A 144,179-nucleotide genomic window follows, 5' to 3' on the forward strand; every position below is an offset into this window, starting at 1 on the left:
GCGCGCATGTGCGTACGAGACCTTACGATCCAAAATGCTGTCGATCGTATGGCTTACGAGCGGGAAGTGCCTTCCGAGAGTTGATTGACATGAAAGGCCGTTTGTGGGTGTTGACGGGGGGGGTGGTCTAAAAACGCAGGCGTTCCTCGCCGTTTTCAGGGCATTTCAGGGGCGTACATAAATTTACTGCTACGACCGACATAGAAGGCCAGAAGTAGTAAAACGTCACTCTGTGAGCAGGTTAGAGGCCTGGCTGATCGTACAGCTTGAGGTTGGGTATGTGCTCTCTCAAGCCCCAGAGTACAATCGATACTATCGAATGTGACTGATGTTATGTTTGATGTTTCTATTTTGTGCCACACAATGCAAGCAGCTAATAATCGATTGTTGAAGCTAATAACGCTGCTAATTGGCTTGTAATTGATCCAGTTGCGTTAGCATTAGCGAATAATAAGAATAAATAAATTTCATGGGGATGGCTTATTCTATGCGTTTTTTTGTTCATTTTTGGTGTAATTTGCACACAACACAAGCGGCCGCAACCATCAGAAGAAAATTAACATACAGCGGCTGACAACGACTGACGATTGACTCGATCGCTAACTGCTATCACTTGCTAGCTAGAGGAGGTGCTTTGTTCATGTATGGGCGTCACTTTGGTTGCGATCGCCCGGACGTGCGATTGTTTTTTTTTCTGATTCTCGATCGTTAAGTGTACGACCGAGCGGCCGCTTATGACCGCCTCTGAATAAGGGCCTTAATCATTTGGATTTCAGATTATAGTTCTAAAGTGTCCTGTAAACTTACAAGACATTAGAATTCCAAATTATTAATAATATATATAAATGCAATAACATTTTGCAATCAATAGAGGTTTTTAGAGTTGTGCACCTGAGATTTGTCTGTTTCTGTGCCTGCAATTAGTCTCATCAGGTAGCACCTCCCATCATATATATAGTCAGGTTGTGCAGTCCAGAAATCTTTCCCATAAGACATTAGAATTATCCTGACTGCTACAATAATATTCATTCAAAGTGCAATTTTGACTTCATTAAAGGGCTTGTTTCCAATAAATGAACATCCTTTTTTAGATGATTCTAATTATGGTGAATTATTGTTTTTAAACTGAGAGAACATAGTTGATCCTAATGAAATAATCCTATAAAACTGTGTATTGTATGTGTACTGGTTAATTGTTTGTCATAATATAAAACTATGTGTATATATTAAATTATTTTTAAACTAAGGGCCTGATTCAGAGATGGACAGTATTGCACAGCTGCAAGAAATCGGGCGTGCAATACCATCTAATAAAATGTAAATGCAGCAGGAGGTGTCTGTAGGAAATAGATACCTCCTGCTTTGAATTTGTGATCCGAGTATAGCGACCGTAGACGTTGCCTCGGATCACCATCGTAACCATCGTGACTATTGATCTCGATGGTTGCTCCTTTGGCCAGGCTGTGCAAACTGAGACTTACTCAGCCTGGCCGGTTTCCGGCAGCTTGCGAGGCCAGGAAATCAGCCCCCGTTTCCAGGAACGCTGCCAGAGAAAGCCCCCGGCTCTGCCTACCAAACACCGCAGCCTGGCAATCAGGCTGGGACTCACTGCGAGCAGGCTCGCAGTCAGAGGGCTGCACATGCGCAGTACACCTGCTGCGGCTTGCGCAGTCCTCCAAGCATCGTAGATGTACGCTAACCATCGGGTTAGTGTTCATCTCAGAATCAGTGCCTAAGTTCCCACTGGCACCTGTAAATAAAATGTAAAAAAACCCCATAGTACATGGACACTGAAGGTGGCATTCCTGAAAAAAACCTCCACCAGTTGCATACTTACCAAACCCTTGGGTGGCCTCTTCTTTGGTCCATGTAGGCATCCATAGGTATTTAGAAAATAACAAAAGGATCACTGATCCCCACGGACATTCACTGCACTCAGTACAGTGCCTAACCGAAATGACCGGTCATTCTCATTGACATGAATAGGGAAGCACTGATTGGCTGAGAGAGGCGCTCTCACGCTTCCAGCCAGTCCACGCTTCCCCCATACATTTCAATGGGAGTGAACAGGCATTGCGAGATGATGACACGGTATCTTGTGAGATATCATCCATAGTTCTGCGGTGGCCACTGTATTCACAGTGTGGGGGCTATGTGTGGGGGCTCCTCGTATGTGGGGACCCCGGGGCAGCCACCCCACCGGTAATCTGGCTCTGGATGTAATGACACAATACGAGACATAACATTTTTTTTTTCTAGGTGGATCGGGCTATAGAAAATAACATATATCAAACAAGTGATGGGGAGAGTACAATACAGAATATATAGATGAGGAGCCAATATAGATGAAAGGAGCACAATACTGGACATACAGTTGGGAGGGGGTGGTGCAAACTTGACATATAGATGGGTGGGCATGTGATTGATGGGCCTTATATAAGGGGCATGTGGAAAACGGAATCGATAAGTAATACCGCCCGGCGAATGAAATCCCGACGCCGGAGGGCCAGCAGATGAAGATCCCGACTAGGGTAAGTAAGTACTCTAACCCTCCCCTCTTCCCCCCTAACCCTCCCTTAGTGGTGCCTAACCCTAACCTCCCCCCCTAGTGCCTAACCCTAACCTTCCCCCAAGGGTGCCTAAACCTAACCCCCCTCCCCGCACCCTAAACCTAATCCTCCAGGGGGGGTGCCTAACACTAACCTCTCACCGGTAGTGCCTAACCCTAACCCCCCCCTTCCCTAGCCTAACTCTCCTGGGAGGGTGCCTAACCCTGAGTCCCCTAAACCTAAAAGGCTAAGAGTACCCGACGCCCGGCTTACCTACGTTCGGTATTCCGGATGCCGGGATTACGGCATGGGCTAATGATAGGCGTGGGTATTTAGACGCCTATCTTTAGTCCTATGCCGAGCTTTCACAGTCGGGATTTCAGCGTTCGGCATTTCGACCGCCGGCATCCTGACTACATCCCGTGGAAAACATCTGGGCCTGTGGTTCTATTTTTCTTGTACGCTCCCACCTCATGTCAAAGCTAACTACAGCACTGGATGTTACGTGGTGGTTGTGCAGTGCAGATACGTTAAGTTGTGCGCTAGACCATCTCTATTCCAAAATATGTTATCTATATTATTAAATGACTTCTCCAGCACATTGCAAAACATTAAAGGATAAATATCTAATTTCCTTCTCCACTTCTGCACAATACTTGGGTTATGACAATCAAAACAAAAATACATACATCACCTTGCTCGTGCCTGTCATTCCAAACATATCCTTCTTTTATCAGGCTCTCTGTATGTATCACAGCTCTGCATCTTTTTGTGTATCACACCTCTGCATTTATAATAGCTCTGCATTTCTATATTTATCCCTGCTCTCACTCAGCCTTCCCAGCTATGCAGCACATCCCCCCGTCATTTTGGGGCTCCTCTGCTGCCTCATCTCTCTGTTCAGACCCCGATAATTAACACTCTAACTCGCTGCGGAATCCGGAGCAATTCAGCATTGCTCCGGCGTGATGACAGCTGATCCGGAAATCAGCTGTCCCGTGAGCGGCTTCACTGCTCCAAAACGCTAGTGCGCATTCTTGACCTACAGGTCACGCATGCACACAAGAACCCTGACGTCCGGCGGAAGGCGCCAGACAGGGGCGGAGGGATTCAAAAGGATCCCTCTTCGCAACCTGGGACTTCTACCCATAGGGAAGGAGTGGGTTGTGAGCCCGAAGCATTGAGCATTCACCATCTGAAGATGGCAAATGCTCCCGCACTAATGCTACAGCTCTGTGTGATTTGTCTTGTCAGAGAAAGAGGGGCGAGCGTTGGCGATTCCTATCAGCGAGAACAGAGGGACACATCTTAGCCAGGTCCCCAGGGAGAAGGGGAGATCAACACACAAAATTGTTGAAGAGAGGAGTCACCCCTAATCATGTTGCATACCTCCCAACTGTCCCAATTTCAGCGGGACAGTCCGGTTTTTGAGCACTCTCCCGCTGTCCCATCCATGGTCTACAGTGTCCCGCGGGCGAGGGGAGGCTCGGGGGAAACCCTGACAACGCTGGTGTGCATATGGATGATACACACATGAAAATGGATCGTGGTTTGTGGGTACGGCATTTCTCAGGAGGCCATGCCCCTTGTCGCTAAGCTATGCCCCCTAATTTTGGGTCACGTCTTTTTCGGCATCCCTAATTCTTCCAATGGCCACCACACATAAGTTGGGAGGTATGATGTTGTAAAGACAAAGGGCCTGATTCAGAGTTGGGGATAGAGAGAGAGATAGCACTTAACTGTGTACCTGGGCAAACCATGTTGCAATGCAAGGGGTGTAAATATTTAAATTTTTTTGCATGTAGTGTAAATACTGGCTGCTTTTGCATGTAGCTCACAAATTCTGCACGGCTTTATTATTACATTGCACTTTAGATGTCAGTTTGGAAGCCTCCCTCCCAAATCTAAATCTCTCTGCACATTTTAAATCTGCCCCACCTGCAGTGCAGCATGGTCTCACCAAGATGATCAGTTGAGAGAGAGATCTCTCTCTATTCCCAACTCTGAATCAGGCCCAAAATACAACACAAAGATGAGTAACTACATACAAAAGCCCCCGGCAGCCAGTAAAGGAAGCAGTCACTGCAAAGGCAGCGCGGCTAAACTAAATAGGAAAAAGACCCATAATAGCGGCAAAGAGGTGGCAAAACCCTAAGGGGCCTATTCATAATCACTGAACATTTTCACCTGTAGTTTACAAAATAAGCGTTTAGGCTATTCATCAAGAAGATAAAGCAGGAGACATCACTGATATCGCCTGCTCACCTTCCTCTAGCGGAATTGCACGCTGTCCCCATACACTAGTATGTGGACAGAATTCATCAAGCTCTATCTTCACTGGCAGTACATCACACACACAGTACTATATTACGCCACCTTAGGGATGGCCATCGACCATCAATGATTACCAACCATTAATGGTTGACCAGCAATGGCCGATAGTTAGCAAGATCATGCTGGGTACACATCGTTTACCAGCAACGATGTGTTAACCGCACAGGCGGAGGGGGCAGCAGGAGGCTTGCCTGCCTTTCCGGGGGCCCGGGAGTGCCATCCGATTTTCGGGAGGCTCCCAGTCGAATCGGGTGGGTAGGCAAGTATGCTTTACAAGCTGTGTTTGAAAAATTACAGTTAGGAGCTGATTGGTTGGTACTTTATATATGTGCACTTTAGCTCTCTCCAAGGCTAAGGGCCTGATTCAGACCCGCTCGCGAGCACATTGTTCTCACAAGTGGGTCAATGGTGGGCCAATGCACACGCGCAGCGTGCGCAACGCGCATGTGCAAGCCCCGTAGCGAGTGAGGAATCACTCACTCCGGGGCTCGCAACAAAATGGGGCAGCAAAATGATCGACAGCTCGCCCCGTTTTGTAGGCGGGGAGGGTGGATGGCTGTACAAACGGAACGCCTGCCGTTTGTGGGCGGCCCTACTGACATCACTCGTGATGTCAGTAGTGGACTTCCGGCTCTATTAGAGCAGGAAGTCCACTTGGCATTGCGAGTGCTGAGACCCTACCACAAGGGTCTCCTCACAATGCCAATGGTCGCGATAATCGCGACCATCGCCAGGCCGCCCGCACAAGTTGTGTGAGCGGACTGGAGGCCGGAATTTAAAAGAGACGACCTGATTCAGAGCGAGCGCACGCAAATAGCGTGCGCCTCTGAATCAGGCCCTAAGTGCATAGACCCCTTAGACTGTGACTGCACTATAACTGTGATCGTATGCCCTCCCACTTCCTGCAACTGCATGCCCATTCCAGCTCTGGTCTCTGTATCCTAGTTGCACTCAGTTTGAGACTGAAAAAAGCAAAAATTTGCCATGTGCAGTGCGAAAAATCGTAACTTGATGGTCCTCGTTCCTATTCGGCTTGTCCTCCACGCGCGCTCCGGACCATGTAAGTCCTCCGACTTCCGGGTCCCGTGTCAGTCTCGTAACAGCCGGCAAAGATAGTTACACTGCGAAAGTGATGTGGGTATACTGTGCTGCTTGCGCCGAATAGGAATGAGGACCATCGGGCTGCTAAACCCCTGGACAGGACGGAGAAGGATGGACGGAGGGGTTAAAGAGAACCAGCAACCTAGAGACGCCTGCACGGTGAGGAGACGACGCGGCCAGATGTGAGCACGGGACGCGTGAATTCAGAGGAGGTAAGGTAAGACTCCATGAGAGGAGGGGGCACCCGGCTGAGTTATTCCTCTAGGAGTTCTTAGGCAAGGTTGTCTCCTCCCCAGACTATAGCTGCAACATTGGCAGGACCACGGACAGATCAGCCGTACGTCCATCTAGTTTCGGCAGCACGCTCCGGAGTCTGATTTGTCCTTTCCCTATTGTTCCGCAATCCCAGATCTCTATCATACCCGCACAGGTACCATATTGTCACCACCAGTGTCAAGACTTATGCATGCCAACGGCGACACATTTAACCACCGATTAGAATATTTATCTTGACTAAGATCATTTATTCAAATATAGGAATTTCTTCCATCATCAAGTTAGAAGTGTGGGACGCCACCCCTCTAGAGACTTTTACATCTTTTTCATATATCGATTATTAAGGATAATACAAATATTTTTAAAGGCACACATTATGGACCTCATTCAGAGGCGGTCGGAGGATGCAAGCGGTCGCTCAGAAACTGGGCGGCCGCTTGCATCCTGACCGCCCGCCTCTGTTTCGGTCGTTAGGCTGTGGGTTTACACCCACAGCTCTAACGACCGCTCGGGTGATGGTCGCGATGATCAGAGACCATCGGGGCTTACGACGTGACCCTAGGGTAGGGTCTCACTTGTCGTAAGCCTCGGAGAGCTTCTTGCTCTGTCAGAGCCGGAAGCTCTCCACTGACATCACTTGTGATGTCAGTGGGGCCTCCCCCAAACGGCAGGCGTTCCCATGGGAACGCCTCCGTTTGGGCTGCCACCCCTCCGGCCCGCCTTCCAACGGGTCAATCAACATCGACAGCTCGCCCCCTTTGGAAAGAGACCCGCTACGACCAGCGCTGTCGGTCGTAGGGGGTCTCACGCATGCGCACGAGGGAGCCGGCTCCCTCGTGCGCATGCGCACTGGCCAAACATCGAGGTGGCCGTGCGGTCGTAGACCAGTGCACTGGTCGAACACCCCTACCGGCCCTGACCCACATTATGCTATACTGTATTGGCCCCCATTATGTCACATTGTAGTGCCCACACATTATACCACCTGTAGTGCCCACACATTATGCTACACTGTAGTTCCCATACATTATGCCACCTCTAGTGCCCACACATTATGCTACACTGTAGTCCCCACACATTATGCCACCTGTAGTCCCCACATTATGCCACCTGTAGTGCCCACACATTATGCTACACTGTAGTCCCCACACATTATGCCACCTCTAGTGCCCACACATTATGCTACACTGTAGTTCCCACACATTATGCCACCTGTAGTCCCCACATTATGCCACCTATAGTGCCCACACAGTGGGACTGATTCAGAGCCGCTCGTAAGCGGCCGCTCGTTCGCTCTGAGCGATGTTCGCACAACTGCGCATGCATATGGGTCGTAATGTGCATGCGCAAACCAGTCATTGCGGTCGGAAATCGTGCACTCGCAAAACAGCGAGGGGCTGCTAATTTGATTGACAGAATGTACCGTTTGTGGGTGGTAACAGGGGAAGGTGTTTGAAAACGGGGGAGTGGAGATCCGAACGCAGGCGTGCCTAACGGTCAAAAGGGCGTTTGATGGGAGTGCATAATTAGTAAAGGAGCGTCATCGACCACGTCACTTGGTTGTCTTTTAGCCTGAACTGCTCGCAGTGATAGCGGTAGGAAAAACCTACCACAAGCACTTCGAGCAGTTCAGATGCCTTTTGATGTACCCGATTAATCTAATAAATACCGGAGATGATGTGTGATGCGAACAGCAAAGGGGCGTCTTTACAAAATAGCGACTGCATTTTTCGCTCGCTCAGACATAGAGGCGTCAACAAACCGCAAAGAGCGAGCGCTCAATTTAAATAGCTGGCCCCTTTTTTGGAACGACCGTCCGCAAATAGCGTCCGGCTCTGAATCAGGCCCACTGTACTAACCACCAGCAGCACAGCAGGTCACAGCTTCACAATGAGTCACACCCATGAGGCTGCGCAGCTGCTAAACTCCATGTTAGCCCATCTGATAGGCTCCTACAAGCAGAGCTCAGCACATGCTCCTCTGACCCCACCGCATAGACTACAGGGGTATATTACCCAATAGTGCACTGCAGTGCTGAGCCTGACTGCACTGTGCCCTGGTCCTCTCTGCGTGTAGCTGCCAGCAGGGTCAGTCACAGCCTTGATGACTGCCCGGGAAGCAGCTGCACTGCAGCCTGCCATACAATTATAAACGGTGCCAGGCAGTGTGGACCCCTATATTGCGACGGGCCCCGGTGCAGTGCACCAGCTGCACCGCCGGTAGTTCTGCCCCAGAGTCTCGCGATTCCCAGTCATCATCTCCCCATCCTGCCCACTAGTTATGAAAGTAGCTCTTTCACAAGTTCATAACTCCCAACTGTCCCGCATTTAGCGGGACAGTCACGTTTTTCTGGGACTGTCCCGCTGTCCCGCCCGCAGGTCACAGTGTCCCGCGGTGGGGGGGAAGTTAGGGGAAGCATACACGCTGTGCAGAGCAGCGTGTATGCAGAGGTAGAATAGACGCTGTGCGCATGCACACAGCATCTATTGAGAGTACGGGGAGAAGTCCGGGGGCTGCCCAGCATCTCCGAGATGCTGGGCACGCCCCATTAGTGATGTAAACGGGGGCGTGTCATCTGACCACGCCCCCTTTATGATTAGGTCACACCCCCTTTGGCGCGCGCAGGTCCCGACTCCCTCCCAGCAAATGTTGGGGGGTATGCAAGCTGAAATACAACTTGAATTTAAAAAAAAAAAAAAGACAGGATCAGTCAGTTATACCTATACAAAGATAAGGTGGCTCTTTAAACCAGTCCTCGTTGTAAAAACACTGAATAAACATCTTACCACCAGACACATGGAAATATAAAAACAAGAGTATATATCCTGTGCTCCAAACAAGGAAGGTGCTGCTCAATAAATAAGTGATAACCACCACTCACAATAAATATAGAATACAAATATCAAGCGCTCCTTCACTGGGGTATTAAATATTAACTATAAAACAGTATAATCTCCGATATTGTGATAATGATCACAAATATATCTCCGCCATACTTGCCTACCCTCCCAATTCGGCCGAAATTCGGGTGCCACTCCCGGCCCCCAGGAAAGGCAGACAAGCCTTCCGACAGCCACTGACCCCTCCGCCCCCATTCCCCCGCGGTTACTGTAGCGGGGGCAAGCCAAAATGACGCAATCGTGAGACCACGCTCCTGCTCCGCCCACAAATGCCGGACACGCCCACTTGATTTGCCGATCTGGCTGTCCCCTCCCGGAAGAGGCAGCTAGGAAGTCGGCAACCCTGATCTCCAGTATTCGTTATTTTTCTTCCATGCAAGACTTTACACGATGATATGGATGAGTAAATTCTTTTGCCTGGAAGAAGTATACACATGGAAGGTTCCTGCTAGGAAAATATGAATATTATGCAAAGACAGAATTAGACAATTGGTGTTCATACACCAAAATCATAGGAAGTTCCCACAATTCTTATAGAAAGAAGAAGTATTGCAGTGGACAGTGATGATAATAAGCAAGACAATTGCTCATTTCTCCTTGACCAGATTAATATCAATAGTCAAAAATCCACTCTGCCTTGTTGATGTGTTCATAATATGTCACCCAGATTTACATGGGTTCAATATGTTATATTGACAATGAAGAAATTCATAAAGCCTACAGGTAATCCATGTCAACAGAGTACATGTCAACATATTCATAATGTCAACATGCACAATGTCGACTTGGAACATGACGATATTGACAAAAATGTCACAATGTTGACACCCAATTTTAACCCTATCGCTAACCCTAACACTAATGTTATCCCTAACCCATCTAGTCAGCAGTGGTGAAGGATTATTGTGACAAAAGCAGTGATGGATGTCTTGGTAAGAAATGTGCTTATCCCCTCCACATTTGTTTAGGATTATTATTATCATTTATTTATATGGCGCCACAAATGTTCCGCAGCGCCTTACACAGTACATAATCAAGTTGCAGACAAGCGATTTACAGAACAATACAATACAGGACTAGGACATGGATAATATACAGTATATTGCTACATTAGCGACCATAACACCCAGATAAGCAACAGAGCATAAGCAACCAAGTGTTAGGTACCCTAGTGGTGAGTAAGAAGTAGATGAAACTAAAGTAGGGAGAAGCACAAGAGGGTAGAGGGCCCTGCTCGTAAGAGCTTACATTCTAAAAGAGACACACTTACAGATCACTGAATGGTCTCTAGATGGGGGCAGACTATGGTTTCCAAGTCAATTTACTGTAGGTGAGGACAATGAGAAGTACTAGTTCCATGCCACATATATACTTTTATTAGATACAGTAACAGGACACCAATGTCCTATATAAGTAAGATTGATAGAAACATGTAATGTACAGTACTAAGCAGGGGTGTATCTAGCGCTCCTGGCAAGGTAATGGACTGGCGCCCCCTCCCCCCATAATTTCAGGAAATGCCCCCAGTAGTAGTCCCCACATTAGTAGTCCCCTCTATGCAGCGCCCCCAGTAGTAGTCCCCCTTATGCATTGCCCCCAGTAGTAGTCAACCCTATACAGTGCCCACAGTAGCAGCCATCCCCCCCATAACATGCCCCCAGTAGCGGCCACCCCCTATTCAGTGCCTCTAGTAGCCACACTTCCCCCCCATGCTGTGCCAGAAAACAAACACACACACAGAAAAAATAAAGCAACTTACCTGATCCCCGCTCCTGCCAACGACCGCCGCTGTCCACTTCTCTGGGCCCGCTCTCGCTCTGCACTATGGGATGGGAGAGACTTCATGACGTCTCTCCCATCACTTCATGCTTGCCGACTATCTGGCTGCCCCTTCCGGGAGGGAGCAGCCAGATCGGCTTGAGTGGGAGGCGTGGCCAGCAGACGAGGGCGGGGCCGGCCAGACTACAAGAGTTGGGCGGGCGGAGCCACGCGATCGCGTCATTTTGGCCCTGCCCCCACTACACACTGACGATATTACAGGCAGTGTGAAGCAGGGGGAGGGGCAAAAATTACGCGATTCTGCGTGAATCGCGTCACAGGCCCCCCCGCTGCCGGGGAGCTTCTTGTAATTGCGGTGGGGGGTAGGAAGGGTCGGCAGCTGCCGGGAGATGCTGCTTTTTTTGTCTGTTTGTTACTGTGTAGGGCAGACCGCTCTCACTGCGGTCTGCCCTACACATGTGGGGCCGGGGGACTAGCAGGGCTAGTACAAGCCCCTAGGGTAGTCCACCCATTGGCTACTTGTGCCATCCTGGCCAATGGGTTGATATGCCCCTGGTACCAAGCACAGGCGGATTTAGACCTCATGGGGCCCTAAGAAAGACACTGATTTGGGGACCCTTCCTCAAACAATCCATAACACTATATTTTCATTCCTGATTTATTCTCTTCCGTTTTTCCTCCTTATGTTCAACTTTTTAAGACTTTAAACTTTACTGACAATGGTGAATCTTACCTATGGGCTGCGAGGCTGCAGCCCACCCCAGTAAAATTCACTTCAGTGAGCTAGTGCAGTCCGTGACTGCACTGGCTTCACTGTGACTGGAAGTGGCTTCCTATTGGAAGCGCCACCTGCCAGTCACGCTGAAGACAGGCAGCCAGGGGGAGGTGTCTCCTCCCCCTGGGACTGTGTCACAAGCCGCTGTGTTGCTAGGAAAAAATGGGGTGTGGCCACGTGACTCAAACTCACGTTTTTGTCACTCCTGGAGTCCCGGAGATGCGGACTGCCCCCGGGGACCAGTCTGTTTCCAGTGCCGACTCCCTCGCTGTGTCAGGAGCCGAGTGCCACACGTAATGCTACAGTGCAGCACCCGGGTCCTCTCACTGAGGAGGAGTCGGCACTTTGGTGTCAACCCTCGGCGGGGTGACACCAAAGTGCCGAAAAGTTGTTTACCCTACCATCCTTTGTTTGATCTGCACCTTTTTAGGGTGAATTCACACTTGCTTGCACACTAGGAGGCGCTCTGTCTTCTTTATTGGTTTATATATATATCATAGGGGATGGTGGAAGGCAATCGAGGAGACTCTGTGTAAGTGATCAAACGGCTACAAGCTAGTTGTTATATCTATACCGTGACGGTGGGATCTTCTAAGCAAGTTTACAAGGTCACACCTAACAGCTGCTCAGAGGATACAACACAGGTGGGGCTGTAGCAGCCAATCCAGGAAGCCAGTAGGACATACCTGAACAGGCAGGACTCTGTGACTTTTGTATGAATTTGTGAACTTGATAGTTAGGTCTGAAGAAGTGAGGTAGTGCCCTGAAAGGATGCTAGGTTGTTTCTTATTTTCTGTTACTATCGCACCTGTGCAGTGGCGTAGCAATGGTCCCCGCAGACCCCTCGGGGGCTTGGGCGCGCTTGCAGGGCCGGATTAACAGGGTAGACAGGGGCGGTTGTCCCCCACACATAAGGGGCCCCTACACCCACCAGGGGTTAAAGTGGGCCAGAACCAGTTCTGCCTCCTCAGGCCCACCTAACCTGGCGCCGCAGGGAAGCTCCATTTGCCAGGCGCCTGATGAGATTTTGTTTCCAGATGGTGCCCGCTCCTTCCCTGCAGCGCCAGCAGCAGCCGGAGGCTGGAGCTCACACCTGAGCTCTGGCTTCTGGCTCCCGCAGTGTGCAGACCACTATTAGAGAGACATCATGACGTATCTCCCATAGTTCCGAGGAGCGGCCAGCCGGACGGACAGGGGGTTTAAGGTAAGTATTGTGGGTTTTTTTCACTACAGGGGGCACTACTACAGGGGGCATTGCTACAGGGGGCACTACTAGGGACACTACTACAGGGGGCATTATTGCTAGGGCACTACTACAGGGAGCATTACTACTGGGAGCACTACTACAGGGGGCATTACTACTGGGGGCATCACTACTGGGGCATTACTATTGGGGGCACTACCACACGGGTCACTGCATAAGGGGCACTACTACTGGGATCACTGCATAAGGGACACCACTACTGGGGGCCTGGGCAGTAACTAGGGTAGCGGGACTTGTGCCATAACACAGGGCAGGGCACCGCAGGGCAGGGGGCACTTTTTGGGCTGGTCATTTTCCTGTTTATTATCACTCTCACTTGTAGCTTCCTCTTCTTTTATCCCCAGCATCTCCTGGCTGCCCCAGGAGGAGCCATATCTCTTCCCTGGCCCTTCCCCATGAAGACATGGCCCTTTTTCAGGTGCACTATCTTATATCCCTATTTAAAAAATGGGGGGCGCCAATGCATGGGTTCCGGACTGTAGATAGACAGTAATTAGTTAGACAATCAATTAAATAGAAAAATTAGCGCAATCCAACAATGGTATAAATATATATAATATATATGAGATCAATAAGGTGGCAGATGAAAATGAATAATGAAACAATTTAATGTCTAAAATAAATATAGCATGTAAAATCACATACATTTCGAGCTATTCATATGTATAAAAAATGGCAATATAATGGATAAAGAGTCCCAACAAGTGTTGAATAAATAAAGTTCAATAAAACCATATATTGTATGGTATGCACCTACTTTGGATAGTTATAGTAGCACACTGAAATGCTGTTATGTTATAACCTAACCTGCAGGTAGGTAGATGCCGCAAGTGGTGTCCAATTAGTTGCTGTAGCCTTGGTACAGGTGGTATCCCCTTATTAGCTTGGAAAATATGTGCAACTTGGTGCGATCCTGTATGGGGTCCAAATATATCCTGTGGTCTTACAGCTGGATGTTAGGACAAGCGGACTGCTTGATGATGTAAATGATGCTTCAAAGCGTGCTGTGTTGGATCAATCCAAATTCTAGGTGCAATAGATGAAATGCTAACGCGTTTCCCTCTGTCAAACAGCTTCGTCAGAGGCAAAAAAGAGGGGCTCTGTGACCTTGTGATAAATACCTTTCTTCATAATTGCCAATAGATTACACATGTTGACATTTCATGTGATTGGGCATTTAATTAAGCCCAAATTCAATACATCTGCCACGTACATATAGGACGTCATTCAGAGTCGGTCGAAGCGGCCGCACGGGAAAAGGGGCCGGATATGCAAATGATCCCCTCGCAAGTTGCGTCCCTAAGTTCGGATCGGTAGCTGGCCGACCAAGGGGAGGAAGCGGCCGGAATTAAAAAAAATACGCCCCCTTCTCGTACGCATTGCACGTCATCTCCGGGCATATAAGGATTAATTGAGACCTTCGGGAACCATCGGAACTGGTCGTAGAGCTTAAAGTTGACCATACCCTCTCTTAGCTCTGTAGCGCTGTCCCTGCTGTGGGGATAGGCTAGCGCCAGGCTGTAGCTGTCGATAACGATTAGTGATCTGTTAGGCTGCTAAAGCCTTTGGCTGCTAAAGTTAGTGTTAATTTCAAAGTGTTAGATTATAAGTGTACTTAGAATTTAATAACTATGACGGAGTTATGCTGGAGTTAAACTGGAGGAAAACTGAAAGAGAACATCCTGAAATCCAGAACACTTTCTGAAGGACTACAAACATACTTGTGGGAATAAGCCAGTTCACCATCATTAACAGCTGCTGTATGTATATCCAGGAAACTCTTTACTACACTCCCTGCTTAAACATTTCAAGTGCTGCCCTTACTGATTGCTCTTGTTGTTTAAAACATCTTTGACTAGATTGGCTCTGTACATTGTAATTTTTGCATTCATGCTACTGAAAATCCTGTTTGTACTGTATTGCCTCTCTCCACTGCTTCACTACTATCTACTTTAACATTCCTTATTTTAGTAACTAATCCCTGTACCCATTACTCACCTACTTCTCTTTATATTTCACTTTTGGAGCTGCGCTCATACATTAGCAGCACTGTTCTTTTACCTGTATTTTGAACATCTAACCACATTTATCCACACTGACCCTACATCACACAGCCTCCACTCCAGTTTTCACCTCACTTATTACCATAGCAAGAACACCTTTACTTCAATCACCCCCCTTATTCAGTGTCTACATAATCCTCTGCTTTACCTACTTCTTCCACCACTATCCTCCCCCTCTAGTCTCCTTCACTTGCTGTTCCACCTTTTTTCTCTCACCAGTCTCCTTACAACCCTCTACTTCTCTCAACCACCCTTCCTGTTCCTCCACTCTTAACTACCTCCCTCCCTCCATGGACTTCCTATCCCACCACTAAGCCCTATTCCCTACTGTCTCTGCTAGTCCCCTCTAGGGCTGCCATGAGAAATCCTGGACCAGAGTATAGCAACATCCCGGGGTTGCCCCCCTGGAGGGGGCACGGCCACTGCATGTTGGGCATGGCTGCACCTCTCTGTGGGTGGGCCTAGCATGTAAGAAGTACCCACTCACAGGAGCATGGCATAGCATCCAGCAGCCGGGACTATAGTACTCACTATTAGGATGGCAGGACAGTCCCATAATAGCCACATTTTAGCTGGATGTATTTAGATGCTAAAATTTAACAGACAAAAATTAAAGGGCAAACTACTTTATTTTATACATTTCTTATGCAAATAACACATGAATAAAATCTATTTTTGTCATATAGATGAATGAAGAACTTCATTTTGACATAACACAAGGTCATCTTATACACATCCCGCTACAAAAATCCTAACCCACTGCTCCATGCTCTTTCCTCACTATCTACCCCTTCTGTGTTGCCCCTGTCTGTCTGCCCCCCCCTTTTAGAATGTAAGCTCTCACGAGCAGGGCCCTCTTACCTCATGTATTTTTCATCCTTTACTTACATCGTTATCTACTCTATACTCCAAATGTTTATATACCATGTACTTGTCCTGCAATGTCTTGTACTGTATGTCAGTGTTTTCTTGTTTTGTTCAAATGTTTATGTACTTTGTTTATGTAATATGTACTTTGTAAGGCGCTGCGGAACCCTTGTGGCACCATAAAAATAAAAGATAATAAAAGAAAAGATAATAATACAGCTGGCCGAACGTTCATGCGGTATGACCGTTCGTACATGGCCCTGCTTGTAGATAGCAGCGCCGATAATGACAAGGGAGCATAGCGCCCCTGTCATTTACCGCCCAGACCCCCGATCATACATCGGGGAGAAGCGGTATCTGCGCACATAACGTGCGCTGATACCGCTTCTAGGCTTCGTACATCTACCCCATTATACTGTATAACACAGTTCATATGTCCTGTTATTGTCACATTATTTAGTTAATCTGCTGTGGAGAATATTCTTCATAAGACTCAATAGACTCAAGACTTACCGCTTCACCCAAGCATTTCACTAATGTTCCTTGTTTAAGCTTATTTTATACTGTAAAGGCAAATGTAAAGCACTTTGAGTCCTTTAGGAGAAAAGCGCTACATAAATAAAATTATTATTATTATTATAAAATACAACAGGATAAACATTATAATAATAATAAAGAGCAGTTGTGACACCATTTGTGATGATCCTGGGTAAGGCAAGTACAGAAAGTTCTTATATAAGTGTCCCTTATTAGCTGTGTTGTATATAGACACTGTGCCCACAAAGAGGTCATACAGAGAATGGTTTCCTCCATCTGCCCATCAAGCAATCCCACATGATGAGGCTGGGCAGCAGTAATGTGTGTGTAATGTGTATACAATATATGTGCTGTGCCTCCCTGTGCCTGGCTGCCATAGTCCCTCCCCCTCTTTCTGACACACAGACACTGTCACATCCCCCCTCTCCTCCTGCTGCCTCTCACACACACTCTCTCTCTCTCTGTGTTGTCACTGCTGCTGCCACCCCCACTCCGTCCCCAGCAGCAGCAGCTCCTCCGAGCCCCGGGACCTCCTCATTCCATGCGACTGCACTCCCGGCAAGGTAAGCAGGCACCGAGAGCAGCCCCCCCTCCACGCCCCCCAGCGGGCTCCTCATGCCCAGCTCTGTGTAACGGGGGAGGGGTGGGGGCTTAAGGTGCACGGGGAATCCCGTGCAGCAGCTGCAGACTTGATGGCAGCGATCAGCTCGGGGTACGAGGCATCTGCCCCACTACTGCTGCTCACTCACCAGCCACCATCATCATTAGTAATACCTGTGTGGCTGCCCGTGCCCTCTACCCTGCTCCCCCAGTCCTAGCCGCACGGTGAGAGGTACGGAGCCGGTTCCCCTCTGCTGCAGACCCCCGGCGCTTGCAGTGTCCGGCCGCGCCGTTCTGTGCAAGGGGATGGGCGCCCTGGCTGCTGGGGGTGGGAAGCCTGGTGGTGTCATCAGGGCCTACATGTTTGTTGTGAAACCTAGTCCAGTCAGTGTGCATGGGAGGAGAGAGTCTGCGGAGAGTTACAGGGGTCCCTCTCCGTGTTTTCCCGGCACTAGTTGTCCTCACAATGGTGGCAACTGGTCCGGCAGAGTGTGGGCATAGATCGCAGGGCACTGCCACACCACTTTCCCTCCAGGGCATTAGTCATGCCATTACTAGCTGGTGTGAGTAGTAGACATGGTGCCTGAAGTTGCTGTCACTTCTCTTTATGACTCTTGTTTTCTCTCTACTTTCACTTTTTTTTATTTATTTTTGAAGCCCGGCTGAGCTAGAAATGCTAAATGATCACAGTATTGGAGGAATAACACTACTAGATGCATTTATGTTGGTGTTGGGCAAATGCTGGCTCGTGTTTAAATATGGAATGTACTAACTATTGCAGAGATTAGGGCTGCACAACACATTCTGTTGTGTATATAACTTACTCATTGCCAGTCATCACATGTTAGGGGGCTGGATCTGTCATTTTTATAACAGTGGATTGATATTGTTTTTTTGTTTTCTATAACATGAGTATTTTGCTTCCTGTGACCATTTGTTTTAAAGCTGTGTATGGAATATGGTCCTGCCTTTTATTCTGGTAGCTCCAAGAGATGGAAGTAAATGATAGCAGAAAGCATAGTGATATAATGGTATAATGGCATTATATAATGGTATAATGGCAATAAAAAACTCTATCACTCAGACAGTATCTCTGCCATCTTTGGCCTCTGCAAGCTTTTCTATATGGTCTTTAAAGGTTATGGTCAGTTTGAAAGCATAAAGGGTGTGTGTGTGTGTGTGTTTGTGTGTTAAAACACATTTTTACTGAGTTCATATATTAAAAAACGCCAAACCACTAATATTAATTACACTCACTATAATTTTGTACACAACTGCTTGGATCTATATTCTAAACGGCAGCACGTCTGGCCTCCCCTGTATGGAGCTGGTGTTTCTACATAATTGTTTTCATAAAGTACCACTCATGCATGTGCAGACAGAATGCACAGACCTCAATGTACAGGCTAGACCTCACATACAGTCTCAGGTGAATGTGACCATCATTTAGTAAAAAGTGTTTGCATGAAGTACCTGTCCTCATCTGATTTTGTCTTCTGTTTCCAGGCAGAGCTAAGAACTGAGGGTGCTACCCCTGATAGTGATAGCTGTCCTGAGGAAGCTACTTATTCCGCATTGAATGGGCTCCGCTTATCGGCCTATTACTAACATATAGTAAAGCTCATGTCCACGGTCATCCGCTGTGCCTGATATAGCTGTATTATTCAAAATGGCAGCACATTGCCATGAAACACTACAAATATAATGGCTGATTATGTATGAAGCGTAAATCGGGAAGGCGCTGTAGTCTATTATTAATCACACAATAAAAAATGTCATTTTATTACTTGTTTTCAAATTCAGTTATATAAATGGTTGTATCTCAGTTCAGCAGAAGCCACACAGGTACTTTGCCAATGATATCCTTAGTGGTCTGCCACATGGTTACATACAGAAAGCCCTGAATACCTAGCTTGCGTAAAATATTTTTGGAATTATCCTTGTAAAGTACATTTGTCAAATAGTGAGTATTTCCTCAATTCTCATTTGGTGACATTAGCAGGCCATGTAGGAACTAGTCTTGTGTATTAATTTTTTTTGGTTTGAATTTTGATGGTTTGCGATAATTATTTGTGTCTTGTCCTCCCAATTTATAAAGCAAAAATATGTTTTTGTTGTATTTTCTAGATATCTTTTTATGGACTGCTTGGAAAATTGGCTTAATTTCAGTTTGAAGACTTACCCAGAAGACACTGTAACAACCCAGGTAAGCCTGAAAGCAATAGTATATGTTGTAGGGAGTGCAGGCTCGGATAGGTTCGAGTTTGCACGTGGAGTTCGGATTTTTCCCTCCAAAAAAAACGGAACTCAGAAAGAGGCAAAACGTCATCTTACATGGACGAACATCATCATTCCTGGACTTTTCTGGACAAAAGTCCAGGAATGATGATGTTCGTCCATGTAAGATGACGTTTTGCCTCTTTCTGAGTTCCGTTTTTTTGGAGGGAAAAATCCGAACTCCACGTGCAAACTCGAACCTGTCCGAGCCTGCACATCCCTAATATGTTGTGTCTATTCATCCATTGTCAGTCATTTGTGTTTTTGAAATGTATGTGTACCTGGATTGTCTGTTATAGTGGACCAAAGACATCTATAGGCCCCCATACATCAGCAATCGATTGTGGCAATTCTGCAATTTGCAATCGATTGTGTATAAAAATCTGCAATGTATGGGCTTCGCAGATCGTATATTGCAACCAAAAAGTGATTGGAATTGGTAAATCAGATTGTCTAATACACAGATTCTCAAACTCGGTCCTCAGGACCCCCACACAGTGCATGTTTTGCAGGTCTCCTCACAGAATTGCAAGTGAAATAATTAGCTCCACCTGTGGATCTTTTAAAATATCAGTAAATAATGAATGCACCTGCTGGGTGACCTGGAAAACGTGACCTGTGTGCGGTCCTGAGGACCGAGTTTGAGAACCACTGGTCTAATATGTTGGATTTCACAGATGGATTGGGGCCGTAGATTGCTAGTGTATGGACTTGATCAGCAGATTTGCAGACCATTACTAGTAAAATGATGGGCCTTTCAAGATTGGCAGATATGTGTTTGCTGCAATCGATCTGCAAATCACTGAAAAAGTTCTGTAGTCTATGGGCGCAGATTGCTAGATTGGGAAATTGTAAAATCGGGCAATAAATCTTCAAATTGTTCAATTGTGGTTTTCAGATTGCTGATGTATGGGGGCCTTATGTCATGGAAAGTTGGCGATCTATTTGCCATGTGATAAATGGCGTGCAGCTCAAGGGTAATTTGAAGCTTGGTTTGTAGGTCAGGGAAAAGATTATTATGGCAGTTTGATGAACACTGTATAAGTGCTGAAATACATGGTTGTTACTTCCATGACCAGGTGTCCATTTCTTGGTAATACATGTGTTCCAGGGAGAGATGGACCACACTGTTATTACAGTCATTGCATAATACAAAGTGTGTCTTTTAATGAAAATGTCACCTTTTATGGAAATGCTGCCAATTACATATGTCCTCCACATTTCTGCAAATAAAGTAGATTCCTCCTTAAACACCCTGTCAATTAAAGCATTGAGTAAATCCTAACTTCCCCAACATAGTGATGCATAGTTAATGGTGGGAACTGGTTTATGAGATTTAAAAACTCCCATGTCCCTTTAACAAGATTACAAGTTCCAGACAAGGGAAATTGTACATTGATAATCGGAATAACAGTCTAAATGATATAAAGAAAATATATACATATAGAAAATTAGAAACAGTTTAGGGTGCATTATATACTGTGTGTGGAATATTGAATAAAATAAACGTTGCAGGGCTTCATTCGGTGGGAACGTTTCTATAGGTAGGGACCAGATTATCCTGACATGACAGGAAGCTAGTAGAGCGTTTGAGAAGAGCAGGGTAAACCGCAGAAACACAATCGATAATTCTTTCAGCAGCATGTTGGATAGCTTTGGAAATAGGAAGCAGAAGACAAGATTGAAAAGATAGAAGATGATTACAGTAGTTAAGGTGGGACAGAATCGGGGCATGCATTACTGTTTATTTGGTGGTAAGACAAGGGGATATATTAGCAATTTTCGGAGGATAAAATAATGTGATTGTTTGAATGTCGAAAGTGAAAGTAATGAATCAAGTGACAACAAGTTTGGCAGAGAGGCTTAGTGGAGGTGGTGGTGGTAGCTGTTACTGGCAATCTGACTTCAGGGCCGTGGGGAGAGAGTGAGAACTCTGTTTTATTCGTAGTAACATTCAGGCATTGGAGAGCTCAGACATTCTTCATAGATACAGGTGTAATCTCAATTAGTAGTGGTGATGGCTAAATCCATGATGTGGGAGCCTAGAGGGGGGATGAAGGGAGCAGGGACTCTAGCACTGAACCCTGGGTACAGTTACATTCACAACAGCTGATGATTAACTTTAAAGGGCTAACATTAAGGGGTTGATTCTGAGTCGGATTCGGGCGCGTCCGTGTCTGCGACTTTATGCAAATGCCACTATAAAGACCCTCCCTGGTGTACATCTGTGCATCTGATCGTGCAAGGAACGAGACGCCCACTGTCAGTGTCTATAGATGCTGAAAAACCACTTGGTGCCTCTGTAGCTGCAACCATCAAAACTTGCAGCACCCCTATGGCAGGTGCAGCTTATCCATCTAAATATGGCCTCCTGTGTGAGCGGTTCTCTGTCTATGAACGCAACCACTATCAGCCCACAACACTCCCATAGGATGCTACGTCCCGTTACCTCCCAGTCACTGCCCAGAAATGCCCCTTGCCTATCTGCTACCATGCGTCTAAATTTGTACTGAGACTCTACTAACTCTATCAAGACGTATGCGCGGAGCGACAAATGCACAGGCGAAAAACATTGCTCTACTGTGTCCTACATCGCCGCTGCACCCAACTCCTAATCAGGCCTTAAGGGATCCTTTAGAGCAAGGGTGGGGACCTTTTTTCTGCTGAGGGCCATTTTGATATATATAAGATTATTTGTGGGCCCGGTGCAGGCTTCGCCGCCTCCGTGTGTTGTCACATGGGGACAAGGCCACAATCGCCGGTGATTACAGCAATGCCTGGAGCATCCTGAGGCTGTTCCTTGGAGCTGTAAGGGTAGCGGTGTGACCGTGTGAAGCTCCCTAATTACACTCCAGGCGGCACTGCTGCATAGATTCTGTCCACAGGGTGCCTTTGTAGGCACACTGCTATCCATATGAGGCTAGCAGAAAAAGGCTCAGAGGGCCAGATCAAATGTTTCCGACGGCCTTATACGGCCCCTGGGTCTGAGGTTCCCCCATCCCTGCTTTAGAGATACATAGTAAGACTGAGAAAGAGCAGTGCAATAGAGTCCATGTGAATGGAGAAAAGAGAGTGGCCCATTGTGTCAGTTGTTGCTGAAAGGCTAAGAGATTAGTGTGGCGTTCTTCTCTTTTACATTTAGCTGTATATAGGCGATTGGCTGATTTTGTAAGATCAGGGTCTGTCAGGTGATGTTTACAGTTTGAGGAGTATCACGTAAGTATGTTTTTGTTTTGTAGAAGTTTCGTTTAGCAGTTATATGCTCCAGCATTTTGTCATTAAAAGTTAGTAAAGATGACAGAGGAAAAAGAGAGCTTAATCATCTTAGATAGGATGGCTGATATGGGGCCATATTCAATTAGAGGCGAAAAGTCCGTTATCGGCGATAATTTATGCGGCAGGTGTTTTCTAGAATGCGGGTGGTTGTGGCGGGTGGTTGTGGCAGGTGGATTTTTGTAGAATTTTAAAAAAATCACTTTAGGGACTTACACCCATTTACATGTACCCCAAATTTGATAGGACTAGTTTTTTTTTTTCCAAAAAAATAAAGCGAAGTGTTATTCCTCACCACCTTTACAAAGGCGCATAAAAGCACCTGCCGACACCGTTTAAAAAGCCCAAATACCTTTAGCTGCCCAATTCGGGGGTACCCATAGTGATCACCCATGTCACACCATCTGTTGGGGGGTGACAGGCTGATTTCCCCAAAAAGTGACAGGACTTTTCGATATTTACCTTTCCGCCGAGCCCCGTTTTCTCTGATTCCTAATTGAATACGGAGATAAGCGGGCACGCGCTCGATACTTTATCCCCTGGAAAAAAGTCCGACCTCTGACTTTTCGCCTCTAATTGAATATGGCCCATAGTTGGTTTTAAGTGATCTACGTTAATTTGGTACAGACAGCATGTTGTAAAGTCTGACAGCCTGATTGAGATTTGGGAATAGAGTAAAAAAGAGGAAGTAACTGCATCTTGGTAAAACCATGCTGCACTGCAGGTGGGGTAGATGTAAAATGTGCAGAGAGATTTAGATTTGGGAGGGGTCTGTCCAAACTGCAATCTAAATTGCAGTGTAAAAATAAAGCTGTCCAGCAGCAGCGACTCTTGTCCTCTTACCTGGGGGAGGCTGCCGCTGCTTCTGGTATGCACATGAGCGGCGGTAGCGCCACGCATAACACTTGACCAGCTTCTCGGGGCTGCATTGGTAGCAGCCCCGAGAAACCCTGTAGGGCTGCCTGAAAGGCAGATCGGCAGCTTCCACTTGAAGCCGCTCTCTGCTTATGGCAGCCCGGACTGGCAGTCCCAGGGGGAGGAGACTCCTCCTCCTGGGGCTGCCTGTCCTGCGTGTGACTGGCAGTTGGCGCTTCCAATAGGAAGCCACCTCCAGTCACAGTGTAGCCAGTGCAGTCATGGACTGCACTGGCTCACTGAAGTGGAGGATTTTCCTGGGGGGCTGCAGCCTCGCAGCCCCTGGGTAAAATCCGCCACTGCTGTCCAGCATTTGTGGGCTACATGCAAAAGCAGCCACTATTTACCCTGCATGCAGATAAAATGTATGTATTTGCACCCCTTGCATCGCAAGATGGTTTATCAAGGTACACAGTTACTTGCTCTGTTTCACTCTATTCCCAAACCTGAATCAGCCCTGAGAGTAGTTCTGTGATGGTAAATGAGTAGAAAGTTGAAGATGACAATGTAGAAGAGGAGTAAGGCAGTGACAGATGTAAACTCCTTGTGAATAGATTCTGTCACTGGCTGTGATAAGAGCAGCTGTTTGCTGGGAGGGGATCAAAGTGAGAACCTAAAATGTAGAAGTGCTGACGTGGATTCGGGTCTCTCAGTGAATGTTCTGAAATATATTTCCTTAGGTTCTGAGTGCTCCAAATAAAAGCATGATGGGAAATATTTGTAATGGAGAAAATCAGGAAGAGATCTGGATTTCCTCCACAGCCGTTCTGCAGAGCGAATACAAACCCAGAGAAAATATATTGGCTTATTAAGCCAAGACTAAGGTCGATAGCGTTACAGTTTTAATGGACCAACTTTGCTATGACTGCAGTATAGTATTATTAGCGTTGTAGTTTTGATTTAAGGACGTTTACATGAAAGTATTCTTGTACCGATAAACACTTTCATGTTGTTAGTTTTATTTTATTCCAATTCTTGAGTAAATAAAATCCTGTCTTCATATGATCGACATATGCATATTTGTTTAACTATCTGTGCTCTCTTTGAAAATGTTATGTGATACCAAAGAACCCATGCCAATTAAGCTTGCTATGGATTATTCATTTCTCATTTAAATGCACTTTTAACAGAGCTATTGCTGTTTTTTGTTTTCATGTACTTGCACACATTCACTCAAACCTGTTGTAATGCTTTTTGGAAATAATTATGTTGAACAATATAATCTTTGGTCATGCTAAGTACATCGATATTCATGGGTGTGGTATATGTCAACAGTCATAATGTCGATATGGTCATAATGTCGACCCTGACCATGTAGACAGTAACAAAATGTCGACATATTGTCCTGGGTGGCCCAGCAGTGACTTACCTTGCAGCGATTCCAGGTCAGACCTGTGAGTATTTCTCCCCTAACTCCCCCTCTAATGCAGGGGTTGGCAATAATATACCCTCCAGCTGCTGTGGCACTACACATCCTAGCATACTCTACCACAGGGCATGCTAAAACTGTGGCAGGGCATGTTGGGATGTGTAGCTCCACTGCAGCTTGAGGGATGCTTATTGCACTGCTGCTCTAGTGCCGAAGCCCCCCTACAGCCTAACTCAAACCTGTCCGCCCGCAGCCTATAGACATTGTCATTGTCGACCTTTTGACTACGTTCCTATTTGTGTAAGTGTGCCTAGATCTTAACCAGAACGCAGAGGTTAGCGGAGCAAGGTGACGTTTGCACGGGTTGGGGAAAGGAGTTGGATGGAATGAGGGCCTTCATTGCAAACTAGGCACACCAGTGTCTTATTTAGCGGAGCAGTGGGAAAATTGCATTCAGTTTGTGGATTGTTGTTATAATAAGTGATGGAGCGGCAATTGTCATTTTCACTGGAAGTTGGTGGTTTTCAGGTCTCAACCTACACTTTTAAAAATACTTATTTTGCATCTTCATGGTGGACTTTGACAGAGAAACATTTTCTCTAGAAATGTTCTGTATATGATTAAAAGCTTTATACACAAGTTACATGTAATAAAGGCAGTTTTGTCACTAATGATTAATGGAAGCAGTATACTGTATGAGACTAAATTGAGTTTATTTAATGAACGGGGTAGTGCTAATGGGGAAGGAGGTTGGACCTAGATTTAACGTTTACTCTTACACAGTGCACTCCTTCAGACCTTTCTGCCTCTATATACCTTGGCGCACCTTTAGTTAGCACTGCAGAGTGGGCATGCAGATTGCTCTGCACATATCATTTATGTGCTGCACTAGTAAAAAATCAAGGCATGCTCCACAGAGTGTTTGTGCATTGTTTTACATTATGGTGAGAACAGACAAATCGTTCTTTGCTGCGCTCACCATTTGTATGCAGTAATGATCTCTTGTGCTTGTCCTGTGGTATAGGTATTTAAATGACTGCTCTAACGCCCTTAAACGTGACTGTTGAATAAGCCAGAAGCACTGGTCCTCTTCTTTGTGTTGGACAGGGGATATTTTTCTGGAAGCAAAACATGTAAACTGTAGAAGAAGAAAACAGTCATCTAGATCATTGATGCCTATAGCAAACCTCGCTGTTCACACTTGAAGGTGTGATAAGCGAGTGCTAAAATCAGCTCACTGGAACAGCGGTGTGCTGCTTCCTTAGCAGAATGGCTATAACATGCAAACAATGAGCATGACATTAGTCCTAGGCGTTGTTAATTGAAGTTCTTTAAGAATTAATCTGTACATTATACTAAAAATGTTTTTCTCTTTTTTTTATTTTTTTTTCTGTTTAATACACCCAATATTTTACATGATTGTCTTTTCATTGCTACCTGTCAAGTTGGAGTGTTTGGCTTTTTGTAAATTGGACAAGGTTATATAAGTTATCATTGCCGAACGCTATGTTTTCAGATGGCTTTAGCAAATTATTTTTCTACTATAGACCCTTTTGGCCTCTTACTCACTGGCATGAAATACATGCTTTTACCAGTGCACGTTACATGGGTACGGGAATAGGAGCTATTTGTTCTGATGACCCCACACTCCCTAGCATTTGCACTTGCAATGGGAGGGGCTGATTTATGGTGCCCATACACGGTGCGATGCACTGTGTAGGGCGACTGCCAATCCGTCGGCAGACGGATCGTGCGGTCCCCGCTGACCACACGATTTGCTGGCACCCCCTCCTCCATCTGAATGGGATCGTACATCGCATCCCAGATCAGATGAACCTGTGGGAAGATCTGGGGATGCGACATATGATCCTGCGGGAGCGTGCAGTACGATATCATGCCCATACACGGCACAATATAGCACCTATATCGTGCCGTGTATGGCCACCATTAGAGTTGCAGCTCCTCTGTTTTGCAGATTGCTCTATTTGTCTCAATGATCTTACTCCCTAGCTGTTGATGCTCAATTTTGGGCAACTACAGGTGATTCAGTTGTATGCATCTCCACTTGTGGCTGAGAGAGGGTACCTGGGTGGCAGAGGGGCATTCACAGCTAGGAATAGTGTTTCATTTGCTTGTAAGTGGGATATTGTGGGTCAGAATACAGAGCGAGCAGTCTAATGTCATACTGATCTCTTGCATAAGGATAGGGCTGGTGGAAGTCTGTGCTGATAGTGATGAGGATGATTATTTTCAGACGCACATGTATAGGGTCCATGAGGCCACATAGGTGCAGCTGAAAATGAATACAGGAGAAGATTTGCATTTATTTGCATCACGGCAGACTTGTGTGTGACTTTGAATCAGTCCGAGAGTCTTTACGTTACTGCTGTGATTAAATACTGCCTGCTCCATTCACATGTGCTCACCTGTAACCACTACAGTTGTGTTTGTCAGTGGCCTGTAACGCTATGTTAGTGGGTAATTGGACTAAATTGTGTTAACTCATTGCAGTACTGTGTTCCAGAACAGACCTAATGGTTTTTATTCTGTGCCCATAAAGTGTTATTTGTAACCTTGCTAGCAATCTTATGCCTGGACTGGTTATATTAATATTAGAAGCAAACAAAAAAACTTTAATTTGGGGACATCGGTAAATAATATTGATTTTCTGTAGGTTCTGACAGCATATCCTCTCCAGTGTGAAATGTAGGTGTGTTGTCTGTGTCTTAGGGCTGAGATATAAGGAGGTACAAATGAATGGGTGCCAGAACTGTAAGGACACTTTAATAATTTGGTGGATACCTTAAGCAGTGTTCTTCCCAGGCTCTTTATTTGCAGGCGCACCACCTGGCAAGAGACAGCCTAACGCCCGTCACTCCCCCCGCCCCAATGCACCGCATCCCCTGTCGCCTGGTTACTTTCAATGTGTACTTGTTGTCACGGATGCAGGATGCGACGCTGAGCTGCGCCGATGTCACATGTTCTTCCCATCAGAGGCTCCCAGTCCGTCTGGCATATGTGTCCGCTGGCAATAAGGACACGTTAGTGAGGGTCCTGGGTGACAGAGCGCGGCGCATTGGGGCGGGGTGGTGTCCAGGCAGTAGGTTGTTCGGGGACTTGGCACATTGGGGCGGGGGAGAGTGCCGGGTAGTGCAGCTTGGGCCCGTCGCAGTGCAGGGCGGTGTCAGGCTGAATGGCAGAGATCCATCCCCCTATATAAAAGCAAGGGTTCATTGTTCGGACGGGAACAATCGCCTGAACACATTAAAGAGAGTTGTCCTGTGTATAGGAGCTGAAAAAAAAAATCTGTGGGGACAGTATATTTGGGAGCCTGCAAGTGGGGCCAGTATCTGGGAGCTGTATAAAAAACTCATTCTGTGGTGCCAGCAAGTGGGGCCAGTATCTGGGAGCTGTATAAAAAACTTATCCTGTGGGGACAGTATCTTTGGAGCCTGCAAGTGGGTTAGAAACTAATTAAAACCTGTTTAAGGAATCGCATTAAGCGGAGAAAACTAACACCCCTTTTACACTGACTTAAAATTCCTGGATTGATGCACATGACCCGAGGACCTGACCCCGGCTAACTTGCAGGGTTGATCACGGGTCGTTCCCGTGTCACCCTGCAGTGTAAACGGCGCGAGTCGGGTCACGATGACCCAAGGTCGCGCCGCATGCTAGCTGATTGACTGGCTTCAGCGGCGCTTAGAGATGACATCTCCAAGCGTACACTGCAACCAGCGCCGGCCCGACCAGAACGGAGCAGCACACCCCACCCACCCTGCCTCCAGACCGCTGCGTAAGTAGTCAGTAAGGAAAGAGGGTCACGGAGGGGGAGGGAGGGGAAGAATCACTGCTCACCTGCACCGGAAAGCCGGGTCAGTGCTGACCCGACTCTGGTGTGAACGGTGTCCGGGTCGGTGCTCGCGTTGTATAAGGGAGTCTGTCCCGGGTCCGATCCGGGTTGGAAACGTGTTCCAAATCCCGGGTCAGACCCTGGACTTTGGTGTCACTACAGAGACCAGATCCTACAGACTTTGATAATGAAAAAGCTGCAGATGACTGGGCCTCTAAGAAGAAGAGGAGAATTAATATATAAAATATCTCAAGTTTAAATCATTAGAAGGTCAGGATTTAAAACATTTTATTATTGTGAAGTAGTGTTCACTCTAGCTCCGGCAGCAGGCAGGGCGCCGGAGCTAGAGAAGGCACTTCCACGCGCGTGTTCCCGAAAAGGGAGCGTGGCAATTAAAAGGCGGCCTGTCTATAAGACGCATCCCCTTTTCGTCACTCTTGGGGGCGTGCCCAGCACTTACGGACACGCCGGGCAGCCCCCAAGCGCTGCTGAAAGGAAGACCTGGTCACCGCCGGTGAATGATTTAAAGTCACCACACATTTCCCCACCCGCGGCTGTTTTAGTGGGGCGCTGCGCGGTAAGGGCAGGGCGCTTGGGCGCTCCAGAAGGAGGGCAGGGCGCTGTGCCCCACTAAAACAGCCTGGTGGTAACGCTAGTGAAGGCCCCCACTCTGCTACTACTTGATGCCACACGGCTGGAAAAACTTTCTGGGGAGAGCACTGCCTTAAGTGTGAGCAGGGAGCCGTTGTGTAGGATGAACTGCAAAGGCCTGAGAAATAGTCAAGATGTGTATGAGGATATGCATGAAGGTTTACTGTGGGCTACAGTTGGATTTGTCAGAATGGAGGGAAAATGATATGTTGTAGCCACAGCATTTACATTAAACAAAACAATTGGATGAGTAAAAGGTAACTGTGGCAACATGGATGGTCCACTTGTTTATATACTTATCAATGTCACTAAAGTGAGCTATTGACCCAAATCCTGTGTTTCAGATACATTTTACAGATGTACAGTAAATTAGAAAGGTTTTTAAAATAATTTCTAGTTTGTGCTGTGTTTTACCAATAATCTGAGAAAATGACTGAGATAAAACATTCTGTGAGGCTACAGTGTTCTCCCCAGAAAATGTTTGCAGCCGGATGGCATCAAGAAGTAGCCGGGTGGGGGCCTTTGCAATAATAAAATGTTTTAAACCCTGACCTTATAATGATTTCAACTTGATATAACATTTTCTATATTATGTTCTCTTATTAGAGGCCCAGTCACCTAATTATGCAAAAGCTGCAAGTCTGTAGGATCTGTTCCTCTTTATACAGCTCCCAGATACTGTCCCCACTTGCAGGCTCCCAAAGTGCCGGGTGGTGCACCCGCAAAAAACAGCCTTGGGAGAACACTGGGCTATATTTGACAATGACCAGCATAAATAAAATAATGTGTGTATGATATGTAGTGTCACAGCATTGTGTTCCCTGTCTGTAAACAGATTTACTAGCATAAATTAGATAATATTCTTTTGTTAGCTTTCCTTTATGTGTATCTTATATAAATGAATATAACAACATAAAGGGTTACTTGCACCTAAATAGATGTAATTAGGAGTAATAAAAATAAAACGTGACCGACACATCAGACAATGTGAAAATTGATCTGATCATTGCCAAATACTTCAATTTGTATTTTAGTTTTATGTTTAAAAACAAAAAACAAAACGGGATCATGAAAAGCTATTACTAATGCTAGCCGAAAATGTTTGATGTCTGATAATGATATGAAGTCCATTACTCTGATTATTATTGGTTTGTCTGCAGTTATGGTGCATACACACGATCAGATTTTTTCTTCAGATATGGACGATAACGATTTAAAAATCGTTCAGTTGTTCATATCTGATGGAAAATCGTTCATATCTGACATGCCTGAACGATGGACGATCAACGATGCGCGTTCCCGTTTGTCAGATAACGATATCTGACATCTGATGGGTTTGCAGTCAGACTTGGACGATTCCATTCATTTTAATGCAGTTAAAAATCGTTCAAATCGTTCAAATCGTTCAAAACTTTGGTCAAATCGTCCAAATCGTTCAAATCGTTTAATCGTTCAGTCGTTCATCTGACAAATCTGACAAGTCTGACAAATCTGACCGTGTGTACGCTCCATTAGTTGGAAGATGTCCAGTCTGTATGTGTGGTCACCATGTAAATTAGGTTATTGGCTGCTTGTCATGAGTTTCTTGATTTTATATATTTGGAACACCCATATGTGGCAAAATTCAGGATCAGCCTGTGTCTGGAAATCATAACATTTATTCTTTATAATATAATCAACCGCTGATAAAAATGATGTCATTGTGTTTCCACTGAATGACAGTTTGTGTGAACTCTGACTCTTCCCACCAGGGCCAGTGATGTCACTTCCCAACAGTTCCGGCATAACGCACATCAACAGTCTCCAAATACTTAGGGCCGTATTCAATTTGGAGCGAAAAGCCGTTCTTGGCGAAACTTTTTAGCAGATGACGTAATTTTCCCCGATTTCACTTATCCCCATATTCAATTGTAGCGCCCTTTTGCCGGTGCGAAAACGCAATGCAATGTAATAGACCAAAAAGAATACCCGAAAAAAGTGCTGAATTGCAGTTTTGGGATGCAGAGGTGCGGAAACCCCTCTGCACCCTTTGTACACCCCCCTTGACGCTAACTGCGTAACAAAACTCATAAAAACAAAACAAAACACAAAGAACACCCCAAAAAAGCACTTTGAAAATGTGGGCGAAAAAGTTCAAAGTGGGGGTACAAATTTTAAAACTAGCGAAATAGCCTTTGGAGGGGGGTCTGCAAGTATGGGGGAGATGTTTTGTTGATGTTTGCTGAAGGTGCATTTTTTTGCGCATTTGACTTTAGCGATATTTAAATATGCTTGCATCCATTTTCCTGTACCACAAATTTGATAGGACTACTTATTTTTCCCCAAAAAACTGTGCAAAATACTATTCTTCACCACTTGCTGAAAGACGCTAAATAGCACCTATTAAGACCATTTTAAAGACCCCTATATACCTTTTAGCAGGCCTATTCGGGGGTACCCATAGTGAACCCCCATGTCAGAGCAGCTTTAGGGGGGTGTCAGGCTGATTTCCCAAAAAAAGACAGGACTTTTCGCCAGGTCACGTTTTCGCCGATTTGGAATTGAATACGGGGATACGTGGGGACGAGCGCGATACCTTTTAGACGGGAAGACCTCTGATGACGGCGAAAAGTACATCAATGGGCTTTTCGCTCCAAACAGCTGCGCGACCACCACTTTGGTCGGACTTCTCCTCGCATCCCCAGAGGGTGCGAGAAGAAATCCTTAGCGTGCCCAAACAGCGCGGTGAATTGAATAGCTGCAACAGAAACTGCCTAACACCACTTATGGATCGGCGTCCCCCACTCCTTCCTTTATTTGCTATTGGATTCATTCCTGGTCCCTCTCTCATCCCGGTGTCCGCTCACAGAAGACACTGGAGAGCAGAGGGGACCATGTACTTGCACTCCGTACTTACTATTCACTATCCTGGATTTTTATGGGATTATGTGACACATTATAATATTATCTGCATGAAGAATGTTATACTATTTATGTATGTTATCCGGGATTGTTATCCTGAGATAAAATATTCCTATGTTATTTAGGATATTATTCATGCCTACAGAGAGGTCTTTGATTATCTTGAGAGTACTCTGCCAGCACTTCATGTGTATCTATTCATTATTGTAACATCTAGGCAACCCGGCAATAGGATTAAATTTTTTGTAAGACTGGGTTCATTTGCATATGTGTTTGGTCACTCATGGTGTATGACCTTAGGATGATACTCAGCAGATATGGTATTGTCACACTAAATGTATACATCTATCACTTTTGACCGAGTGGGTACCACTACGTAATTAAAAACAGTTGTAATTTATGAGTTATTTATTATTTATGCTTTAAATGAACTGTGCCTGACCCTGCTATTATATACCCATTAGGAGTTATAAGGATATATGAATTAAAATAAGCATAGTCACCACACACTTTATGCTTATTCTCAATATAGACACGGCTATGTTTTTATAAGCTCCTGATGTAGTTAGCTAAGGGAGCTCGATTAGATATTTTTATAGGTGAGCACAAAAAATCCCTATTTTTTTATTGGAATAATATTAAAAGCTAATTTTTAATCATACTAATAATTCATTTATGTACAAAAAAAAAAGAGTGCCCCACGAAGGAATCGCTATACTGATGATTGGTTATTCCAATTATTGTTATTTTTGAGTTCTAGATACTCAATTCCAGGGAGCACCTCCAGCACATTAGATAAAAAACTTATGATATAGTGTTTAAACAAGATATGATATATATGGTATCCATTGCTGGTTCTACCTACAGGTGTGAAATATAATAGTGGTTAATATTCCTGTGCGGGATATGTTTTTTTTTTTTTTTTTTGATGCATGTGTGAAGTTCCACAGATAAATATCAAGACAGCAGACCTCCGCTCAGTCCTGAGAAAATGCCAGTGATCTAAAAGGGACGAAACGTGTTGTCATCCAGGTAGACGAGGTTCCTTCATTGTCTTCACTGTTTGCGCACTGTTACCTTCCAACCAGCCCTCCGACTGACGGGCCGCTCACCCGCTGCAGTATACCGCCTTCCTGCATACGGCAACCCGTTCACTTTCAATCGTGGCTTCATACAGCTGGAGACGGGCAGAGTCAGGATGGATAATCGCTGCTGACAGGACACACAAAGCCCTACGACAGATGGAACGCTTACCCGATGCAGTACACCGCCTTCCTGCATATGGCAACCCGTTGACTTTCAATCGCGGCTTCACACAGCCGGAGACGGGCAGAGCCAGGACGGATAATCAGCATTGACAGGACACATAAAGGTTCCTTTTATTTCTCTAAATGACTTTGCACACTTGAATACCACCTGTCAGTGCAGACACTACTCTCACACTGGGACGCCAGTAGTGAAAGTATTTTATTTACATCAGCGGAGGTCTGCTGTCTTGATATTAATCTGTGGAACTTGACACATGCACAATATTGTTGCAAAACAGTGACTATCAATTAACTATCAAAGTTGGAACCTCAGTCAGTCAAAGAGACTGTACATATGTATTATATAATACTTTTGCTATTTATTAGCTATTTCCATTAGACAAGAGCTATTTGTGATACTTTTTTTTCTTTGCTATTAACATTTTTCTGTTTTATAATTTTTATGTGATACATGTATTAAATATTGTATTTTACTAAAGCCTCCTGTTTTCTAACAGACCGTAAACCTTACTTTATATTTTATGTGATTATTTTTGATATACAGAGCTTATTGGAGTAATTCTCTATTCACTTGGACTTCTTCATAGTGTGTTATTTAACAAGCCCTGTAGTACCATTGTCAAATTACTGACCTATTCATAGCTCCCAACTAAATGCCCCCATACATCTGCGACAGATCGTCGCGATGTAGCGATGGGATCAGAAATGCTGACCGACGACCATCGATGTTCCTCGATCAGTTGTAGGATCGGTGAAATTCTACATCTGCCAATCACTATCATATTTTGATCGTGATCGGCATATCTGTGAAATCCAACATGGTGGACTTCAGCGATTCTGCGATGCCGGGTTGCAGGATCGCTACATCACGACGATCCGTCGTAGATGTATGGGGGCCTAAATATTGTGTGTTCATATCCAGGATGCTGGTTTATGTATGTTTTAGGGATTTTGTAAATTACGGTATTCAGGAAGTTTGGTCCAGTGGATTTTAGATTAGATACAGACTACAACAAGCAAAACATGACCCAAAACTATTAGCCATCATTTTATTCCAAAAGTGTCCATTAGTCACTAGGTGCAATTTGCAAAACATTAAATTGTAAATGGCAAAGAACCGGGTTTAAGTCACCTGTGCTGTATTTCATATTCCCTCCAGCAGATGGAGGAGAGAGGCAATGATTAGCTCTATAACAAAGGATGAATAACTGCAACCTGTGCACACACGAGTCCTCATATAACTCCTCTATATGTTCCAATGCATTTTAACAAAAATAAAGCATAAATGTGGATAGTGAATGGAGTATTTAATACATATAGGTACATAACAAAGTGGAAGCTGCTCAAATCAATTTGGCAATGCTCTCCAGGTGCATGAAAGGGTTGGGTCATCCTAAACAAAAAAAACACCCCCCTTTCCTTTTTTTCTTGTTACATATAGGTACAGCAAGAAAATGTTTTAAGATGTAGTCTGACTTTTTAACCTAAACTGCAAGTAATTTGCAGGTGCTTTTAGCACTAATCACACTGCCTTAATAACTATCTGCATTTAAAAAAAAAAACCTACTGTGAAAAGTGTGAGGGCTTGTGTTGTGCTTTGTTCTTTAATTTAAGCCAAATTGGGTATCTGGAACCAAATGCGGTCCTCAAGGCACCTCAACAGTTCAGGCTTTATGGTGCGTACACGGTATGATTAAAATGGACGATATGAACGATAACTGTCGTTCATATCGTTATCGTCCATCGCCTGTGCGCATGCAGGTTACTATAGGGACCCACGATCGTTGATCTAGGGTCATTGGCCATCGTTGGTGGGTTCGTGGTGTGCTGGATGATCGATATCGATCATCCAGCACACCCGGGAGATCATTTAACGATATAGTTATCTTTGACGATCGTCCCGTGTGTATGCACCATTAGAGAGCTCCATGGTTGAGCACAGGTGGTTAAATCAATTTGACGGAGGTACTAATTAAATCACCTATGGTCAATCATGGATATTTTTAAAACCTGGACTAATGGGGTGTCTTCAGGGACTGCGTTTGGGAACCTCTGATCTAATATTTCCTGACTGGCAGTTCTGCAATGTAAAGAGTTGACACTGTTTACTCCATTGTTTAGGGCTTAAGTGACTGTATTGTTATAGAAAGAGACTGCATCAGCAGAATTCAATTTGGTGTGATGCTGAATAGCCTCGGGAGGGAGCTCCCAGAGCTATTCAATTCAGTATGCTGTTAAGTCTGAGAATGCCGTTTCTCGCGACTTAACCTGGGTGTTTAGTTGCGAGAACCGGCATTCTCAGACTAAAGTGCTGGCCGCGCTAAGCCGGCAAACGGCACCACGGCCGGCACTTTTGTCGGATTTCTCCTCGCATCCCCCATTGGAGAGTGGGTAAGCCAAGGCAGCTGGTTCTATCAGCATTACTGCCTCACAGCACTAGAGTCATGAGTTTGATTCCAACTAGGTCCTTTCTGTGCTGAGTTTGTATGTACTCCATGTGCTTGCGTTGGTCTCCTCACATATTCCAAATCCATACAGGTTTGTTAGTTGACTTCCGACAGACGTGTGAACGTGTTTGTGCATGTGTTTGGTAGGAAATATTCACATTGGCAGGTGGATGAGTAAATATTTGTAATATGTAGACACTGTATAAATAATGGTTAATAAATAATAATGCAGGCTGCCTCAATCTCTCCAATAATGAAAAATGCTATTGAGTTCTAATAGGAGAAAGACTTCCCTTACTTTTTTAAACTGCAGAGTAATTCTAAGTGGTCTTCATTCTAGCACCCTGCACCTGTCATAACCTGTGCAGTTCCTGCCTGGAGTGTCACTCTCTGCTCTGGTGCTTCCAGCACACTCAACTGATGCAACAAACTGCTGATATACCGACCAGTGTGTGCTAGAAGCACCAGAGCAGAGTGAGCGTGTTGCCTGTGTGAGTGTCCTGAGTGATCGAAGCAGAGTATACACTGGTAGCAAGCAGCTGTGTGTAAGTAGTCTTCGCTCATCTGGATCTCCTTTACAAGTGGCGTATGTTTGTATGTGTTCCAGAGCAGTTTATATGTATTGTATTAAATAATATTATTATTACATCATCTTTGATTTTTTTTTTTTACTGCATTTAGTTGAATGGGATCCAGTCACGATACCGACGCCCGTCGGAATGCATCCTGACGTGCTATTTTACACCCGCCGGTTTTCACTGGTCGGCCAAAATCAGGGCGTTTTTATTTCATGTGGATATTTTCCTTTCACACAACGGTTTTGTGCCGTGTTATGGTTTTGACGTTTTTTTTTCCCCCCAATATTTAACATTGAAACCGTGGACAGCAGCCGTCCTAATCAGTGGATATTCCCAGCTGTAACATGGCGACTGTTCCGTGTCGTCTGAAAGGACCCATCTGTTTTCATGCTTAATTAAAATGAATACATGTGGAAACTGGCGGGTGTGAAATAGCCCGAATGGATCAAGACACTGACATCGGCATCACGTAAAGGTAAGTATGCGAGTTACAGGCTGGGGATGAGGATAGGTTAGGTATAGGGACCTACTGGGGTGGGGTAGAGTTAGTTACTGACCGGGGGAGGGTTGAGCTACTTACCGGCACCTATCGCGATTCTCAACATCAGGATGCTGCTGTCAGTCTTCTTACCGCCGTCATCCTGTCCGCCGATAAATCATGCGGATTCCTAGCTGAATAGACTCTGTTGCTGGACATGTTTTGGAATAGAATTTAGCCCACAACCACTTACTTATAACAGAAATATAGCCCTTTTATTGATTTGCTTGCAAAGATTTACATAATCTTGAAATGCCATTTAGTTCTAGGTCCTTCAAAGCTTGTGTAAGTATAACTGAGTATTATATGCTCTGGGACTTGCAGTTATGTTATCAGTATGCTGGCTAAGGTAGATGGTTTTGCCAAAGGGGACATTCACCCCAAATGACCTGGCAAATAAGTTCTCTTGTGATGTTGGCAAACTGCATTTGTCATTGGATAACCTATGAAAACATTTGTGTATGGATAACAACATAGGAAAAAGGTTTTCATGGAAAATATGACTGTAAAATGTATTTATACTTCTACACAAGCATTAATAAGTAATTTGGCGGTCTGCCATACATTTATACTTCTCTAATCCTGCCCAGTGTGTGTATTATGGCTTAGCAGTGATATAAGCTCCGTTGTTCCTATTTACATTGTGCACGATTACATAATGTGTTTACTGAAGTGTCGCATTGCTATGTAACTGTCAAAGATGGATTACAGTCTGTACAATGAACAAAAATGTGTGCAAGTATTATAAATATATTGTAATGGGTAGTCCTAGAACAGCAGTTTAGGTTTCGGAGCTGCAGTTTACTGTTCTGGAGTGTAAGTGGCTCCAGCACCAGCGCAGGAAAGGTTTCCGCTCTGCTGAAGTCATTGCATTTCCTGTTGGCTTCCTGGCAGCTGCTGCTGTTCCAGATACACACTATAAGAGGACTGCCTGCATAGCAGTTGTACTGTACATTTCTATAAGCAGAATGGACAGTGCTTTAACTTAAACCTTATTAGCAAAATACATTTGGTGAATTATACATGTTTTGTGTAAATTATTTTTTACTCCAGCCACATGAGTATTATTACTAGTGTTCTTAATAACCATATGCTTTTTAGCAAGAATATAAAAATTTTATTTGATACAGCTTATTATAATTTACTAGTGTTCACAAATATATATTTTATACGGACTATAATACTATTACTACATAATATCAAAGCTCCACATTGAGGGTACATCACTTATTCTCCCAAATTAAGCCCCCATCATGTCTGTGAGTAAGATGGAGAGGATGTCACACTTCCTCACTGATAGCTGCATTGTAGGCCTAGCGCACACCAGATGAAATGCATTGTATATGAGCAGACACTGTCACACAGATCCTTTTTAACGCTCATTATAAAAGGGCTATTGTTAGAGTATCACACTTATGGCTTTTTTGATAAGGTGTTTTTCTGCCACATAGATCGTAATGCCTATAAGTTACTTTAATCACATTTAAACCCCCCCCCCAAAAAATGCTGTCTTTTACTACACTATCCATGGGTCCCCCTGCTCATTAATTGTTTACCCATGCCCCATTCAATGTCTAGGTATAAGACAGCACGTAATGATCACGTATGTATGCGTGACATTCATCCCTGAGAAGCAGCAATTCTCTCAATCTTTCCTTTTTTTTTTGTTAGTGGAGTGTGGAGCTCTGTAAGGTTACATTATGTTTGCAAGTTTTTTCTATCCTATACTATGGGGCCGTTGAATCGCCCCCTATGAGTATGTGTTTTTAAAAAAATTGTTTTTTTTTTTAAAGAAAAATAAAAAAATATAGATATAGCAAGCCCACCGACTGTTTCAGTCATGTAGATTTTCCTCAGGCATGATGAAAATCAACATAATTTTCATCATACTGTATTGTTTTTTGCACATTTTCTAATAATTGTGGGTTTTCGCTTTGAAAGTACAACACATGTGCTGATCAATCAAGGAGTGATGGGACAGGTAAAGATTTATTTATGGATTTTGCACCATGTATCAAGCTTTTGGTTGAGAGTACGGTCATTTCTTTATATCATCCAGTCAGATATAAAACATCACTAGTATGTTGCATATAAAAATATTGAATAGACAGGTATGACATAGACACAAGGGTACACTTATCCAAATGTAGGTGTGTGTATAACCAGTCATCCTGCAGAGCAGTGTCCTGACAGCCGTTTCAGTGCAGTCCAGGCACCTTTGTCAAGGGGCAGTTATGCCATGAGAGGATTGTTATTGCTATGGAACAAAGCAGGATTGGGCATATTGTAGTGATGGCCTCAACGATAAGTAGCGCTTACATTTTTTTACTTTTTTTTTTTTTTTTTTGGGATATTTCAATAAATCTGTTTATAAAAAATGTAAAGTGTTGTGGTGCCGGTCTCTGGTGTTTTAAACTGGATTATACCAGGAACTTAAATTTATCACCATGCACAAGCAATGTTGTTCTAAAGGGGCGATTCAGTTGTCCGTGCCTGTAGCTGTCTCAGTGCTGGGCACCCGACAGAGCAATTCAATTGTTGCTCTGTGCGAACACTAACAGATGCCAGCATTTCTGCTCGCCGCCTGAACATGTAATTTTGTGTATTAAATGTATTTCATTTTTAAACCTGAAATATCTTGCAGTGGGTATATAATATATTGGGACATAGGGCCTGATTCAGAGATGGAAATAATCTAATGTTTGTAAAGCTCACCCGAGCATAAAGACGCCCACTGCTGCCTTGTTATCTGCTTGTGACGACATACTTGCGTAAATATCGGTAACATCGACGCAGGTCGAGCGGCCATCTTGCCCTTGCAGAAAGTCTGACCAGCCGCAGATTTGGCAGCACCTCTCTCGCGCAGAGGACTTGTTGCATAGAAGACTGCAAGGGCTAATTTATGTACGCTCATGTAACTGCTTTTAAACGGTCAGACACATCTGCCTTGTTCTGACCACCCCGTTGCCACCCCCAAACGCTGACAACTTGTCAATCACTGCGATATATTCCTATGTGCGCCCGTAATCGCAATGCGATCGCAGCGCATGCGCAGTGCGGCTTGTACAATGGCAAACAATCTCTGAATCGGGCCCATAGTCTCTATGCAAACCCCAGGTGTTAATATCACCTTATGCTAAATGTACGTGTTATAATTGTCTTTCCTTTTTTCCATCTTTTGCCTGTATCATCTTGTGGACCTATGAGAGGTCCGAAGACCAGAAAGCCTGAAGTTGAGCGATTGTTTGTTTTTATGATTTTTGCACTTTACTTCAAATATTAAGCACTAGTAGGCGCTGGTATTCTTTACTATTCATATTGTATCTTTTTGTGTGACTCGCCCTTGCACTTTACTGATATCCAGAGGCCACCTAAAGTTCATAGAGAGTACATGTTTGATATCTAATTATTTTTCATTTTAGGTAGCGATTTACATAAGGCACCAAGTTTGTTCTTTATCTATCTATCTATCTATCTATCTATCTATCTATCTATCTATCTATCTATCTATCTAATTGATCGATTTATTATACTGAAAAATAAGAAAACTGCGGCACTGCAAGACTGATGGAAAAATAAGCTAAATTGGCATAATCGATGGTTTATTATGCCAATATAGACTATTTCTGCATCAGTCTTGGAGTGCCGCAGCTTTTCTTTATTCAGTCTGAATTACTTACAGAGGGCACTTAAGCAGTTTGTTACATGAACAAGAGTGCCGGTCCAGCTCCGATATATATATAAATATATATATATATATATATATATATATATATAATTTAAGAAAAAGATACTGATAACAGCGCTATACCAATGCTAAATGTACAAAGAATTAACCCTTGTAGGTTTTCTTTCCACTATACACTCCCGTGTTCACGGTGGCAGCTTTCTGTTTCTCCAATGAGACCGTTGTTGTAGAGTCCCAAAAAGATTATGTAAGACAACAGGTGAGAAACAACCGCCTCATAGTGTATTATTTAAATAAATAAATTCAGGTGAAGGGTAATAAATATGCGTACCATATATAATATCAGATCATGCACATAGTGATTTTGCTTTGTCCAGAGGTCCTGGAAGAAAAATATATCCCTTGCCTCCACTTCCCTCTGAGTATGTGGTAATCTGTTTCTTCCAATGGTCACATGCACATAATGGAAATATATGCACTCATAGTGTAGTATATTTATACATTTATTAACATACAACACATATACAGAAAATTACTTTTCAGAAAGTGCTTATCTGTATTCAGCAGAGATGTTCAGAGTATGGACCAGGGGTTAGGTGTGATAGCCATACTGTCACACGTTCCAGGTCACCCAGCAGGTGCACAGGGAGAGATCACCATCTGTCACATGTTCCAGAGCACAATGGTGATGCATTGTACATGGCGGGCGGACGTTTTGCCACACAACTCCGAAATGAAGCAACCAATTACAACACTTAATATTTTTCTGCAAATCTACGGACCAACACCTTTAATTTTGGTATATAATGTATCCTGCTCAGACAACGACAACATAGAAATGTCACTCAAAATAAGTTGTCCTTCTGCTATTAATTTATAGATAGGAAGCAGTTTTATATTAGTTTTGTCCTAAGTTTGTTGTGTTTCCTTCCTTACCATAGTAATCGGTAGTATCAGTCATAATGTAAGTGTCCTATGTTATGTAACATAGGTTAAAGCTGTTTAATCCAACTGACCATTGTAGTTTTTAATTAATTTAATTGGTGTATATTTGACAAGAACTTTTAATAATCTAACAGTTGTGAGTGTGTAAAAATGTTCTTGTATCGCACCTCACAACATTTACTGTTGGGGAATTTGGACAAGGACTATATAGACAGAAGAAAAAGGATGTGACCACGCATCATGGGTTATTGTCATGCATCAGAGAGTGTAATCAGTACTTCCAACGTACTGAACTGCCCCCTGTCCTGTTCCCCTCTCCTAAAAACAGCATTTGCATGGTGTGCACCCTGTGGCTGGTCCTGTTCTCCATTGTCCTGCTATACCGGGCAGCAGTGTCCGGGACTACCCAGCTGCCATCCGGACAGGGCAAAGCTGTCCTGATGGGGAACATGGGACCACTGCTAGTAAATATTGCAGAGCTCCCCAATATATCAGTATTAGCCAATATCTTTTCTGTTATTGTTTTTTGGCTTCCCGGACTTATGTCAATCTAATGTGATAATCTGCTCACCGTTATCTTGGGGTTGTAACCTAACAGCATGGGATATGTGTGACATTGGGGCCAGTGCGACCAGGCCAGTCAGATTTCTTACATATGGCGTAAACTACTAGAAGCCAATGGGGGCTCTAGAGGCAGGAGAGAGATCTTTCGATCTCTCCCCCGCGGCTCCTGGCCGTCCCCGCAAGCTGACGCTGTGTGCATGCGCGGTGTCTTTCACTACTGTGAAAGTCTTCTCCAAAATGCCGGTGATGTAATTAGCGGGGACAGCGGTTACAACAACCGCTGTCCTTGCGAGTTCCCCATAGTACATAGCCGGGATAGTTTTGTTAAAAATTAAAATATCCCAAGCAAGTTAGGTACATAATAATAATCGCGGCAGTACCGCGATTATTAGTACATAGACCCCATTGTGTCTTCAAAATCCTCAGCAGACATTTGGATATGATTTTATTATGGTTTAATTACAGGAGTTTATTGACCACGTGTTCATGCTATCATACAGTCATTTCAAAAGCATAAATCCTCCAAATAATGCAAATATTGTATATTTCAATCCTGTGTCTAGCCATGTTGCTGTAATGAAATTGAATTTCTAAACTTCCTGAACCTCCCTGTCCTGCTGCCATTTATTGTTGTAATCTGACAGGAGACAGCAGAAACATTCAGCCTAACAGGAAGATTATTGGTTGCCCAGCAACAATCTAGATGGGGAGTGTAAGCAAAAGTACACAGTAAGCTAGGACATGGATGGCTGCACAGTGCTCATTACTCACACACACAGCCCCTACACATCTGCCTGCCTAAGTGGAGCAAGGCCAGGTTCCAACAATGGTCCATATTGTAAATTCTAAAAATACTGGCAGTGTTCAAGGATGTAGATTTATTCTTTCTAGTATTAACTCTATTAGAGTTCAGTCCAAAGACCACATGGTGATCGTAGTAGTATAGAACTATACTTCATAATTGTTTAAAGGTTTACCTTGGTGTGTTTGACTATATGCGGAAGGGTTAAAATGTTTCTGTATGCATCAGGCAGGGTTTATGCTTTTATAAAACTCAGCAAAGTCACAGAAATTGAACATTTGATCAAGTGCACCACAACACAAGTTAAAAGCATCTAAAAATGTAAGTATGCGTGGAATCACTTGGAACAATTAGTTTTAGTGTCGGAGCCATTTGAGTGCATTTAACTTGTTTTGCAATATTTGTAAATTTGACCTCCAGTGGTTATGGTATGCAGCTAAACTAGGGGAGGGGGGCAATAAGTGCCCCCCCCAGCTGTTGTAGAACTACACATCGCAGCATGCCCTGCCACAGTTTTGCTATTTGGCCATGCTAAAACTGCAAGTTGCAAGGCTTGCTGGGATTTGTAGTCCAACAACAGCTGGAGGGCCCACCCTTGACCTAAACTGTGGAAGTGACTGTGAAAGTAGAGGTAAACTCATTGTTGTCTGTCTGTTGATTCTCAGAAATATTCGCAGTCAAAATGTAGCTGTGATTTACCTCTGGCTAATTGATTTCCTGGGACTATTCAGTCAGCGTCGAAAGCAGCAGGCTGCAGCTAACAGGATTTTTTTCAAGCACAACAATTTGCAGATTTCCGACGGATCGAAACAACAAATCGTCAAATGTGTATGCACAATTGCGCGCTCCCGCGGGTCGTCCGTCGCATCTTCAGATCTGCCATACATGCAGGCCAATCTGAAGACCTGACTGACAACCCCATGCATTAGGACGCGGCGGGAGGAACGACATATCGTGCTGTCGTTCACCAGATCGCGTGGTGTGTACAGACTGCACGATATGTCGTTCCGTCGCGTCTACCGTTGGCCGGATATACAGGTCTAATGTGTACTCCGCTTAAGAGGTTAAAATATTGCTTGAGGTACAGCACAATTTTAAAAAGGGTGCGCATTATAGCTTCTGCACAATTGTAGAAGCCCTTTGCTTTATTTGTGAAAGCTATAGTTGCGGCTGCCAGCCCAGAGTTTGTTTGTTATGTGACTAATGAATTGGACCTGTTTGGCTAAGAACCCTTATGGTATTAATTCAATGCCTTCTGTGTGGGGTTGTTTATTTATAATCTCTTCTTGAGACATCCTTAGAAACAGGAACACAGACAACCTGGGGCTCTTTTTGTATGACACTTATTGCTACTTCCAGCTTATATTCATGTATTGTGTGCCCTCTCAGCAGCGTACCAGTGATTAGCTAGATAAATGACATTTCAGTATGTGTAGCTGTAGCGTATCCAGTCATAGTATAATACTGTGTGTGTGAGGCTTCTATCACAATCATTCATAGGTGCCTACATTTCTGCATTCTGTTGCATATTCAAAAGTAAAACTAAAAATGCATGTATATTTTTGTTTTAATCACATTGCTAGGTTAAGGGGGAATTCAATTAGTTGCGGTAATTTACCACGTGCTAATTGTTACCCCGGGGCTATTCATTTAGCCCTGAAGGCAGCCCGCAGGCTGTACTTAATGGGGATTTTTTATCGGAAAAAATAAATTCCCATTAAGTAGAATGTTAACGGGTGAAAAGACCACGTTAATGCATAGGTCCGTGAACTTTTCACAAATCTTATGGGTTTATGCTCATTAAAGGGGTGTTAACACATGTTAATTTAACAGGCATTGAAAAGTGTCTCTGGTGAAAATGAGGTCTGAATTGAACAGCCCTGGGCGATAAAGCCCAAGACTATCACCCTTTTTCATCTAATTGAATCCCCCCCCACCTCCCCACATGTCAATACTCCCAAACACTTCACTTTCATTTGCTTGCACAAATCTCCATTGTAAGGACACATACAGATGCTGTCCTGCATATTATTTCCAGCAATAACCTCTATTTCGCAAATGCTTCCTGCAAATGGGGCTCGATTCAATTGAATGCGAATTAAATAGCGCCGGGAGGGAGTTCTCAGAGTTATTCAGTTCAGCGTGCTGTTAGGTCGGAGAATGCCCGTTCTCCCGCCCCTCACGCCTTAAACAGGGTGTTAGTCGCAAGAACGGGAATTCTCCGACTAAACTTCCCGTCGCGATGCTGTTTCCGCAGCACTAAGGCCAGAAAACAGCATCGCGACTGTACTTTTGTTGGATTTCTGCTCACACCCCTGGATGGATACGAAAAGAAATCCTTAACAGCGCGCTGAATTTAATAGCTTCGGGAGCTCCCTCCCGGCGCTATTTAATTCGTGTTCAATTGAATCGAGCTCAATGAGTCTTGTCAGATCAGTTGCAGTATGATACTGGCCATTAAAACTTGTAATTCATGCTAATTACCTTAATAATCCCTCCTGCTCACTTGTTTCCTGACCGGGATCTTCTACTGGAGTGCCACCAACCCTTACCTGCAGGAACCAATAAGTATCTGTAATGCTTAGGGCTCACATTGTAAACATACTGGCATCTTAAGTCATGGGTCATTCTCCAGAGAATGAAATATGATAATGCAGGGTAGCTATTCCTCTACTGGAGTGGAGAGGTAAACATTTACTTTCTGTTTTCTGGGGGATTTTACCCCCAGCCCAATATGGGTTTAGCCCTTTTAGTGAGGCTGTATGTTTTCAATAGTTTTCATTATTTTCATGTCAAGAAGACTTTTCCTATAAACTTTTCAGAATGGAAGTACTATTCTCTGTAGAAGACTTGGCTTTCTATGCATGTCTTCCCAGACTTACTATTCTGCTGAACAGCAAGCCCTAAACATCACAGCAACAACTCGCTCAGAGCTACTTAAGGAGGTGGATCAGAGACAACTGCTTACATTCTTTCCAGCTTACAAGAGTACTTACCAAATTTACAGGTGTAATTGTGCATAGTATATAGTACATTTGTCATATTACAGAGCAACAGTTAAAGACAATGAATTGCTAATGTACATTTGTATAGCTCAGTGACCTTTGGTGCTTGATATATTATATTATAAATTTTCTACTGATCTTTTTTTCTCATCATTTCCACTAATGAGGCCATACATCAGCAATCATAAATAAAAAACATTGGGTGGAATGCAATTCAACGCAAATTGAATAGTGCCAGGAGGGTGCTCCCGACGCTATTCAATTGTTATGTCCGGAGAATGCCGGTTCTGTGTGTTTAGGAGTGCGAACCGGCATTCTCTGACTGAAGTGCCCAGCGTGCAGCTGTTAGCGCCGCACTAAGCAGTAAAAACAGCTGCGTGCCTGGCACTTTTGTCGGATTTCTTCTCGCATCCCGCGGGGGGTGCAAGAAGAAATCCTTAGCATGCCCAAACACCGCGTTGAGTTGAATTGCTTCGGGAGCTCCCTCCCGCGGCTATTGAATTCTCCCCTTTCCGTGGTCTTTTTTCCCTTGACTTAACAAGTCTTCAATCCACCAATATACAATCATACATCACAGATATTTTTCAGTGATTTGCAGATCATTTTCAGCAAATAATACATATGCCGATCGTGAAAGGCTCATTATTTTACTAGTAACGGTCGGCAAATCGACTGATCACTACACTAGCAATCTACAGCCCCGATTGGTTGTTTAAATCCAACATGTTGGACACCCTGATTTACTGATTCCAATCACTTTTTGATCAGAATCGGCAATCGGTGAACCCCAAACATTGCAGATTTTTTTTGTTACACAATCATCTGCAAAACAGGGAATTGGCCCAATTGATTGCTGATGTATGGGCCCCATAAGATGATAGATATCCAAAATAGGAACCAGAATGAGTCTCCAAAAACTTGCAGTAATTGTATTTTTTTATTGTGAAGACTCTTAGGGAGAATTCAGTTGTTTTGAGTGTCCGTAGCTCCCATCTAAAGTGTCGAGAGCTATTCAGTTGTCTACGTGACCAGCCCCGCACCAATGGCCTCCTTCTCGCGGCCAAAATGCACTGTATTAGCCACAGAAAACTGTTTCTCTTGTGCAAAGTGCCAGTTAAGGCACCCAAAAGCTCTTCTTTGGGCAGATCTCTCCTCGCACCTTAGGAGGCTGCCAGCAGAAATCTGCGATAAGTAATAGGCATCCAAAACCATTAAATAGTTGGCGTTCACTTTATACAAGAGATACGGGCTCCCAAATCAATTGAATTCCCCCCTTACAGCTCGGAAATAATTTTGATCTTTGCATGAAATGCATGTTTAAAATCTTCCCACAGATCTTAAATATCTTTCCTCCCCATATAAACATGACACTAGTCTCCTGGCCAGTATTTGCATTATTTCAGTTGCATGCACAGTTTAAAAATGTCCTGACTGGACAGCCGCACCACCTGATGATGACATCACAGTGGCTAGGAGTGCGCTCTTTTATTATTCTATTATTGAAGCATTGTGCTACAGTTGTGTTACAATTCTAATGCTGTGTACACACTGGCTGACATATCGGCAGTTCAATTGAACTGCCGATATATTGTGGGTGCGTCGGCCAGTGTGAGGCCGCCGGTGATTGACAGCCTACAGAAAGCATCTATAGGGAGTTTGATATACCTTGTGGGAAATGTAAAGGGACATCTACTTAACTGCTAGCACATATAGGAGCTTACACAAGACTGAAAGTGCACATAGCAAAGTTTCTATTGAGAGTGATTGTTTAGTTGTTGTGCCATATCTACTGTCGAGCAATCTTTTCTCCTAAAATATTGCAGTGTATTGTGACGGCCTTGTATTTAGGGGCACAAGTTAAAAAAAAAAAAAAAAAAAGGCAGTCAGAACATTTTTTTAATGATGACACTAATTTAATGCTGGGCCTGGAAAACACCACAGATTAGGTACAGATAAAATCCTTTTTTTCCGCAGTCTGAGCAAAAGTCTAAAGCTGGGTACACACTGACAGATATATTGGCCGATCAATTGATTGGCCAATATATCTGGTGCCTGTCAGCCAGTGTGTACCAGCGATATGTCTGTGAACAACGTCGTTCAGACATATCGCGTCTGTTGTGCTGCACAAATATATCTATCCATCGGCAATTGTGTGCGGTTCATCAGCCGACCACAGTGGACTGTGCAGTGTGTCCCCAGCATTAAGTATCCTAAAAAAATAACCCTGTCGACCATTTGTGTGTCAATCTTTTTAACCATGTCTATTTTCTGCACTGTTGACCTTTTGTACCTGTCGACCTATTTCATGTCGCCCATCAGTTGTTGACCTATTGACTGTCGATGTCTACTTTGTCGCTCTTTTATACCACTCCACCTTGAAGTCTGTATTTTGAACTAGTGCTGTGGAAGGATCTGTGTACATTGCAGCTTTTTTATGTCTGAAGACCTGGCTAAGTTTACCAGAATGAAGTATCGTCACATAATTGTTGTGGGCTTTTTACTTTAAAAAATATTTAATGTTAAGAAATTTCTTTCAATGTTTTTTATTTGCATATATAGTCTGATCATGTAGCCATTCTCTAAATACTGTATTATGGCATCATGATTATTGTGTAAGATATTAGGAAATTCATGCCCCCCATTATGTGACCAGCATGTTGGGTTAGCAGACTTAGCTTATCTAATTCCCTGGTCTATTATTTGTGGGACAGAGTGGATATGAAGTTAATGTTGAACAGAGTTCTGCTGCTGCACTTTGCTCCTATTTACATAAACGTTTAACAAACTGCACTGTAGTTTATTTCTATTTATTTATTACCAGTTATTTATATCGCTCACACATATTCTGCAGCGCTTTACAGAGAATATTTGGCCATTCACATCAGTCCCTGCCCCCAGCAGAGCTTAGAATCTATATTCCCTACCACATGCACACACATACACACTAGGGTTAATTTGTGTTGGGAGCCAATTAACCTACCGGTATATTTTTGGAGTGTGGGAGGAAACCGGAGTACCTGGAGGAACCCACGCAAGCACAGGGAGAATATACAAACTCCACACAGTTAGGGCCGTGGTGGGCATCAAACCCATGACCTCAGTGCTGTGAGGCAGTAATGCTTACCATTACACCATCTGTGCTGCCCAGTTTATTTTAAATGGAGCAGGTCCAAATAAAAGCTGAAATAGTCGACTTTCAATGCACCAATAATTTACATAACCAAGTAATATAGATTGATACAATTTATTGTTTAGAAAATTTTTGTTTATTGGTAATTAGAACTTTAATTAAATACATGTTTCTTATATCATAACAGTAACCCATTCAGATGGTTTTGGTATATTATGTCGCCGGTCAAAAGGTGGACATGAGACGATCGTGGTGTTAACATTGAACATGTCGACATTCAGCTTGTGGAAACTGATGTAATTTCATGTGTCCACATTTTAACCATGTCGATATCATGACTGTCGACCTCCTGGTGTTGCCAACATGAATGTGGACATAGTGACTGGATCACCTTACAGACATATGTTAGCTCAGTCTTATGGAGATCAATCAGCCCCTGTGTCTGTAGTGTTTATTTCAGATGATGCAGAAATACTTACCATTGTGCCAGCTAATATATGGGCCATTCCATGTCAGGTGGATAGTTGCACCCACCACAACTTTGAGGGTCCTAGTTTTGTTACTATTGCATATTGTGAACTAAAATTTTCCCAAAGTTAGTCTGACGTATATACCAACCTTCATGTAATATGTTATCAAAAGTGGAGATGGTCAGGTGGGGACCCCCGGTCCACTTGACATGGAATGACCCATATTCTGAATGTCATGCATGCAATGTGTATGCTTTAAAACAAATTGTCTATGTATCGGGCATGTCTAATCCATAGCCAATTATTTTATCATGATATTATCAACCATTGTGACAATCCGTGAAATATTTAGATGTAGCAATTAATTTGCCAAGAAAGCAAAACATCGAATATCTTTTTGCTTCCAATGAAACTTTATTTCACAAACAGAATTTATAAAACGTGTTCGGTGTTCACCTTTCTATACTAATTGCTTCCACAAACAATAATTTTAAAGCACTTTGCAGAGAATATTTCTACATTCACATCAGTCCCTGCCCCAGTAGAGCTTACAATGCTATATTCCCTGCCAAACAAACGTACAGTAGAGTTTGTTAGAAGCCAATTAACTTAGCAGTATATCTTTGGTGTGTGATATGAAACCCATGCAAACATGGGTAGAATATACAAACTCCATACAGATATAGTATTCACTCTAGCTCCGGCGGCAGGCAGGGCGCCGGAGCTTGAGAGGGCACTTCTGTGCGCGTGGCCGAAAAGTGAACGTGGCCATTGAAAAGGGGGCATGTTTATAAGATGCGTCCCCTTTTCGTCCGTCTTGGGGGCGTGCCAGCACCTACGGACACACCGGGCAGCCCCCAAGCGCTTCCGACAGGGAGAAGAGATGTCTGGCGCCTGCGCACGGCGTCTACTCTCCGGCAGTGACCGGGTCACCGCACATTTCCCGACCCGCGGGACACTGCGACCCGCGGGTGAAGACGGCACCTGCAAGCTGTGAGGGCAGGGCGCTTTTTGCCCTCCACAAGGAGGGCAGGGCACCACGTCCCGCTAAAACAGCTTAGCGGGAACGCTACAGATAGTGACCGGAATTAATGCAACTAACAATTAATGCACTGTGCAACAGTACTGGCCAACTATGATGAAAATTCATAATATGCTGTCAATATAGTATATTCCACTTACCAAACGTTTGAAAGAGATAAACTGAAGAAGTTGCTAATAGCAACCAATCAGCTTTTAACTGTCATTTCATAGACTGTGCTAAATAAATGATGGCTTGAAATTGCTTGCTTTCTAGGGGCAACTTCTCAATTTTCTCTCTAGAAGGTTTGATACATCTCTTCAGTCTTTTTCAATTACCTGCCCACTTTATTTTTTTTTTTTTAATCTGTTTAAGGTTTAACTGAATTTGTGAAGGGAAATGATCCTGATGTATGGCAGAATACCTTGTAATTGAAAGTTATCTTTTCCAGGATTATTTTGAAGACCAAAGCAGAGTGTTTCTTGGACAGTTGCCCAGTCTTTGTTTGTGGTTAGACTCAGGGGATGCAACATGACCTCCGCTGTGGTGGATGGTGGAGGATTGGCAGGAAACTTTGTCAGCAATGGAGTGGAAAATCCAGACCAGGTGAGGAGTCCGTGGTAATTATGTGAGTAAAGAACAGAGCAAAAGTTTGCTGTATCTGCTGACGGCCATTTAAATTAGTTATTGTATATATTTCATTTTTTAAGAAGATTTACATTTTTTTGGTCTTAATGATTTAAGAATAGATAAATAATTGGGTATTGACCTTTATTCTTCAGTCATTCAAAGAGCAGATTAACTTATAAAGAGAGAATGGCCAAAATCTACTAAGTGGCGGTTTCTATTCTGTTCTGAACCCCGGCGTTTTGATGGCGGTTTCTATTCTGTTCTAAACCCTGGGGGTTTGGTGGCGGTTTTGCAGCAGTTTCTAAATGACGGCCCTGTTCTATTCTATTCTAAAATGTGTATTGACACTGGTTTGGCAGAGGTTTTGCCATCTTCAGATTTACTATGGCGAAAACCACTGCAAAACTGCCATCAAAACACATTTTAGAATAGAATAGAACAGGACTGTCATTTTGAAACCGCTGCAAAACCGCCACCAAACCCCCAGGGTTTAGAATAGAATAGAAACCGCCATCAAACCGCCACTTATAAATTTTGCCCAATGTGTCCTAATGTTCAGTGCAGCAAGTGGAATTTTCTCTAAAGGAAACTGATGTTTGCTTTTGCCAACATTTAAAGACAACTTAACATCCCGTCTTTTAGTACTCAACCATGTAGGTGCAATACATTGTACTGTGTTGATCTCACATGATTTACTACGGTGGAGTAAAACTCCTCCCACATCATTAGTACAGTGACCTGATGGTATCTCATATTGGTCAAAAAAAGCTGATTTGTCAGGCATTTGAGTTCCTGTGACGTCTCTTCCGTTTCCCCTTTCTATGCATCAAACCAATGTATTTTCTAGATAGCAAGGGGTATATTTACTAACACTGCATTGCCGGGTCGCACTCTGGATTTTGTATACAGGTCCATCCAGGGTGCGACTCGGCTGAAACCCCAGACCTTCCCGGCTACTTCTTGATGCACTGGGCTGGCAACTTTTCTCGGGTAAGCAATGTAATGTTGGCCCACCCCAGAGTGTCAGCTAAACCTTCTGCAGGTCCTTTCCAGTGATATGAGGGTACCGCCATTTTGAGAATTTCTATAATTGTGTTTCAGACAGTGGAAATTCCAAGTTTGGAGCATTTAGATATTGTGTTTAGTGTTTTCCCTTCTTTTGTAGCACCCAGCTTTTTCAGCTTCTTAGCAAACTATTTGACATGTTACAAGGGTCACAGGGCCTAATTCAGACCCGCTCGCGAGCGTAGGACGCTCGCAAGCGGGTCGATGGTGCCCTAATGCGCATGCGCATGATGGAGGGAGCTCCGTTGTGCGCATGCGCGAGACCCGCATAGCGACAGCCAAGCTGTCGCTCCGAGTCTCGCACCAAAGGGGGCGTGCTGTCGATGGTGACTGACAGCACGCCCCCTTTGGTGGGCGTGCCGGGGGCATGGCTGCCAGATGGAGGCGTTCCCATGGGAACGCCTACCGTCTAGGTCCAGCCCCACTGACATCACTAGTGATGTCAGTGGGAGTGATTTTGGCTCTGATAGAGCCAAAATCACTCCAGGGCTTGCGGCCACGAGACCCTACCGCAGGGTCTCGTCGCAAGCCCGATGGTCGCGATGGTCTTGACCATCGCGACCATCATCATGGACGCTCGCATAAGCTGTGGGTGGTAACCCACAGCTATGCGAGCGTCCAAGAGGCCGCTCCATTTTTAGGTAGGAGGGCCCTGATTCAGAGCGAGCGCTCTGGTCAGAGCGTCCGGCTCTGAATTAGGCCCACAGTATTTAGTCAAGTTTAGAATTGTCATCTTTTATGGAGTTTTAGTGAGTCCATCACATTTTGACACCTTAAAATTGAAAGAAAATCTAAATTAATAAAGTTAATTGGGGACACGTATGAAGCTTTCTAAATAGGACAGGGGGAGACGTTTCCCATATTGTCAGCTTCTAGCTGTGGTTTTATAGATAGTACCGCTGCTGATTAATTTGATAAGCGACACTTTCATATCTGTGTGCGACTGAGTCTCTGAATCTACATGCAAAGTGCTAGTATGCAACGGCCGCAGATTTGCCAATCCATGGATGGTCTCGTGCATGTGAGGATGTTCTCTCTTCTGACAAGACCATGCATATAATACAGTGAAGTTCAGATTTGCCATAAATATATTACTATATGTTACACAGTTTGGCATTACTGTACTTTATTGATGAACTTGCACCAAGTCTCTGCACTAAGTGCTTCCTAATTCTGTTATTTACTGATTTCTAAGCACTGTCTACACTTGGTGTTTTCAAGATGGCTACTTTCTTTTTGTGATAATTGTTTATAAGTTTTTGTGTGTGTGCATTTAAACTTAACATTTTTGGTATATTAGCAGCTGCATCTTTGTCTAGTATCAATGTGTATATTCTAATTATTATATAAGCACACATACAGAGATCTATACACACCTTTGTGTATCTATACATGCCCATGTTCCCTGTATATTTGATAAGTTTGTGGTATAACCATCTTTTCTCAAAAGAGCTAAGCTGACTTGGAGAAAAAAATTGTTTTGATTCTTGCAGGAAGATGTTCAGATAACTGAGTACCCTGCTGTCATCGTGGAACCAGTTCCCAGTGCCCGTCTGGAGCAGGGGTATGCTGCCCAGATTCTGGTGTACGATGATGAGACCTTCATGATGCAGGATGTAGCAGAGGAGCAAGAAATTGAGACTGAAGTCGTGGAGATAGGTGGGTCTCGCCTATTTTACAACACAGGCATACTACCTATACAACTTGCATTAAGATAGAAAATGGTACAGACAAGTATATCTCAATACTTGCAACAAAATTATTTATAAAAATAAAATTGAGCCCAAAGACATCTAGGTCTAAAACATACCAAATTTGTAGATATTTTAAAATTGCATATGTGCAGCATGGTTAGGTCCCATTGAGCCTGAAACTTTTTTTTTTTTTTTGTTTAAATATACAACATTATTTTAGTTATGTAAATGAATTCTGCTCTTGTTTTTTACCCCATTGTATGTTAGATGTACACCGATCAACCATAACATTAAAACCACCTGCCTCATATTGTGTAGGTCCCCCTCGTGCCACCAAAACCGCTGTGACCCATTGAGGCATAGACTCCACAAGATCTCTGAAGGTGGCACGAAGACATTAGCAGCAGATCCTTTACGTTCTGTATATTGCAAGATGGTGCCTCCATGGCTCGGACTGTGTGCAGCACATCCCAAAGATGCTCGATCTGATAGAGATCTGCTTAATTTGGAGGCCAAGTCAACACCTTGAACTCTGTCATGTTCCTTAAACCAGGGCTTGACAATTTTTTCTAAAATCTAGGAGCCAGGATGAAAGTGTAGGGGCCAGACCACCGTCGCCCCCAAAAAATGACAGGAGTAATTGAGAAGCACAGCTCTGTGTGTGTTATGCAACTGTTTTACACACTATACTAGTCCACAAAATGGTTGCAGTTGAATGGATACAGTAAAATGCCTTAAAACCATACCTGAACAATGTTTGCAGTGTGGCAGGGGGCGCATTATCCTGCTGAAATAGGCCACTGCCAAACCGGTAATACCGTTGCCATGAAGGGGTGTACAATGTTTAGGTAGATAGTATCTGTCAAAGTAATAGCCACATAAAAGCCATAACCAAATGTTTCCCAGCAGAACATTGGCCAGGGCATCACACTGCCTCCAATAGCTTGCCATATTCCCATAGTGCATCCTGATGCCATCTCTTCCCCAGGTAAATGATGCACACGTACCCAGCCATCCATATATATAAGGAAACAGGATTCATCCGACCAGGACAGTTTCTTCCATTGCTCTCCGTTCCAGGTCTGACGCTTACGTGCCCACTTTAGGCACTTTCAGCAGTGGACACAGGTCAGCATGGGCACTCTGACCGGTCTGTGGCTTTGCAACCCCATATGCAGCAAGCTTCAATGCACTGTGTGTTCTGTCACCTTTCTATCATAGCCAGCATTAACTGTTTCAGCAGTCTGTGCTACAGTAGCTGTTCTGTGGGATGGACCAGACAAGCTAGCCTCAGGTCCCCATGAGCCTTGGGCATCCATGACCATGTCACCTGTTGTCCTTTATTGGACCTCTTTTGGCAGGCGCTAACCACTGCATACTGTTAACACCCCACAAGAGCTGCCATTATAGAGATGCTCTGACCCAGTCGCCTAGCCATTACAATTTGGCCCTTGTCAAAGTCACTCAAATCCTTATGCCTGCCCATTTTTCCTGGTTCAAAGATACATCCTTCAAGAACTGAATGTTCAATTGCTGCCTAATATATCCCACCCATTGGCATTTGCCATTGTAACGAGATAATCCATGTTGTTCACTCCAGCTGTCAGTAGTTTTAATGTTATGGCTGATGGTTGTATAATGCCTATGTGATAATTTCTTGCACATGGATTGTCAGTGCTCCTTCTACACGTTTGCATTACATGGGCATCACAGGCAATCTCATTTATTTATTTCAGATTTATATGGTTTTGCTTACTTTGAATAGGAAAAACGTGTCTAATTCTTTATTAAGCAAAACAGAAGAACACTTTGCCCCAGTAAATTCATCTATATATCACATTATCCCACAAGATGATTAATATAAACTTTTTAATTTCAGGTAATAATTTTTGCAACTTACTATTTAGAAAATATAGCGTCGCAGATTTGTTTTTAAAAGGTTTTATTATTTGCTCTGCTTACTGTTTTGGAGATGCTCAAGGCCAACCACACTACTATAGTTGTATATTTCTGTTGCATGCGTTTGTCAATTTGCTCTATGAAAATGAGGTTTACTGACATTTATTTATTGCCATTTTGCCAAGGAAAGTGGGGTCTGAGATAGATGATTCATGCAAAGCTCATTTTTCTGGTTTTACCACTGTTCAAAGAACATATGAGAAGATTTCGATAGGGTAAAGTGATGTAGAAAAAGGGGCTAAAATGTGTTTTTGGTAGTTTTTGACATTGTTAAAGCAAATGATGAGAAATCCTAGCAAATTGATCAGGGCAGACAGGCAGAGACATTAAAGTGGAAGATGAGGATTAATACACTTATGCACCTTACTCTACATGGTGTTTAACAATGACTTCTTGATGAACCTAGAAGTACTGTTAGAAGTTAGGTTTAGCAGCAAATGAGATGTTGGTGGCTCTAGCTAGCTATCACACATTGTCATTGCATCTTATTGATAAAGATTTGACAACCAATTTAGCCATTTTCCTCAGGTAATGAGCTGCATTTAACATTATACCCAGATTAAATGTTTTTCTCCCATCATGAACTGCACAGAGAATCAGGATGCTGCTTGTATTCTTTGTTTTCAGTGGTGCATACAAGAGTTAAAATATATGAGCATACCTAGGCACATATGTTGCAGAAAACAAATCGGTAATAGAGGCTAATCAATGTCAGCTAACCACAGTGAAAAAAAGTGGGAAGGTACAATACACATGCAGAAAACATAAAACATTGGAGTCCCGGGAACACAACGACCACTGCATCATACATATAACGAGGATAGCAGTCGCACATTGAGGCGGGCAGGAGACAGCCTTGATAGAGCGCTCAGCCTTCAGAACCTAACACGATATACAGAAGTACGGAATGGTGCAAAAATGTAATCTCTTATGTCAGTGCTAGCCAGGAGAAGAGGGCAGGGAGGGTGTATCAGTCCGGGCAAGCTCCATGACATATATCATGACTGCTGTCACTTATGCCATACACTACCAAATGTTGTGAAAAAAAGGGGAGGGTTTTTTTTTTACTCCGCACAGAATATGCACATAAATATTAATACAAGATATAGTTAACCAAATTGTAAAGAATAGTACAAGATGTATTAACTCATACTGGCGGTGCTTCCCAGAGCCAAATTATGCTTTAGATGGATAAACAGGAAAAGGAAGGCTCCTTTTGTGGGGCACTCTTATGTTTAAACAAATAATAAAATATAACTTTTATTTATTGACCTATAAAATATGGTTCCTCAAAGGTAACTAGAAGGGTAGGTCCTAGTATACGTAGGACTACTATCGATTTACAAACGTGTGACAATAACATACATACAACACAGATATGAATAAATATGAAGAGACTTATATATGACAGAAATCTTTACCAGTATAGATTGAGAACAGGAGGTTCTCATGAAAGATAAATCTCCTTATGTGTGTAAAGGAGTTATTTTGCTCTTGCCTGTGACTTTGTACATGCATTTAACTTAGCACCTCCATGGTCTTGGTACTATGTCCGCTATGTTACACTCCAAGATGTTTATGGTGAATCACACATATATATAAACAAACATCAAAAGTGGAGTATTACGTTCGTCACATGCTATATATCTATACATATATCAGTAATAGGATGTTACACTAGTCTCAAATCAAACATAGATTCAAATATCAAACATCTTTCATGAGAACCTCCTGTTCTCAATCTATACTGGTAAAGATTTCTGTCATATATAAGTCTCTTCATATTTATTCATATCTGTGTTGTATGTATGTTATTGTCACACGTTTGTAAATCGATAGTAGTCCTACGTATACTAGGACCTACCCTTCTAGTTACCTTTGAGGAACCATATTTTATAGGTCAATAAATAAAAGTTATATTTTATTATTTGTTTAAACATAAGAGTGCCCCTCAAAAATAGCCTTCTTTTTTCCTGTTTCTTTCTATCACTGCCAAATGTTGTCTCAGCATTTCTCGTTGAATACATATACTTCTCGTGGGCCATAGTTTAATTTACGAATTCCACTACCCAAACTCCAGGCCCAAGGGTACCATCCGTGAGTGGGCCAGGCATACATTAGCAAGCATACTGTACATAGATTTAATAACATATTGTCTAGTATTATTGTGACCTAGGTCTTCAGCCGCAACTCCCACAGAACACACTACCGGCATCACAACTGACTGTGGAATACCAGTAGAGGAAGTCGTATTACTTTAACCTAAAAAAGTGGGAAGACTTTCCCATAATAAATGCCAAAATGTGCCCTGGGAGCCCTGACATTTTGGACAAATATCGGTAGTGCGGCCTCCAAATTTTAGTAAAGTTTTAAGCAACAGAAATAATATGATTTCATGGAACCTTATAGATGCTAACTTGCTTGCTCCCAAGAACCCCTGACCATGTCTCATCAGTAAAAGGGCCAATATCATGCTCCCAATGAAGTCTGAGGCCTGGAATCTCTGTCGAGTAGTGACTAGACAATATAACGTAAAAATTACATCAAGTGGTTTGATGGGAAACAAGTGAGTAGGTAATTTTTTTTTTTTAAATGGAGATTCCTGTATTAGGAGGGGGGACCATCAGGGAACTGGGCAACAAGTGAATGTATTAGTAGCAAATATTTATAAAACTGAGTGGACGGCACCTGAAAATCAGAACAGAGCTGGTCAAATGACTTCAATAAAGTGTCGTTGTATAACTGCCCTATGGAGGTTATCCCTATAAAGAGCTAGTCAAGAGAGAGGAGAGTTCTGAGAATGCATGGTTGTTCCACAATAGAGTAGTTTTAACCCTAAGTCCCACCTTGGGGAGCCCCTACTGCCCGCCCCCCACCCCGCGGCTGTCTGCGCCCGGCTTACCTTTGATCGGGATGTCGGGCTCCCGGCGCAGGTAAAATGACAGGCGTCGGGATTTCGACGCCTGTTATTAGACCCTTGCCGGGATTAGACTGTCGGGATGCCGACGGTCGGCATTTAGACCGTCGGCATCCCGACTGCATACTGTTGGGTCTAAGCCCTGGAAACGCAACAGTTTAGAGACCGTAGATTAGATTAAATTTTAACTGCCTGCTTGACTAGTGGGCCCTGTCCTAAACTCCCTACCACTTAGTAAAGCCTGAAGAAGAGTGTGGCCTGGGGCTGCTTGGGCAACCAGCAGTGTGTGCAGAGCATCCACAAAATTATCCTGCAGCCAAGGTCGCAAATGAGCCAGTTGTGCTGCATAGTAATAGAATCTGAAATGGGGCAGAGCAAAGCCTCCTGAGGTCCTAGACCTGGTGAGGACATTGAGTTAAATTCGAGTCTGAAGGTCCATGCAGACCAGAGAAAAAGGAGGCTGTTGATATTCCAGAAATACGACAATGGGAGATAAATAGAAGACACTGGAAATACATGTAATATAGATTAACTCTCCCTGCAACAGTAGCATGATTTTTGCTTATGGTAATCGAGCTGTAGCTGATGTATTAGTGATCCATATAACCAGATACTTAAAGAGGTCAACCCTCTGTAGTGGTAAATGTAATGGTGGAGATGCAGTGCACGGACCCCAGAGAGGGAGGAATATACTTAATGGTGAGACCTGAATAGTCTAAGGCAGTGATTCCCAACCTCGGTCCTCAAGGCACACTAACAGTCCTGGTTTTAGTGATATCCATGATTGTGCACAGATGGTTTAATCAAAATAACTGAGGCACTAATTAAGTCACTTGTGCTCAAGTATGGCTATCCCTAAAACCTGGACTGTTAGTGTGCCGTGAGGACCGTGGTTGGGAACCCCTGGTCTAAGGCATATAAATTTACAATAACTGAGGACGACTCCCTGTGGGAAACCTGCAAAGGCGTGATTAGACAGTGCTGATCCGACACCTTTACAGAGGTGAACTGGCCTGGCTTAAATTCTGTCTAGTCTGGATGGACCACAGTAGTTGTAACCTGATTACATCTGATGGACAAGATACAAGCCAAAATCTGAGCATCAATGGGAATCAGGCAATTCAGGGGGTAAGAATCGGGAACTTTGGGTCCTTTCCGGTTTTAGGCAACATAATAATAATAATAATAATAATAATAATAATAGCCTCTGACATGGAAGATGGAAGGAGAATTTACGAATTGAGGCCATTATATATCTCTAAGAGTTTGTATCCTGCGACTACAGAGAGCGTTAAACACTTGCATGTTATCAGTCCTGCAGTGTCTTCATGCTCAAGCCCTCTGCCTGCGTTGTCGTATGTGGGTGTTTTTTGCCAAGCTGAGGATACGTACATTAGAAAGAGAGGCTTGTGCGTGTGGTGGTGTGTGTGTGTTTTTTTTTTTTTTTTTTTTTTTTTTAAATCTGTATCCACTGTCAGCCACAAAGTTGACTTTTCTGGGGGAGGTTTTTTTTTTTTGCTCCAACCACCTAGGGAATGCTGATTTACCTAGGGTTGGTTGGCCCTACGACAGGAAGACCGCACCCTACATTGCGAATGTCCCTGCTATAGTACCACCAGCCCTATCTGGCAAAGCTTAGTGCTAGTAGATGCAATTTCCACCCCTCCCCCCTGATATTGCTACTAGCATCACTAGTACTTATTGCATTGTTAGGAATGAAGCCCCCTGTGGCTAGTTCTGCTGCCATTGCCCACTCTGCTCACTTGTACAAAATGTCCAATATGGCACAGGACTGGGTATGGTTGGTCCCTTGCACCTTCTGCCAGTGTATTGTCTTGTTAAAGACATTTGGAGCTAGCAAACATCTTGCTTGAAGAAACGCCGGGAGATGGCCGTCTACCTTCGTCCCATCCTACGCTTGGCAAAAATCCCCACGTACGCCACTTGTGCAAATAAGTAAGAATCACCCAGACGTTTCTATTTATACAGTGCGGTTTTCCCACGAGGAATCCCCATTGCAGTGCATTACAAAACTACGCCAGTAGCATATGATACTCACAACTGTAAAACAAGATGGATAAGCATTGAATGAATACAAACATTAGTACCCAAACCACAGCGTAATGTGGGCTCAGTGTGGCCTCACATACTAGAGATCACAAGGAGAACAGGAGAAAACAGGAAACACTTGGATGTAAAATAATATACACTATAATCTCAGATCTACCACTATGCGCTCAGCGACATGTGGGAAGGATTCACACACACTCCTCCTCCACCCCCGGGCAGCAAGCATGACACTGTCACACCTACACTCAGCTGCGGACTGTGACATGAAGAGCCAGAGCCTGCAGCGATATCACTGCTGAGCCAACCCCCCTCCCCTTTCCCCAACCTTGGGCACCAGGCCCAGCTCTCCTGTACTCAGGGCCTTGAGTGCAGATTCTCGATGGTCAGGAATCTGTGCAGGCTCCGGATCCGTACTGTGCATGTGCAGTACGGGTCCTGCGTGTAAGTAATGCATGCAGGTGGCATGACTCACCCCCGCTGCCTTACCATAATTGCAAGGACAGAATTGCAAAGCTGCTTGCGTGCAGCTTTGCAATTCCGTCCTGTGCTGAATCAGGCACTCAGCTTTCTCAATCTGTCTCCGCCTTGAACTCTGGCTAGGGGCCAGCATTATGTCCACAACTTCCTTCCATCACTGCCCCTGATACAGTCAACTTTGTCCTGCTGCCTCACGCTCCTCCCCGGCCCAGTCCACTGCGCTACGCAAGTGGAATCAAACGCCTCTGACATCAGAGCAGGGACTGGAATGTGGAGGTTCCTCCTTGCGCTGCTGGCTATAGGGCGCTGACTCCTCTACTTCCAATCAGGAGGCGCAGCCAAAATACTGGCAGCAGCAGAGCGAGTATGGGTGCCGCTGGCCTGCTGAGGTTAGCGGAATGCTGGGGCGCTTCCATAAGGGCTGGGTGCATTTTTGCAGTTTATTATCTGACGGTGTGGCTGATTTAACAATAACTGGAGAACCAGTACTGATTATCACAGTGATTTTCAACTCAAGTCCTCTAGTATCTCAACAGGTCATGTTTTCTGTATTTGTTTATGGAAACCGGTCTGATAATTATAGACCCATCAAAACAGATTTTTCTTCTTCAGGGTCCATAGGGTATCCACAGGATACCTTGGGGTATAGGTGATGACGTCAGGCATCGGGCACCATAGAGTTACGTTTTCAGCCTCCCAGGATGCACTAGGGTCCCCCTCCTATACCCCGCCCCCGAGCCAAGGCATCAAAGTTTCGTTGGTGCCCGGCTCGGAGTCGGATGCACCTGTTTAGAGGGGGGCTAAGGATAGCCCCTGAAGTTTTTCTACAAGACAGCTGTGGCTGCACATCTGGAGGTACAGCATGGACAGTCATTCTTGACATCCATGCTGTCTTCCCTACACCCCCGCCGGTACCAGAATGCCGGTACTGATCCGGGGATGCTGGTAGGCATCTGGAGTCACAGCTAGCGGTGACCCCAGATGTTTGGGACCATGGCCGGATTTAAGGGGGACAGTAGGTAAGCAGCGGGGTCCCGCGGTGGGTCCCCGCTGGAACATGGTCCGGAGTGTCCAGGCAGGGGGCACCCTGGGGACTGGCTGCAGCGTGGAGCCAGGTTTTGGACCTGCGCTTCCACTACCCCCCTGGGACAGCGGACCGCAGCTGAGCGGTAGATTCTCATGTGACACGCCTGGTCCAGAGTGCCACGTTGCCCATGTCCTTCTTAAAGGATACCACGGACCGTAAGGTGGAAATCTGCCTGAAGTCAGTTTATTCCCTCGCGGGCGGGCGGGGGCGGGCGGGCGGTCAGCCAGGCCGGCTATGGCCATTTGTTGGGTAGCCAGAGCTATGGAGCGCTGCGCTGATTGTTTGGAGGCGTCTTTCGATTCCGATTGTTAGGCTGAACAGACCGAGTTGATAGGCAATCTCCGGGATTCGGCCACTTACATTAACAAAGCGGCTTTAGATATCAGTACCCTGACTTCCCGGCTTTCTTCGGCAGCTGTGGCGGCTCGTCGCACCTTATGGTTGCGATCTTGGAAGGCGGACGCTGATTCCAAAAAGGGTTTGGAAGCTTTGCCTTTTAATGGTGAAGTCCTATTTGGTCCGGATCTGGACAAAATTGTAGCCACGCTGGCGGCAGCCAAATCGGCATGTCTCCCGTCTAATGCAGTTCCTTCCAGTTCAGGTACGTCGTCCTTTTCGGCCTTAGAGGGCCCAGGGTAGGCCTAAAGCACAGCCCTTTCCCCGTCAGGCTGGCCCCAAGAAATCGGTCAAGCCCCGGAAGCACGCCTGGAGTACCAGACGTCCGGCCCCTAAGTCCGATGACAAACCTGCGGCCTGACGGTCCGGGCCTCCCTTTGGGGGATCCCAGAGTGGGAGGCCGCCTGCTGTAGTTCGCCCAGTGTTGGTCGGTTACCACGACAGACACTTGGGTTCACGAGGTGGTTTCTCACGGGTATGCCCTCTCCTTCCGGCACAGGCCCCCGTCCCGATTCTTCACCACGGGTCTTCCATCAGACCGGAACAAAGCCATGGAACTGCGGAAGGTTTTGCACACTATGCTCCAGGCTGGAGTTATAGTGCCTGTTCCATTCTCCCAGAGGGGCCAGGGTTTCTATTCCAATCTGTTTTTGGTGCAGAAACCCAATGGGTCGTACCGTCTGATCCTCAACCTCAAAGCACTCAACAAGTCCTTGTGGGTGCCGAGGTTTCGGATGGAAACCTTACGGTCAATCATCCTGGAGCTGGAACCTGGGGATTATATGGTGTCATTGGACATACAGGACGCTTACCTGCATGTCCCTATTCTTTTACGCCATCAACAGTTCCTCAGGTTTGCAATCCGCAACGATCACTTCCAGTTCCGGGCGTTACCTTTTGGGTTGGCGACAGCACCACGTGTGTTCACCAAGGTTATGACGGTCATGGCGGCTTCCCTGCGGCTGCAGGGAGTCCGCATGTTGCCGTACCTGGACGACCTTCTGTTGGTAGCAGGATCTCCAGAGCTCCTTCTACGCCACTTGGACCTGACGATTGTGGTACTCCAACGGCACGGCTTGTTAATAAACTGGCAGAAGTCCACCCTGATCCAGTCTCAGAGGATTCTGCACCTCGGAGCCTTATTGGATTCGGAACAGCAAAGGATCTTTGTGACGGGGGAAAAGATCTCTGCCTTACAGTCGAGGGTGCGCAGTTGTCTGCAGAGTCGCCGGGTGTCTCTGCATTCGGCGATGAGGTTACTGGGCTCCATGGTGTCCGTATTCGACATGGTGGAATATGCCCAGTTTCACTCCAGACCTCTGCAGCAATTGATCCTGTCCAAATGGAATGGACTGCCTCAGAATCTTAAGTCCCAGACGATGATGCTCACTCCGGAGGTTCGCCTGTCCCTTGCCTGGTGGTTGCAGACAACCCATCTCAACAAGGGTCGTCCGTTTTGGGTGGCGAACTGGGTCCTATTGACGACGGACGCCAGTCTTCGGGGCTGGGTTGCGGTCTCTGGTCCACACTTGTTCCAGGGCAGATGGACTCAGGCGGAAAAGGAGCTTCCGATAAACATTTGGAACTCCGCACCGTTTTCAATGCTCTCCAGCAGGCCCATCGGGTTCTCCACGGTCGTCCCGTGCAGGTCCAGTCGGACAACGCCACCACCGTGGCCTACATAAATCGGCAAGGAGGAACCCGAAGTCGGGCGGCACTCGTAGAGGTGTCCCGCATCCTGATCTGGGCGGAGCGCAATTTCCCGGCCATATCAGCGGTATTCATCCCGGGAGTCCTCAACTAGGAGGCCGACTTTCTCAGTCGCCAAGATGTTCATCCGGGGGAATGGTCTCTGCACCAGGACGTCTTTCAACTTCTGGTGGACAGGTGGGGTCTTCCAGAGATCGACCTCATTGCGTCACGGCACAACAACAAGTTGCCGGTGTACGGGTCTCGCACAAGAGACGAAAAGGCGTCTGGTGGATGCTCTGTCCGTCCAGTGGACGTTCCGGTTTGCCTATCTCTTTCCTCCGTTTTCCCTTCTTCCACGGGTAATCCGGAAATTCAAACAGGAAGGAGGGACGCTCCTGTTGATAGCTCCCGCGTGGCCCAGACGGCACTGGTTCTCAGACCTTCAGCGTCTGTCCATGGACATCACTCTGCGGTTGCCGCTACGACCGGACCTACTGTCATAGGGTCCTTGTCTTCACCCGGACCTGACTCGGCTGTCTTTGACGGCGTGGCTGTTGAGACGGCCATGTTAAGGTCCAGGGGGTTTTCCAGCTCTGTAGTACGCACAATGCTGAGAGCTCGGAAACCGTCTTCTGCAAGAATGTACCATCGTGTGTGGCATACGTTCTTCCAATGGTGTCGACCGAGAGGTTATGCACCTCGGGAGTTCCGTCTGTCTAGAGTGCTAGCCTTCCTACAGGCGGGACTAGACCATGGGCTTCGCCTTGCTTCTTTGAAGGTGCAGGTGTCTGCCCTGTCTGTCTGGTTCCATCGTAGGATTGCTACAATCCCTGATGTGCGCACCTTTATGCAAGGTGTTCTTAGAATTCAGCCGCCATTTGTTCCACCGGTGGCGCCTTGGGATTTAGCTGTGGTCCTGAGGACTCTCCAGGGACCGCCGTTTGAACCACTGGGCTCAGTGGATCTTAAATGGCTGACAGCTAAAACAATTTTCCTTCTTGCGATCGCTTCAGCCAGACGTGTTTCTGATTTAGGGGCTCTCTCTTGTAGACCCCCTTCTTGATTTTTCATGGGGACAGGGCGGTGCTGCGCACTCGTCCTGATTTTCTTCCCAAAGTTGTTTCCCGTTTTCATATCAACGAGGAAATAGTTGTGCCGGCTTTTAACTCACCTGACCTATCGGTGGGTGAGGCCACTTTGGACGTTGTGCGGGCCTTAAGGATTTCTGTTGACCACTCTTCTTCGTTTAGGAAGTCGGACGCCTTGTTTGTCCTCTATGGCTTCCGTAAAAAGGGTTGGCCTGCTTCAAAGCAAACTTTGGCAGCTTGGATGCGTGTGGCCATTTCAGAAGCTTATCTTCATGAAGGCCTGCCGGTTCCATCCTCTGTGAGGGCTCATTCCACTAGGTCTGTGGGTCCTTCGTGGGCAGCTCGACGTGGTGCCTCTGCAGTCCAGATCTGCAAGGCTGCCACGTGGTCCTCGGTCCATTCGTTTGTGAGGTATTACGCGTTTGACACCTTTGCCTCTCAGGATGCTTCCTTCGGGCGGCGGATTCTCCTTTCAGCACAGGAGCGTCCCCACCCTTGAAGGATACTGCTTTGGGACATCCCCAAGGTATCCTGTGGATACCCTATGGACCCTGAAGTAGAAAATATGAGATATGGTAAGAACTTACCCTTGTTATCTCTATTTCTAGGAAGTCCATAGGGTTCCACAGGACTCCCGCCCTGTCGCACCTGTGCTACAGATGGGCTTTACTCTGGTCACCGGTTTTTCCGTCTCCCTCTGGTGAGAATGTGTTTCTTGTGTGTGTCCAGATCTTTTTTCTCTCTTCCTTCTCCTCCTCCGGCCTATGGCTTGGTACGTAAGTGAGATGCCTTGGCTCGGGGGCGGGGTATAGGAGGGGGACCCTAGTGCATCCTGGGAGGCTGAAAACTTAACTCTATGGTGCCCGATGCCTGACATCATCACCTATACCCCAAGGTATCCTGTGGAACCCTATGGACTTTGTAGAAATAGAGATAACAAGGGTAAGTTCTTACCATATCTCATAATATTCTTTTTGTGCATTGTTAAAGAAATCCAGAAAACATGACCTATTTGGGGGTATTTGAGGGCTATAGTTAAAAATCACTGTTATAACAGGAAAACCGGCAGTGTGTGCTACCCTTTGTAATGATAACCAGCCCCCCTAACAGGTCAGAGCATAGCTGGTGTTTGTACTTAGAGGAGAAAGGGGCTAAAAAAAACACAGAAAGATCCTCCACCTCTTCAAGGGTACTAACTGTACCTGGAGCAGGACCCCTTGGGGTGATAACTTTTAACACCTTTGTGGTACGTAACCCTGTGCGGTAGCATGCTGTAGAAGCTGTGCCCCTAGTGCCAGAATGTAGTTGTCACTGCATGAGACAGATTTGCAATATTTTTTGCAGCTCATTTAAAACTTGACAATTGTTTACATTTTATTAATCCCCCCTTCCACATTTTACTGTCATAAATTTCCCCACATGGTTGTTGATGGGGATGACCTGGGGAAAAATGGAAGAAGTGAAATGATCTATTAAACAATTATAATTTTTTTGTGTATTTGCTGTGGATTGCTCCGTATTAATCTATGTAATACTATATAGAAACATAGGGCCATATTCAATATGGGGGCGAAAGTCGGTTATCGGCGATAATTTATCGCCGATTACGTCATTTTCGCCTATTTGTAATATACCCATGTTCAATTACATTGACTTTTCGCCTGTGCGAAAAGTCAATGTTAAAAAACGGGGATAATTTTTCGCCAGCCTGGCGAAAAAAAGTGTAGAATTGGGGTTTTAGGGGTGCAGGCTTTAAAAAAAAAAGTAGCCTGCACCCTTGGGAATGCCGCCTTAAAAAAAAGTAAAAAAAAAAAAAAGGGACACCCCAAAAAATTTATTTACATTTTGGGGTTTAAAAAAAAAAAAATATGGAACACACTTCTAAATTAGCGGAATTGAGTCCAGAGGGGTTCCCTTATATGCGGCAGGTGCTTTCTTCATTGCAGATATAGCGGCAGGTGCATTTTTGCAGAATTTTAAAAAAATCATTTCAGGGGCTTAAAAATATGCTTGCACCCATTTTACATGCAGTAGGCTTAATTACCCCAAATTTGATGGCCATAGTTATTTTTCCCCAACAAAACTTCTAAATGCTCTTCTGCATCACCTTCTTCAAAGCCGCATATATGCACCTGCCATGGCTATTTAAAAACCCGACTTTCTTCTGCAGGCAAAAACGGGGGGTACCCATAGTGATCCCCCATGTCAGGACATCTTTAGGGGGGGCCCTAGGATGATTTCCCGAAAATTCCCATTTTTTTTTTCCCCAATACAAGTTTTGCCAGTTCCCGATTTCGCCTACTTTGAAATTGAATACGGGGAATAGCGGGCACGTGTGCGATACTTTTCCGCCTGGAAAACAGGCGAAGGAGGCGAAAAGTCTGGACTTTTCGCCTCAAATTGAATACGGTCCATAGAAACACAGAGTGTGACGGCAGATAAGAACCACTTGGCCCATTTAGTCTGCCCTTTTTTTTCCTTTTGGTGACCTCAACCCTACGTGATCCTCGGTTCTTTGTAAGGATATTCTTATGCCTATCCCAAGCATGTTTAAATTGTTCTACCACAGGGGTTCCCAACCACGGTCCCCATGGCACACTGACAGTCCAGGATTTAAGGATAGCCATACTTGAGCACAGGTGACTTAATTAGGACCTCAATTATTTTGATTTAATAATCTGTGCATTAGAATGGATAACACTAAAACCAGGACTGTTGGTGTGCCTTGAGGACCGAGGTTGGGAAACACTGCTCTACCACCTCTGATGAGAGGCTATTCCACTTATCTACTACCCTTTCTGTGAAGTAATTTTTCTTGAAATTTCCTTTGAATCTACCTCCCTCCAGTTTCAGTGCATGTCCTCGTGTTTTAGTACTTCTCGTCTTTAGAGGAATGTCTCCCGTGCTGGACTTTTCGCTCCAGGGATAAAGTATCGGGGCGCCTGCTTTATCCCCGCATTCAATTAGAAAGCAGTGAAATCGGGATACGGCGGAAAGGTAAGTATCGGAAAAAATTCGGGATTTTTCGGGAAATCATCCAGGGACCCCCCCTTAATGATCTGACATGGGGGATCACTATGGGTACCCCCCTTTTGGCCTACGGAAGGTAAGTATGGTTTTTAAATAGCGGCGGCAGGTGTTTTTTTCCACCTGGGGTGAAGAAGAGCACTTTTTTTTTTTTTACAAAAAAAAACTAGGTGCATCAAATTTGGGGTACATGAAAATGGGTGCAAGCATATGTTTATGTCCCTAAGGTGCATTTTTAAAGTTCTTCAAAAATGCACCTGCCGCTACCATCCGCATTCTTTAAAACACCTGCCGCATACTTGGGAACCCCTCCAGAATTTATTTCATTAGTTTAAAACTAGTTCCCCATATTTTTTTTTTATTAACCCCAAAATGTAACTTATTTTTTTGGGGTGTCCCTACTTTTTTTTGACACAGATCATTTTTAAGGACCATTCCCAGGGGTGCAGGCTATTTTTAATTTTTTTACTTTTTTTTGCCTGTTAGAGGCTGGCGAAAAATTTTCCCCGTTTTTTTACATTGACTTTTCGCACTGGCGAAAAGTCAATGTAATTTGAATATGGGGATACTGACAATAGGCGAAACTGACTGGTTTTCGCCTCAAATTGAATATGGCCCTTTGTCTTCATTATTCTGAGTCTGCTTATATTTGACCTGTTGGAAGACTCCCGGATTAATATCTAGCTGACGGCGAAGGGCAGTGTCTGGAATGCCGCTCCGGTGTTGTGTATTCGCCGTGTGACGAAATAACGTAGTCTCCAATTGTAATATGAGACCTCCGGTCCTTGGTCACTGGGGAGATGCTAATGCGAGTAATCCACTGGTGTGAAGCTATATGGAGCCGCTCTTGTGCTACCTCTGAAGTCCGACTAGCAGTGATAGCTGGTGTTGGACCTGGTTGCTTCGTGGTCAACAAGTGTGATGAATGAAAAAGAAATAAGGTGTACTAACGCGTTTCTCGGCTTCCGTCTGTCTGGCCGTTTCCTCAGAGGCTATATGATGAAAATACTGCTTTAAGACATGTCAATTTTCCTAATCTGTAGGATCTTTAAGTGAAAATGCTGACTGAATAAGCAACGTAGCGTGTACCTTTCTGTAGGTGAAGCCTCCCTGGATGTAGTTCATGCTCTCCGTATCTATCTGGAGCGTACAAACTCTGTTAGAAAATCGGATGCTCTTATATGGTTTTCACAAATGAGGATGGCCAGCTAATAAGCAGATTCTGGTTAGATGGCTACTCATGACTCTCTCAGCTCTACACACAGACTGATCTCTCTGTCCCAAGCACGGTGACCGCACATTCTACTCTGCCTGTAGGGCCATCTTGGGCATTTAGTCGTGCCTTGGCTGAACAGTTGTGTAAGGCAGCCACGTGGTCTTCTGTCCACACTTTTCTTATGTTTTATGCCTTTGATACTTTTGCCTCTCAGAATGCTTCCTTTTGGCGATGAGTTATCCTTTCTGCTCAGGAGCGTCTCCCACCCTAGGGGAACTGCTTTAGGACATCCCCATGGTATCCCTGTGGATCTCTATGGACTCCGAAGAAGAAAATTAGAGTTATGGTAGACTTGCCTAGATAAATATTTTTCTTCGGGGTCCACAGGGCACCTGGCTTCATTGCGTTATATTCTTTCGGTTACAGATTCCCTCATCTTATATAAGAGTGTTTCTGGTGTACAATTGTTCTTCCTTCTCCTATTTCCTTCTCCTGCCTTGAGGCTTGTTGACTAAACTGAAGTCCTATGTCTAAGGGTGGGGTATATATGGGGAAGGACTTGGGACATTCTGGGAGCAGAAGCTTTAACTGTTTGGTGCCTGGTCTTTCAACCATAATATCCCCATGGTATCCCCGTGGGCTCTATGGACCAAGAAGAAAAGGAGTTATAATAGGCAAGTCTACCATAACTTTAATTATGGTAGACTTACATTGATGACTCTTTTTTTCTTCGAAGTCCACAGGGCACCCACCCTGACGCACCTCGCTTCATTGGGTAATTTTTTTTCCGGGCACGGTTTATCTAATTTTCTGAGAGAGTATCTGGTGTACGATTGTTCTTCATTCTCCACTGTCCTTCTCCTGCCTGGGCTTGTTTACAGAACTGAATGTCTGTGGCCGGGGGCAGGGTATATATGGCTGATGACCAAAGGCATCTTGGGAGCTGAAAGCTTAACTGTTTGGTGCCTGGATCACTCCAGCCACATTATTCCCATGGTATCCCTGTGGACTGTATGATCTTTGAAGAAAAAGAGTTATCATTGGTAATTCTACCATAACACTTTTTTTTATCTAATTTTAATTCTGTAAGGAGACATGAGCATATGCTGACTAAATGTTCATCTAACAGTCCAAAAATGGGTGTGTGGAAAAATCTGTAATCCAATGTAAACCAGCACATTGGGCTTTTCCAAACCAGCTTGATTTCATCCCGTTCATTTACAGTATTAGTGAGGACAATACTTCCTCCCAGCAGATATGTTACACTAGTTTGCTGTGTTGCAATGACAAAAATGAGGAGATAGCAGTGTATTTTTAAAGTCTTATTTCAATTGTATTATTGGACATGAGATTTGTACACATAAGCAAATACTAATGACTCTTTCCACCAGATTCAAAATGCTCTGTACCTGAACATCCCATTTTATATACGGTACCAGTTACCTGTGCTGTATTAATTATTTGTAGGAATTGTAACTTTAAACCTCAGTTAATCCATCAAAGGCAAGTGCATTGGGAAAATAAGTGCAATGGGTAGGGGGACAGGACATTTTTGTATTGGGTTTTACAGTTCACGATGGGATGGTCAGGATCAGTTACCTGCTTTGTGTTTTTGTGAATGAAGAAATAATCTATAAGAAACTTGTGATGAACTGAATAAACTGTGGCAAATAAAACAGATGATCATGTTTAGAATCGGTTGTTAGTGCTATAACACGTGTAGAGATGTGACAGCTCTTAAAAATGCTTGGCTAAAAATCCTACAATTCATCTTTAACCATTAGGCTCAATCCCCCTTCCTCCACCTCACGGTTCTATCTCTCCCCAAATTCGTGGAATTGTGTGCAGCCCTATGGGGCTGCAAACAAAAATCCACAAATCTGGAGGTTCTTACTCGCACCCATTCTGTAATTGGATTGACCCCATTGTGTGGGTTACCTCATAAGAACATACACATCAGAGTCTCCAGCTGTAGTATTCCCTCCCTGTGTATTCTCCCGGCCCTGGGGTCTGCAGAATATTTCCAACTTGTGCAGGGTTGGGTGTTTGAATGTGCTGACCAAAGGCCCCCATTTTCCGATCAGATCAGAACCACCCATTAGAAATCACAAGGAAAAGGGGGGGAGATTGAGCGGTCTTTGGTATATATGGATGTATACAAATGTATTCGGATGATGTGTAATACACTTTGTTTCCATGTAAATATTTCCCCCTTAGTATACTTAGGGCAATATGTATAAATATTGATAAGGGGGTGTTGTGCAAACACTCTACATATTGTTGTATGTAGAGTGCTACATACATACAGACTGTTAGGGTACCTTGAGGACCGAGTTTGGGAACTAGTGTTCTAAGCACTGCAGTGGTTCAAATGGAGGGCGGTGGGGACTTAACTAAAATCCCCCTGCCACTTCTAGTTTCTTTTGCTCGGACCAGGGAGAAGGGTGGGCTTAATGACGTCCTTATGACCTGTCCTTCTGGGATATTATATCAAACGGACTGAGATAATAATTAAGCCTACTGTGTTCATGCATGTATAGCCTTAGTACCTGAACTGCGAGTGGGCCACGGGGTCCGGGTTTGGGAAACACTGGGAAAAAGCTTTGTTTCCGGACCTCAAGGACCCCTAATAGTGCATGTATTACATATCTCCTTAGTATTACGTGAAATAATTAGCACAACTTGTGGATCTTTTAAAATATCAGCCAGTGATGAATATACCTGTGCACAAACTGGGAGATCTGGAAAACACACACTGTTAGGGGTTCCTGAGGACCAAAGTTGGGAAACACTGGCATAGAGCCTTAAAAGTGCTCTCTCTCGCCCCCCTTCCCCCACCTATGTCTCCAATCCTGGTTTGGACAGGGGCACCCTTTGCTTAAAATAGGAGAGTCTCCTCTTTCAAATGATGTGAGTGAAGCAATTGTACCAAACAATTTGAACCTGCACCATATAAATGCTAGTAGACCAGACTGATGTTCCCGCTTAGTTATTTTATGGTGACACCAAACAAAAACTCCCTATGTATGCCATAGAAAGTGTTAAGAAGTCTACAGGTAGATGAGTTTTAATGCCCAGATCACCCACATCCTGACGTCAATTAAACAAAGAGCTCCCCTCATTTGATACAGTAGGGTTTATTTTTCAAAATGGTATTCCTTGTTGAGCTACCATATTATTCCTACACTTTTTATGTGTTTCATTCAAACATGTAAAAAGAAAATGCATTATAATTTTCAAATGCAGGTGGTTGTTTCAAGAAGATAGATGAATGCCAAACCCACCAAGAGCATATGCACACTTGATTTTAGTTCAACTCCTCAGTTTGGGAAAAACTGGCCTAGATAAAACACATAGTATGGTAGGGTAATTACTTAGTGAATATTTGAAGCCTAGTTGGGGCAATAATAAAGGAGGATATATAATTGGACTGGGGGTTTATATGAATTTTTCCAGAGTGGCATTCTATTTCCAGAAAAGATTAAAAATTTTACTTGTTTTTTTATTTGTTTACTCAAATTTGCAGTTACAGATCCCTCTATTATTATTTTTTTAAATGCTAATCTGTGTACCCCCTTTATTCCTCTACTGCTGTTAGAGATGGGCTGGAAGCATAGAGAGGTATTATTATTATTACATTTTATTTATAAGGCACCACAAGTGTTCCGCAGTGCCGCACAGAGAGCAAAACAATAAGACAATACAGGGTAAAACAGTACAGTACAAATAGGACTACAAAGCCTGATGAGAACAGGAGAGAGGAGGGCCCTGCTCATGGAGCATACATTTTAAAGGGGAGGGGGAGACAAACAGAAAACATAAGGAGTGAGCCAGCGTAAGGGGTTGTAGGAGGTATACTACATGGTAACATGGTTAAGTGGAGGACGGATATGCTTTTATGAACAGGTGGTTTTCAGCAGCTCCTTGAAGCAATGCAGGCTGAGGGACAGTGTGAAGGAACGAGGGAGATCGTTCCAATTCTGGAGTGAGATGTGGTAACCAGAGAGGAGGAAAGGCGGCGGTCATTGGCTGACCAGAGAGGGCGGGAGGGAATGTGTAAGGAGATGCAGGGAGCTGTGGAGCTGTGGAGTTGGGGAGGGCCTTGTACGTGGTAGTTAGGAGTTTAAAAAGGATTCTGTAGGGGAAGGAGAGCCAGTGAAGGGCTGCAGAGAGGGGAGGCAGATGTGGAGCGACAGGAGAGGAAGATGAGTCTAGCTGCAGCGTTAAGTACAGATTGGAGAGGAGCAATATGGAGTAGGGGAGTCCAGTGAGGAGAAGGTTACAATAGTCAAGGCCAGAGATGACCAGTGAGTGGACAATGGTTTTGGTGGCAACCTGAGAGAGGAAGGGTTTGATTTGAGCGATGTTGCAGAGATGGAAACGACAGGATAGGGGAAGAGATTGAATGTGGGGGGTGAAGGAGAGGGAAGAGTCAAGAATGACTCCCAGGCAGTGGAGTTGGGGAACAGAGGAGATAGTGGTGTCGTTGACAATGATAGAGAGGTCAGGACAGGAGGGGAGGGAAGACAATGAGTTCATTTTTGGCCATGTTGACTATGAGAAAGCTCTCTGACATCCAGGAGGAAATGGCAGAGCGGCAACTAGACACCCGGAGTTGAACCAAGTAAGGACGGTGTCAAAGAGACCCCATGGTCTGCTGAAGGGTGCGCAATAGGAAAGGGTGGTCCACGGTGTCAAAGGCTGCAGAGAGGTCCAGGAGAATAAGGAGTGAGAAGTGGCCCCTGTACTTGGCCAAGAGAAGGTCGTTGGTGACTTTGGCCAGGGCAGTTTCAGTGGAGGGGCGGAAGCCAGATTGGAGGTAAGAAGCTCATGTAAAGGGGAAACATTTCTAGACAGAATTATAAGAATGTTAAACCGTTTTCATTCTACTGTTGAACCACAAGTGAACTGTAACTGGTACAGTACTCTTGATGCAATGCAACATTTTGTAAATATACTATAATGCACAAATGTAATATTTTTATTGGTAAACCATAAAGGTTTCAGTTTTCTTTATAAAGCTATGTGTTTGTATATAAATACATGAGATGTCATATGCTTGGTATATTTGTCTCATAAATGGCATGCATGTAAAAACACAGCAATAAAACCAAAAACCCCTCCACCAGATTTAGGTAAAGGAATACTGGTCAAGATTTGTAAATGACAATACCTGTTTGTTGGTATGTATGATGCGAAAGCATTGTGACCACATGTATAGATATGTTCTTGCTCATCTAGCCTTAATATGCCATTCAGCACAATATGCCTGGCGTGAGTGAGCCGGCAGGTCCTGTGCAACTCTGTTAGCTTTAGGCGTTTTTTAATTTTTTTGCTGAAAATGCATCTAAGTCGCAATGTGATGTGACTAGGACGCACCAGGAGAATGTGCTGATTAATTTGATTTGCGACTGAGTCTGAGAATGGAACTTTGCATGCTGATTGAGAGACTCAGTCGTAAACAGATATACAAGTATCACATATCAAATTAATCGGCAGAATCTCCTGGTGCGTCCTAGTCGCATCACACTGCAGCTTAGACACATTTATTGCAACAACAAAAAAAAAGCAGAGTTGCACGGCACCAGGCGCGCCAAGAGGGGAATAGGGGACGGCACGACTGCAGCAAAGCCAAGTGAGGACACATCTGTACAGTAGCACATGAAGTTAACACTCAGCAATATGTTTAAGAACTTAGATATGTTGCCTCTCCACCTGTGGGACTCTGTGAGCTGCATTTAGCTCATACTGTATGTATAATATCTGTTCTCTATGGAAATGTTTATGGCAAGGAAATACAGAAACAATTATTTTCTTACTGTGAACGCTTCTAACAATGTTGCATGGGTACATTTCTGTAGGTAGCATAACACAACATAAAAACATGGTGTATGTAGGCAGCCTATAAATACCTACCTTTGTATGTAAATTTGTATACTTGTTACCACTTATTGCAATATATGTAATTAGTTCTAGTCCCAGAAGTGGAAAAATGGGGGTGGGGCAGGATCACCTCAGTCTGCTGCTCCATACTCCCACAGTGCTGCAGCTGCTCGTCCTCTCCCAACCCCTGCGCCCATATTTACCCCATTGTCGGCGGCCGGTACCCCTCTCCTTGGTATTTTCCATCTCCCTCGCAGTGGGAGCAGATGGTGTAGGCACCCTAGCTTCTACAGCTTGTGCATTGAGGAGACTGTACAGACCTTAGGAAATGTTTATATAGATCAGCAGAGTTTATGTATCAAGCAGTGAAAAGCGGAGAAGTTGCCCATAGCAACCAATCAGTTTTGAAGTAGCGTTTATTAAGTACAGTCTATAAAATAATAGGTAGGAGCTGATTGGTTGCTATGGGCAACTTCTCCACCGGTCCACTTCTCCACACACTTTTCACTGCTTAATATATAAAGCCAAGTGTTCCCAACCTCGGTCCGCAAGGCCCACTTGCAGTCCAGGTTTTAAGGATAGCTATGCTTGAGCACAGGTGAGTTATTTTAATTTAACCATCTGTGCTTAAGCATGGATATCCTCAAAACCTTGACTGTTAGTGTACCTTTAGGGCCAAGCTTGAGAAACACTGATATACTGTAGATGCTGACCAACTCCATCAGTTGTAGTCCTTATCTGGATAATTTCTAAACAAAACAAAAATGTAATCCGTATACATAATACCATGCCTTTTTAAAATGCGCTGAATTGCACCTGTTCTATTACCACGGACTTCCCTGAAATGGAAATCCAATGTAACTTCTGATAACCTCTTAATTTCACAACAGCTTATTTTCACTTCTTTTTGTAAATGTTATGCATTTAAGCCTACTAAAAGCATAATTTAAATTTAAATGTATTACTATGAATTACTGATGACAATTTTGGCCTATGTTTAAACAGTATGTAGAGGAAGTACTTTATAGAACTATGCCCCTAAAATAACTTTAAAAATGGTAGCTATCTAATACCCCTTTTCCACTGCCACAATAGCCCGGGTTATTGCCTGGTCTATCCGGTCGCAGCTCGGTGTAAAAGGGTCCTTGAAAAATATTCTGACCCTGGTCGCTACCAGTATTGTACCTGGGTAACGGTGCAGTGTACACGCATGACCTGGGTCATGCCTGAAACTAGCGAATCGGCTGGCTTCCGGCATTACAGCGCCCACTGTAACGCCTGAAGACCTGGATCCGATGTGAACTTCTGGATACAGGAATAAGCCGGGTCCAGCCCCCGGTGTGAAAGGGGTAAAACCCGACTCTGACTTTTGCGCAGTGTCCCAGGTTAGAGCTGGGTTTTTGGTGGAAAAGCATTATTAGATATCTTGATATAACATAGTGGCTGCTGGTCTTTCACAGGTGCATGAAAGGGAGGTGTTTAATCTAGACTAGAAAAAGAAGAAAATTTTTCCCCCCGCACACTGCAAAAGACCGGCAATAAGATTTGAATTAGAGATGTGCAGGCTCGGATTAGTTTGGATTTTCCCACCAAATTTGGATTTTTCCCGCCAAAAATCGGGTGTCAGTAAGAGGCAAAACATCATCTTTCATGGATAAAAGTGCATGAAAGATGATGTTTGTCCATGAAAGATTACATTTTGCCTCTTTCTGAGACCCAATTTTTGGCGGCAAAAATCAGAATTTGGCAGGAAGGTCAAAACTAATCCGAGCCTGCACATCTCTAATTTGAATACTACATGATATAAATCCACAGATCTTTGTTGCATATATTTGCAAAGATATGTTTAAGTACCGGGCCACTTCAAGGCGTCTCTATAGTGGTGTTCCTAATGCTACATGATAATAGCACCCACTTTGGGTCATATTGTCAGACTGTTCCATAGATAACACACTGACATAAACCACACATTCGTAGGTAATTTTCAGACCATGTTTAGATAGTTTGAATCAGTGTAAATAAAACTGGTGAACTAGGTGGATTTTTATATTCTGCAGCTGTTTGACTCTATCTATAGATCTCAAAACCACTGTGGGGTATTTTCGGGTGGGGGGGACCTCACAACCATAAACATCAGAGTGTTCATCACACCCCATAGAGGTGTGCAGTAAAGTCTGTTGGGGTAACGTGATTATCAGAGATGTGAGCAGCCGCACATTACTGATAATTGAATATCCACCTAAGAACACTATATGATTCCTGAGATAAAAACAATTTTGAGTTACAGATACCTAGGAGTACAGTACATCTCTGAGGAATTAGATTGTGATATCAATAAAGGCCCTTTCTCTTTCATCCACTAGGGGACACTGGAGGTGCTTACGCTGGGGGTATAGAGGCGTGGATAACTGGAGCCAGCACTTAAATAATTTAGAAGTGTGAAGCTCCTCCCCCTCTATGCCCCACCAGCCCTCAGTTTAGAAAATGTGCCTACAGAGCTGGTCACAACCTGCTGTGATCCAGTAGGACACTTATTTTAGTTTCATTATTTTCTTTTCTTTATTATTTTAAAAACATCTTTTACACTAAGGTACCCTTCGCCACCTCTCTAAAGGTGGAGTCCGGGCACCTGGCGCCCTGTTACAACTCCAGGGGTTAACAGGAAGGAGTGCGCAGTGCTTACAAAAAAGCAACTGACAGCTCCTTAACGCCATACACACAGCACTTCTACAAGCAGCTGCCGGGCGGTCTTCAGAAGCGGCTGCCGGCCAGGTGACTCCCTCTCAGGAAAGGAAGTGCTGTTCGGAGGGAAGCCGTCCAGGGAGCGCAGTGAGTAAATCACCTGCACATCCCCCGTCTCCTGCCCCGCGGCTAGCGCGGGATGCAGAGAGCGCTATGGTGCTGATAATAGAGCTTCTCCCCTCTTCCCACTGCTGAGCGGCTAGAGGCTCCAATTCAGCGGGGCTTGTACAGCGGCTACAGCGCTGCTCATTAAATCACATCTCCCCGCTGCTGAGCATAGCTGCTCTTACTCAGCGGGGCTTGCAGGGGGAGGTGATTACTAAGGGTGGCAGCCATATTAGAGCCCTGTGGGACTTGAGGAAGGGGGGCGGAGCTTAGCAGCGCGGGCTTCCTGTCTGTTACACGGCAGCGGCTGTGAGAACAGCGTGGCTGCTGTTTGTTTAACCCACTGTTGCCTGCATCTCTCCATTATAGGTAGTGTGCAGCACATGCAGAAGGCTGATTCTCCTGACTACATCCCTGGCAAGAGGCTGTGAGTAATCACTGGGGTGTAAGTGCAGGGAATCTAAACTGTGGGAGGGGGTACCTCTTCCTCTGTGTCCCAACCAGCCTTCTGTTTTTTTATTTCTAATTCACTTCTGTTTCTACTGTGTCCCTCCTGGGTGACTGGTGTATCCATGTCAAACAGAACAAAAGTGGCTCAAAAGATGCTTGTCTGTTCTAAGTGTAACAACAAACTATCTAAGCCGCATGCCACTGGGTCCACATTATGTGATGCTTGTATAGCAATAGATCCACCTATGGCTATTACGGCCACACCTGCTCCTCCATGGGCCGCTGACATGGTAGGAGTAATGACGGATTTAACGTCAGAGTTAGCTGAGGCACGTAAGTCTCAACCTGCACCATCCACTTCCTACCAAAGACCGACACAAAAGCGTACTCTGGCGACTGTTCTCTAGTCGGAGGAGTCGGATGAAGAATTCCTCACTACGGAGGATACTGAAGAAGGAGAATTGGAGGAAGCGTTACAGGATGATACCCCTCAGGAGTTAGTCCACCTCTCCCTGGATGGAATCTCTAATTTTGGCGGTCAGAAAAACCCTGAAGTTACCTGAGGATGTGATTCCTGCATCCCAGGAGTGTGAATTATTTCATGAACAGCCAAAGAGCTCAGTGGTTTTTCCGTTCTCACAGCAACTTCAACAGCAGCTCTCGGTGGCCTGGAAACAACCGAATAAACGGTTCCAAATTCCGCCGGTTTCCATCTAGCTACCCTTTTCCATCATCCATGATGGAAAAGTGGGAAACACCCCCTCCAGTAGATGCGTCCGTCTCCCGTCTCTCTAAGAAAACAGCACTCCCAGTACCCGGAGCTACAGTACTAAAAGAACCGTCGGACCGTAAGTTGGAGACAACGCTAAAATCTATTTATACTGCAGCGGGTGCTCAACTTAGACCCACCCTTGTTACCGCGTGTGTTGACAAGGCTGTGGTTTGCTGGGCTGCCCAGTTGATTACCGGTTTGGACTCTGGTACCTCCAGAGCAGAGTTACGTCTACTTGCAGAACACATCTGTGAGTCTGCAGTTTACTTGGGCGAAGCTTCAAAGGATATCAGTCAAATTAGTGCTCACATATCCGCTTCTGCTATTTCGGGGCGCAGAGCCCTCTGGTTGCACGTTTGGCATGCGGACGCAGAATCTAAGCGTGCGGTGGAGGGTTTATCATTCACTGGTGATATGCTCTTTGGCCCGGAATTAGACAAATGGAAATCCCAGGCCACGGGGGGGTAAGTCTTCCTCCCTCCCGTCAACTGCTCCGACCCCAGAAGATCTTACAATGGACCTTCGTGCACCACATTCCTTTCGTGGTAGAGCCAGAGGCGCTCCCACGCAACCTTTAGGTGGCAGAGGTAGAGGTCGTCCTCGCACGGTTGCACGTAGACCAGAGCCTAAACCAGCGGAAAAACAGGTGGCATGACGGTCTTCCGTCCCACCTGGGACCTCCTGTAGTGGGAGTCCATCTGCAAAACTTTCAACAAGTTTGGAACCAGAGCTCTACAGACCCGTGGATCCGCAGACTAATTTTCCTGGGGTACCGAATAGAAGTCCCCCCTCCACCTCGGTTCTTCACTACAAGTCTGCCAACACCTGCAGACAAGGCCAGGGTTCTACAGGAGGCTATCCAGTCTCTAGTGGTATCGTCTGTGCTAGTTCCGGAACATCAAAGCGGTATGGGGTTTTACTGAAACCTGTTTGTTGTACCCAAGCCGGATGACTCGGTCAGGCCCATCTTAAACCTCAAGCCCTTGAACCTCTATCTGAAGATGTATCGTTTCAAAATTGAGTCTCTGCAGTCAGTCATAGTGAGCTTGGAACCAGGGGAGTTCCTATTATCCCTGGATATCAAGGATGCCTATCTCCATGTCCCCATTTGGAAACAACACCAGACCTTTCTGCGTTTTACCATATTGAAAGATCATTATCTGTTTCGGACATTGCTGTTCGGGTTATTCTCGGCTACCCTCATATTCACCAAACTCATGTCAGTCATGATTGCTCTCCTTCGGGCATCAGGAGTGAACATAGGACCTCATTCAGAGGTGGCCGGTCGGGAGTGATCGGTCGCACCCAAAGTGATCGAAAATATGCAAAACGAGCGCTCAATCGCAACGCACATCGTAAGCGTGGAAACACCCACAACAATGAAAGCACACCTCCTATCTCTACGGGCTAATTCAGAGTCGGTCGCAGGCGGCAACCTATGTCAGCACGATTAACACCTGTTACATTGTTAATTGCCTACAGACATCGGTTGAGGCCGAAACCATCGCCTGCACTCGCAATGCTTAAGGTAGACCCTGGGCTACCTTTAGCACTGCGAGCAGTAGCATCGTTATTGCAACGAGATGACGTGTGTGATTACTCGCTCAGTAATATATGCACGCCCTTAAAATGCCCTTTTTAAGGTCAACCATGCCTGCGTTCGCGCCACCACACCCCCGTTCACAAGCACCTTACCCTGTAACCACCCACAAACGCCACGAAATGTCAATCACGGCTACGACCTCGTAGTGACTAGCGAGCAAGAGGATTGCGGTCGGAAAGACAAGCTTGCGCACGCGCACTGCCATGTGTGCGCATGCGCAGTTGAAAAAAAACATTTCTCGCTACGTCCAATCGGTCCGTGTGACCGCCTCTGAATGAGGTCCATAATCCCTTATTTGGACGACCTGTTAATCAAGGCTCCATCGGTGTGTCTCTTCTATTAGATCATGCCTTACTGACATATCACACTCTAATCCAACATGGTTTGATAAGCAACTTCAAGAAGTCGAATCTAAATCCGTCCCAGAAACTTCTGTTTCTGGGCATGATATTGGATACGAAATCAGAGAGGATTTTTCTTCCAACAGACAAGGTCAGGGATATCCGGTTATTGGTTCAACTGGTCCTCAGACCAAAGAGGTGTCAATGCTTCTTTGTCTGCGTCTCTTGGGGAAGATGGTAGCTTCTTTCAAGGCGCTACAGTTCGGCCGGTTCCACTCCAGGGGGTTTCAGCTGGACCTGCTAACACAGGGGTCAGGGTCTCATCTGCTTCTACATCGACAGATCCGTCTGAGCCTGGTTACCAGAGTAGCCCTTCTTTGGTGGACACAATCCAACAATCTGTTAGCCGGCAAAAGATTTGGAGTGTAGGACTGGATCATCGTAACAACGGATGCCAGCCTTCGAGGATGGCGAGCAGTAGTTCTCGATTATCATTTTCAAGGTCGATGGTCCACTCTAGAACAGAGGTGGCCCATAAACGTATTGGAACTCAGAGCGATTTACAATGCTCTGATAGAGGCAACAGAGTTTTTAAAGGCTCGTCCGGTAAGAGTTCCGTCCAACAACGCGACGGCTGTCGCTTACATCAACTGCCAAGGAGGGACTCTGAGTCGCATGGCTATGCGAGAAGTAACTCAGATCCCCTGGTGGGCCGGGAACCAGTCAGTAATCCTGTCGGTGGTATTCATTCCGGGTGTGGACAACTGGGAAGCAGATCACCTAAGTCGACAGGATATCCATCCCGGGGAATGGCAGCTTCATCCAGACATGCTCAACGCGCTGATTCGTCGATGGGGATGTCCTCAGGTGGACCTCATGGCATCACGATTGAATCGTCAGCTCCCAGTATACGTGTCAAGAACTCGAGATCCGCAGGCGGAAGCAGTAGACGCTCTGATAAGTCTGTGGATCTACGACTTCGTTTACCTTTTTCCTCCGATTCCGCTTCTTCCTCGTCTTTTAAAAAGGATAAAACAAGAGAGCCTCGGTAATTCTCGCGGCTCCGAACTGGCCTCGGAGAAGTTGGTTCTCGGACCTTCGATCCCTATTGTCGGACGATCCGTGGCCCCTCCCTCTGCGCCCGGATCTTCTACAGCAGGGCCCTTTCATACACCTCAACTTAGCGCAGCTGAGTTTAACGGGGTGGCTCTTGAAACCGATATCCTAAGACTCTTCCGTCTAGGACTTCTCGTTTGTCCCGGTTTTTGCTTTTCCTTCAGACGGGTCTGGATTCTGGCCTTCGTCTGGGAACCTTAAATGTGCAGGTTTCTGCTCTTTCCATTTTCTTTCAAAGGAAATTGGCCCTCATTCCTGAGGTGCAGCCTCCTTTTGTACCTCCAATAGCTCCCTGGGACCTAAACTTGGTGTTTCTGTTTCTTCAGTCGTCCATGTTTGAACCTTTTGGAGGAGGTTGATCTTCAGTACCTGGGTTGGAAGACGGTCCTCCTCTTGGCTCTCGCTTCGGCTCGTAGGGTTTCGGAATTGGGTGCTTTGTCCTATAAGTCACCTTACCTTGTGTTTCATACTGATAGGGCGGAACTCTGGACGGTAGCCACCTTCCTTCCCAAGGTAGTGTCGGCTTTTCATATTAATCAGCCTATTGTGGTACCGCTGTTGGAGGACTCTGGTGGTTCTTCTACCTTGGATGTGGTTAGGGTTCTCCGGATCTATGTTGCCAGGACAGCGTCCCTTCGTAAGTCTGAGTCTCTTTTTGTCCTCTCTGATGCTGTTCGCAAGGGTTGGCCAGCGTCTAAGCAGACTTTGGAGCGTTGGATCCGGCTGACTATTCATCAGGCTTATGTTAGTGCTGACCGTCGGCCTCCTTCGTCTATTTCGGCTCATTCCACACGTTCTGTGGGTGCGTCATGGGCGGCTGGTAGAGGAGCCTCCACATCACAGTTGTGCCATGCGGTCACTTGGTCTTCAGTTCACACGTTTGTCAGGTTTTACAAATTTGATACGTTTGCTATGTCGGCATCCCGTTTTGGCCGCCTTGTTCAGCAGGCACCGCAGAGCGCTCCCGCCCGTGGGGAAAACTTTGGGACGTCCCCAGCATAAGCACCTCCAGTGTCCCCTAGTGGATGAAAGAGAAAATGGGATTTTGGTACCTACCGGTAAATCCTTTTCTCTGATTCCACAGGGCACACTGGACGCCCACCTCTACGCTCTTAGCCTGCCTGTTCGGCTTGTTCCGTATGTTGTATGATACAGTTATTGTGTGTTCTTCTCTCCTTTTCTTACTCCGCATGTTCTCCATCTCCTCTCGGCCTTAATTTTCTAAACTGAGGGCTGGTGGGGCATAGAGGGGGAGGAGCTTCTAAATTATTTAAAGTGCCGGCTCCAGCTATCCATGCCTCTATACCCCCAGCATAAGCACCTCCAGTGTGCCCTGTGGAATCAGAGAAAAGGATTTACTGGTAGGTACCAAAATCCCATTTTCATCTAAATCCCAGGTATTTGCAAGTGAAAATACATCGACCTGGGATTTAGTTAAGTGTGAATGCAAACAAGACCCGGGAAATTGCCGGGTTGATAGACCCGGCAATTTCACAGCTCTCGGATCTATAAGGGGTATAAGTGTATCTCTGTATACCTAGCAGCATTATGTTGCCAAAAGATGGAAGTGCAAATAAATCCCTACCAATAGTAGTATATTGAAAAAAAACAATAATACATGTATATTCAATGATACTTCAATAAGAATATAAATGGACTAAGTCTGTTTGAAAACAGCATTGATATATTCTTGTTATGGGATGTAGTCAGCATCCTGACGATTACAATATTGACAGCGGCATCCCGACTGTCAGAATCCCAACAGATTGCAGAGGTATTAAGGTTAGGGGGAGGGTTAGGCTGCGTGAGGGGTCAGTTTGGGGGAGAGTTAGGGTTATAATACGTACAAAAATCTGCCGGTATTTTGACCATTGTGATCCTGTACCCAACCCCTTATAATAGATTCCTCCTATAATGTAATGTCCTTATTATATATTTCATACTTTTAAGTAAAATAAATGTACATTAGAATTAATATTCTAGAACAGGTATGGGGAACCTCAGACCCAGGGGCCATATAAGGCCCGCAGAATCATTTGGTCTGGCCCTCTGAGCTTTTTTCTGCTAGCCTCATCTGGATAGCAGTGTGCCTACAATGGCACCCTGCGGACAATCAATGCAGCAGTGCCACCTGGAGCATCCTTAGGACGCTTCAGACAGTCACACCACTAACCTTACAGCTCCAAGGAACAGCCTCAGGATGCTCCAGGCATTGCGGTAAACACTGGCAATTGTGGCCTTGTCCCCATGTGACATCACATGGAGGCGGCGAAGCCTGCATTGGGTCCACAAATAATGTTATGTATATCAAAATGGCCTCAGCAAAAAAAGAGAATGGCACCCTGCGGACAGAATCAATGCAGCAGTGCCACCTGGAGCATCCTTAGGACACTTCAGATGGTCACACCGCTGCCCTTACAGCTCCCCGGTACATCCTCAGGATGCTCCAGGAATTGCAGTAATCACCAGCGATTGTGGCCCCACCCCCATGTGATGTCACATGGAGGGGGCGTAGCCTGCATCGGGCCTGCGAAGAATGTTATATATATATATATATCAAAATGGCCCCTCGGCAGAAAAAAGGTTCCCCACCTGTTTTAGAATCACTGTGTAATAATTTTCACACAACTATTATCTGGTGGAAAATAGTAATTTACAGACTACTATCTTAATAGCACAAGGTTTTAAGCATTTTGCGGCATTAGTACTCAGGCTATTATTTGATTTTTATTGCTGTTGTATGAATTCCTGTGTTCTCTATTAGGAACATTAATTTTGTTTACACCGTATGTAGATAGATTATATATTTTTATGGAACACCGGCTATAGGTAGAATGGAAGTGTGCAGCCATGGCCAAAAGTTTTAAGAATGACTCGAGCAGGGGTGTCTTTAGAGAGGTGGGGGCCCGTGTGCATCCCCGTCACAGGCCTCCTCCTCTCAGCCCGGCGGCCGGCTACCGCAGAATCAGTAGACTCTGGGCACTAGAGTGTGCCCAGAGTCTACTGCGCAGATCGTTGGGGAAATGGCGCGGCCGCCATTTTCCCAGCGATTTCCTCACAGCACATGCGCAAAATGGCCATGGGCCCGCCATTTTCTGGCATTTTGAGCAGCGCTGAGAGACCCAACGCGGGACCTCTGAGAGGTAAGTTTTAAATAATATGGGTGCAAGGTGTGCGGTGTGCACCCATTATAGATACGCCCCTGGACACAAGTATTGGTTTTCAGTTTGCTGCTTCAGTGTTTTTAGACCTTTTGTCAGAGGTTACTATGGTATACTGAAGTAAAATTACACGCATTTCATAAGTGTCAAAAGCTTTTATTGACAATTACATTAAGTTTATGCAAAGAGTCAATAGTTGCAGTGTTGACCCTTCTTTTTCAAGTTCAAGTTCTCAATGGGATTAAGGTCTGGGGAGTTTCCTGCCCATGGACCCATAATTTCAATGTTTTGTTCCCTGAGCCACTTATTTATCACTTTTGCCTTATGGCAAGGTGCTCCATCATGCTGGAATAGGCATTGTTAGTCACCAATTGTTCTTGGATGGTTGGGAGAAGTTGCTCTTGGAGGATGTTTTGGTAGCATTCTTTATTCATGGCTGTGTTCTTAGGCAAAATTGTGAGTGTTCCCACTCCCTTGGCTGAGAAGCAACCCCATACATAATCTCAGGATGCTTTACTGTTGACTGAGCCGATTGTCTGGAGGATCGGATCGACATATTGGGCACATAGTGGGTACACACTAGACTATGTTACTGAAGATGGGCGCTCCTGCGGGTCGGCAGTAACATCCTACATTGGCCCTAGATGCAGGGCAGACATGGGATGTTGTTAGTGAGGGCCATGCTGCCAAATGGCCCCCCGCCTTGGCAAGTGTGTATGCACTTGCAGACGCCGGGATCCAACGCCGCTGATGTTGGGCTGGGTACATAACGTCTAGTGTACCCAGCATTAGTGATTAGACCCCAGTGTCAGTCTATTACGGTTACACCATTACTTCCCTCCCTCCATAAGCGCTTGTTATTGAAATTGCCTTGATCAAAAATCTTTTTTTTTTTCTTCCTGCTCTCTGTTCTGTTAAAATTTCCACGATGATCACTCCCAGGTCACTCTGCAGCTGTCATTCTAACATGCTGCTGAATGCATGGCAATGTGGCAGATAGGTGCTCTCCGTCTGTGTGTAATGCAATTAAAGATAAGTCTTCGTAAGGGATGAGATATTGATAAATGGACAAGGTGAATAATATGACCTGTACTACTCTACACATATATTACACTAGTTATGCCGGTGTCCTGTTGTAGGCACTTTGGTTAGTGGTACGTGTGTGTACGGTGTAGTACATACATATTAGTGATCAGAACTTCTGCTCCACCGTATACACCGCAGCAGCAGGTGTGTGTGTGTGTGTGTGTGTATATATATATATATATATATATATAACTATGCTGTGTGTGCACGCACAATGGAGCAGGAGCTGAGCTGTGTGTGTGTACGTACACACACTCATCAGTGAGACTCGCCAGCGCCGCTGTGTGTGTTGCGTTCCCCCTGCCGCGGAGGGATCTGTGTGTGTGCGCCCCGGTGTGGGCAGCGTGTAGCATCTCTGCGCTTCCTGTAGGCTCTGGCGGAGGGATCTGAGTGGCAGCGGAGCTCCTCCCCCCTGTACACACGCAGTGTGTGTGTGTCTGTGTCCCCGCTTCCTCCTCCTCCTCTATGCTGCTCTATGTGAGGCACCAGCTTCGGGATAAACATGGCGACGTCGCTGCATGAGGGACCGACCAACCAGCTCGATCTGCTCATCAGAGCCGGTAAAGTGATGTCCGGGCATGCATGCTTGCTAGGAGGGGAGGGAGGCCGAGGCAGCAGCATGCACCGCCGCCCCCGGCCTGTGTGCAGGACACTGGCTGAGCAGGGAAGGGGGTGGGCTGCGCACGCTGTGGATGCAGGGACTCGGGATGGAGGGGAGTTAGGGGGTGATATCACCGTGGCTGGGCGGGCAGGAGGAGGAGGTGTGTAGGCCGGCGCTGTGCAGGCAGAAGCGGTGACCCGGGAACCAGGAAGTGTCTGTGCTGTGTGTGTGCTGCCACGCTGTCTGCCTGCGCGCTGCTCTTCTCTCTCTCTCACACACACACACATGGGTGCTTGCTGCGGGCTCCGCACTCAGTGTCCCGGTGCTGCTGCTCACAGGCCCCCGCACACGTCAGCAGCCGCTACGCGGGGCTCACACCCCCCCTCCCGGTTACTGGCCGGCTGCGGGCGTGAGAGGCGTGTGAGGGCACCCGGGGTGGTACGTGCGGCGCTACCGCTGCAGCTCGGCTGTGAGTGTGACTATTCGGCCTTGGTGTGGGGATGTGTGCGCTCCGATACGGGTGTTAGTGGTCGGGCCATACGTTGCTGTGTACACCGCTATGTTTGGGTGAGGTGTTACCGTGCATTATATATATATATATATATATATATATATATATATATATTACATACAGCTTTATGTAACATTATTACGAAGGGGGGGGGGAATAAAACCGTTCATAGCGGAAGTGCAGAGATCAGACGGGCCGGAGCAGGCGGTTGATGGGCAGCTGCCTCCAGCCAATCTGCTCCCGGGGACGGTTCGAAATCTCAGCGCCAACCAATGAACGTGCGGCGAAGAGGCTGGGCTGCAGGCCAATGGGCGCTCAGGACCGCTGTTATTGGCAGCGGGCTATGAGCTCACAATGCGGATGGAATTGGAGGGAAGAGGAGAGATGTAAACACGGAAGTGAGGGGCGGGGCATCGGCACCTGGGACACTGCAGCCTGGCAGACACGCGAGGCCGGTGTGCAGCTACCGCCAGCTTCTGACCCCTGCAGCTGCTGCTGTGTCTTATTACTTATCTGTGCTGGCTGTGTCCTATTATCACGCACCTGTACTGACTGACAGCTCCAGGTCTTCTGCCATTCTGTCTGACACGTGGTATTTAGGTTGTTTATCTGGATAGACTTGGGGAACTAGGAAGTTTTGGTCGCATTGTTGACAAAGTCTTGTAATGGATAGCTGGCAAGGACTATCGATGCACATGCACACGGGGTCCTTGCCAACCCTGACTATTTACTGAACATGCACATACAGCAACACATTTTGCAGGTTCATGTCATATTTATGAACATCCATTTGCACTTTATAAGTGCATTGTTTTAAAAACACCCAATGGTCTACTGTTCAAGAGTTGTTTTTTGGACATGGGGGTAGATTTATCCAGCTATCAAGAGTGAATATATTGCCCATTTCGACCAATCAGCTTCGGTATTTTTATAGTGTACTTGATCAATTCTGATTCATTGCTATGAGCAACTTCTACACATGTCCATTTATCCACTCCTTAGATGGTTTGCTACATCTTACCCATAGTTTTTTCTTTGTGAAAATTCTTATTTTAAATATTTGTTTATTGCGTTCAAATTCGGTTGCTGCAGTTTCCGTCTAAAGTGGCGGGAGTAATTCAATTGTTTATGGGCACCCATCACTATTTTGGATGTCGCGTCCAAACTGCAGGAGATTAGCAGCGTAAATCGCCTAATCCTGTCCAGAGACAGTTAAAGCAGCATGCGGTTAAGACTCCCAAAAGCCCTACAGAAATCAGCGATAAGTAATGGGAATCACGCCCAGCAGCACAAATAATTAAATGGCTCCTGTCACATTAGATGGGAGCTACGGATGCCCCAAAACAATTAATATAAAATATAGCAACTACAAAATACAGGTGGTGGTAACATATCGGTTATTAAAATGTGAGCATTCTAATAATTTAATTGGTCAGTGAATGTTTACTGTTCATTTAATTACTGCGTTATAATCCACTTCGTATGTCCAATCCCTTTTAAGAAGTCATTGCTCTGTTCTATTAATAGGTGTCAATGTCATGTGCTTGTATAATGTATATCTGGAATGTCTTGGTTGTTTCGGTGTATGCTTTTATAGTGGTTTACATGGGTGTGGTATAATATGTTGACCTTCTTAATGTCGACACGAGAATGTTGACATGGTCATAGTGTTGATGTTGACATTCATCTTGTAGACAGTGATAGAATGTCAGCATATCTTTCCTGGCAGTCCATTGGTGACTTACCTGCTCCTGATGGCCGCATTGGTGTCTTCCGGGTCCCGGCGGTTGTGTGACTGTGACTTTCAGGTCAGACCTCTGGCGTTCTGGAGAGTATTTCAACCCTAATCCCTAACCCTCCCTCTAGTGCCTAAGTCTAAGCATTCCGAGAATGTCGTCATTTTAGCAATGTCAGTATAACTTGACGTCATCGTTGACCTTTTTACTAGATCCTGTCAATTTACCAATCAGAATTTGCAATTAAAAGTTCTTGGGTTCTCAGTGAAAGTGACAGAAGTATGCACTGCACACTCTCTTGTGTGTGGCAGGCATAGGAGGATGATGTGTGAAAACTTCTATAACTATGCAAAGTTCAATGTACATGTGTATTTTAACATTAAGAGGAGTATTCAGTTGTTTTTGCCTGTGGCTGATGGTGCCGGGCGCCCGATATAGCAATTCAATTGTTGGTTTGTTTGGGCGCGCACAGCCATGAGAGCATACCTTCTGCAGCAGCCCCTCGGGCAGGCGACCAGAAATGTGTTATAATTTGGGCACCCAAAGCAGGACTTTAGATTGGTTTAGCCATTTTATGCAGCTAAACCTGGCAATTTTGGCGCGACATGCATGGGCGCCCGAAAACAATTGAATATTGCACCCCTGATCTCCCATCACTTTAGACGAGAGAGAGGTTGCGATAAAACAATTGAATCGGCTCCTAAGCTGTAAGTCTTTCCTCTCACTTTGACACCCAGTTTCACATTTCAAAGAATGTGATTTCCTATGGATTGACTAGTAAATGTATTTAGTATGGGAACTAACGTTCTTCAGAGTATTAAACGTAATAATTCTGTCATTTATGATGTTTTCACAATATAGCCAGTACTCACATTGGGGGGAATTCAACGCAAATTGAATAGCGCCGGAGCTATTCAATACAGTGCGCTGTGTGGTCTGAAAATGACGGTTATCGCGCCTTAACAAGGTTAAGGTGCGGTAACCGGCATTTTCTGACCAAAGTGCTTGGCACGTGGCTGTTAGCGCCGCGCTATGCAGAAAAACAGCTGCGAGCCCGGTCGGATTTCTCTTCGAATCTCCAGGGGGGTGCGAGAAGAAATCCTTAGCCCTCCCAAACAGCGCGTGTATTGAATAGCTTCGGGGAGCTGCCTCCCGTTGCTATGCAACATTGCACTGAATTGAATTCCCCCTATTGTCATGTCACATCTGCAATCGGAGCAATGAACTCTGAAAATGCTTGAATCTATGGGCTCGATTCAATTGAACGCAAATTAAATATCGCTGGGAGAGAGCTCCCAGAGCTATTCAATCAGCGCGCTGCTAGGTCGGAGAATGCCCATTCTCCCACCCCTCGCGCCTTAAACAGGATGTTTAGTCGCGAGAACGGACATTCTCTGACCAAACTGCCCGGCGCAATGCTGTTTCCGCCGCGCTAAGGGCAGAAAACAGCATCGCGCCTGTACTTTAGTCAGATTTCTACTCGCACACCAGGAGGGATGTGACAAGATTAGTTGGGGTTAACAGCGCACTAAAGTGAATAACTCCAGGCTAACCTCCCCGGCTCTATTCAATTTGCGTTGAATTGAATCGAGACCTATATTTTTCATGATGATGATAAAAAATAAACCGTTCCTAAAGCACTTAAATTGTCTGTACAAATTGCTTTTTGTGTTTGGATAACTTCAAAGTGGTTTTGCCACGAATACTATTCTTTCCTGCTCCTGTCAATTGGTTACAGTATATAATTCAACCCTCCGTTTTCTACCTTGATCAGTACAATGTTAAATCAATCCTTTCATTGTAGTAACTCATAACCTTTGTCAGTAATAAATGTAATGCATGCCATAGGCTTAATTGCCTACAATTGCCACAGGTTCAAGTTATAAAAGTTTCAGTGCTTCATTTGTAATTAGTCATCTAAATATAAGAATGGGAAAAACACCTTTTTATTTTTGTAATGAAATGGTCCACTTAAACAAAACAAAACTAAATGGAATAACTTTTATACTAGTAATTTCATACATGAGATCATGTGTTACTTCATACAAGGACATTCACTGTAGCTCCATACCGAAGAGACAGGTTTCTGGTTTGTCCTCATCAACGGCAGTTAGAAAATGTGCTATCATTTATAGTAAATGTCTAAACCATGCAAACAAGCTCATTTTACTCTCTGCTGGTGGTCATAATGCTTATCCTAATGCATTCTAAAGATTTGCCTTAAAATAACAACTAATAAAACATGACACTTGCGTCTAAGCCACACACTGAAGCAATGTCAGAATAGCGCTGTCACTAATCATTTTGAGGATTATCACCTCATTGCTTGTTTCCAGAAATAAACTGTCAATTCCTCTATCTGTCCTAAGGAGAAAAGATCTGGTCATCCTAATGGCTTCAAGTGGCCTGTAAGACCTTTATGTAGATGCTCTTTGAAATGACAAATCTTAATGGTCTTTCTTATCCTCTTTACCACCAATAGATTGTTTTGAGGATATCCTTCTGGGAAACCATTTGGAATAATAACCTAGGTGTACTTTAATAATTCCTGTTTTCATAACTCAGACAATGCCCATATAGTTTTGTTTATCTTGCCTTATTTCCAATTGTAAGAAATGGACACTCGCATACAGTGACCACCCAGCTCACAGATCTATTGTGCAGTGGATTAACCATGTGCAGGATGTTCTTTACTGAGGGACATACTGTATATTTTACTATATCCTATCCCAGTGCTCTCTCTCTAATACCCCTTTTCCACCTAAATTCCGGGTCTGACCCGGAGTTGGAACAAAGTTCCTATCCGGATCAGACCCGGAATTTTGCCGGCGCTGACTCGGGATATTCCCGAGTCAGCGCCGCTCACACCGCAGTCGGGTCTGCATAGACCCGGCTTTTACGGAGTGAAAGTGGACGCTTGGAGATGACGTCATCTCCAAGCGCCACTGAAGCCGGACCAATCGGCCGGCTAGCAGCGCACTCCAGGTCTTTGTGACCCGGAGTGCGCTGTTCCCATAGCAGGGTTTCACGGGCTACGCCCGTGTTAAACCCTGCTAGTTACCTGGGTTGGATTGCCAGGTCACTCGACCCGGCGATCCAACCCTCTGCCCTTTTACACCAGGGAGCTGCCCGGGTTAACCCTTCAAAAACCCGGGTTTTAGCTCCGGTGTAAAAGGGGTATTGGGCTCCTGTGTGCATAGTCTGTCAATTATTCCACAGAGCTCAATTATTTTGTGTTTTAACACAGCGGTGGCAGATATAAATGCAGATGTGTGGACTAAAGCTTGGTACATACCTATACAGTCCTCAGGCTGTTCTTTTAAATCCCGACCCGTTCATAAGATATCGTAAGAGTGTGTGCTTACGCATAGTTGATCATGTTTTATCAGAAAAGCAGCCTGCATCTGAAGATAAGGTTTTATGTGCAGTTTAATTTTCATCAGATTCTGTGGTAAAATATCAGACAAAAAGTGAAGTGTGTACGCACACAAAATAAGTGTATACCATAAGCTGCATGATTGGCTGAGAGAGGGAATCCTCTAGTTATGTTTAGATAACTTGCATAGGATATAAAGTTGTGTACTTAGCACTTAGGTAATTCCCCGTCCCCTTGCTTGTGTATGTATGTATCTAACTGGAGTTTAAATAAATGCAGTGATGCTGCGTGCTATCATTTTAATAAAAATATTCATGACACCTCATTCTCTCCAGTTTGGATTTTGCATAATGTTATCAAAAGAAACACCCACTAGTGACTTATTACCAAGAGCAGGCTTTACTTATTCTTGGAGGCCTTCCAAATGTGGCTGCTCTTTGTAGAGGCCTTAACTACTTATTGTCCTATTGGACGTGTGATCTGTCTACAAATGCAGTACTCCCATCCAGTTGCTAGTATAACCCTTTCATTCCCCCCAAGCTCGTAGTGAAAGTTTTATCAGATTATCATTTTATTAATGGCAAAATCCTACTCTACTTTTGACTATTACAGAGTTATGATATAAATGTTGCATTAAAGTCATTAATGTGTTTGCAGTTTACAAGAAGACAATGATTTCTTTGTGTTGTGTGTTTAAAATTTACAAGAGTTTAAGAGAAATTTTATATTTAACAGTTGTTTTATTCTTACAAAATCAATGATTTCACACTTAGGGCTCGATTCAATTGCCTGCGATGTAAATAGCGCCGGGAGATAGCTCCCGGAGCTATTCTATTCTGCTCGCTGTTTAGTCGGAGAATGCCCGTTCTTGCGACTAAACACCCTGTTTAAGGCGCGAGAACGGGCATTCCCCGACCTAACTTTTCCAGGCGTGAATCGCAGAAAAACAGCCTCGTGCCTGGACTTTTGTCTGATTTCTGCTCTCATCCCCGGAGGTGTGCAAGAAGAAATCCTTAGTCGGGATTAGCAGCTTACACCGCGTATTGAATAGCTCCGGGAGCTGATTCCCGGCACTAATCACTTCGCACAGAATAGATTCGAGCCCTTTAATTGTAATCCGTTGTTTGTATAGAGCCCCATTGTTAGCATTAGCTGTTTATTGAAATGTACCCAGGTTGCGTAATCCAGTAGTTTGTATTAAATTACAGATAACGTTCTTTAGTTTTCAAATGTTTCCATCTGGTATCTTTTTGCAGTGGAAGCAGGATAAGTCAGATTTTTTAAAAATTCATGGTTTATTTGCTTGTGTGTTTAGGATAAGTTAATTAAGTGTATTCCCTTCACTCCCTAATGTGCCACATCTGGCAGTAATGGAATAATCTTTCTCCAGGCCTTAGCTAGCCCATTTCTCTTTTACTGATCAGAACGGACTGAGGAAGTGCTTATTACTTAAACAACCTGTCAGCGAGTATCCTAATAGACTTCATTCTAGCACCCTGCACCTGTCACAACCTGTGCAGTTCCTCTTTCCTGTCTGGGGTGTTGCTCTCTGCTCTGGTGCTTCTAGCACACACTGGTCTGTATCTCAGACCTTTGTTTCATCAGCTCAGTGTGCTAAAAGCATCAGAGCAGACAGTGACACCCTAGTCAGGAAAGAGGATCTGCACAGGTTGTGACAGGTGCAGGGTGCTAGAATGAACACTATCCTAAGATACCTTATGTAAACAGGTATGAAATTGAACACAGGATAGTTTGTGTTTGAGGGTTTGTGTATATGGAGTGTAAGAGGCTTTTACATTTTCTTAATATCCCAATTTTTAATCATGGTATATTTAAGATTATAGCAGAATTATTTCGTTTTAGTTGGTGCATTGGGCTCGATTCAATTCAACGCGAATTGAATAGAGCTGGGAATGAGCTCCCGGAGCTATTCGATTAAGCACACTGCTAAGCCTGACTAAGGATTTCTTCTCGCATCCCTCCTGGGATGTGAGCAGAAATCCGACAAAAGTACAGGCGCGATGCTGTTTTCTGCCCTTAGCATCGCGCTGGGGAGTTTAGTCACAGAATGCTGTTGTCGCGAATAAACACCCTGTTTAAGGTGTGAGGTTTGGGAGAACGGGGATTTCCTGACCTAACAACAGTATGCAGAATTGAATAGCTTCGGGAGCTTCTTCCTGGTGCTTTTCAATTCACGTTGAACTTGTCAACTTTTTATTTCTGCCAACCTTTTTTTAATTTTTTTTTTTCCTTGTCATTTTATTAATAGTTTGGCTTATGTTCATATGAAATGTATTTACACAATTACACCAGGAAAGCGCTTGTGTAAATATCTACAGTGACACTGCTTCCTATAATTTGTCATTTTGGAAATAGGCAGAGTGTGAAATGCAGAATTGTTGCCTTTGTGTGTTGGACAATGTGTAGGTTCCATGTAGAGGTTAGCCTTGGTAGTCACCCCTATCTTTGGTGTGTGTTGGACAATGTGTAGGTTCCATGTAGAGGTTAGCCTTGGTAGTCACCCCTATCTTTGGTGTGTGTTGGACAATGTGTAGGTTCCATGTAGAGGTTAGCCTTGGTAGTCACCCCTATCTTTGGTGTGTGTTGGACAATGTGTAGGTTCCATGTAGAGGTTAGCCTTGGTAGTCACCCCTATCTTTGGTATGTGTTGGACAATGTGTAGGTTCCATGTAGAGGTTAGCCTTGGTAGTCACCCCTATCTTTGGTGTGTGTTGGACAATGTGTAGGTTCCATGTAGAAATTAGCTTTGGTAGTCACCCCTATCTTTGGTGTGTGTTGGACAATGTGTAGGTTCCATGTAGAAATTAGCCTTGGTAGTCGCCCCTATCTTTGGTGTGTGTTGGACAATGTGTAGGTTCCATGTAGAGGTTAGCCTTGGTAGTCACCCCTATCTTTGGTGTGTGTTGGACAATGTGTAGGTTCCATGTAGAGGTTAGCCTTGGTAGTCACCCCTATCTTTGGTGTGTGTTGGACAATGTGTAGGTTCCATGTAGAAATTAGCTTTGGTAGTCACCCCTATCTTTGGTGTGTGTTGGACAATGTGTAGGTTCCATGTAGAAATTAGCCTTGGTAGTCGCCCCTATCTTTGGTGTGTGTTGGACAATGTGTAGGTTCCATGTAGAAATTAGCCTTGGTAGTCGCCCCTATCTTTGGTGTGTGCTGACTGTTTACCACTGTGTCAAGGTCAGTAACTTTGGCAAAGCTAGTAAAGGTGAGACTAGTCCTATTCTACTTCCTTTACTCTCTATGTAGTTAGCAAATACAAAAGGGTTTCTGTTGTCAATGGTTCTTCTCCCTTCATGTACGAAACGTGTGTGTAACTTGTCGTGTACAGTTTCTCAGATATGCCCTGTTGTGTTACTGTGGTCTGGTAAGCCTCCTGCTTTTAAATTCTCCTGTGCAGGAGGCATGGGAAAGGGTCACCTAAAGATAGGCTCAGGCAGTGCTGGCTGCTAACTGCGGATGGCTCAGCTGTGAGCACATTGCCATAAATGGCAACAGCAATTTGAGATGGCACCTTGCATGGGGGAGAGGATGGGGAGCAGCAGGTGCTGCTGTGGCTTTATTACTTTCTAACACTTGGCAGAAAGTTCTCCCCAATTCTTCTCAAGGATGATGGCTGCTTTCTGTGTGTTCTGCCTCATTGTTACTCCGTCAGAAATAGAACACTAGCTTTCAGCAAGATATTCAAAGTGTCAATGCAGAGATTTGTTTTAAATGAAACACATTCACTCCCCCATAAAGGCTTGTTACACATTACCAGTTCTTTTTTTATTGTTTTCTACACTTAATATGCTGATGTGAACAGATACATGTATATAGCTATGATCTACAAAAAAAAACATTCAGACCAAGCATTGTGAAAACCACACGTGAACATACTTACACCATTTTACCATATATATTAGTTATTGCCCTTCAGAAAATATATATATATATATATATATATATATTAGTTTCTGTATGATTTGTGCAAAGTTGTAGAATGCACGTAGTGAGTAAATAAGTAGAGATATGCTTTGTACATCATAACTAGGCATGTCTGTTTACCCTCCAATATTGTCCTCGCATGCCCCTATCTGTGGTGTCTATGCTGTGCATATGATCCTTTTTAAATCACTTGGGCTGTGCAGACGGCTATGATGACAAAGCCATATCTTTATGGGCTTTGTATCTTGCACAACAGTTACCTATTCTGTTGTAGCTTAAAATAAATATGTTAAATATGTAACTTTTATTTTTTTTTTTTTTTTATAAATGACATGTTCAGTCCTGAAATAGAGGCGAATCAAGTAGCTGTCATCAGATATAGTAGCACAGCTGAATATTTTATTTAAAGGTTACCTTGGTAAAAGGAAATTGCTGGCCAGTGTGATGTAAAGTATAACTCATCATTGCAGCACTGAGTGCATTATTCCACACCACAACTGGGAAAGCTCCAGATGATGACTAAATCTCATTAGGTGTTCTGGGAATAATAGCAGTGCCTTCATGTACTATTCTTCCTGTATTTTAAGAATAATATCTTGTATATGAAAAAGAAACTTGTGCTACACAGTGACATAGTATAGTTCAGATGTGCAAAGACCACTTTATATGCAGAAACATTTGCCTCTCTATTAATAAATGTAGCTAATTTTTGCTGCTCTTGTTACAAAATCCTCTTATATGTCTGGTCATGAAACAAGTTTGATTATCAATAACTCGTTAATTTGGGGTGACTATCTCTCATGGCTTTCTTCTCTTCCAGTTGAGGCATCTGTCCATGGTAGCAATGTTCACTGCACAGACAAGACCATTGAGGCAGCAGAGGCTCTGCTACACATGGAGTCTCCCACCATCCTGCGGGACTCCAGGAGTCCAGGTACGTTGTTACTGTTTGTCATCAGCAGCGATCAGGAATTTTCAGCTTTTTCCTATTGTGATGTACCTGTGACTTGATTCTTCACTATCTTGTAGGTATTGCTTTCCATTAAAAAAGTTGATGTTTAATCTCAAAATCTTTCTCATGTGGGCCATAGAAGCAGAGTGTGGTATTGTGAATAATTATTATACAGTTAGGTTACAGTAGTAATTGCATGTGAAGTCTTGCTGATATTTCCCTTATGCAGTAAACTGGACAACAGCAATTACTAATGACTAAGCTGCAATACAAAGCTGAGGATTAGGGTTACTTGTGCATGTACAAACAATCTATCTCTTCTGATTCTGAGCTTTTAGAGGCAATGTTTTACATCCTGAGATGTGTGTGATGGGGAGTCTTGATCAGTATAGAGATGGGTAATTAACCCTATTTTCACTCATACACAGCTTATGGAGTTTCTGTTCCTAACTATGTATTAAGGGACAATGGGCAGATACAAAAAAAAAAAAAACTTGTAATGATACCTGTAGGGTACCTACACCCAAGTGTTACAAAGTACCTACCCTACTTATCTGTCATATAATATTGCCTTCACACAACTGATAGGTGCGCGCAATCATTTTCTTTGGAGTAGTTTGAATAAGCTTCTTATGCTACTTATTTATTACGGTAATATACACTCTAGTTATTATGATTACGTCCTGAAAACGTATACAGTGGTGAAGGCCTTGTATGCAAAACTCCCCCTCTCTACTTCCAAGGACTGCGATCTCCCGGAGCTATTCAATTGTGCGCGGTGTTTAGTCGGAGAATGCCTGTTCTCGCGACTAAACACGTTTAAGGCGCGAGAACGGGCATTCCCCGACCTAACTTCCCAGCACGATGCCGGCACTAAGGGCAGAAAACAGCCTCGCGCTGGGACTTTTGCCGGATTTCTGCTCTCATCCCCGGAGGGGTGCGAGAAGAAATCCTTAGTCGGGGTTAGCTGCGCGGTGTATTGAATAGCTCCGGGAGCTGACTCCCAGAGCTATTCACATCGCGCAGAATAGAATCGAGCCCAATGTGTTTCTGCAACATAGCCGTAAACCAGTTGTGGATCGTCTTGTAGACTTTTTCCAGTTAAAATTGTGTTTGTGTTTTTATGTACTGCTTGTAGTAAATGATAAAATTACTGCTATCCCTGTTTCAGTGCAATAGCAAATTGTGCTTGGTGCCTATCACACAAGGCAGGCACTACCACTGCTGTTGCTCCCAGAGGTCCCTGTATTATACTGAAATGACATAATGAGCTCCCCCTCATTTCCCTGCCTCCCCATAAAGGGGATTTCATAAAAGTGCTCGCCCAGTTGTTTATCTTGATTCATGGTTTCATTTTTTCAGACAAGATTTGAATTGTGGCCTCATGTGAAAGATCTGTAACTTTTGGCCACAGGTGGAGATGGTGCTTGTGCCGTCACAGTGTTTATTAATGTTCTCCATTAGTTTGTGTACTCTGCATGTTGCTGATAATTTATAATACTTCAAAGACTGCACACAGATGGGAGGGTGGGCATGTGAGAACAGCTGCTACATCTTAGCATACTGGAACTCTGGTTTCTGTGTGCCTTTACCCAAAGCCTTTTACATTACATCCGTTCAAGTTTTATCTAGCTGTATTAATAATAGAACCACATCGTATCCTAACTAGCTTGATTAGTATGCGTGTAAACTTGCCCATATCTCCTTCTATTGGAGATATTTATTGTGATGGTTTAAAGTCCCCCTGATCCTAAAATGCTTATTAATGTAAAATAATAAGGCTTATGCTAACTAATAAGGGATGTCACTTTTTGAGTTTTATTTTTATACTCTCCATCCCTCTCTAAATAACAGAACTGTGGCAGTCCCATGACTAGGACTGATAGTTTCAGTTCCCAAGCCTGTGTTGCACAGTATGTCTGAAACTGTGTGTATATACAGGTTGGAGGGAGCTGACTGGAAGGCTGTGACCCCTATCTCACTACAGGTTTAGGAAATGTATTGTCTGTCTGACAACAGCAGTGGGGAAAGCTCAGGTTCAGAGTTGGAGCCAGTAGAGGATAATGGCTTGTTAATAGTCACCATTGACTCGGAGAAGGAGCACCCAGCAAAGAAGGTCAATGCTATAGTGTGGCCCGGTGCCAGGAACAGTAGTACATTACCAAGTTCTATGAAGAGAGCTGCACTAGCAGTGCAGGGGAGGAAGGACAGACGCAGAGTGTGAAGTTGTGGAGCAGACAGCTCTTCCACAGTAGTGTAGCAGTGAATATTTAACTCTTTGTGGTTATCCCATATTATGTAAGTTGCCCTGGAAGTCCATTTCATGCTCCTTTTTTGTGGTCTATCTCTGTTAATTTCAAATGAAGAACCAATGATTCTTGATGCTCAGAAATACATAGCTTAGAATCCCACATCCACTATGCAAACCTTATATTCTGGAGCACAACTACTGTTCCGGAGCTGAGGTGGTATTTGGTACTTGCCTTTTAATAAGGAACATTATCCCCTAGCTGCACTCTTGCAGCTGCACAATAACTAATGCTTAAAAGTACTAATTACGAAATGTATAAGGTTTTCAGTGTTCTAAAACTCTCCATTTAATGAACCCCTTTGTGTTTTGTTTTGAATCTACAGTGGAAGTTTATGTACCACCATGCATGTCCACGCCGGAGTTCATCCATGCTGCCATGAGGCCAGATGTCATCACAGAGACTGTGGTGGAAGTATCAACGGAGGACTCTGAGCCCATGGATATCTCTCCCATCCCAATATCTCTTGAACTGGGAGAGCCAATGAAGAAAAAGAGAGGTAATTTCTGTGAGGTTTCGGTCTCACAACACTTGGCACTTGTAATAGAAATGGACGTGTTTCGCAGGTAACTGCAAAAGACACGAGCTCTAGTAATCTGATCAGATCTGTGTAATGCTGCCCATCCATTTAACGATGCGGGGGACGACGGCACTATTACGATGACGTCGTCTCCCGCGGGGTGAAGTGCATACACTGAACGTTCAGATGTTCAGTGTATGCAGATCAATCATCCCCGAACATAGCAACCTGACGGCGGTCGTCAGGTTGACAGTCATGTTTGGGCGATGATTGATGTTAAAAATGACGAGCGCGCGCATCGCTGGTCATTTTTAACCTTTTACTGCCCAATTTGCGGGCGATTACCAGACGATGGAGCGATAACGACGGTCATCGCTAGGTATAATCGCCTAGTGGTTGGGCAGCTTAACATAGGCAAGACTGCAGTGGTTGATGTTTGTTTTTTTTATTATTATTCCTTTCTTGGTGAAGTAAACTGGAGTGATTGATTCATATTTGCACTACAGAAGATTACTGCTATATTACCCACAAAGTTCCACAAACCAGAAAGATAAAGAATTGCTGTTTTTTCGCAATAATTTCACACACAGACATGGCCTCCCAGAAATTTTTTATTTTTCTCCCTACAGTCACAGCGGGGAGCACTGCTAAACCATTTAATGAGGAGGGGAATCCCAAGGGCGGTGTGGGGGAAAGACTGGTCATTTTTAAGTGTAATGTAGTATATTTTAGGCATGGTGCTCCAAATGGCAGCAAACCCCTTACCTCGTGTGTCAAGCATTCCAGATAATAGTTTCCAACTATATGCATATATATGGATTTTACTTGTTTCATCATCATCATCATCGTTATTTATTGAGTGTTAAGTTATTCAAAAATCTTATTGTCAATAAAGGATATCGGCAGTAAGCGGTGCTATCTGTCTCATGACCCAGAAGGGTTTGTCGTTGGAGTTTAAAAGGAAGATATCCGTGCAAATCATTATTAATTGCATGTTTTCTTACATTGGTACATGCTGTAATAAATGAGGTGCCGGTGCATCCAGTCATTGTGCGTGTGCTGACTCACCTGTGACTGCTTGTGTCCTTTTGTGCAGCTGGCCGTAAACCAAAGATGCAGCCACCTACATTTGCCAATGGTTCCCCTGATTTGGGAATAAAGAAGAAACCAAGGGAAGGCAAAGGTAAAAGAAAATCCCTAATAAATGTGTCGTCATGCAGTATTACTAATTGTACGTAAACCAGATTCTGGAATACCAAAATAGCCTTTGGCTAAATCCATTATGTATATCAGAGGGAACTGCTGGGTTTGTGTTTAGTAAATAATGAACAACCCAAAGTGGCAACTTTTTTCCTGTCCCATGGAAAGGATACAACTTTTGGAGTAGTTCTAATTTTCACTTGGGGAGTAATTGGAATTTTGCTGATGGTTTAAGATGGGTAATATAGGATCTCTCAATTGGAGACTGAGACTTTAGTGATGCTATAACGGAGCTGTTACTCCATATCCCTGCAGGGATACTGTAAACCTGGGTTATTCAACATGCAGCCCCCCAGCTGCTGTGGAACTGCACATCCCAGAATGTCCTGCCACAGTTTTGATATTAGGGCATGCTAAAACTGTGGCGTGACATGCTGGGATATGTAGTTCCACAGCAGCTGGAGGGGCCGCATGTTGACATTCAATGATTATGATAGGCAATGTGTTTATGATAACAGCAGTCCTTGCCCATATTAAGTGTTAATGAATGCAAATAGAGATGAGGTTTTATTATGCAGAATAACTTGTGCCCATACGTCCCTTTCTACTGATTATATAGTGTTACAGTGAAAGTTTGGACACTGGCTTCTGTTTGCGCAGCGTACACCTATTTGTGCATTGTATATTGAACTCTGCATGCTTGGACAACAAACACATTTTGCCTGTATAAACCTTACGTTGGAAAGGACGTTCTTTCTTAGGCAGGCTTTAGTGAGTGTGTGATCATACAAATGCTCTCATGCTGGCTGTATATACACCTGATAGGAAGGACATCAGTACGCCCCGATGATGAGATACCTACAGCTATGCACACATGTGGAAATAAATCATTTTATGGTCACCTTTGTTTTCAGTAATTTACGTCCACTTTGCTGACTACATCAGCCCCAGTGTCTGCAAATATGTTAGTGGGAAGGAATTGAGCATTCTTTACCTATAAAGTGAACCTAAATGTATAAATATTCACTATGATTATAATGTCAAGGGTTGTTTTGTTTCTTTAGGAAATACAACTTATCTGTGGGAGTTCCTGTTAGACTTGCTTCAGGATAAGAATACTTGTCCCAGATATATCAAGTGGACACAAAGGGAGAAGGGCATCTTCAAGCTTGTGGACTCTAAAGCAGTTTCAAAACTTTGGGGGAAGCACAAGAACAAACCAGATATGAACTACGAAACTATGGGGCGAGCTTTGAGGTAACCATGTAACAGTGCAGTGAAAGCTGGAGACCTGTACACAAATAGGGAATGTTCATTTAAAAGAGGTATCCACTTATAGACATCCTCTTTTCCTGTTACCTGTAGCGGTGTCAGGCGGCAGTCCATTACGTGCCAACCACAAGTCCTAATCTAAAGGGTGGTGGCACTTCAGTGTGTGCTGTACTGTAAGTTATTAATGAACTTAGGGTCTGATTCAGATAAGTACATAAACCTGATGGTTTACATACTAATCCGATTGTTTCCGTGCATGTACAGAAAGGGTCCTGCAATCTTGCTCGCAGATAACCCAAGTTGCGGCAGGATTGACATGCTGCATCATGGGGGGGGGGGGGTGTGCCTGAGCTACATGTCGCCTCAGTTTTTCTCAGATCCCCAGATTTCCTGACCACGCAAACTGCCAGCCTGAGTAAGTAGAAGCTTCCTCAGACTGACTCGCTGCTGCCTTTGCAACCGATGGTGATCCGATGCAGCGTCTACGGGCGATGCACTCTGATCGCTATTGCTGTCAGGTGGTGTCTACTTCATATAGACTCCTCCTGCAGCATTAAGAGAAATGTGCAAATACCACGGTGGTAACTGAATACATGGCATACAGTATTGCGTATTTAAGCAATGTCTCGAAATGACAAGCACTTAAGAGTTTTATTTTCCTTAGAGCAATAAGGAGAATGAGGCAACACTCGGGGAAACAATTCTCTCCAAAATTTAAAGTCCTGTTAGATGCCATTTTTCATGGCATTGTTACCCTATCCACTAGTCTTGAACTAGTTTGGCATAGTTATTGCACAGCAGGTGGTTCTGACCAGCATGCAAAAAGTTCTAGAACCCACAACACTAGACTTCTGTGAAGAGTTTTATTCTAAAGCCCCACTAACTTTCCTACCATTGTGGATCTCCTGTATGTATTTTACAAATATATTGTGTATCTTCAATTTACTGGAATAATGTCACTAGTGTAGGCCTTTACGTGAACATTACATGTATTTATTCTTGTTTGTTTGATGCAGATATTACTATCAGAGGGGAATTTTAGCAAAAGTGGAGGGACAACGGCTGGTGTACCAGTTCAAGGAGATGCCCAAAAACATTGTGGTCATAGAAGATGACAAAGGGGAAACCTGCACAGAAGAGTTGGTGTCTCCTGCTGATGAGAAGTCTCTGGAACGTGTATCTATACCCACAGAGGGTTTAATCAAAATGACAATGCCAGCCCGAATGGAGAAAAACCCCACTCAACAGAGCTCGCCCAGGAAGCCAAGATTGGTCAGCTTGGCTTCTCCTGTGGGTGAGGCATCTCCTCACTCGCCCACCAGCACCACACCCACCCCAGCACAGAGGTTAGCACTGGAGTTAAATCAAACTTGTTCTAACCACCTTGTATCTTTGTGATGTTTTAGCAGCAAAATAATGTGTTGTAGGCATGGTAATCATTAAATGTAATAATATGGGGGGTGGGGGATATTTGCTTTAGGCGATACATTTATGCCTATGTCATTTTAGTGTTTTTTTTTTTTTTTTCTTCTTAAACTAAAGTTTCCCAATACAATTCTCTTTACATTTCCATAATTTGTAGAACACTAAACTGTGCATCTTACCTTTTTATATTTGTTGTCATGAAGTTGGTGAGTACAGAGCTGTTCAAGCATTTGCAATTTCTTCTGTTTCATATTTTTAATATAGCAGCCTGTGCTAAGAAATACTACGGATACACAGAGAATACGTTAAGTTAGACTGTGTATAGATTTTTATCTACATGTCTTGTGTGCAATGCTTACAATAAAATACCTTCTCTACTTTTAACAGGACTGTTCGTGTTGCAATGCAAGTGCCTGTTGTAATGACTTCCCTGGGTCAGAAAATTTCTGCTTTGGCCGTCCAATCCATGAACCCTGGATCCCCCCTGATAGCCAATACCAGCCCCACAACTACAACAGCTCCAAAGGTTGTGATCCAGACAATACCTACTATGATGCCAGCTTCCTCGGAAAATGATAAGTTCACGATGCAGCCTGCCAAAATAATTACCATCCCAACCTCTCAGCTCACCCAGTGTCAGCTGCAGACAAAGCCCAACTTATGTGGAGCAGGGGGCTTGAATCTGTTAGGAACCCCACTGACTGTGAGAGCACTTACTCCTGTGTCCATCACGCATGGGACTCCAGTTATGAGACTAGCATTGCCAGCACAACAAGCTCGTTGCCAGACACCACCTCGGGTCATTAGCACCCTCATTAAAGGACCTGACATGAAATCGGACATAGTGGTGAGCAGGCAGGATGGTGAATTTAAAACATTTCAGCTGGTTAAAGATGACAAACCGGCAGACCGGGGCAACACAGTAACTCATGTGGTTGTAGTTAGCTCCCCCTCCGGGATTACCTTACCAGTGACTGTCAAACAAGAAGGTACAGTGGTGTGCGACAAGTAAGAAGCATTTCACAGACGTGTTGTGAGCTATGGGTCAAACTGACAATAAATGAAATACAGGACAATTGACTTTTTTTATGTGGAGGGAGAACAAGTGGGTTGAGTCCGACGAGACTTTAAAGGAAGCGATAAAAACTGTGTATATGCGACATTTAAATGAAAAAGACATTTTACTGGAAATCATTGTCTCATGTTTTCAGTGGGATATTTGTTCATATGCTGATGGGAATATTGCCTCTAACAACACAAATAAAATGATAGCTATGGAAAATATGAGAACTGAAAGGGACCAAAGCATACGCTCTAAGATGGAACACTAAAATTTTATTTTTAAAAGTGGCTGTTTGTTTTCCCAAAGTAGAAAAGCAAAATTAGGTCAAAGTGGCAATTGTAAATTATAACTTTTTTTCTAAAGTTTTTTTTTTTATTATTTGTTTATAAATATATATATATATATATATATATATATATATATATACAGTATACATAATTTTTTAATACCAGCAACTTATACCACTGTGTACAAATAGCCCTGATGTAACCGGTGCTATGTGAAAGCTCTGCTAGACCTGTATGTGACGCGTGGTGCGTGCAAGAAACTCCCTTTTCAGTTTTTGAAGCGCAATGTGCAAATGAGATTTGGGTTACCAGAAAGCAGATTTCATATGGAAGCCTTAGATGGATTAAATTTTTATTTTTCCTTAAAATAAGCTAATGGCTTGTTTGTGTAAAGCAATCTTTTTTTTATATATAAATGTTATAGAAAATATGGAGAAAAAACAAACCTTGTACCTAGCACAGTATTGGCATAGAATTTACATGTAACATATTTTATATGGTAGATTCAACTCTGAAATGTTTTTGTTATACCTTTATGTGGCTGGGATGGTCTGAAAGCGTAATGAGCTTCAAGCTGTTTATGCAACATAGGGATAAATTGTGGGCAGGATGGCAGCAGGCCAGCAAGCCTTGTACTGTAACATGCTTTGGTCACACAATCCATGCACACATTTCAATTCCTGCTCTCTGTTTGACAGGTCACCGCACGCATGAGTCAGTTTGTTGGCGACTAAGGATTTTGAAGCCTGCAATATTTTTTTTTTTTTTTAGTTGAAGATATGATGGGGGACAGATTAGGGAAGGGGTTGGGGATAAAGTACCAGTGTTCAGAATGAACTACAATAGTTTGTATATTCAACATTTGAAGTATATTCTATTTTGTTGTACTCTTGTTTCAAAGTGTATTCGAGTAGATTTTACTGCAATATAGAAAATGAATTTGAGTACTCGCGTCTGTCTTTCATTTTTCCTCCAGCTTCTCTATTGCCAGTGTTTGTTCATTTCTTAGAAAATGAGATTGCCACCTATCCCGTAATATACAATAATGAGCAAGGGGCTTTGAGCTTTTTATCTGTAAGCTAAATTATTTAGCTATTAGTTATATAACTTCCAAAGCTTAACTATTCTTCCAATCAGTTTTACAAACTCGTAATATTTTGTATGAATAGGGCCCCACTTCAGTCTTTGTACCCGTAATTACACTGGGCAGTAATAAGTTCTCTACAGCAGTGTTACTGCCAGATGTCTGGGGTTCAGACTTGAGCTCCTGTAACTTGTAAAGTAAATGAGTGGAATCACTGTGTTCTGTTAGTATAACGATGAGCTGGGGATTACTGTATTTATAGTTAATAATACTACACCATTGAAATGAAAGCATTTGAGATGTCAGTGCTCCAAAACAAAGCTTTGAGTGACCTCATATTCTTCTTGTGCCCCTTCATTTAAAGCAAAATCCTTTCCATGTAACACACTAATATTATGCACGTCACGTCGCATAGCTTCAGTTCTGATCTCTGAATAAAATCTGAAAATAAGTGATTTTCACGCAGATGCTTAATTGTACATGTATAATATGTGTTCTCCCCAGAAAATCTTGCCAACCAGGTAGCATTAAGAAGTAGCATGGTTGGGTCAGTTTAATACTATTTGCAATAATGAAAAAATGTTGATATAATTTTTAAAGACTCTTGCAGACGCTGCCCACGTGCTGGCTGAATATAATTGTCTCTCAGCGTGCATTGCTGGTCACCAAGAGCATGTCTGCACACACAGTCTACCCTCTCTGCAGTGTTCCCGCCATCCAATTCATGCTCTGCCTCCAAAGATAGAGGAGGACTCTCTGTGACTGATCATAACAGTCACAGATCTCCGTCCACTGTCTTCAAGAGGCAGACCCCAATCAGATATATCCGCCAGAGAAAGCAATCGGCAGAGTGTAATCAGCTTTGCGGTTATGAGACAGAGCTCAGCCAATAGCGCCTCATTGTTAGGCTAGCAATGGGATGCTGTTGGCTGAGCTCTGTATTGTGACCACAATGCTGGCTAGGCTCTGCTGAGGTCTTTCTCTGGGGGAGCGGTCTGACCGATGCCATCAGAGTGCCCGGTGGCATGTAAAAAGAGTGGAGTGCCTGTGAAATGTGATCACTGAATATTGACATTCAATGGCAGACTTGATTCACAGACTATATATTGCTAAAACACTGACCCTAAAACTGGGCAAAGTCTCAAGCTTTATTGTAGTCTGTTATGTATGTGTTCTTTAAAGATCGGGTCCAGGTGGATGATGAGAAAAATAAATAGTTATATTTAGCTATATTAGAAAACCTACAGCTAAAAAGCTGTCTCCTTAGGTTATATAGATACCAGAGGTTTATCTCTCAGATTAAACCCAATTATATCCAACCTGCACTTCCACACTGAAAAGCTGTGCTTAATAACTAAAGACCTGTTACAGTAAATAATTTGAAAAACACGAGCATATAAATCCAAATTTCAAGGTCTACAGTAGTGGTTCTCAAACTTTTTTTTACATGACACAACATTTTATAGATTACAATAAATGTACCTTATTCTACCCAAAGCGGACACTCCCAGATCATTACATAACTATATATATATATATATATATATAATGTATGTATGTTTTTTAAGCTCTTTATTAAATTTCAAGAAAATAACTGCAATGTGAATCATATCAGAAATAGCTGGTCATATATGGCACAGAAAAATTAAGCAAAGATATCTTACAAGTACTTGACATTTTGTGTTAAGGGGGGTGTCCAATTAGTGATTTTATCAAGCGATTGCACGATAACGACGTTATCGTGCAATTGCGCGATAACATAGTTTTCTACTTCAGGGTCCATAGGGGGTCCACAGGGTTGACCTTGGGGTATAGGTTGGGAACCAAATCCGGGCACCACGCAGTTAAAGCTTTTAGCTCCCAGGATGCACTTGGGTCCACTCTCCCTATAACCCCGCCCCCCAGCCAGAGGCACCTCAGTTTAAGTTGGTGCCCGGCCGGAGTCGGGTCACCGTTACTGCAGGGGGGCTGCTTAGCAGCCTCTAAGCTTAAAAGAGTTTTGTTTTATTATTTTTTTACTACTCTTCAGAGCGGCAGCATCAGACTGTCCAATGGACGTCTGAGCTGCCGCTCCTACACCCCGCCGGCGCTGCGACGCCAGTACAGATCTGGGGATCGCAGCGGGACCCCAGAGTCTGTACTAGCCGGGCTCTGGAGGAATCCCTGGGCTGCTGCCGGATCGACGGGGACAGGTAAGTCGCGTGGTCACCGCTTGCGGTGACCCGCGTGTACATGCAGCCTTATGCCTCCGGTCTCTGGGGACAGACCGGAGGCGCTAGCGGTGGCGGCGGGCTCCCCCTCCATGGAGGCATACCCCGCGTGTCCACAGCCCACCAGGGATTATAGCGGCAGCGGGAGCCGGCATCCCGGGGGGTTAATTGCTAGCCAGGGGAGGAAGCCTTCCCTGTCTAGCGGCTCCTCCCCTCAGCTCAGCGCGCCTTTCAATACTACAGTCTGGCGTCGCTGAGCTGCTTCCTCCGCGGGCCACGCTTCTTCTGAGGTCTCCAGCGGCCATTATCTCTCTGTGGTGCTGCAGAACTCTTAGGATGTCAGTGAGCCCAGTCCCCCTGCGTACCTGGCCATTTGGGTGAGTGTACACAGCGCTATAGCCTTCCCAGACACTGAATCTGGGCAGTTGAATGTAGCGACATTGTGCAGTATATTATATGTCATGCTTATGTATGTATATATATTTTTCTGCATTGTATGTGACTTTTGCTAGTGCTGACTGTCTGCTTTTTCTCTCACCTGTCAGTGTATATCTATCCCTTTTCTTTATCTGCCCTAATACAGGTGTACCTGGGGTGGTTCTGAGACCTCACATATATATATTTGTTAATATCTGTGAGGTTTGTCACATACTGTTGCGTGCTGCACGTTGCCATATTTTAGATGGAACTGTGAGTTGCGTACGCTGATAATGGGTTCCTGCAGCTAATCTTAGCGTCAGTCAGGACCGGTATGGCGCTGCTTAATATTTCCGTCAAGATAGTCAGATATATCTGACCAGGAGATTGCACACGATACTGCACCCATTATTGCTATCCTGCAAGTCATAGCCTGCAGGAATTAGTGCGGAGGATTTTAACTCAGACAGGTTTACGTATGCGGCACCATCTGGTGCCGGGCCCCTTGCACGACCCCCTTAAAGGGCGTTGTTTCTCAGGATCCTCTCCTTTGAGGATCGCCGGGCGGGCCCCATTGTCGTCACTCGCTTGGAGTTACTTCACCATACTGCCCTTTGGAACTCGGGGTATCTCGCAATTTCTTGCAATTTACCCCTGTGTCACAGACTATCGCTCCCTGCCGGGGTTTTTCACAGTACATGAATTACCTCCGATACCACATCGGTCTGTCATTCCCCTTGCAGGGATTACCACAACGGCCACCCTGGTGGATGTCGTTTTATACGAAATACTAATTGGCGTGATATACGCCCTGTGGTTACTGACCAGTGGCTCTGCCGTGAACTGGATGGTATATTCGGCTCTTTCCCTCTCACATGGGGGGAGCCGATCTCAAGTATTATTATCCCTGCTTTGGGGCTGGTAGCCAGGCTCATTCTGGATATAGAGAATGTCGATCCTGCACCAGTATCATACATCTCCCGTTTTCTGCCCAGCGGGTGGATCTCATAGCGGGAGTCTGGCTGTCCCCAGATACGAGGAGTCACAAAGGCCTCCTGTTTCCCATTCCCTGAGGGTCCTCACAAGTAATGGAAATCCCCTTCTCGGATGGATTTGTATGTTAATCATCGGGTTACAGGCATTAATACGCCTCCCATCCCGGCCTGGACGAATTTTACGGATCCGTAGGTGGTAACTTTGCCTGAAATCAATGTACTCGTTTTCAGGGCCTGTTGCCCGTCCTACCATGGCCATCGCATGGTGATGCTTTTGTGACGTTTTTCCCCTCCAACACGTCTGAGGTTCAAATATCTTTTTGCCGCTCACAAAATATGCAGTGGTCATATGTGGGATTACCTCATGGGATGCCGGTCTTCTAACTTTCAGGGTTTCGGCGGCGGCTGTATCCGCCGCAGTACCCTATGGCTGCGTTATGGGAAAGCAGAGGTGCACACTCCTTCCAGGGGGAAGTTCTTGTTTGGTCCTGACCTTGACAAGATCGTTGCATCATTGGCAGTATCACTAATGGGGAGATACCGTCTTTAGCTACTCCCACTACATTCGGACTAACTCTGTTAAGTCTTTTTGTCCTCAGGGTCAGCCTAAAGGCCTGTTTTTTCCTAGGCTGTCGGCCTCCACGGGGGCCACCATATCCAGTACCGAGCAGTCCTGGACTTCCGGACGACCCTGTTTCTACACCTGAGGATATACCCTCAGCCTGACGGGACAGGTCTACATCTGGGGAATTTCCAGAGTGAGGTACTGATTCTCAACGGCCTCTCATTGCTCATGCAGCCTCCTCACAGGCATTGTTACACGGGCCCTTCTTCAGAACTGATCAGGGCCTTACAATCCCAGAAAGCTATACAGTCTTTGTGGTAAGCAGAGCTATTTCGGCCAACCTCACTATCTCAGTGAGGGACTGGTTGTTCTACTTTCTTTTTGGGGCGGTGACCGACTGGTCCTCCTTTGCCTATACTCTGTCTCAAATCCCTGAATCAGATTCCAACGGTGCCTTGACTCAGGTGGAATCGTCCATGCTCCATCATCCGATGTTTGGAACCTGGGGATTTTATGGTATATCCGAGTATTCAGGATACGTACCTACGGGTACATACAAAGCCCTCTCATCAGCATGGGTTCAGGTTTGCTGTGCCACAGCAACACTTGTAAGTTTCGGGCTCTGCCTTTTGGGGCTGTCCTCAACTCCATCGGGGTTTACCAGCTTTATGGATTTTCTGACAGTTCACCTGTTCAGTGTATCCGAATGCTCCTTTCTCTGGACGGTCTCCTGCTTTTAGCAGGATCACCAAGGTACTTTACCGCCAGGTCAGGATAACCGGGGCTTCTTCTCGGCACAGATAATTAGTCAACGGAGGAAAAGTCCTCCCTGCATCCCTCACAGGGTTTTCTTCATCTGGGAGCACTGCTGGATTCTCAGAATCTGAGAATTTTTCTGGCGTAAGACAAGATCTCCACTCTTCAACTTCGAGTGTGCGGATATCTACGCAGTCGACATATGTCATTACTCTTTGTGATGCGCGGTCTACCAGAGTGTCTACCTTTTGGTAGGGTGGAATGTGCTCAGTTCCATTCCAGGCCTTGCCATAATTGACTCCCCTCCAGATGGATCGAGTTTTTTCCATCGGATCGCTGTTCGAACGATGATACTTTCTCCGGAGGCGAGTTGGTCTCTGTCCGGGTGGCTATGGCCATCTCGTCCAGGGTGTTCTTTGCTAAAGACAGTGTCTGGTCCGCATTCATTTCGGGGCAGTTGGACGTCTGTCGCTTCTGCCCTGCCACTTAACTTGTTGATACTTTAAGCTGTCTTGGACTTTCACTCTGGCCTAACCCATTTGTCACGGTAAACCTGAATAGGTTCAGTCCGACAGTGTCACAACAGTGGCTTCCATCTAGGCAACACTGGTAGTTGGGTGGCAATGTTAGGAATGTCACCCATTCTGACATAGTCCAAGGGTCTTCTCCTGGCCAACTCTGCGGTGTTTATTCCCGGAGCTCTCCATTGGGAAGCGGGCTTCCTCAGCCGTCACGGCGTGCATCCCGGGGACTAGTCTCTTCTCCAAGAGAGGTTTCAACTCCTGGTGAGCAGAGGGGGCCTCCCTGAGGGGATTGATCCCCATGGCCTTCTGACTCGATCACACATTACCGGTGTTACAGTCCAGCTCTAGGAGTACTGAGGCTACCTTCAGTGACTCTTTGTCAGTGAAGTGGTCCTTCCACTTTGTGTACCTGTGTCCTCCGGTCTCCCTTCTTCCTCGAGGTCTTCGGAAGTTTAATTCGAGACGGAGGGGCTTTCCTTCTGGGGGCTCCAGGTCGTCCCAGACATCACTGGTACTAAGATTTTCGGAGTCTCCTCCTCGATGCTCCGTTCCTACTGCTTCACTATCTGGACCTGTTGTCTCAGGGTCCTTGTTTTTCCCTGGATCTGGATCGCTTGTCTTTAACTGCGCCCCTACTGTGGTCCTCGGGCTTCCCTGGCTCTGTCTTCATTGAGATGTTTAGAGCAGATAGGCCAGACTTTGCTGGGATCTGCCACGGACTGTGGCGTACATAATTCTTATGATATCGTACCTGTCGATACGATCCTCCGGTGTCCAGGATTTCCAGATATTCTGGCATTCCTTCCAGCTGGCTTGGGTTTCACCCTTGGCCTGGCCTTCCTGACAGTGCGGATCTCTACACTGTCGGTATGGTTAAGATATGGAATTGCTCCGCTCTGGTATCCAGTTCATCCTTTGGAGTGTTTTCTGGATTATGTCTCCACTTGTCCTCCCTAGGGACTCCTGGGGAGTTAGTAGTGGTTCTTTGTTCCCTCCAGGGACAGTCAATGGAACCGCTGGTTGTGATAGCCATTACATGGTCTATTGTTTAAGCTCTCTCTCTCTCTCTCTCAGGGTGTTTAAATCAACCAGGAGAGTGTCTGAATGGGGAGCGTTCTCATGTAGCTCCCTCTTCTGGAGGGCATCATGTCAGGGTGTGAGTTGCTCTCGCCCTGTGTTTCTTCTTAAAGTGGTTTTTAGGTTCCATATTATTCTGGAACTTATGGTATGGCCATTCAGTTCCCAGTCCTCTCGGCTGTTGTGGCCTCATGGACTGTGGTCCGGCCTCTTTGGCTTTATGTGATCCGTTCAAGTTCCTTATGGTAAGCGGACTCCTTATTGGTGGTCTGCGGTTTCTGGTTTTAACAGGAAACGATGGCCGGCCTATAATGAAATGTTGACTGGATGGCCTCGTATGTCTTCCTCAGGGGCCTACCCATGGGTGGGCATTTCTGTCGTTGAGGCTTGTTTTTTTTCTCGGGCCGTGTAACCCTCGTGGGCGGCTCGTCGTGGCGCCTCGGCTGTTTTGCCTTACTAGGTGTCCACGTGGTCTTCTGTCCATACCTTTTTAAGGTTCTAGGCATTGGTTTCCTTTGCCTCTCAGGATGCTTCCTTTTTGGCGACGGATTCTCCTCTCAGCACAGGAGCGTCCCCACCCTTGGTTGAACTGCTTTGGGACATCCCCAAGGTCAACCCTGTGGACCCCCTATGGACCCTGAAGTAGAAAACAAGAGATATGGTAAGAACTTACCTTTGTTATCTCTGTTTCTACGAAGTCCATAGGGTCCACAGGGCGCCCGCCCTGACGCACCTGGCTTCATATGGGCTGTGTTACTGGTCACCGGCTTCCCGTCTCCTTTTCTGTGAGTATGGTTCTAGAGTGTTCCAGTTTTCTCTCTCTTTTTCTCTCCTCCTCCGGCCTTTGGCTACTTACAATCTGAGGTGCCTCTGGCTGGGGGGCGGGGTTATAGGGAGAGTGGACCCAAGTGCATCCTGGGAGCTAAAAGCTTTAACTGCGTGGTGCCCGGATTTGGTTCCCAACCTATACCCCAAGGTCAACCCTGTGGACCCTATGGACTTCGTAGAAACAGAGATAACAAAGGTAAGTTCTTACCATATCTCTTGATCGTGCAATTGCACATGCATCGGGCATGTTTTGGTCTGAAACGACCAGCAATGCGCGTGCCCGCTGGTAGTTTCCGGCATCTTATTGCCCGTACATGCTGGTCAACCTGATGATCTCGTCAGGTTCAGCATGTACGGGGATGATGGATGTGCCTAGACTGAAAGAGTGAACGTTCAGTGTAGGCACATCACTAGACATGGAAACAGCACGATTACAATGTCGTAATCGTGCTGTCGTTTCCATGTCTACTAAATATTTGGTTGCTCTTCTACTGAGCTTTGTGATACATTATCGTATGTTCTAATTTTTTAATATAGATATATGATCATATATGTATTCACTCTTTGGTTATACTACCTAATTTTTGTTTTAATCGAATGGATGTCATGCATGAGGTTCTAACTATAGTGATGTATACATTGTATCTACTGGTCATGGTTGATCAAACAAATATTATATATGACTAAGGAGGGGGGGGGAGAAAGGGGAAAAGAGTATTCAAGTATGCATACATGAATTATACGACTTCACACACAAATTAAATTAATATTCCCTATCACAATTCTGCTAATTGCCTATGTAGATAGTATTTGGTATGTTCAAACACTTTGAATATCTGGTATTGAGTGTTCTGATTTAGTTGTCAATATAGAATCCCCACTTTTTAGAGAATCCTATTACACTATTTTCCGTATTTATTTGAGCTGATTTCCTGTCAAAGTATAACAGTTGGAGCATTTTCCTATGAACTTCTGCAAGTCTGGGAGTAGATTTGATGTCCAATGAGTCAAAATAATTTTCTTTGATACAGTCATCAACACAGTAAGAAAAGGTATAACAGATTTCTGTGAGGGTCCCAGGTTCCACTCTGAAAAGTTGGCACACGCAATAGGATCTGGGACAACTGTAATAGATAATAAATCATTAATAGAAGTGATCAATTTATTCCAGAAACATCTGATATGCCCACACTCCCAAAAACATGATAAAAGGAGGCAGTGGTATGATGACATTTAGGGCATTCTCCAGATTGAGATGGATATTGAGCAGGAGAGGTATAAGCGCTCTGTAATGTAAGTGTACCTCCTGTATGAATGTGGAACCCAGGATTCTCATCATTTTATTATAAGAATAGCTGAGTTGTGAGGGATTCAACATATGTGGGATATCTTTCTGACATTGTGTAAGTAGTTTGTTCCATCTATATTGTGAGGAAAGATCAGCAAGTAACGAGTAAACATATTTGATGCGATAGGATGTTTGTTCAGAGTCAATACCGACAATAAGATGTCAGAATATGAATGTTTATTAGAGGTGTTGTTACTGTAGACAGTAAGGATGTGATAATGAGGTTAGATAATGTCTTGTAAATACATGAAAAAAATGTTTGAGAAAGAGAGAATAGAATGTTTCCCTTAAATCAGATAATTGTAGGAAATGGCCACCCGGGTCAAAAACTTTGGATAAGTCTGATAAATCTTTGCTTCGCCATGTAAGAAAGGTAGTATTGGAGAGGGAAGGGGGGAAAAGATGGATTACCCCATAATGAGACACTGGGAGAAAATAATGGGTTTCTCTGAAATATTTTGTTAACAGTAATACAGGAGAAGTATATATCAGGCAACAATGGATGATGGGAATGTCAGAATATTTGTAATATAGAAGAGCGTCAGGGAGTATGGGTAGAATAATGCCTTGTCTAATGTGGAATCTGTAAAGACATCTCTGTCCAACCACCAATCGAAAGCACATCGAAACATCACTGAAAGGAAATATGAAGTAAAATCGGGGACCCCTATTCCTCCAGACACTTGTGGAGCCATGAGTTTCACCAAAGCAATAGAGTTTTTTTTCCCTTTCCAAATAGTGTCATGAGTTTACGTAGGAGATTAATATCGTGTTTAGATAATCCTATAGGCAGCATCTGCATAAAATAGAATATTTGGGGAAAGATTATGCTTTGAAGGACTACCACTCTGCCCAGTACAGATAGCAGAAGAAGTTTCCAATTATCCAACATCCTGGTCAGAATAGGTGAGAAGTTTTCTTCAAACAATTTGGTAATGTCTGCTGTAATGTGTGTACCAAAGTATACGGGCAATACGAAATAATGAGGCTGAAGGGATTTGTATATGTTTTGAATTACCTAATGGTAAAATTTCTGACTTAGTAAGGTTAACACGATAGCCAGCTCCATTGCCAAAATCGTCTATTAATCAAAGTATTTCAGGAATTGACGATGCCGGATCAGAAATAAATAGCAGTATATCTGCGAAAAGAGCAGGACGTAATTCGATATCACCAATTCCAATACCTTTAAAGAGGGTTGAGGTTCTCAGGGCAATTGCCAATGGTTCAGGGGCTACAGCAAACAAGAGTGGGGAAAAGGGGCCATCCCTGTCGTGTTCCTTTATGTATTGTTATTGGATTGGAAAGAAGACCGTTGTAGAAAATCTGTGGATGAGAGAAACACTTATATGATTTTGATAAAGGTATCTGGGAATCTAAATTGATATAGAGTTGGAAACAGATGTTTCCAATCTACTAGATCAAAGGCTTTTTCAGCATCAAAGGATAATATAAAATTATCTGTTTGTGGGGAGGAGAGAGTAGAAGAATGAGTGAACACGGCGTACATTAACTTCGAGCGTCTGCCCCAAATAATATGAGATATGGTAAGAACTTACCCTTGTTATCTCTATTTCTACGAAGTCCATAGGGTTCCACAGGATACCTTGGGGTATAGGTGTGACGTCAGTCGCAGGGCACCAAAGAGTTAAGCTTTCAGCCTCCCAGGATGCACTAGGTCCCCCTCCTATACCCCGCCCCCGGGCCAAGGCACCTCAGTTAGTTACCAAGCCATAGGCCGGAGGAGGAGAAGGAAGAGAGAGAACAAAGATCTGGACACATACAAGAATCACATTCTCACCAGAGGGAGACGGAAAACCGGTGACCAGAGCAAAGCCCATCTGCAGCACAGGTGCGACAGGGCGGGAGTCCTGTGGAACCCTATGGACTTCGTAGAAATAGAGATAACAAGGGTAAGTTCTTACCATATCTCATATTTTCTACTTCAGGGTCCATAGGGTATCCACAGGATACCTTGGGGATGTCCCAAAGCAGTATCCTTTAAGGGTGGGGACGCTCCTGTGCAGAAAGGAGAATCTGCCGCCCGAAGGAAGCATCCTGAGAGGCGAAGGTGTCAAACCTGTAATACCTCACGAAGGTATGGACAGAAGACCACGTAGCAGCCTTGCAGATCTGAACTGCCGAGGCACCACGTCGAGCTGCCCACGAAGGACCCACAGACCTAGTGGAATGAGCCTTCAGAGAAGGAGGGACCGGTAGGCCTTCATGAAGATAAGCTTCAGAAATAGCCATACGGATCCAGGCTGCCAAAGTTTGCTTTGAAGCAGGCCAACCCTTTTTACGGAAGCCATAGAGGACAAACAAAGCGTCCGACTTCCTAAACGAAGAAGTGCGGTCAACATAAGTCCTTAAGGCCCGCACAACATCCAAAGAGGCCTCACCCACGGAAAGACCCGGTGAGTTAAAGGCCGGAACAACTATTTCCTCGTTAACATGAAACTGGGAAACAACTTTGGGAAGAAACTCGGGCCGAGTGCAGAGCACTGCCCTGTTCCCATAAAAAACCAAGAAAGGGGGTCTACAAGAAAGAGCCCCTAACTCAGAAACACGTCTGGCCGAAGCAATGGCCAGAAGGAAAACAGTCTTAGCTGTTAGCCATTTAAGATCCACTGAGCCCAGTGGTTCAAACGGCGGTCCTTGGAGAGCCCTCAGGACCACAGCCAAATCCCAAGGCGCCACAGGTGGAACAAAGGGCGGCTGAATGCGGAGAACACCCTGCATAAAGGTGCGCACATCCGGGATTGTAGCAATCCTACGGTGAAACCAGACAGATAGGGCCGAAACCTGTACCTTCAAAGAAGCAAGGCGAAGCCCATGATCTAGTCCCGCTTGCAGGAAGGCGAGAATCCGAGACAGACGAAACTCCCGCGGTGCATAACCTCTCGGTCGACACCACTGGAAGAACGTATGCCACACGCGATGGTATATCCTCGCGGAAGACGGTTTCCGAGCTCGTAACATGGTACGCACCACAGAGCTGGAAAACCCCCGGGACCTCAGCATGGCCGTCTCAACAGCCACGCCGTCAAAGACAGCCGAGTCAGGTCCGGGTGAAGGCAAGGACCCTGAGACAGAAGGTCCGGTCGTCGCGGCAACCGCAGAGGAATGTCCACGGACAGACCCTGAAGGTCTGAGAACCAGTGCCGTCTGGGCCACGCGGGAGCTATCAACAGGAGCGTCCCTCCTTCCTGTTTGAATTTCCGGATTACCCGTGGAAGAAGGGAGACCGGAGGGAACAGGTATGCAAACCGGAACGTCCACCGGACGGACAGAGCATCCACCAGAGACGCCCCTTCGTCTCTTGTGCGAGACCCGTACACCGGCAACTTGTTGTGCCGGGACGCCATGAGGTCGATTTCTGGAAGACCCCACCTGTCCACCAGTAGTTGAAAAACGTCCGGGTGCAGGGACCATTCCCCCGGATGAACGTCCTGGCGACTTAGAAAGTCCGCCTCCCAATTGAGCACTCCCGGGATGAAGACCGCTGATATGGCCGGAAGATTGCGCTCCGCCCAAACCAGGATCCGAGAGACCTCTACGAGAGCCGCCCGACTGCGAGTTCCTCCTTGCCTGTTTATGTAGGCCACGGTGGTAGCGTTGTCCGACTGGACCTGCACCGGGCTACCCTGGAGAAACCGCTGTGCCTGCTGGAGAGCATTGAAGACCGCACGGAGTTCCAAGATATTTATTGGAAGCTCCGCTTCTGTCGGCGTCCACCTGCCCTGGAACAAGTGTGGACCCGAAACTGCTCCCCAGCCCCGAAGACTGGCGTCCGTTGTCAACAGGACCCAATTTGGAACCCAGAACGGACGTCCCTTGTTGAGGTGGGTCGTCTGTAACCACCACGTAAGGGACAGGCGAACCTCCTGGGTGAGCACAATCGTCTGGGACTTCAGAGACTGAGTCAGCCCGTTCCACTTGGACAGGATCAGGTGCTGCAGAGGTCTGGAGTGAAACTGGGTGTATTCCACCATGTCGAACACCGACACCATGGAGCCCAGTAACCTCATCGCCGAGTGTAAGGACACCCGGCGGCTGTGCAGGCAACTGCGCACCCTTGACTGTAAAGCAGAGATCTTGTCCTCCGTCACGAAGATCCTTTGCTGTCCCGAGTCCAATAAGGCTCCAAGATGCAGAATCCTCCGAGACGGGATTAGAGTGGACTTCTGCCAGTTGATTAGCCAGCCGTGCCGTTGCAGCAGTGCAATGGTCAGGTCCAAGTGGCGTAACAGGAGTTCTGGAGATCCTGCCACCAATAACAGGTCGTCCAAATACGGCAACATGCGGACTCCCTGCAGCCGCAGAGAAGCCGCCATGACCGCCATCACCTTGGTGAAAACACGTGGTGCTGTTGCCAGGCCAAAAGGTAACGCCCGAAACTGGAAGTGGTCGCTGCGGATTGCAAACCTGAGGAACTGTTGATGGCGCCAAAGAATAGGGACATGCAGGTAAGCGTCCTGTATGTCCAATGACACCAAGTAGTCCCCAGGTTCCAGCGCCAGAATGATGGACCGTAGGGTCTCCATCCGAAACTTCGGGACCCGCAAAGACTTGTTGAGTGCTTTGAGGTTGAGAATCGGACGATATGACCCATTGGGTTTCTGTACCAAAAATAGATTTGAATAGAAACCCTGGCCCCTCTGGGAGAATGGAACCGCCACTATAACTCCAGCCTGGAGCATAGTGTGCAATACCTTCCGCAGCTCCGTAGCCTTGTTCCGGTCTGATGGGAGACCCGTGGTGAAGAAGCGAGCCGGGGGTCTGTGCCGGAAGGAGAGGGCGTATCCGTGGGAAACCACCTCCAGAACCCAAGTGTCTGTCGTAGTGGTCGACCAACACTGGGCGAACTGTAGCAGGCGGCCTCCCACCCTGGGATCCCCCAAAGGGAGGCCCGGACCGTCAGGCCGCAGGCTTGTCATCTGGCTTGGGGGCCGGACGTCTGGTACTCCATGCCTGCTTCCGGGGCTTGACCGATTTCTTAGGGCCAGCCTGTCGAGGAAACGACTGTGGTTTGGGCCTGCCCTGGGCCCTAGATGACCGAAAGGACGATGGTCCCGAACCAGAAGGAGCAGCGGCCGACGGGAGACAAGCAGATTTGGCTGCCGCCAGCGTGGCCACAATCTTATCCAGATCCGGACCGAAGAGAACTTCTCTGGTAAACGGCAACGCTTCCAGACCTTTCTTGGAATCTGCGTCCGCCTTCCAGGATCGCAGCCACAAGGTGCGACGAGCAGCTACCGCTGCTGAAGAAATTCTAGACACCAGAGTACTAATGTCTAGAGCCGCCTCGTTGATGTAGGTGGCCGAATCACGGAGATTGCCAATCAACTCCGCCTGTTCGGCCAGACAGTCGGATTCAAAAGAAGCCTCTAATGAATCCGCCCAGCGCTCCATCGCTCTGGCAACCCAGCAAATGGCCATAGCCGGCCGTGCTGCCCCCCCTGCAAGGGAATAAGCGGACTTCAGGCAGATTTCTACCTTGCGGTCCGTAGCATCCTTAAGGGAGGACATGGATGGCATCGGCAATGTGGCACTACGGACAAGACGGGTCACGTGAGAATCCACCTGTGGAGGGGATTCCCACTTAGCAAAATAATTATCCGCGAACGGATAAGCCACCGCCAGGCGTCTCTGCGGCTGGTATCTTTTGCCAGGTTGTTTCCACGCCTCCTCTAAATGGTCCACCAACTGACCCGAAAGAGGAAAGACTGTGGCATCGCCTTTCACATCTTTGAAAAAGGCATACTTAGATTTAGCCGCTGGGGGAACTTCGTCCTCAATCACCAAGGCTGTGCGGACCGCCCGAATAAGTCCAGGAATATATACTTTGGACTTAGCATCAGCGTCCTTAGTATGGAGAGGTTCCTGATCGTAAGGATCAAGAATCTCCCCATCATCAGACGTCCCTTCGTCATCCTCATAAGGAGCGGACAGAGACGCCACCGGCCTTTTATGAGGCCGCATCACAGACTCCCCTTGCAACACATCCGACAAGTGCTGTACAGAACTCGTCAGGGAGTTAACCCACGCTGGCTCCTGAGAACCCGGGAGCGGGGAAATAGGGAGACTGTGGGGTACCACCAATTGTCGTGGGAACCCCTGCATGGGTGACGACACCACAGACTGCTGGGACAAACCCCTCGGGGTAAACGCGGGCTGCGGAGCTAACTGGCCCACTAAAGCTGTTAACGCCTGAGCGAAACAAGCCCAGGGCGGCTCCTGTACCGGTGCTGTAACCGAAATAGGCCGCGCCATGGACAAACACTGCCGGCAAAGGCCCTCCGCGCTACCCTCCCCCTCCGCTAACGGTACTTTGCACGTGGTACACTGTAGCCGGAGGGGAAAATCACTTTCAGACATGATGGCACCACGTATGTGACCTCTCTCACCAATTAAGTATTAAATAGGCGAGAGACCACCCTGCAGCACCGCACCGCAAGGGCTTTAGCAGAAAGAACAGGGACAGTAATAAAGCTGACAGTTTAGAGAAGAAAAGTTACAGGCAGCGCTAGCACCGTCACATACAATGCAGAGAAATAACAATTCCTACACTAACAGCGCTGATCACTCAACTACACAGACACAGGGCCTGGTAGGACACAGCGCTGCATACACAGACCTGACCACAGCGGAGGAGAGGTATGCGGGGGGACCCAGACCACGATGCTTCCGTCCAGCGCTTCCAGCAGCGTTCACCATGCGTTCTGGAGAAGATGGCCGCCGAGGAGCAGAGAGGAGGCTGGCCTGGGGGAGGAGCGCTGCCACAGGACCAGTCGGCAGCATGCAGAGAGGGCTGTGTGCAGCGGGGGAGGCGCCGGCTGTGAGACAGGGAAGGCGCGCTCCCCTGGCATGCATTTAACCCCTGGGACGCCGCAGCGCTACCGCTCTGCTGCGGTCCGCTGTCCCAGGGGGTAGTGGAAGCGCAGGTTGGTCGCCTGGCTCCACGCTGCAGCCAGTCCCCAGGGAGCCCCCTGCCTGGGGACTTAGGACCATGTGATCAGCGGGACCCCGCTGCTTACCTCTGTCCCCCTTGAATCCGGCCATGGTCCGGAGCATCTGGGGTCACCGCTAGCTGTGACCCCAGACGCCCACCAGCATCCCCGGATCAGTACCGGCGTTCTGGTACCGGCGGGGTGTAGGGAAGACAGCATGGACGTCAGGACTGACTGTCCATGCTGTTCATCCAGATGTGCAGCCACAGCTGCATGAAGAATAAGCTTCAGGGGCTCTTCTAGCCCCCACTCCAACAGGTGCACCCGACTCCGGCCGGGCACCAAACTAAACTGAGGTGCCTTGGCCCGGGGGCGGGGTATAGGAGGGGGACCTAGTGCATCCTGGGAGGCTGAAAGCTTAACTCTTTGGTGCCCTGCGACTGACGTCACACCTATACCCCAAGGTATCCTGTGGATACCCTATGGACCCTGAAGTAGAAAAAGCCTTACTGGTCAGGGTGGATTATATGGGGAAGTACGAGTTTCATTCGATCTGCCAACAGTTTGGGTAATAATTTGTAATACAGATTTAATAATGAAATGGGGCGGTAAGAACTTGCCGGTGGGGTGGTGGTTACCGTAGCAGGTATCGTTTGCCAAGACATCGAAAGTTACCTGCTACGGTAACCACCATCCCGCTCACACCACTGGCAAGGTGACGTTGCGCACCAGTACAAGTGAGTCGAACCACCGGTGCAACACCCACACTCGTGATCCTACCTTGAGAAGCCAGGACGGCACGGGCACCACAGCACAACGCCCTCCGTCCAACACCAGCGCACCCAAGCGACAAGGACACGAGGTTCCAGCTGGAACCCTGCCTCAACCTCCACACTTACGGTAAGTAATAAGTCTCAGCGGGACGCTGCTCTAGCACTGAAACACCCTGGATTGCATCCACGGAGCCAGCCAGGCTACCCCCACCTTGGAACTATTCAACCCCCCTCACCAACAGGGTATGGACTTTTCCCCTTGGACTGTAACGAGCTTCATACGGTTCTGAGCCCAGGAGGCACTTGTACAAGTACTTCGAGCCCTGTGTCTCTTATTTGTACACTGCAATAAACACCTGTTCACCCTGTATTCACTGTCCAGTATTTATTCACGCCAGCATCACACACCATCCCACACCAGTAGAGATTACCACACACAGCCACCCCACACGGGCTTCCCACCTTTCCCCCAGTCACCACCATCCCTCACCTACACCTGTGCAGTGCTACCCTTCCAAACCTTCAGAAAGAAAGTCCTTGTGAGAGGATCCTTTATACAAACGTAGACGTGCAGGGTAAAGTAAGCCAAATTTGCGACCCACAGCAACTAGTTGTGAGCAAATGGGTGAGAAGGCTTTACGGGCCCTAGTGAGTTCTACTGAATAGTCTTGGAATATAAATAGTTTATGGCCCTCCCACTGTAGATTCTTTATCCGTCTTGAAGCTGACCAAAATGCGACCTTATGTGAGTAATTTAGGCATCGGTTAAAGATGACTCGTGTACAAGATTTATTTGGCGAGGGTGTTGGACCAACTCTGTAGACTCAATCACAAGGTCCTGGCATTCTCGTTCAATCCCTAATAAGGAAGGTAAGGTACTCCTTACAAAGTGAGGTAATAATGTGCCCTTTACAGAGTCTTGTAGTCCCACTAAGTGGACATTGGGCCTGATTCAGCAAGCAATGCAAGTGAGAGAACGCACGGTGCGAGCCGATGTTTGCGATCTGCGTATGCATTGCATTGCGCGTGCGTGAACAGGTTGCTGAGTATGGTAAGGGCTCCCAGAAGGATGGTATTGAAATCCGCCGGTTCAAATCCTGACAGCGGATGCCCGACAGGATCAAGATCCCCTACAGAGGCTGGTAAGTACCCTAACCCTCCCTTAGTGGTGCCTAACATCCCCCCTTGCCGCTCTCTGAACTTAACCCCCCCTAGGGGTACCTAATCCCCCCCCCCAAACCTAACCCCGCTAGACTCCCTAATGCTACAACCCCCCCCCCCCTCTCTTCCCCCTGCAGCTAATGCTAAGGGCACCCCGGACTTGCCTTTGTTCAGGATGTCGGCGTTCCGGCGTCGGGATTCTGCTGTCGGGATTGACCGACCACCCGTACACTTGCAGCAGAGGCCGCGGGGAGGGGGGCACGACATGTCTCCCGGCCAGGTGGAGCTAATTATTTCACTTGTAATTCTGTGAGGACATTTGGAAAACATGCACTGTTTGGGTTCTGAGGGCAGAGTTTGAGAATCTGTGTATTACACTGATAGGGACGCGCATTATGTTTACAAGCTAAAGAGCTTACACGATTACTGTTCTAATAAAGAGGACACATGATTACTATTCTACTAAAGAGGGTAAATTTTATTAGTAGACTAAAAGAGAGGCACAGGTTATTATAAGACTGCTGTGTCCTTTGTGGAATGACCATGGTCCTCTAGTTTATGACCCTACCTACCCTATGGCTGGTCACGCCCTTGCCATTGCATTCTCCTGGTGGGCCCTTCATACCCCAGCCCGACACTGGTTATAGTACAATACAATGCAGGACAAGGTTTATATACATTGCTGCACTGGTGAGCATAACACTCAAATAAGAAACAGGGTGTAAGTGTTAGGTTTCCCAAGTTGGGAGTAAGGAGTAGATGAAGTATATGTAAGGTGAAGCACAGGAGTATAGAGGGCCCTGCTCGTGAGAGCTTACATTCTAATGGGGAGGTGCAGCAAACAGGCGTGGCACAGATGGGGTAGACAGAGAGGAAGGAGCATGTAGCAGCGAGTTAGGATGGGAGTTGGAAGGCTATGATGAAGTAGTGAGTCTTGAGAGCCCGCTTGAAGATTTGTGGAGAGTTTGAGCTAGGGAGCAGCACTGGCAAAGGCGGGAGTGGGAGGAAGTAATCAGTTGGCAGGAGAGGCAGCGTGAATTCGTTGAGCGAAGAGGGTCGATGGGAGTGTAAAGGGAGATGAGGTCATGAGATGTAAAATGGGCGAGGTCTTTGTAAGTAAGGTGTAAGAACCTTGAATTGGATTCTGAAGGGGAAAGAGAGCCAGTTGTAGAATGTTTGGAGAGGGAGATGAGCCGAGCAGCAGCATTGAGGACATATTAGAATGTAGAGAGGTGGGAGTTGGGGAGCCCAGATTGGACTACTGTAACCTCCTGCTATCTGGAGATGGCCAGTGTGTGGATGAGGGTTTTAGTAGCATCCTTGGTGAGAAAGGGTCTGATCTTGGAAATATTTTTGAGATGGAAAGGGCAGGACTGTGACAGGTGCTGAATATGTGGTTAGAAGGAGAGGGAGGAGTCCAGGATAACTCAGAAACAGTGCACTTTGGGACTAGAGAAGATAGTTGTGTCATCAATTGATAAACAAATTTTGGGAAGTGAGGTTATTCATAAGGGGGTGCCCATCTCACCTAGGCTGCGATTTTGACAGCTGAGTACGCTGACCTCACGGCAGCAAGAGGACATGCCAGTGTGCGAGAGCTGGTCTCTCAGGGTTATGCCATCACATCCCTAAGGCATCACCCTCAGAGGTTTGTTGCTACAAACCTTTCTGCAGACTCAGTCAGAGCTTCGACCTAACGGGAGTGTATTGGGGTACTACTGAGGTCAGGAGTTATAGTCCCCATTCCTGTGACGCAACAGGGAAGGAGTTATTATTCAAATTATTTTTTATTCCAAAACCCAATGGGTCACACCGCCCTATCCTGAATCTGACATCTCTCAACAGATTCATCAAGGTGCCCAAATTCTGTATGGAAACTCTAGGGTCAATTATGCTGGCGATGTAGCCTGGAGATTTCATGGTCTCACTGGACATACAGGATGCATTTCTGCGTGTCCCGATTGCAAGATTCCACCAGGCCTTTCTCAGGTTCACAGCAGATCAGCAACATTACCAATTTCACGCTCTACCCTTCGGTCTGGCCACAGCCCCTCAGTATTTACCAAGATAATGGCAGCTCGTCTCAGAAAACAAGGAGTCAGGATACTGCCATATCTAGATGACCTCCTGATATTGGCACAATCTCAGGAGATGTTACAATGTCATCTACGGATGACTATTGTCTGCCTACAGGAGCACGGCTGGGTAATCAATTGGAGAAAGTATTTTCTTTCTCCAACTCAGCAGGTGGTGCACTGGGGGGCACTGCTGGACTCTCTGGGACAGAGGATTCTTCTACCAGAGGACAAGATTGTAGCACTACAGTCTCATGTGCACAATCTACTTTGCAAGCAAACAGTTTCAGTTCACTTGGCTATGCAGATACTGGGCTCCATGGTAGCCACAGTCGACATGGTGGCTTATGCCCAGTTCCACTCCAGGTCCCTACAGATGTGGATCCTGACCCAGTGGGATGGTCAGTATCATCGGATAAAGCATCAGATGATTTGCATCTCACCAGAAGTTCGTCTCTCCCTTGCTTGGTGGCTGGAGATGACTCATTTAGACAAGGGTCGTCTGTTATGGATCCCGGAATGGGTACTGCTCACCACAGATCCAAGTCTGCGAGGATTGGGAGCAGTGACGGGTCATCACACCTTTCAGGAAAGTGGACGGACCAGGAAAGTCACCTACCAATACATATATTGGAGCTTTGAGCAGTGCACAAAGTACTTAATCTGGCGCAGGACCTCTTCAGGGCAGGCCTGTCCAGGTTCAGTCTGACAATGCGACAGCAGTGGCCTACATAAATCATCAAGGAGGCACACGAAGTCCGGCAGCCATGAGGAAAGTGCCAAAGATTCTGCTGTGGGCAGAATGCCATCTTCCAGCAATCTCGGCAATATTCATCCCAGGTGTTCTCAATTGGGAGGCAGACTTCCTAAGTCACCAGGACATACACGCCGGAAAATGGTCTCTTCATCTGGAAGTGTTTCAACTCCTGGTGGACAGGTGGAGATTACCAGATGTAGAGCTCATGGCATCACGTCACAACCACAAGGTCCCCAGGTACGGGTCCAGAACAAAGGACCCCTCAGCTGCCTTCGTGGATGCTCTGGTGGTAAGATGGAACTTCAGGTTGGCATACCTGTTTCCTCCAATCTCCCTCCTAACAAGAATCGTCAGAAAGGTCAAGCAGGAGGGAGGCAGGATGATACTAATAGCCGCTGCCTGTCCCAGGAAGCATTGGTTCTCCGATCTGACACGTCTATCTGTAGACAGTCCACTTCCACTGCCTCTAGGTCAGGATTTGCTAATGCAGAGTCCCTGTCTTTACCAGGATTTACTTCGGCTGGCTTTGACGGCATGGCTCGAGTAGTCCGTCTTAAAGGCCAGGGGTTTCTCTGCTTCTGTGATTCAGACGATACTGAGAGCAAGGAAGCCTGCTTCTGCTTGCATCTATCACAGAATTTGGTGTTAATTTTTTCTTTGGTGTTCACACAGAAAATATGACCCTAAAGTGTTCAAGGTATCGAGAATACTGGATTTTCTTTAGGCTGGATTAGACTTAGGTCTTCGCCTGGCTACCTTGAGAGTCCAAGTTTCGGCTTTGACAGTTTGGTTCCAGCTGTTGTGTCGAAGCTGGATAATTGGCTGAGACAGGATCGGTTTAAAATTAAATCTGCGCAACGCCATTTTGCGAATGGCAATGAGACGCCATTTTGCGACTGGCCGCCCAGCGCCATTTTTGTGAATCTCGCCCATTATAAGTACATACGGTGATGCTATTATTTAGCGTTGTGCGATTCCCATGCAATAGAAAGAAGTTAAGTCCTCACCATGTAAATACAGACAGTCATTAAAACATATAAAATGATTAACCCTGCAAAACACGTACCATGGTGTACTCCACAAAACACATAGTCGCACAGCGCTAACTAGCGTCTTTTCTCAATTCCCCAATACTTACACACTGCACACTTACACTTTAATTCTAGGGAACCTTTTATGTAATATTCAAGGTTAATTCAGTAATTATTAATGTTGTGAAATAAAGGTTATTTGATATCTAAGGTTTAGTACATGGTAAGCAGACTGTGTTTGGTGTTGTACTGATCCATTGTGTCTCAACAGATTTCCGGTATCATCGGTGAGAAGATCGCAACATGCGTCTGCAAACTATGGACTATAGAGAGTTAAAACATTAAAATGTTCTCTGTAATGTTATCGGCTTAGATTAGCATGCAGCGGGAAAAAGGACACAAAGGGCTGTTGGAGGCTGACTTGTGTCCATTTGAATTGACCTATGAAATATCCTGTAACAGAAGCACCTTTAAGAAGAACCAATGGAATCATGCCAAACTTGTCTATTGTATTGCCTATCCCTGTAAAGAGTATATATGTGGGCTCTCTGAACTCAGACCTCAGTCTTCTTGCTGTGCTGTTGACAGAGGTTTCTATTGCTGATGCCGGTATCTGGGTCCAGAGTGCGTGCGTATGTAACAACTGGACCTTGGGTCTGTATGATTTACTTGCGCTAATTGTATTTAGATCACAGTGTGTAACCATCTGTTTTTTTATATTGAATAATAGCATTTTGTGCTTTGGAACCACACTCAAAGTCTGAAATCATTTATTTCTTGTGCGACTCATAACGCTGAATAGCGACAATTTTAGAAGGTATAGGAAGGAATATTGTTAGAAGGTATAGACAGGCAGGAATCGATAGTTGGGGGCTCGCAGTGTGAAATCACGCTACCGGTCACTAGGTAACACTCGGTAGCGATCTCGCAGCAAAAGGGTGGAGGTGCCATAGCAGAACCCATTGTGCCTTCAAAATCTGCTACCACTTTGTTGCTGAGAGTCCGCTACCTGTTATTGTGGCTTTAGGAGCGCTGATTAAGAATCCAGGGACGAGGGAGGAAAAAAATTTTGTTTTCCTATATCGATAGTTTTTTGTGTGTTAAAAAGGGGAAGTCGCATTATTGTGTATGCGACCAGTTGTACTATAGCGTAAAAGTCATAATACGTTTTGTGTAGTGGTCGCATTATTGTGTATGCGACTAGTCGCACAATAGCATATACGTACTTCCGGTAGTGCTGCCACGTGTTTTGAACAAAGCCGTTCAGAGTGCATTGATAGATAGCATTTTTGTAAGCATCTTGATCAGTGTTGCCATAGTCTGGAAAAATGTGTATTTTTTTTCTGTGCAGGAAAAGGGTGTGTAACAGTGAGTATTTGTTGGTAGGGGTAAATTGTTCCCTAGTTAAGGGTATCGTAGGACCCTTAAGTGCTAGGCGCCTGATGTCGGCCTAGTGGCTCGGTAGTAGATACCGCAGTCTATACACATTGCAGGTGTAGTTGTTGTCTTTGTTGTAGTTTCGGCTCTCAGTGTGATTACAGTATTCAGTGATCAGTTAGAGTTATTTGAGCATTGTGATTGAACCGCACAGTTTTGGCTAAATTGTGCTTGTGAACTGAGCAGAGGGTGGACGAAATCACTGAAAAGGGTAGGTGTTATTGGAATGCCTACATGCTAGCAGTTGAAAGGTAGTCAAAAAGGGATTAGCCTGGTTATTCTTCCATAGGTGTGTGGGCGCATCCTGTTAATATCGTCCGCAGGTAAGTGAAAGTATCTTGACTGTCTTTCACCAGTTTAAATCTTTATTGAAAAAGCATAGGGTTCTCCCAGAATGGGGGCCAAGCAAACGGTAGAGATGTTAGATGATGTGCTGCTGTTGGAAGTGCCGCTTGGATCGGCACGACATATTATGCATACTAAGTACGGTGCTTATGCAACTAGGTACTGTGATGTATGGTTTAAAATGACGATGAGGAGTGGTAGACCTTTCCCCAGAATTGGTAGCTTTGATAAGGAGGTATTGAACAATGTCCGACATAGTATCTGTATGGGTGCGTTCTCGAATGAAAAAGGTAAAATATAACGAGTGTTTAAAGTTATGGCAGCATGAGGGGGATGCGTAGCTTAAAGGTGTGCATGCAACACAAACTAGCGTCACAAGCGCGTTACAGGAGAGTGCACCCGCAGCGCTAAACTGAGGTGCGTGCGCGTCGTGAAATGGTGCGCATGTGCAGCAAGGTAGCATTGCAGAAGGTATTGTCAGTGGTTCACGCGCACCACCTCCACCCTATGCGGATGGGGGTGCAGGTACAGTTGTAGTAAAAACCCATAAAAATGTAACAAGTAACTTGTACCCTCTCAAGTAATCACAAAGAAAATGTGTATGATGCGGATGATGAGCCTATTGTTATGTCTGCCATTTCCCGTGTTGTACACATATTAGATGCTCCATCACAACAAGCACAAATGGTGACCCAATCTTCATCAGTGACAGTACAGGAAGTGTTAACATCCCCTGCACCCGTACATGAAGTTGTTAACCATATACGTAGCAGTAATAGACTGAATCCCCAGCCAGGTAACAAGGTCAAAAGTAGCAGTGCGGCCGGTCTGTATCCCATTAGGACAATACCTGTTCTGAATGGGAATGCGGATGCGAACGGTGTAGTTCCCACAAGGGAGGTAGCAATGCATTGTCCTTGGACATAAGCGGAGCTAAATTCCATAATGAATGATTTCCCTGACCCTAAAAAGGACTTAGCCAAATGCCAAAAGATTTTTAAAGAATTTGGGTAGTGCTCATGAGTCAACCAATAAAGTTTGGCGAGTGGTGTTAAGGGCTTGTCTTCCACGCAATACTGACGTGAAAAAGTTTATCACGGATTGCGTATTGGATGGAGATGTTCCCTTAACAGACGAAATTAACCAAGGTAACATTACCCGCATTATAACTCAATTGGGTGTATATTTTCCAGTAGTAGTTAATTGGAGCAAAATTTTCACCATAAAACAAAAGCAGAGTGAATCTGCAGAGGATTATTGTAACCGAGCTCTGCAGGCTATCACTCAGTACACTGGGTTAGAGGATATTAAAGATAGCACTCATCACAGGGGAATGATCATCACTGTACTTATGGATGGTCTAAAAGAGAATCTAAAGACCCGAATTCAGACCTCACTACCTGTCTGGAGGGGAGTCACAGTAGACAACCTCATAGAATCCACTATTGAACATGATAAGAACATCCTTAAAAAGAGCAAGACCCAGAGCGAGAAGCTAATGGCTATTTAGTATTCAAGCTTTAGAAGGAATGACTGTGACATCACAGCCAACAGACACACCTGCACCTGTACAACTACACGTTCTCACCAATCCTGTACCACCACAAACACAGCCCTACCCCACACACACAGCCACAAAACCCATACTATCCACAACCACCATATTACCCACAAACTCCTTATCCACACCCACAATCTTTCCCTACCGCTCAACCCACACAACAACCCTTTCACCCACCCCACTCACGAAGGTGCTTCAACTGCAACCAAGTGGGACATATAAGTAGGAGCTGTAAGGTGAAGAGGGCAGGACCCCCTAATCAGGTAGTACCTGGATATCCTCATAAGGGATATACACAGAGTACAGGGAATTTCCAGCAGTCACCAGCTCCAATTGTAGCCATAAATGCTGTATTGGAGGGTGAGAGTCAACGCTAGGGGTCAGGTCATACCTGTAGTCTACAGATAGTCAGGTTAACGGGAAGTACTAGGGAAGAACCGGTGATGATGGTTGATGTAGCTGGTACTAAATATCCTTTTCCTGTAGACACAGGGGCGACCAGGTCAGTGATAAAATCTCCCGCTAACTTACAGGTCACCAGCGAGACAGTACCAGCAATGGGTGTAACAGGTAAAGTGCAAAATTATCCTTTAACAAAATCCACAGAGGTCACTATTGGGCCATTGCATACCAGACATTCTTTCCTCCTGGCAGCAGCGGCTCCTACTAACCTACTGGGAAGGGATTTGTTATGTAAGATGGGATGTGTCATATATTGTACCCCTGATGGTGTATTTTTAGATATCCCAGAGAGAGTTGCGCACGAGGTGAGGGATATGTTGGACACTCCCCAAAGGATAATGTATCACTCTACCGGTTTAAGTGAAAATCCATCTCGGGTAGATCAAATGTTATCCCAAATTCCAGATTCCCTTTGGACCAAGGATGGACAGGACACTGGATTAATGGCAAACATAAGTCCCGTAATGGTAAATCTAAAAAGTGGTAGGCAAGCTTCCTAAAATTCCCCAGTACCCATTAAAACAGGAGGTAGAATTGGGAGTTTATCCCATAATTGAGCGATTATTACAACAGGGAATTTTAGTCCGTACAGCAAGTGTAGCCAACAGTCCCATCAAGAAGAGTGGTGGGAGAGGTTGGTACAAGACCTTAGAGGGGTTAATAAGGTGGTAGAGAGCCAATTTCCCGTAGTGCCAAATCCAGCTGTCATTCTTATGCAGATCCCACCAAATGCAACCCATTTCACTGTCATTGACCTCTGTTCTGCTTTCTTCTCTGTACCTCTTGATCCTGACTGTCAGTACCTATCTGCTATTACTTCATCTCTCACAAACAGGACACAAGGTTGGTAAGGACAAACTACAGCCATACCAGTCCAGGATTAAATACTTGGGACACTGCCTAACCCAAGGGTTACGGCATCTCACAAATGACAGAATCCAGGCCATACAGAACATGACACTGCCGCAGAACCAACAGCAAATTCGTACCTTCTTGGGAATGTGTGGATACTGCAGAATGTGGATCCCAGGTTTTTCTATTTTGGCCTTGCCATTACAGGACTTGGTATCTTCCTCAAAGCCCGATCGTGTCATACACACAGAGGAATCAGAGCAGGCTTTCCTTAATCTTAAGGATAGTCTGACAAGAGCACCTGCATTGGGAATACCTGATTATGAAAAACCTTTTGATTTGTATTGTACGGAAGCCGATGGTTGTGCAGCAGGTGTCCTCACACAAAAACATGGTGATACCCGTAGCATACTACAGTGCACAATTGGACACTGTGGCAAGCTCACTCCCTGTTTAAGAAGTGTAGCAGCAACTGCTCTATTGGTCAGTAAGAGTGAGGATGTGGTACTAGGCCATGATATGATTGTCTATACCCCCCATGCTGTATCTGCTTTGCTAAACTCTGCCCAAACCAGACATGTCTCCTCAGCTAGGTTCACAAAATGGGAACTGGCCTTAATAGCACCTACAAACATCACCATCAAAAGGTGCAGTACATTAAATCCAGCTACGTATTTACCATATGTGCAACATGATGCACAAAGGGTGGAGAGAGGTGAGCGGCTGGCGACAAGTGAGTTCTGCAGGTATATTGATGCACATGATTGTGTGGAATATCTGAATCAAACCTTTACTGCAAGACCTGATATATGGGATACGCCTTTAGAAAATGTAGATGTGACATTTTACACGGATGGGAGTTGTCATAGACAAACTGACACTGGAGAGTTATGTACAGGTTATGCTGTGGTAAATGACGAAGACATCATGGAAACCGAACCTTTAGGCCCACCACATTCGGCCCAAGTGGCGGAACTGGTGGCACTAAAAACAGCGTGCGAATTAGCGGAAGGTAAATCTGCTAAAATCTACATTGACTCTAGGTACACCTTCGGGGTAGTACACGATTTCGGTGCCCTATGGCTGCCTGAGAAAGTTTATGACAGCAGCAGGCACACCAATAGCACATTCCAAACATATAAAAGGACTATTAACAGCAATCCAATTGCCAAAGTAATAAAGTGTAAAGCCCATACATGTGAGGATGATCCGGTGTCACTGGGCAACAACAGGGCAGACGAAGCTGCAAAATGGGCAGCAGGGTTAAAAATTAATGTACCAACTGAACAAATGATGACTTTTCAAATAATTGACATGCTGAAATTAATTGAGATGCAAAATTTGTGTTCTACCCAGGAAAAGGCAGCCTGGAAGTCCAAGGGATGTGGGCAAGAGTCCTCTGGACTCTGGAGATGCACTACCATTGGTCCTACATAGCATAAGGATCACTCCTAGGCCCCCTCTAAATCTGTCCCCTTTTGAAATACTGTTTGGTAGACAACCTCATTTGATAAGTCTGCAGGAAGATTTGAAAAGTAACAACGAGGTAACTGTAAGGTATCTTATAACAATGAGTGAACAGTTAAAACAGCAACAGCAGAAACGGAAATTGTTGTCCCATGATATGTCTGAAACAAACTGTTATGATGTTGAACCTGGAGAATTTGTTATGATCAGAAATTTATTGCGTTGAGGTTGTTTGACTGATTGGAGGGAAGGTCTGTAATATCACCGAGATGTATGATGACACATTCAGGTATACAGGTAGGGAATCGCAAGCGTACAAGAAAGAATTGGTGCAACACAGACTAGTCTTAAATTATTTAACAGCTGTCACTGGAGGGTATTGTGTAACTTTGGCCACCCAATTTGGAGTAAAGTGTTGCACTTACATTACAAACGATACCAGCGATCCCAAGGAGGTAATAGACCGGAAGATGGATGAAATTCTGCATTTATAATGGGAATTTCGAAAGAACCATAATGCTTCAGTAGCTGAAGCAGAAGAGAAGGTAGAGGAGTGGGTTTCATGGTTGAACCCAGTGAAATGGTTCTTAGGTCTAGGAGAATGGGTCCAGGAAATGGTTGCTAATATAGGTAAACTCCTGATCCTCATACTGGTTGTCGTCATAGTAATTGGCTTATGTGTCAGGTGTGTTCCTATTGTGTTGAAATGTGTAAAATGTAAAGATAAGGTGAATCAAAGGAATGAAATTATGATGGTGGTCTGTAATAACAGTATGAATACTGAGGTAAATGTAGGACTGCATTACAACCCTGGACTAGAAGGTACCATCGTATAATGTATAAGATTTAGACATGCATAAAATGTAATTTTAAAACATCTTAAATAATGTAAGTCCCTATTTCCCCCCCAAGACTTTCTATATAGGATTGGTGCATCCCCACATCTTTCCCATGATCTTCCAAGATCCGCATGGTGCGTATAAGGGTAGTTTTATGTCCCCTCCTAGAGACACATTATTGATGGTTTAAGAACCACCTTGTGCCATCCCATAATATAACATTAAATAATATGTCATAATTAGGGGTGAGCGGGTTCGGATTTCTGAAATCCGAGCCCCCCCGATCCGAGTCCGATCCGAGTCAGGCTCGACTTTTCCCGCCTGACTCGGATCTGAAATCGAGGCAAAACGTCATCATCCCGCCTTCCGAGTCTCGCGGGTTTTGGATCCTATATAAGGTACCCGCGTCGGCGCCATTTTCTCACTCGGCTGTGGACAGTGAAGAGGGAGGGTGGGAGTTAGGGCTGTGTAGTGTAGTGTAGTGCTGCTGTTGTCCACTACTTCAAAGTCCATAGGGGCTGGCTGTGTTGTGCTGTGCTGCTGTTGTTAATAGGGGCTGTGTCCACTACTTCAAAGTCCATAGGGGCTGGCTGGACTGTGTTGTGCAGTCAGTTCTCCATAGGGGCTGTGTCCACTCCAAAGTCCTGTGCAGTGTCCCAGTCCTAAAGGGGTGCTGTAGTGTTGTCCAGGGGGTGCTCTGTCCATCAGGGGTGCTCCCCCCAAGTGCTAAAAAAATAATATATTTTCTGTGTTTGTGAATTGTGTGCGCAGTAGCCGCACGTGCATCAACAAAGTAGTGCCAAGCGTGCGCCTGTGTCATAAGTAAAGGGCCGGCTGGCTTGACCGTTAAGGGTGCTGTAACCCCCGAAAGTACACTCCAGTCCAAACCAAAAAAAAAATTATTTTCTGTGTTTGTGAATTGTGTGCGCAGTAGCCGCATGTGCATCAACAAAGTAGTGCCAAGCGTGCGCCTGTGTCATAAGTAAAGGGCCGGCTGGCTTGACCGTTAAAGGGTGCTGTAACCCCCAAAGTACACTCCAGTCCAAAGCAAAAAAAAAATTATTTTCTGTGTTTGTGAATTGTGTGCGCAGTAGCCGCACGTGCATCAACAAAGTAGTGCCAAGCGTGCGCCTGTGTCATAAGTAAAGGGCCGGCTGGCTTGACCGTTAAGGGTGCTGTAACCTCCGAAAGTACACTCCAGTCCAAACCAAAAAAAAAATTATTTTCTGTGTTTGTGAATTGTGTGCGCAGTAGCCGCACGTGCATCAACAAAGTAGTGCCAAGCGTGCGCCTGTGTCATAAGTAAAGGGCCGGCTGGCTTGACCATTAAAGGGTGCTGTAACCCCCAAAGTACACTCCAGTCCAAACCAAAAAAAAAATTATTTTCTGTGTTTGTGAATTGTGTGCGCAGTAGCCGCACGTGCATCAACAAAGTAGTGCCAAGCGTGCGCCTGTGTCATAAGTAAAGGGCCGGCTGGCTTGACCGTTAAAGGGTGCTGTAACCCCCGAAAGTACACTCCAGTCCAAACCAAAAAAAAAATTATTTTCTGTGTTTGTGAATTGTGTGCGCAGTAGCCGCACGTGCATCAACAAAGTAGTGCCAAGCGTGCGCCTGTGTCATAAGTAAAGGGCCGGCTGGCTTGACCGTTAAGGGTGCTGTAACCCCCGAAAGTACACTCCAGTCCAAACCAAAAAAAAAAATTATTTTCTGTGTTTAGCCGCACGTATATATCAAATTGATATAACATAAATGGAGGACCAAACTTTCTCCGATAAAAATAAAATAGAGAAAGATCAAGAACCACTTCCTCCTAGTGCTGAAGCTGCTGCCACTAGTCATGACATAGACAATAACATGCCATCAACGTCGTCTGCCAAGGCCGATGCCCAATGTCATAGTAGAGGGCACATACAATCCCAAATGGCAAAGTTCACGAAAATGACCTTGAAAAAGACATTTAAATCAGCTGAAGAGAAACGTAAACTTGCCAATATGCCATTTACGACACGGAGTGGCAAGGAACGGCTAAGGTCAATCCCTAGTATGTTCATGACTAGTGGTTCAGCTTCACATGACGATGGAAGCCCTCCTCCCACTAAAAAAATCAAAAGAGTTAAGCTGGCAAAAGCACAGCGAAGAACTGTGCTTTCTAAGAACATATCACAAATCCCCAAGGAGAGTCCAAGTGTGGTGGTGGTTGCGATGCCTGACCTTCCCAGCACTGGACGGGAAGAGGTGGCTCTTTCCACCATTTGCACGCCCCCTGCAAGTGCTGAAAGGAGCACCCACAGTCCACTTGCTGATATGCAAATTGAAGATGTCACTGTTGAAGTACAACAGGATGAGGATACTGGTGTAGCTGGCGCTGAGGAGGAAGTTGGCGAGGAGGATTCTGATGGTGATGTGGTTTGTTTAAATCAGGCTCCGGGGGAGACAGTTGTTGTCTGTGGGATGAAAAAGCCCATCACGGTCATGCCTGGGCAGAAGACCAAACATTCCACCTCTTTGGTCTGGCAATATTTCTATCCAAATCCAGACAACAACTGTCTTGCCATATGTACCATATGTAAAGGTGAAATAAGTAGGGGTAGGGACGTCAACCACCTAGGAACATCCTCCCTTATACGGCACCTGCAGCGCGTTCATAAAAAGTTACTGTCAAGTTCAGAAACTTTGGCTAAGACCGTAAGCAGTCCAGGGACACCTAAATCCCATTGTCCTGTTGTATCCAAGCGCCTGCAAACCACACCGTCAACTCCCTCCTCGTCAATTTCCTCCTTAGTCAGGATCGGAAGTAGTCCTGCAGGCCATGTCACTGGCATGACTGACTCTCCTATCTGGGATTCCTCCGGAGGATCCTGCATTGCTACGCCTACTGCTGCCGCTGCTGCTGTTGCTGCTGCTGGGAGTCGTTCATCATCCCAGAGAGGAAGTAGGAACACCACTACTTTTACTAAACAATTGACCCTCCAACAGTCCTTAGCGAGGAGGATGAAGTACGACAGCAGTCATCCTGAAGCAAAACGTATAACTGAGGCCTTGACTGCTATGTTGGTGTTAGACGTACGTCCGGTATCCGCCATTAGTGCAGTGGGATTTAGACAATTGATGGAGGTAGTGTGTCCCCGGTTCCAAATCCCGTCTAGATTCCACTTCACTAGGCAGGCGATACCGAGACTGTACAGAAACGTCAGAAAAAGTGTCCTCAGTGTCCTGAAAAATGCCGTTGTACACAATGTCCACTTAACCACGGACATGTGGACAAGTGGAACAGGGCAGACTAAGGACTATATGACTGTGACAGCCCACTGGGTAGATGTATCACCTTACGCAGCAACAGCAGCAGCGTCACCAGTAGCAGCATCTCAGAAACGCCAGCTCGTTACAAGGCAGGCTACGCTGTGTATCACCGGTTTCAGTAAGAGGCACACCGCCGACAACCTCTTAGAGAAACTGAGGGAAATCATCGCCCAGTGGCTTACCCCACTTAGACTCTCCTGGGGATTTGTGATATCTGACAACGCCACCAATATTGTGCGGGCATTACATCTGGGCAAATTCCAGCACGTCCCATGTTTTGCTCACACAATAAACTTGGTGGTGCAGAATTTTCTGAAAAGCGACAGGGGCGTGCAGGAGACGCTTTGGGTGGCCCGAAAAATTTCTGGCCACTTTCGCCATTCAGCGACTGCGTGCCGAAGACTGGAGCGCCAGCAAACACTCTTGAACCTGCCCCGCCATCACCTGAAGCAAGAGGTTGTGACGCGGTGGAACTCAACCCTCTATATGCTTCAGAGGATGGAGGAGCAGCAAAAGGCCATACAAGCCTATACATCCACCTATGACATAGGCAAAGGAGGGGGTATGCACCTGACTCAAGCGCAGTGGAGAATGATTTCCGTGTTGTGCAAGGTTCTCCAGCCCTTCGAACTTGCCACACGTGAAGTCAGTTCAGACACTGCCAGCTTGAGTCAGGTCATTCCCCTCATCAGGCTTTTGCAGAAGCAGCTGGAGAAAGTGAAGGAGGAGCTAAGACGGAGCGATTCCGCTCGGCATGTGGGACTTGTGGATGAAGCCCTTCATTCGCTTTGCCAGGATTCCAGGGTGGTCAATCTGTTGAAATCAGACCACTACATTTTGGCCACCGTGCTCGATCCTAGGTTTAAAGCCTATGTGGTGTCTCTCTTTCCGGCCGACACAAGCCTGCAGAGGTGCAAAGACCTGCTGGTGAACACACTGTCAGCTGAAGCGGAACGTGACACGTCAACGGCTCCTTCTTCATTTTCTCCCGCAACTGGGGCTGCCAGGAAAAAACGTAGGTATCCTAAGCAACCCGCTGGCGGTGATGCAGGGCAGGCAGGACCAAGTTTGGACATCTGGTCCGGACTGAAGGACCTGGCAACAATTTCTGACATGTCTACTGTCACTGCATATGATACTGTCACCATTGACAGAATGGTGGAGGATTACATCGGTGACAGCATCCAAGTAGGCATGTCAGACAGTCCATACCTGTACTGGCAGGAAAAAGAGGCAATTTGGAGGCCCCTGTACAAACTGGCTCTATTTTACCTGAGTTGCCCCCCCTCCAGTGTGTACTCCGAAAGAGTGTTTAGTGCAGCCGGGAACCTTGTCAGCGAAAGGCGTAGGAGGTTGCTTCCACAGAATGTGGAGAAGATGATGTTCATCAAAATGAATTATCAGCTCTTCCAGGGAGACCAGCCTCCAGAAGGTACAGAGGGACCTGTGGTGGTGGATTCAAGTGGGGACGAGTTAATACTTTGTGAGGATGAGGATGTACACACTGAAGAGGGTGAGGAATCGGTGGATGAGGAGGATGAGGATGACATCTTGCCTCCGTAGAGCCAGTTTGTGCAGGGACACATTAATTGCCAGCTTGTTTTGTGGGGGCCCAAACGAACCAATCATTTCAGCCACAGTTGTGTGGCAGACCCTGGCGCTGAAATGATTGATTTGTTAAAGTGTGCATGTCCTGTTTATACAACATAAGGGTGGGTGGGAGGGCCCAAGGACAATTCCATCTTGCACCTCTTTTTTTTCTTTGCATTATGTACAGTTTGGGGCCTAGTTTTTCTAACTGCCATCCTGTCTGCCACTGCAGTGTCACTCCTAGATGGGTCACGTGTTTGTGCCGCCCACTCGTGTCGCTTAGCATAGTCATCCAGCTACCTCGGTGCAACCTTTTGGACATAAAAACACTATTGTGAGGTGTGAGGTATTCAGAATAGACTGGAAATAAGTGGAAATTAAGGTTATTGAGGTTAATAATAGCATAGGAGCAGAAAATCCTACAAATTCTGTGATTTTAGCTGTTTTTATGCTTTTTTTCAAAAAAATACAGATCCAAAACACAAAACCCAGAACCCAAAACACGGAAGGGTGGTTTTGGCAAAACCAATCCAGATCCAAAACACGAAGAAAGATCCAGATCCAAAACCAAAACACAAAACACGAAAAGTGGCCGGTGCACACCCCTAGTCATAATGTAAGCCTAAATTAATTTTAAAACCAAAGTATGATAGCATGTTGATTGGGTGGACTGTCGAAGCCGGATAATTGGCTGATACAGGATCGGTTTAAAATTAAATCTGCGCGACGCCATTTTGCGAATGGTAATGAGACGCCATTTTGCGACTGGCCGCCCAGCGCCATTTTAGTGAATTTAAAAGCAAGTTTAAAATATACTGAACCCCATTTTCAAGAACCCCAAATTTGATGGGCATAGTTGTTTTGCCCTAAAAAAAATCTCTAAATTTTCTTCTGCATCACCTTATTCAAAGCCGCATTTATGCACCTGCCGCGGCTATTAGAAACCCCAACTTCCTTCACTTGTTAAAAATGGGGGTACCCTTAGTCATCCCCTATGTCTACACATCTTTAGGGGGGTCCCTTGAATATTTCCCGAAAATTCCCGTTTTGTTTAACCTGTAAAAAAACGGGGTAGAAATTGACAAAAAAAATTACATATGGTGTCCCCCCCCCCCCCCCAAAAGCCAAGCCAGCCCCAGGCTTGCCAGCCAGTGGTGGTTTCTAAAAATATGGGGAACAAAATGTGCAGTGTTCCACCGTATTTTAGAAACCAACCCAAGGCTGCAGGGACCAGTTCTGGTTTTAAATATAGGTGGAAAAAAAAAACGTGGGGATCCCCCTATATTTAAGACCAGCACCAGACCCAACTGACTGGGGTCTAATGCCACAGCCCGGAGACCCAATCACCGGGGCTCCAGGTTCAAAGCATTAGCACCCCAAATCGGTCAGCACAAGCCGGTGATCTTGGGGGAGTCGGGGACCCCCCAAAGAAGGGTCCCCCCCTCCCGAGCACCACAGGCTTATGCTGAAGCCCTGGGCTCTTCCCCATACCCCTCGTTCGGTGGGTTTGGGGGTAATGGGGGGGCCATATAATGTAAAACTATTGTGTTTTACAGTGGAACTACAAATGCCAGCATGCCTGCCATTTTGCACTTGTGGAACAATAAGTGCCAGCAGACATGCAGCACCTCTAACTTAACTGTAAAATAAATAGTTAAAAAAAGACAAAACACACACACCGTGACAGTATAACTTTATTACACACACCTACTTACCTATACCAGATGTGTCTGTCCACTTGTCCAGTATAATATCCTTAATGAATGGCTCTGCAAAAAAATAACATACTCACCTATATCCTGGCGCTGGTCTCCGCAGTAATCCAGGAACTTGGCAAAGCAAAAAATCAAAATCACGGACCCAGGATCTGTATGTGTGTTGCCACATCGGAGACCAGTGCCAGGATATAGGTGAGTATGTTATTTTTTTTTGCAGAGCCATTCATTAAGGATATTCTACTGGACAAGGGGACAGACACATCTGGTATAGGTAAGTAGGTGTGTGTAATAAAGTTATACTATCACGGTGTGTGTGTCTTGTCTTTTTTTAACTATTTATTTTACAGTGAAGTTACAGGTGCCGCATGTCTGCTGGCACTTGTTGTTCCACAAGTGCAAAATAGCAGGCATGCTGGCACTTATAGTTCAAAGGTAAAACACAATAGTTTTACATTATTTGGCCCCCCCATTACCCGCCGAACCAGGGGTATGGGGAAGAGCTCCGGGCTTCAGCATAAGCCTGTGGTGCTCGGGAGGGGGGGGGACCCTTATTTGGGGGGTCCCCGACTACCCCAAGATCACCGGCTTGTGCTGACCAATTTGGCGTGCTACTGCTTTGGACAAGGAGCCCTGGTGATTGGGTCTCCGGGCTGTGGCATTAGACCCCAGTCAGTTGGGTCTGGTGCTGGTCTTAAATATAGGGGAATCCCACGTATTTTTTTCCCCCGCTATATTTAAAACCAGAACTGGTCCCTGCAGCCTGGAGTTGGTTTCTAAAATACGGTGGAACCCTACACATTTTGTTCCCCATATTTTTAGAAACCACCACTGGCTGGCAAGCCTGGGACTGGTTTGGCTTTTGGAGAGGGGCCTTATGTTATTTTTTTTTACCCCATTTTTTTACAGGTTAAACAAAATGGAAATTTTCGGAAAATATTCTAGGGACCCCCCTAAATATGTGTAGACATAGGGGATCACTATGGGTATCCCCATTTTTAACTCCTGAAGGAAGTCAGGGTTTCAAATAGCCGTGGCAGGTGCATTTTTGCAGAATTTTCCAAAAATGCATTTTGGGACTTAAAAATATGCTAGTACCCATTTTCATGTACCCCAAATTTGATAGGGGTTTTTTTTCGTTTTTAAAAGTGGTCCCAAGTGCTCTTCGGCATCACTTCTTCAAAGTCGGGTCCTAGGATTATTTCCTGAAAATTCCCGTTTTTTTAACGCCGATCCAAGTATCGCCGGGTCCTGTTTTCGCCTACTTTTAAATTGAATACGGGGATACGCGGGAACGCGCGTGATACTTTAATGCCTACAAAACAGGGGAAGTCGGCGTTAAAGTCCAGGCCGCATTAAATTATTGCGGCTCGGCTCAAATTGAATACGGGCCTAAGGCTGTAAACCAGCCAGTTTGGTAAGTATACTCGAGCTACTGTATCAATATCTAATCCCGGAGCCTCTATCATGCCTCTAAACTTTTATTGCTTGTTTTAAAAGGGTGGGCTGGATGCAATAATTCTACCTTCTAACAAT

General features: G+C 45.3%; 1 protein-coding gene across 4 annotated transcripts; it reads left to right on the forward strand.

Annotated features, from left to right (window-relative positions):
• The first annotated feature begins 16,835 nt into the window (after positions 1–16,835).
• Positions 16,836–107,464, forward strand: ELF2 (E74 like ETS transcription factor 2). Of its 4 annotated transcripts, none has more exons than XM_088451826.1 (10): positions 16,836–17,008; positions 19,173–19,251; positions 51,192–51,346; positions 53,929–54,094; positions 98,313–98,426; positions 101,079–101,252; positions 102,370–102,456; positions 103,538–103,730; positions 104,762–105,091; positions 105,558–107,464. In XM_088451826.1, the coding sequence occupies exons 3-10, from the start codon at positions 51,272–51,274 to the stop codon at positions 106,180–106,182; spliced, it is 1,764 nt and encodes a 587-aa protein (XP_088307952.1). In that variant the 5' UTR covers positions 16,836–17,008; positions 19,173–19,251; positions 51,192–51,271; the 3' UTR covers positions 106,183–107,464. The 4 variants fall into 4 exon arrangements, with proteins under 4 accessions (XP_088307952.1, XP_088307953.1, XP_088307954.1 ...); XM_088451827.1 differs by lacking the exon at positions 16,836–17,008 and adding an exon at positions 17,145–17,277; XM_088451828.1 differs by lacking the exon at positions 16,836–17,008 and adding an exon at positions 17,534–17,608.
• Positions 107,465–144,179: the final 36,715 nt, after the last annotated feature.

Source organism: Taudactylus pleione, unplaced genomic scaffold (genome assembly GCF_031769625.1).
Source record: "Taudactylus pleione unplaced genomic scaffold, aTauple2 ptg000028l, whole genome shotgun sequence".
In the NCBI taxonomy this organism is placed as follows: Eukaryota; Metazoa; Chordata; class Amphibia; order Anura; family Myobatrachidae; genus Taudactylus; species Taudactylus pleione.

Excerpts from the sequence above, each read along its gene's own strand:
- ELF2 (XM_088451826.1), top strand. The coding sequence starts at position 51,272 with ATGACCTCCGCTGTGGTGGATGGTGGAGGATTGGCAGGAAACTTTGTC. Across the intron at positions 51,347-53,928 it reads GAGTGGAAAATCCAGACCAG|GAAGATGTTCAGATAACTGA; the intron begins GTGAGGAGTCCG and ends TGATTCTTGCAG. Across the intron at positions 105,092-105,557 it reads ACACCCACCCCAGCACAGAG|GACTGTTCGTGTTGCAATGC; the intron begins GTTAGCACTGGA and ends TACTTTTAACAG.